The sequence below is a fragment of the Rhinatrema bivittatum genome, chromosome 11 (genome assembly GCF_901001135.1).
Source record: "Rhinatrema bivittatum chromosome 11, aRhiBiv1.1, whole genome shotgun sequence".
NCBI lineage: Eukaryota > Metazoa > Chordata > Amphibia > Gymnophiona > Rhinatrematidae > Rhinatrema > Rhinatrema bivittatum.
Genome location: NC_042625.1, coordinates 68,060,478 through 68,197,149, shown reverse-complemented (window position 1 = coordinate 68,197,149; position 136,672 = coordinate 68,060,478). Strand labels below are relative to the sequence as shown.

At 44.7% G+C, this 136,672-nt stretch overlaps 1 protein-coding gene across 1 annotated transcript; it reads left to right on the top strand.

Moving 5' to 3' along the window:
- The first annotated feature begins 17,249 nt into the window (after positions 1-17,249).
- LOC115073017 (calpain-1 catalytic subunit-like) lies at positions 17,250-79,575 on the top strand. Its single transcript, XM_029571125.1, has 21 exons — positions 17,250-17,881; positions 19,601-19,670; positions 29,000-29,118; positions 29,767-29,900; positions 35,682-35,853; positions 39,995-40,078; positions 47,023-47,108; positions 47,379-47,456; positions 48,211-48,365; positions 53,691-53,854; positions 58,309-58,320; positions 59,168-59,370; positions 61,062-61,101; positions 61,705-61,773; positions 62,401-62,446; positions 70,394-70,452; positions 72,155-72,223; positions 72,702-72,780; positions 73,182-73,298; positions 76,853-76,911; positions 77,442-79,575. The coding sequence occupies exons 1-21, from the start codon at positions 17,693-17,695 to the stop codon at positions 77,466-77,468; spliced, it is 2,031 nt and encodes a 676-aa protein (XP_029426985.1). The 5' UTR covers positions 17,250-17,692; the 3' UTR covers positions 77,469-79,575.
- The last annotated feature ends 57,097 nt before the right edge of the window (positions 79,576-136,672 follow it).

Sequence of the window (136,672 nt, the reverse complement as noted above, 5' to 3'; positions counted from 1 at the left end):
ACTCATATTTAAAATACTTTGTTTTGTGTTTAGATCACTTAATAGAAGTCAACTCTAGTACCTCTCTGAGTTTCTAACTCATTACCATCCAAAAAATCTTTGCACTTTGTGCAGAAAGATCTTCTTTTGGGTCCTTTACAAATTAAATTGGAGAGTACAAAATGGTCTGCTTTCTCATACCAAGTCCCATTCCTCTGAAATGCTTCGCCACTTAAGATTTGTCTTGAGGCTGCATATTTAAAATATAGGAAAATGGTGAAATTCTAGCATTTTAAGCAGGCTTTCAGTAAGTAGTCCCAACTTTTTATCTGTTAGTTTCTTGTTTATTATTTTTAATAGCTATGTTCACTGTTTTATCTTTCTATTGTTTATTTTTATTGTTTTATTTGTATGTTATTTTTTCTATATTGTTTAATGCCCTTTTGGACTATAAACCGCTTTGATTTTATTTGAAAGTTGATTTTATTTGAAAAGTATTAAGATTAAATAAACAAAAATTATTCCATGTTATAAGAAACATACTAATCCTGTCCTGGTTTTACCCTATAGCATATAATGATTACAAAGGTAAAAGTAGGATAAGATTAATCAGTTTCTTATACCATAGAGCCAGGTGGCAACTGTGATGAGGCATGGCTTTCTACCAGTAAAAAGGACATCTGAATAAGGACATATGAATAAGACTAATAAAATTACAAGAAGAGCAGGTTTCTTACTGCTGTAAGAACTTCAGGAGGGGGTAAGTGGAGTTTTAAAATGTGGAGCAAGCTAGTTGGCTAATAATGTTCCATTATGTTATAATAATCATATAATAAATTGTTAGGGGACACACCCAATGACCAAAAAGGAAATAACAAAATAGAGGAGCTAATAGAACACTCAAATAAATATTGGCAAAAGATGGGAGAGTGTAACAAAATATATTTAATTAGTCCATTGTATATAGTAGAGGTCGATAAGCTTTATTAAGTCAAAAATCAATCTGAAAATTCAGAGTATAACTGGTGGATGACAGTTGCCAGTATACAAAAACAGGACAAGGACCCAGTAATAAACCTGACCAAGCCATGTTTCGCAACAACGCTGTTTCAAGGGGAAGGCAATCATCTACAAATGCAAAAGCAGAAAGCAAAGTGAGGGAAGTCTTGAAAAGCTGGTAGGGGAGATAACATGGGCCAGTGGCAACATATAATCATGGTTTTCTTCCCGTTTCCAGTTGGAAAATGGAAGGACACAGGAAATTCTGTGTCAGCATCAGTTCAAGGTAAAAATAAAAGGTCATGTTTGAAGGTTTTCTTAATAACCCAATAGGGATAGCCATGTATCGTAAAATTCTGAGACATGGTGTGAGCATGTGTGAGAAAAACTCTATGGGAAAAATACAGCTGACGAAGATGGAGAAACTGTCTAGTGAGGGATGTTCTGTCTTAGCGAACAGGGATGGTATCTGCTATAATGGAGGAGAGTGTTCTTATCTGTCAACTTCATGTAGATGGCGTAGTGAAATGATTATCAAAGAGATCTGAATGTCCAGGAAGATGATCATCGAAGGATGATATTGATACCTCTCTTGTTTTGCTTTCTGATGCAGCCATAACCTTCATGATCATCTGGTTTCTTCCGAGCTACCGCTTCTTAACCCATATCATACTCCTGACAATCCTAAACATAAGCCATGTGGTTCCTGATTAGCATGCACTTTCCCCCTTACTATTTCCATCTTTATTCATCCCACTTCTGGTCGTAATTATTCGCGTAAGAATCAGACTGACTGTTTACGTTCTTCTGTGTCCATGTTCGCTTCTGTGTATTGGAAAAACCCTATGCAATGTAAAAGCTCATAGTTCTCGGACTAAAGCTTCTTTAGTCTCTCATTGGCTTGAAAACAATCACACTATATCTGATTTGAGATTTTTTGTCCTGAAATATTGTTTTCACCCCACTTGTGGTGGGAACATTGCTATCCATTTGCTCTGCCATGAACAACATTGGATATTTTCTCTTAATACATTACATCCATCTGGTCTCAATTCTGAGATCAAATGGCTGTCCTGGATTTGATTTCTGTTTTGTTTGATGGTCCGCGGGCTAATCCCACAAACTCCTGCCCTCACCTTTAGCCACCTATCTTCCATTGCAGCAGGGCTCCACCATCCCTTCACGTGGCGGGACACTGGACCCACGGACACATCAGGAAGCGGTTGAGCCTTCATGCGGCAGGATGCAGCTGACTGAGCATGCCAAGGCTCTCTAGGCATGCACGTCATGCTGAAACATTTAAAGGGACTGCAGCGGGAAAACCTCCACAGCCTATAAAAGGGCAGCTTCCCAGCTGCAACACGCTTCAGCAATAGGCCCCGCTACTCCGAGTAGGCTGTGTTGCTACAGAGTCTCATCATTAGCCAAGCATTGTCCAGCCCAGCCTTGTGTTCAGTCAACCTTGTCTTCAGTTCAGCCCTGCTTTCAGTGGTCCTTACCTTCTGTGCTCCTCACCGGACCTTCTTGCCTATATGCCCCTTCTTCCCTTCGGACGGATACCTGGATTGACCTCGGCTTATATTAACCTCTGCCTGCCACTGACCTCCGCTTGCTCTTCAACACGCCTGATTGTCATCCACATATGACCCTGCTATCCACGGACCTCCTCTTCTGCTTCATCTGGATCTGCCTGCTGATGGTTGGAACCTGCAGAGCTCCTCCCTGCAGGTTGCGCCAATCCCTCCTCAACCTAAGGGTACACAAATGCAACAGGTTGCTGAAGCCATAGACCCAGCAGGCTTGTCCTCAACCACAGGCTACATGAACAGCAGCAAACCTTGGAGCTCCTGACTACTTCATGGATCGGCTAGTTACCTGTCTGAATACTCTGACCAGTGTTGGGGTGCCGCCTTCACCCACACCAGCACTGCCACTTCTCAAACCCAACAACCGGCTGATTCCACAATTTTTGGCTTCACTCCAGTACATCTGGGATCCCAAGTGTTGTCGGGGATTCCTGAATCAGTATACATTTCCAACTACAAGCACCACTATTCCCGAATGACAAGGCAAAATCCACCTACATGTTGTCTCTGCTGGATGGCTGTGCCTTGACTTGGCCATCTCCCCTCTGGGAAAGAAGAGACCCACTTCTGCTCAACCTGCAACAATTTACAGAACAGTTCAGGACCATCTTTGAGGAGCCGGGTTGTGCGGCAGCGATAGCATCCAACCTCCTCCACCTACGTCAAGGCTCTAGAACCTGGCGGCGTATGCTATAGAATTTCAGACTCTAGCAACTGAATTAAATTAGCGAGAAGATAGTCTGACGCCATATTCCTTGAAGGTATCTCACCTAGAATCAAGGATGAGCTTGCTGCCCAAACCTGTCCACTTCATTGGACGAACTCATAGCCCTGACTGGGAAAATATATCGCTAGCTACAACAAAGAGCCCATGAGACCCATCCAGCAAGAAGGAGCATTACTTTGGCACCTAAGTTCCAAAACCTTCCCTTACCCACACTGCTCCTCTATCCACCTCGCCTACTTCAGAAGAGTCCATGCAGCTGGGGTGGTGTTGCTTAGCCCCAGAGAAGAGGCTTCACCATTGGCAGCAGGGCCTCTTGTTCAATTTGGAGTTAACAGTCTGCTAGGGATTAGCAACCTGTTGTTATTTAGGAGAGTAGTGGGTGGATCCTTGGACCGGTGGCAGATGATCACGCCCCCGGGGGAAGATCCCGAGAGGAACCACCAGTCAGGCTCAGAGTATGAAGACAGACACACATTAGTTCTTTTATTAGACAGTATACTGAACCACCAGAGGTGGCAGTAGTGAGCTGGAATGCCCGGCTGGGCTGTAGTCCCTCAGATACTGGAACAGCGATCCCTGGAGGCTGAGCTGTAGAGAAACTGAAATATAGTGAGTAGGCAAGGTATGCAGAGTTCATGTACTGAACCAGATGGTAACACTCACACAATGTCTCATAGAAACCCAGGAGCTGGAATGTATAGGCCCTCGAGGAGCGAGTGCCTGGTTCCAGGGAAAGCTCCGAGAGAGCGATGGTAACTGACTGATGTAGTTGGCAATGATGACTTCCAGGCAGAAGAGAGCACCGAAAACGTCTGGGAATGAGGGCCCTCGAGGAGCAAGTACCGGTTCCAGACTGTCACCTGAAAAACAAAGGAGAGAGCGAGGCCCCCGAGGAGCGGGTACCCCTGGTAAGTCCGAGGAGGCAGAGTAGCTTAGGTAGAGTAACCCTTTCTAACTTGATGTGTTAGCAAATTCTAAGACCTTATATATCCGTCGTAGGTGACGTCATCTTCGGGGGACGCCCCTGAGGTTCACGCCATCGCTGGTACTTCAGTCGGGGCTGCGCACGCGCCCCTAGGCCTCCAGGAAACATGGCGGTTTTTAGCGTCTAGCCGTTCCGGGGATGCCGGAGGACTTTGGCAGAAGAACGCCACGGCAGCCAATCTTCCTGTGGACGAAGAGGGAGGCGCCAAAGAGGTAAGGAGGGCGGAGAGAGGGCGTCGGGAACCGACGGATAGAACACCTCTGTCTATATTGTGCTGGCCAAGGATACTTGCTGGCTTAATGTCCACTGAGGTTAGGAAAGCTCCAAGTCTAGGGTCCCATGGGGAGATGACCCTAGGCCTCACTGTTCTGCTCCCCATCTACTGGTTCAAGTGACCCTGGAGCTGGGTTCCATAGCTTTTCCATACAGGCCTTTGTGGATTCTGTCTCTGGGAGCAGTTTCATCCTGAAAGAATTTGTCGAGCAATTTTTGATTCCCATGGTCAGTATGACCTTTTCCATTTACAGAGATCCACTTCCTGGTCAAGTCACTCTAGTGACGGCACCCATGACCTTACACACTGGCCTCCTGCATCTGGAGAAACTCAGCCTACATGTAATCTCCAGGGCCATCCATCCTGTTATCTTGGGGCTACCCTGGCTTCAATTGCAATTTGACTGGGCTACCCTGCAACTTACCCATTGGGGCTGCAACTGCCTGGACTCATGCTTGAAAAATATTGAATGTTCTCACGCTATGACTGTGGCTACAGCATGTCCTGGGCTCCCTCTGCAGTACGCAGATTTCCAAGATGTCTTTTCAAAGAAGAAAGTTGAAGATCTACCACTGCACCACCCCCTATGATTGCGGCATTGAACTCCCAAGCTCCCATGCGGACAAGTCTACCCACTCTCTCTTCCTAAGACTCGGGCTAGGTTCGACTACATTCGGGAAAATCTGGAATGTGAACTTATTCGACCATCTTCTTCTACGGCAAGTGCTGGGTTCTTCTATGTTGCAAAAAAAGATGGCTCCCTCAGGACATGCATTGACCATCGCAGCCTTATACCATCACCAAGAAAGAACAGTATCCATTACTGCTAAAAAATAAAACTCTTTGATCGCCTGCAAAGAGGTAAGATATTCACCAAACTGGACCTTAGGGGAGTGTATAATTTTATAAGAATCAAGGCTGGTGACAAGTGGAAGATGGTATTTAATTCTCGTAATGGACACTACGAATACTTAATCATGCCATTTGGGCTCTGCAATGCCCCTGCAGTTTTCCAGAAATTGGTCAATGAGATCTTTCGTGATCTTCTCTGCTCTTGTGTGGGCATATATATAGATGATATATTAATCTTTTCTCAAACACTGAGCTCCCACTACCGAAATGTCCATCTTGTTCTCCAATGACTGCAAGAAAACAACCTCTATGGCAAGTTGGAAAAATGTCTTTTCAAACAAGAAAAACTTCCCTTCTTGGGATACATAATGTCTTGTGATGGATTTCACATGGACCTTGCCAAGGTATGGTCCATCAGTGATTGGGCCCATCCCGAGGGGCTCCAAGCTCTACAAAGATTCTTCGGATTTGCTAATTATCGTCAGTTTATCCCAAACTATTCAGCCATGGTGGCATCACTAATTGCCCTTATCCGCAAGGGTGCCAAAGACTGGCCAACCAAAAACTCTGGAGGCATTTCAGAAGTTAAAGAATGCCTTCATAGACGAGCCATATCTGCATCAACTGTATCCTGCATGGCCCTTTGCTCTAGAAGTTGATGCCTCATCACTAGGCATAGGGACTGTCCTTAGCCAACACTCTCCAGAGGGAATCCTTTGGCCATTTTTCTTCTTTTCTAAGAAGTTCTCTCCAGTTGAACATAATTATAGTATCAGAGACCAAGAACTTCTGGCTAACAAACTAGCTCTCGAGGAATGGTGTCACCTACTCAAGGCAGCTCAACATCGAATTACAATATATACAGACCAGCACCTCAAACATTTACACCAAGCTCAACAGCTAAATGCAAGACAAGCCCATTGGTCCTTGGTCTTTGCTCACTTTGACTTTGAATTGCTATACTGACCAGCACTCAAAAACCTATGGGCAGATGCCCTCTCACACTCCTTTCAGTGGCTCACGTGTCCATCCAGGAATTGCGTGAAATATGGGAATGGACCAATCACCTGATTGAGACAGCCACTGACCTAGCAAAGAAGACAGCAGATGCCCATAGGAGACCAGCTCTTCAGTTCAGAATTGGAGAAAAAGTCTGGCTAAGCACTCAGCTTTTACACTTGCAACTCCCTTCCATGCACGCTATGTCGGACCTTTCCCTGTACTCCAGCAACTGGAACTCCTCAAACCAGTGGTACTCCAGGATGTGCCCATCAATTGGGAATACAGTATACGAAGTTGAGGAAGTGTTGGACTCCTGCTGAAGGGGCAAGAGGATTGAATACCTCCTTTCATGGAAGAAGAAAATTTCTGGGAGCCAGCCTCCAATATCTTGGATCAGAATCTTTTGATTTTCACCAACCCAAAGCCAAGGAAACCCAAAGTCTCAGGGAGGGGGTTTAAAGGGAGGTGCTGTTATGTTCGACGGTCCGTGGGCTAAACCTGCAAACTGCTACCCTCACCTTCAGCCTCGGGCCAGCCACACTGTCCTCCATTGCAGCAGGGCCCCGTCGTCCCTTCACTTGGTGGGATGCTACCCCCAGATGCACCAGGAAGCCACTCGGCCTTCACGCGGCAGGATGCTGCCGACTTCAGCATGCCGTGTCTCTCCCTAGGCGCGTGCATGCAACACGAACATTTAAAGAGACCATGGCGGGGAAACCCCCGCGAACCCTGAAGATGATGTCACTGGTGCTGGCCTATAAAAGGGCAGCTTTTAAAGACCAGCACCTGTTGCCGCAGCACACCTCAGCAACAGGTCCCACTACTCGAGTAGAGCATGTTGCTATAGCATCTCGTCTTCAGCATCTTGTCTCCAGCTCCTGCATTGTCTTTGGTTCAGCCCTGCCTTCAGTGTGCCTTACTTTCTTTGCTCTTCACTGGACCTCCCTGCCTATCCGTCCCATCTTCCCTTCAGATGGATACCTGGATTGACCTCGGCCTGACCTCGGTTTATGTTAACCGCTGCCTGCTACTGACCTCTGCTTGCTTCTCAACATCCCTGATTGTGGCCCACCTATGATCCTGCTAGCCAGGGACCTCCTTTTCTGCTTTGTCTGGGTTCACCTGCTGACGGTGGTAACCTGCAGGGTTCCTCCCTGCGAGTTGCGCCCATCCCGCCTCAACCTAAGGTTCCATGACCGCAACACCTATTGATTAATGGTTCTGTATGCTATGCGTTCCTCTTTCTATAATTGGGTTAATATTGTCATGTGACTGGCACCGAATTTCTGATTTAAACTGCTTTTCCATTCCCTGTTCGGACTGCTGCCATGCAAAGAGCTTACTGATGTAGCTGGACTTAGTAAATCTTGTTGATACTTTCATTATACTTTTAAGTGAGATTTATTTATTGTCTAGCCATTCACAACCTTTGTGTTACACTGTATTACTATTTTTGTATTTTTGCATTTATATATTTACGATTAGATGTCTTGTTTTTCTCCACTTTAGTTAGTTTCCTGACATCTCGTTTTATCGGCTTTTGTATTTGTAGATGGTTGCCTTCCCCTTGAAACAATGTTGTTACAAAACGTGGCTTGTGATGAGGTTACTACTGGGAACTTGTCCTGCTTTTGTATATGGCAGCTGTCATCCACCACTATATTGAATTTTCAGATAGATTTTTGAATTAATAAAGCTTATCTATTTCTACTATATAGAGTGGATTAATTAATATATTTTGTTACACCCTCCCATCTTTTGCCTAGAAAGGAAATAAGCCAATGACTCTTAAAGCAGTGGTACAAGCTGGAGTCTTCAAAATATCAGCCTGCCTGTTTCTGTGGCCGTCTCTTTTGGTCTTATTGTTATATCTTTTTTGCACTATTTTATTTATATTTTCCACATTTTTCTTTAGAATAAAATGTATGCAGTCATTCATTAAAACCACACACACACACATCTTTTAAAAACCTTCCTCCCTCCCTGCCCGGAGTCTTCTCTTCGGCTGTCTATGCTGTGTTCATACCTTATGTATTAGTGCAGTGCTTGCATGGGGAGCTGCTGAAGATGCACTCATCAGCTGTCTGTGCTGTATTCATACATTATGTATATCAGGAAGATGCCTTCAAGGGCTTGGGGACAGGAATCAGCACAGCAGTGCCTCCTTATGTATAACAGTAGGAGGCACTTTCAGAAAATGTAAACACCTCTAGCTCCTCGGGGGCATGATACAAATCAAAATGAGGAAGGGTATTCTCAATGACTGTTCTTAATTCTGTTCAGTTTTCCAAATCTGTCTATTGCCCCCTGCTTTACCTGGGATTTTGATAAAATTCATTATTTATAAAGGGATGTATAAGTGCTGGAATCAGGTTGCAAGGAGAAAGCAGAGACACACAAGGTTCTATATGTAATCATTATAAAACTCATTAAGGGCTGTCTGTTTCACTTAATTCTGAAATATTTTCCTTTGAATTTGAAATTAGTAAATAAATATTCCCTGCTCCCTCGGGAGAAAAGCTGTCTCCATTCTTAATTCCGAGATCCACATGGTTTTTAAGTAATTTTGTTTAAGACAAGTAAGAAAACATGGCTTTGGCAATGCTTTCCAACATAGATTTGTAGAAGCTCTGAGTCTAGGTTGGTTTTTGTTGGGGATGTGTTTGGGGGGAAATTCGGAGAGTGGTGGAGGGAGTTATGTGTTGGAGGGATGGATATGCATGTGGCTGGGTAGAGTATGTGGAGATGTGGAGATTGTGTTTGGGTTATGGAGGTGTGAGTATGTGGGGAGAGTAGGTGTGGGTGGGTGTATGTGAGGTTAATAGAAATATAGAAATGACGGCAGAAGAAGACCAAATGGCCCATCCAGTCTGCCCAGCAAGCTTTCATATTTATTTTTCTCATACTTATCTGTTACTCTGACCGCTGAGGTCAGAGCCCTTATTGGTAATTTTTTGGTTCTAATTTCCTTCCACCCCCGCCAGTTGATGTAGAGAGCAGTGCTGGAGCTGCATCAATGTGAAGTATCAAGCCTAATTGGTTAGGGGTAGTAACCGCCGCAATAAGCAAGCTACTCCCACGCTTATTTGTTACCCTGCCTGTGCAATTTAGTCCTTGTTGATTGTTGTCTGAATATAATTCCTTTTTTCTTCATTCCTCCCCTGTCGTTGAAGCAGTGAGCTGCGCTGTATATGTATTCAAAGTGAAGTATCAGGCTTGATCGGTTCGGGGTAGTAACCACTGTAACAAGCAAGCTATTCCCATGCTTATTTGTTTTTCCAGCCTGTGCAATTTAGACCTTGTTGGTTGTTTGAATATACATCCTCTTTTCTTCATTCCCCATGCCATTGAAGCAGAGAGCTGCTTGGATATGCATTGAAAGTGAAGTATCAGGCTAATTTGGTTTGGGGTAGTAACCGCTGTAACAAGCAAGCTACTTCCACGCTTATTTGTGAATGCAGATCCTTTTTCCCACATTTCCTTTGCCGTTGAAGCATAGAGCAATGTTGGAGTTGCATTAACCGTGTGCTGTTTATTGAATAAGGGTAGTAGCCGTCATTCCCATAAGCCACCCCCATGCCTCTTCTGGATGTGTGTGGGTTGGGTAGGAGGTTATGTGTAGCGGGGTCATGGGGTGTAAGGTTTTTTGGAGATGCGGAAATGATTATAGGTGGGTGGGAGGTTGTATTTGGGAAGGATAATCCTTTCATGTGTGGGAGGTGTGTTTTGGGGATATCAGTGTGTGGGGGTCTGTATGTAAGTGTAGATTTTGATATCCAGTCTATCTTGTTTTCCTTCTCTGATGTAAACACGCTCTAGGAATGCCTCTTCGAAGTCCGGCTAAAAGTACCTGCGCTTTGGAAGACAATGTATATTGTAATCCAGATTGAGGGAGGCCATTCTTCAAACAGTCCATAGGTGTCTGAATGGAGCGGGCCACCTGGGTCCTGGCCCAACCAACTTCTCCTGTGTTAGAAATCACAGAGCCTGAGATGCATGGGAGGATATTTGAAAGATAATCATTTGTTTGCAATATTACTGTGCAGTTTGATTCTTATGACTCAATAATAAATGCATTGGAGACCAGGACAGAATGTTAACACTGGACTATGTAAAAGGGAAACTCATAAATGAATTGTTTTCACTGAACTGAGTGACTACGGGAGACAAAGGGAAGCACCATGAGGCAGCTCTGCATGGGGGAGGGCGAGAAAAACAGAATTTTCAAACTGCCCTCACTGCACAGAGAAGGTTGGTGTGGGAACACAGCCCAGAAAAGCAAAAATTCTTCATAGCACAACCAACACTAAATGTCACGAGTTGAGGTTAGTGAGCCCTTGGGCTGCTGTTAAGTTTATACAGCCTATCTTGTATGGGCTGATACACCACAAGGCTAGATCATCTGCCTGACCAGCCACCTCTCCCTTGGGTTGCGCCCGCAGGTTCAGGCAGGGTACATAGGAGTAAGTGAGATTGGTGTCTGGGCTGGGTAGGCGGAGAGCAAGGCGAAGTCAGGGGCCAGATGGAGGTCAAGGCAGGCAGAGAGCAAGGTGCAGGCTGAGATCGAGGCAGGCGGAGAGCAAGGCGAAGTCAAGGTCCAGGCTGTGGTCAACATCGAGAAGTCCAGGGGGAAGAGACACAACAGGACAGACAAGAGTGGGGAAGGCAGGCTGGAGACAGAGGAGGCAGGCAGGAAAGGCAAAAGAAGCTGATTTGATGTGGTTTCCTTTTATTTGTAATTACTTGAATCTTTGCCTCCTTTTTCTTGGATTCTATCATGTTTTGTAAATGTGATTTAAAATCAATAAAGAAATAATTATAAAAAAACAGGCTGGAATACACAGGAACACGCAGAATGAGCAGGAGACCTGTTGCAGAGGCACTGAATGGTGGTTCTGAGCTTCCTTTTATATTAGCCAAGATGTGATGTTATCAGTACATGTCGCAGGAAGTCCTAGCAGCCAGACCTGAAAAAGGGTTTACAAGCTACAGGAAGTTCAGGAAGGGTCCTTGGATGCAGCATGATGCTGGAGGCTATGCTGGGGGTGCTCCATACTAGAAAGATAAGGTATGTTATACTAAGTTACCATTGCAGAAAGGCAGGACATTTAAAAAGGAATTTCTCAGCCTGGAAACTTGATAGCAACAAATGATTTGCTGAGACAACAGAAGTAGCTAAATGTACAAGCAGCCAGAGAAACACTGAATTGCTTTGGAACTTCCCTCAGAGAAGTAATGTGGCAGGCATATTGATTCAGGTGTAAGAAGCGCCATGACAAAAAATAAAGACAATTTCACGGACATTAATTACAGGGTGAAAAATAAAGTGTTCCTAGCGGATGGAAATCGTGTTTCTGTGATGGGAAAAGGAGAAGGGCACAGAATTCTCATGCAGGTTGTGCTGTCTGTGCCAGACCTGAAAGGAAGCTTACTATTCAGTGAAACAGCAGACAAGCAAGGGCTTCCCTGTGCTCTTATGCAGGAACATACACAGGCTTTGTAGTACAAGGGGTTGCAAGTGACAACATGTACAGAATTATCTGCACAGATTGTAAGCCCTCCAGGAGGATAGGGAGATACCTACAGTACCTGAATGTAATCTGCATTGAAGTCCTGACAACCATGGACTATAAATCTAAATGGAATGAGTGAATGAGGTAACTTATACAGCCCCCACATCAGGACTGCAGGCACCTAAGGCACAGGAATCTGGGGCCCACATGCCCAGAGGTAATAACTGACCTGCTAAATATATTGATGACAATGGATTTAAAGATATCAAAGGGGAGGAGGTGTGTAATAAATAATGATATTGTCCAAAACAATTTAGTATACAATTTAGGTACAAACATAGACCTAGATTCATCAAAATGCTATGTTTATGGCGCGAATAGCACAGGCGATAAAGAAAAGGGGCGTTTCTATTTAAATTGCCTGCCACACTGCATAAGTAAATATCGCACCAGCATTGGGTTACTGCACGCGGTATTGTGGCTTCGCACGTGGCGTTGCATCATCACGCAGTGCGTTATGTTTTGCTACAATATAAATACTGGTTTCCTGCACGGGCCTGTTGGAGGGTGTGTCAGGAGTTTGGATAGAGGAGGTAGGTGTTGGTGGGTTCTAGGAGATTTATAGTGAATACTGATTGTGGTGTCTTGTTTGCTGTTGTCCTCTGTTTCCCTTTCCCTTTGTCTTTTGTCATCTTTGTTGGAGTGAAAGGTTTTGTTTTAGTCCAGTTTGTCAGTCTGTTTTTTTGTGTGGAGGTGGTGAGGAGGAGTGGAGAGATGTTGAGTGGAGGTGGTGAGGAGGTGTGTGTGTGTGTGCGCTGAGGCTGAGGAGGTCTGTGTGTGAAGGAGGTGTGCTTGGAGGTTGTGGAGAGGATGGAGCATGAGAGGGATGGGGAGAGAAGAGAGAAGAGACATCAGGATAGGGGGGAGGGGCCGTAGAGGGAGGATATGGGCAGGAGTGGCGGGAAAGGAGTCAGAGTAGGAGTTGGGATAGACGCAGGAGTAGAGAGAGGCAGCATGGAAGGAATAGGAGGGTGGGGGAGGGGGGAAGGGTCTAGTCAGGTGAGTTTTGGGGGAGGACTAGGGCAGGGTAGGGATAGAGAGACTAGGGCAGAAGGGAAGAGAGTTGGTAGGGCAGGTGCAGAAGGGGGGAAGAAGGGAGCGGGACGGAGAGGAAGAGGAAGTAGCACCCCCTTCTGGCAGCCAGCCAGCACCATGTGCTCATCTAAGAGCCATAAAGTTCAGCATGCAGGAGAACGACCTGGTGGTTGCAGGGGTCCTGCAAAACTAGCCTCAGCTCTTTGGCAACCAGGCGGCCAAGACATCTAAGGCAGCAAAGGGGCAGATGGGGGGCAACCTGGCACCGTCCATCAGCAGGCGGAGCAGCATGGAAAGAAGTGGGGAGCAGGTCGCTCACCGATACAGGGACATTAAGTCCCAGCTGAAGGCCAAGGTGCCAGCGAGAGCCAAGTACCAAGCCTGACTGGAGGAGGAGCGCCCTGTCCAATCCAGCTGACGCTGATGGAGAGGCTGGGAGCGGATGTGTTCGAGGGCATGGCCGAGCAGCTGGACATGACGCGAGCTGCAGCCGGTAAGTTCGCCTCAGCTGTAAATGGACAGGCTGCAAGGGGGGGGGGGGGGGTGGGGGGCACACATCTTGGCATAAGATGATCACTATGCAAAGAAGCTAAGTGCGCCTCTCATGCCAAAAAAAAAAATAAAGGCCATTTGCTGGCATATGTTCTTATGTCTTCTTTTTGGTTTCTTCTCTTTTGTTTCCACAGCTCTTGAGCGCCAAGCTGCCGGTCCCTGCCAGGAATGTCCAGGGCCCAGCTGGGAAGGCCCCAGGCTGAGCCGGGATGCCCCTGGGAGCATCCTGCCACTCGTAGTACTCCAGAGGCCCTTACTGATGGATGCGGAGACACAGGGTTGCAAGGAAGAGGAGGAGGAGCAGCCCATGCCACAGGATTCACAGCCAACTGGCTCCAGATTTTTAGGATAGGATGATCCAGTCCTGGTTTTACTCCCTTGCATGCAGGTACTTATAGTACTTGATTTTCTTAGGGATTACAATAGGTAAATCAGAATAAGTCCCAGCATGCAATGGGGTAAAACCAGGACTGGATCATCCTGTCCTGAAAATCTGGAGCCAATTGGCAACCCTATGCCCATGTAGAGCTTTGGGCAAGAGCATAAAATGATATAAATTAAGCCACTTGAAGTGAAACAGGATGAAAAATGGAGAGGATGTCGTCAGTGTTCAAAGGTAGATATTGAAAGATCACATGCCTTACAATGGCCACAAGGTGTATCGCCAGAGACAGGTATCAGTGAAGCAATTGGTGATCTATATTTGGATGAAATGAGACTATCATGCAAATTGCAACCTCGGTGGAAAGCAAAATGAGGGGATTTCTTGGAAACAGAACTTGGTGAAATACAAGACCAATGGCGTTTAATACTGGCACAAACAAATTTAGAGAAATGAGAAAAAGGAAGGACACATCCTATCCTCTGGATGGGAATTAGAAGGTTGAAATAGGAAATTTCTGTTAATCTATAGAGCGCGTTTAAACCCAGAATTAATGACATGGGGAGGGGGTAGCCCCACTCTAGAAATTGAGAAGACATATCCCATGATTGTGACACAAAATCAGCACGCAAAGAACATAGTTTTCTCAGCTGGAAAAAAATGGCATCCTGGGATACCGTTCCAGAGGGAGCAGGATGGTGGGTGACGCATGCTTTTATCGGTTTCTTTTTTGAAAACTCCTAGTAGCAAGCATACTGTTGTGAATGGATACAGAAACATTTAAAAAGGAAATAGTAGAGGAACGGATAGTATGTGAAAAGCAAGTCTTAGGGTCACAGGAATTTAACCAATGTAAAAATTCTTAATTGAATGGAGTCTCCCCTTTGGAACATTGGTTTAAAAAGCCTTTAAAAAGTATTGGCGTAGGCATTTGAGTTAAACCTAGTCTGATCAGTTGATTTGGCAGTTTTACGTTATTTTCTACTCAGGCAGAATTTAAATGATTATGAAGCTGTAGGAGGAATTGGTATGTATTCTCCAGCAACAGTTACTAGGATCATCTTGGGGGGGCTTGTCCTGCTTCTTGTAATGATGCAGTCACACACAGTACTGATCCGTTTTAAAGAACACACTAACGGTAGTGAGTGCAATATTATCCCTGGATTGGCTAAGAACCTGTAACGTCGTTTCTATGTTGTACTGTCCTGGTCTAATTTTATCTGTTCTTATTATGCATGTTTGTTATGTACTCTGCCGAGATCTTTGGATCTGTCTGGGCTATAAATCGTTATAAATAAATAAATAGAGCCTCCAGCAATAAATTACACAGCCTAATTGTGCGTCAACTGAAAAAAATGCTTTCTTAAATTTGTTTTAAATCTGCTACTAGTTAGTTTCATGGCTTGTTCCCTTGTTTAAGCATTATTTGAAAGAGTAAATAATCATTAACTTGTTCCACCCCGCTCATGATTTTATAAACCTCCATCATATCCCCTTTCAGTCGCCTCTTCTCTAAGCTGAAGAACCCTAACCTGTTCAGCCGTTCTTCATAAGAGAGCTGTTCCATCCCCTTTATCATTTTTGTTGGCTTTTTCTGTACCTTTTATGAGATATATTGCCTGTTACAGTCAATATATATTGTTTCAGTCTGTTACAGTCCTTAACTGTACTCTTATCCTCTTTTGAAGTTCACCGGTTAAATGTATCTCTCCTCCTCGTTAATATGCTCCATATAAACCGATATGATGTGAAAACGAATACCGGTATATAAAAACTTGTAATAAATAAATAAATAAATATAGCTTTCAGAACTAACAAGCAGCTGGGTCTGTCTGGAAGTTCAGTAATAACTAGAAGTCCTAGTGAAAGTGCAGGTGCTCATGTAGCTGGGTCTGTCTGGCAGGCTGTGCATTGCTTGTGCCAACTGGGTCAGTGTGGCAGGGTAGTGTCTGGAAAGACCTGGAATGGGAGATGTGGGCAATAGCCACATTACTATTTTTGGCTTTATAGTAGGACATGCATGGTGTGCCAAGAATCTTGCATGCCCATCTACCCAAGAGAGAGGTGTACAAAAAAAGATATTCTGTATGCACAGTCCATTTTGCCATCCTGTGGTTGCATTGATTAATTTAGTTACACTGCAATGGGCTTGTAACCTTTGATCCAGTAGGTCATGAGAGATGGATTGTGAGTAATCCAGGACCCTCTAAAAGGGCATTCAGAGTGTAATCCTATTTCCTTCTTGATCATCCATAGAGAGCTTTCTCTCTCTCTCTCTCTCTCTCTCTCTCTCTCTCTCTCTCTCTCTCTCGCTCCATAAGGGTGTTTGCTATGTGATCATTAAGCCATTTAAAGTTACTTTCTCCCACAGAAAGCATGCAGCTCTGTATGTTGGTGCCGTTTACCTGGGGGCAGGGAGAGGAGCAGCCTAGTCAGCTTTTGGGAGGTCAGAATTGCTTTAGAATAAGTCAGAATTCTCATAAACAATATAAAAATGGCCAGAGGCAAATCACAGACTTTCCTAGCAAGGAGAGCCTGCAGGTCATGGTGGTCTATGAATTCTTGGTATGATTTGCAAATTTAGAATCGTTTCTCCTGAATGCGAAGAGAACAAACAGCCCTCACACCCACCCCTCCCTGAGCTAAGCTGAGATGAAAGCCCCACTTCAGGGAGTCAAAATATCCACCAAGAATGAGAGGCGGAGGCAGGTGTGACAGCAACTGACAGCCTGTTCCCAGGCATGGGGCCACTGTAGAGACAGCCAGCAGTAGGGGAGCATAGGCGGAAGCCAGAGAGAGACTGGGAGGGTAATCTTGGAGGGAGATAGAGTAGAGAGGGGAGCTTGTGAGAGAGGGAGAGGAAAAAAAAAAGACAACAGGGAAGGGAGCCAGAGAAAGAGAAAAGGACACCAAGGGGGAAAGCCTGAGAGCCAGAGACAGCAGGGAGCAGAATCTGAGAGCTAGAAACAGCTGAGAGGAAGAGAGAGACAGCAGGGAGAAGAACCTGAAAAGGAGGGAGAGACAGAGAGGCAGCAGGAAGAGGAGCTTGGGAGGGAAGGAGAGATAGCAGAGAGGAAAGCCTGGCAGGAAGGGAGAGAGAGGAACTGCAGGGATGAAGGGGAAGGGAGACAGAGAGAGATACAGCAGGGAGAGACTTTATCATTTTATTTTATTATTATTATACATTCTCTAATCACTTTATGTAATACTTTGGCAACACATGTACAAATTGTCATGCCAATAAAGTTTTCTGGATCTGAATCAGCAAGGAAGAAAACTAGGCGGGGAAGATAGCAGGGAGGAGAGCCTGAGAAGAAGAAGGAGGACCTAGGAGGAACAGGGAGGGGAAGTAGAGACTCCAGGGAAGGAAGAATTATGAGAACAGACAGCAGGAAGAAGAGCCTGGGAGAGAGTGAATGCTGAGGACCTGTGAGGGGAGGGAGTTGAGAGGGATAAGACAGGAGAGGAATCTCAAACAGGCAAAACACCTGAGGGAGAGAGAGCAAATTGCCAGAGAGGTTGAGGGACCAGTCAAGAGCCTCTGATAAAGAGAGAGCAGAGAACTGGGTCACCACTGAATGAGAAAGAAGGAAAAGCAGGAAGAGCTTGTAACATAGACAGAGACATACAAAGGCAGAGAGCTGAATTCTTTGAAAGAGAGAGAGAGAAAGTGTGACAGTCTGCAGCAGGAGACGTCTGTGAGTCCATAGACTACTCAATAGGACACCAGGATCCCAAGAGTGGAAATGGCAAACACCTTGGCAGAGCCGGGCTCCCGGGAAAACCCACTCCATTACAAAGACCAGGACTTTGAGAGCCTGAGGAGTGCCTGCCTGCGAGAGAAGAAGCTCTTTGAGGATCCGGTATTCCCGGCAGACCCACAGAGCCTGACCAACAACCCGCCAGACAAGACCATCACCTGGCTGAGACCCAAGGTAAGTCCAGGGAATGCTGGTATTTATGACGAGTTGTTTGGGATTTTATGCATCCTTTGTGTAACACAAGAACACATCTAGGGAATGGATTTACTAAAGACTTTATTCTATTGGAAAAAAGCTGAATAAATCAGGTCATTGCAGAATCTGTATCTCTCCATCCAGGTGTGCATGGAAGTCAGCCTTTCTCCATGTAAGTCTGCTGGTGAAAGGCACTTATACACAGAAGTCACTCTGTGCTGTTCCGCAACAGCTGATTTAATTGTGCGCAGAGAGGTAGACTTACCTGTGCACATGAAGATTGGCGAGGAGCAGCTACAGTGCCCACAAAGTATTTGGCCCTCCATGCTACCCCCATAGAAAGTGTACCTTGCCAGGATTGTTTAATATCAATTTCTTAGATAGATATAAAATTGTCAGGGATTGAAAACCAAGGATTGGAATGAAACCCCCAACATCCCGCAATTTGTATCCTGATTCTGCTGTGTTGTCATCCTGACTGTCCAAAAATTGTCCTGTCTTTAGTCACTGTAATAGTGCAGGGAACAATATATATATATGTGTGTGTGTTTGTGTGTGCATGTTTTTGTGTACATGTGTGCACATATGTATGTTTATGTACATAGGTGTGAGTCTAAATATGTTGTTTGTGTACAGATGTATTATGATTATTATTATGATTATATATAGCACATAGCAGAAGTACGTTGCGCTGTACGGAGACACTTAGTGGACAGTCCTTATTCCTTGCAGTTTATAATGTAATCAAGACAGGCCTGGTGAGACCGCACTTTAATTACTGTGTGCAGTCCTAGTCATAAAGAGGATGGAACGGTTCTCCTATAATGAGAGACTGGAGCAGCGAGGGCTCTTCAGCTTGGAGAAGAGATGGCTGAGAGGGGACATGATATAAGTTTATAAAATCATGAGTGGGGTGGAACAGGTAAATAAAGGACGGTTATTTGCCCTTTCAAATAATATTAAAACAAGGGGACACTCCATGAAAGTAACAACAGCAGATTCAAAATAAATAGTGCACAGAGTGTAAAAAGTACTATCAAGCTGTGGAATCTAATGCCAGAGGACGTGGTTAAGGCGACTGGCATAGCATGGTTTAAAAGAGTTTGAACAAGTTCCTGGAGGAAAAGTTCGTAAACCAATATTAGCCAGGAAGACTTGGGAAAGCCATCGCTTTTTGGGATCTGCCGGGTATATGAGACCCAGACTGGACGCTGTGGGAGACGGGATGCTGGGCTCAATGGGCCTTGGTCAGTAGAAGGTCCATGGTAGGCAAGAAGTAAATCTGGAGGTTATATGTAGGATTAATGAAGGAAAAGGGGCAGCTTTAATTGAATAAATTGTCTATAGGTGTTGGTATGTGTCTTGCTGCTCCAGCACTAGCCCGAGGCACAGCAGGAGAACACGAGGAGACTATCATTTCTTTCCTGTCCGCACAGGATGGAACTTCTGTCTGGAAGTTTGCAGGCTGATTTGGACTATGTGAGGGGGGGGGGGGGGGGGACGACACTCAGATTTTCAAACCACTGAAAAACCAAATGACTCCTGCTCCATTCCCCTAACTCCACACCCTCCAGCTTCTGACACATCTAAACAGGGACAAGGTTGAACAAACTTCCTCGTTCAGCTGACGGAAGAGAGCAAACAGCGGTGACTTTCTCTGTGACCTTGACTGATCTCCTTTCTTTCTTTCCTTTGCAGGACATTTGCAAATCCCCCCAGTTTGTCCTCCAATCTGCTGCTACCACGGATATTTGCCAGGGTGAACTGGGTATGTTTTACCGGGCCACCGATGCTGAGCTGTTGGAGGGACTGGAACACAACCCTCATCTCATTCGCCAATCTGCGCGTGGGGCTGGAGTGTGTGACAGTGAGAGGGAGGCAGGAGGGCAGGTGGAGTGTGTGATGTGCATAGCTGGGAACTTTTGAATTGGGATCACCCTCAGATTGCTCTTGATGAGTGGACGGGGAAAGGGAGGGATAATGCATATTTGCTTTCTCTCTTCCGTCTGCCTCTCCTCCTGCTAATCCACACTCTCTCTTGCCCCACTCCCACCCTCCACCACCACTTCTTCCAATCTCCAGGGATAATCCCTGCATCATTCCCCTTTCTCCCTCCCTGGCCCCAGCATTCTCTTTGCTCCCACCCCTCTATAATGCACAGCTCCATCCATGGGCAGTTCTATCGTTAAGCAGGGTGAGGCGGCTGTCTCAGATGGCAAAATTTGGTTCTGGCAACAAGTGCCCCCATATACAGTCCTGTGGGAGCTGCCTTACCTTGCCATAAGACATGTTTAATAACATGCCTGTGGGCTTCCCACATAATGTGTATTGGAAGCAGTGCACTACGCTGGCAAAAGATTTTATTTTATTTAAAAAGCACTTATTACCCGCCCTTCCTATGTTCAGAGCGTGATACAAAATGAGAAATATATAGACAGTAGAGAGGGATGCAAGTAATGCAAAATCTTAGGGAGGGAGAAAAAGAACAAACATCAAGGAGTGAGATCAGTTATGCCAGAGGGTCATAGGAGAGGGGAGTGAAGACTAGGTATCATTTCCTGCAGGGGGACCAGTTGGGGTAGTCCATTGTCATCTTGGCTAGGGAATGCTCTCTTGAAGAGGAAAGTTTTTAGGGCTTTTTTGAAGAAAGTTTTTTCTCGTAGACATCTTATTGCCTTTGGTAGGCTGTTCCATAGGAGTGGTCCAGCAGAGAAGAATGTGTGTTCTCTGGTTTCCTTGAGATGTGTGAGTTTTGTAGGCAGAGCATCTAGTAGCATCTGATTAGATGATCTGAGCTGTCGGTCAGTGGTACGGATTTTTATTGTAAAGGAAAGCCATGGGGAGTTTAAGTTATAGATCAAGGAATGGATGATCATAGCCAGCTTATATTGTATTCAGTAGGAGACAGGGAGCCAGTGAAGAGATTTGAGTATAGGAGAGATGTAGTCTTCCATGGGAGTGCTAGTAAGAAGTCTTGCTGCAGAGTTTTTTTATGATCTGTAATGGACGGGTGGTGGATAGAGGTAGGCCTGTTAGGTGAGAGTTACAGTAGTCCATCCCTGAGAATAGTAGGGATTAAAGGACAGACCTAAACTCTGAATATTCAAGAAAGGGCTTAAGATGACGTAGCAAACGCAGTTTGTAGAATGAGGAGATAGCGATATTTCTTATATGGTTTCGCATGGAGAGAGAGAGGTCAATAGTGACTCTAAAGTTCCGTACACTTTGGGAGATGGGGATGGAATGGGAATCAAACGTGATGTGGTTGGGGGTGTCAGTGATTAGATGGGGTGATAATACAATGATTTCTGTTTTCGATATGTTGAGCGCTAATTTATTATCATGTAGCCATTTTTTAATCATTGTAAGGCAGTTGTTGAGGAAAGATTCCATCAGGGCCCATGTTTCTTTGAGCAGAAAAAAAAATTGAATATCATCTGCATAGATTTTATAGTGCAGTCCGAGGTTGTGTAAGGTACGGCATAGTGGGATTAGGTAAAGGTTAAATAATGCAGCAGAGAGAGACGATCCTTGGGGCACTCCAGAGCTCAGTGGCATCAGTGAGGAGGTTAAAGAGTCAGTTTGGACTTCTTGTGTCCTGTTGCTAAGGTATGATGAGAACCAGGCTAGCACTGTGCTAGTTATTCCGAAGGCGCATAATCTTGAAAGTAGGATGGAGTGATTGACCATGTCGCATGCAGTGGGAGATGTCAAGTAGGCATAGGAGGAAAGAGAAGCCATGGTTAAAACTGTGAATCACAGTACTGAGGCTAGATACCAGTAGTAATTCAGTACTATGGTGCTTCCTGAATGTGAACTGGTATTGATTGAGTATATTATTTGAGTCAATGAAGTTGCAGAGTTGATGGAGAATTTCAGTTTCTAGTCCTTTGACCTTGAAAGATAGGGTGAATATCGGGCAGTAATTGCAAATGATGGTTGGATCTGCTATCAGTTTTTTGATTGTGGGTCTAACTGAAGCTTGTTTTAGGATATCAGGGACAATGCCATATTGTAGTGATGAATTTATGAATTTGGTGATATACGGAGCAATATCTAGTTTGATTAGTTTGAGTAGGGATGTATGGCATGGATTAAGGGGGGTGGACGAAGGTTTTAGGTTGTCGATGATCTTTGTGGTGTCCGATTTTGTGATGTCTTCAAAGCATTGCCAGGTTGGGTCTTGAATTTCTGGACCAATTTGGGCTTTATTAGAGATTGAACTATTGAATGTGCTAATGACCATTGCTGTTTTGTTGGTGAAGTAAGTGGCGAATGTCTCAGCAATGCTCATCCCCGGGATGGTGGGAGGAAGAGTAGAGGAGGTCAAGCTTGGGTTGATTATATTCTTTACTGAAGTATATAATTCTCTGGGCTTGTTCCATGAGGCTGACAGATTTTTGTAGATGTAGGATTCTTTGCAGCGATGATGGCCCCTTGATATGATGTCACTTTATCATAGTAAAGAGTTTTATTTGTCTGAGATGGGTCTTTCCTCTATTTTCGCTCATATTTTCTTAGCTCACATTTCTGGGTTTGTAGTGTGGTATTGTACCATTGTGCGGATTTTGATCTTTTCATTGAGTGTAGTTTCAGAGGGGCAAGTTTGTCGAGTGTGGATGTAAAGGTAGAGTTCCAGCGTTCTAATAGTTCTTCAAGTGTGTTACAAGAGATGTTGTCTAGAATTGGAGTGAGGTTGGATGCAAGAGACATTGGGTCAATATGGTCCTGTTTTATGGTTGTTGTACTGTTTCCATGGGGGATTTGATCACAGGATTTGGGTTTCAGGGCAAAGTTGATAAGGAAGTGTTCACTCCAAGGAATTTCAGAAATGTTTAAGTTCAAGTCATTTATGTGGAAGCCCATGGGGTTAACAAATATTAGGTCTAGGCAGTTGCCTTTTTTGTGAGTGGGGGAGGAGATGATTTGTTTCCAGCCACATGAAAGCAAGGCATCAAACATAATATTGGTGGTAGCTGAACTCTGCAAGGCTGGTGGCTGGAGGTTGAAGTCACCTAGGATTACAGTTGTTGATTAATTCAGGTTGAGATTAAAGATTGCTTCGCACAGGGGAAGAGCGTTTTTGGCAAGGAGCTCAGGAGGGCTGTAGGTCAGACAAAGGTTTATGTGGTGGGATTTTAGACAAAGCAATTCAAATGGGGCAGGGTTAGGGACATCTACCATAGTAAATTTCAGATGGGTTTTAAAGAATACAGCCAGACCTCCTCCTCTACATTCTATTCTAGGTCTATGAAAATATGAGAAGTTAGATGGGCAGCAATGGTTAAGAATCAGAGTGTTGTATTCTTTCAACCATGTTTCAGTGACTCATAAACAGTAACAGGCTCCGGAATCAAGGAGGTCATAGATTATAGCAGATTTTTTTGTGATAGATTTTGCATTGATGAGTATAAAGAGTAGGATGGTAGTAGTAGTAAGGATAGGCTACATGCTGGTTAATTTGATGTTGATAAGACTTCTGGCCTGTGGAGCATGGAAAGGTCATCAGATGGCTTCTCTACAGTAGCATCCGTGGCCTGTGATTATGGGGATAGGGAAGTGTGGTGAAGTGGTTGAATGATTGTACTCAGTTTTCCATAGTATTGATGGTTATGAAGATCCGAGGTGCAAACAAGGTACATATGAAGGGGCGCACAAATGGGCAAGCTCGTTTGTTGTGCTCCTTTGTGTGTGCCAAGGGCACGCGCTCCATGGTGCAAGCGCCTTTGGCGTCACTGCTGCAAGATTAGTGGTTGGTGGTGGGCAGGCAGGATGGCCGCACATCTCCAGCGGCTTCCTGCAGAATTCCCAAGAAGAAGAGCCCAAGAAGAAGAGCCCAATGATGACATACAGGAGGGGTTTCCATGAGGCTGACAGTGGGGTGAAAGAGGGGGATGAAAGGGACGAGGGCTAAGTGAGAAAGGAGGTGAGGCAAGGGAGAAAGGGGTTAGAGTGATTGAAAAGAAAGGGAAGGAAGTGATGAGTTTTCGAGAAGGAAGGGAAGGGGTGTGAGTGAGAAGAGAGAGTGAGTGAGTGGAGAGGGGAGGGAAGAGGTGAATTTATTTATTTATTAAGAGGGAAAGATGAGTGAGTGAGAGGGAAGGGAAGGGAAGAGGATGAGTGAAGGAGGGGAAGAAAGTAAAGGCGTGTGAGAGGGGAGGAAGGGGAAATGGGTGTGAGTGAGGTGGAAGTGAGAGAAAAAGAGGAGAAAGCATGGGATATGGAGAGGAAGCAAGAATGTATGGGGGAGGGGGGTGAGTTGTAGAGAGTGCAGAGCTGCCTAGGGCACTCCAGTTTTGTGATTGGCACAGCAATGGCAGGACTGCATTGGGTGTGCCTCCTTCCTGCCCATATGGATCCAGAAGAAGACGTTGTATCACGTGAGCCTGCCCAGGTGGGAGGAAGGAGGTGCAGTCGCTGCAGCCAGAATGAGTAGAAGCAGAAGCAGTATCAGTCCACGCCCCCGGAAGAACGAGAGAGAGAGTACCGCCGGATGCGTAGGCTGAAGCCTGAGCGTTCCAGAGGCTTAGAGGAGTGAGTGATTATTAGTTTTAATTATTAGCTGTTATTTAATGTCTGCTGTTTTGAAATATTTTATTAGATTTTGAGAACTTTTAAAAAATTAACAGGAATTTATTTATCGAATGATCCATTTGTCAAACGTTTTGAAATATTTATTCTTTTTATTAGTATGATTTTACTGTTATGATAGATGTATTATATTACTTGATTTTATCATTGTTGACGAGGAATGGTGATGTTTCTGCTTTTCCATTGTTACACTGCATAGTCTGTCTTTTTTAGTTTTCCAGTTCAGTTTTTGTCTGCATATTTCTGTTTATACTTTATGGTCACCTTATTCTGTATTTGGTGACGGTCTGTCTGTGTTTTGCATGTGTGACCAAGGTGAGGCTTCTACATAGTATCTGTGTAGGGATCTATAGCAGCTTAGATTGTTCTGTTTTCCTAATAGGAGGTGTATTGGTGTTTTAAGGCTTGGTGCAGTATTTGCAGTGTTGCCTTTTCATAGTTGGTGTTGTTACTGTTTGAGTGCTGGAAGTTAGTGCTGTTTTTGGTATGGGAAGTTTTCTAAATTTTAATTATAATGATTTTCTGAATGCTAAGACCACACCCAACACATTTAACAATAGCCTAATATCATATGGGTTCCAAGTGTCTTTTTTTTTGCAGGGTTTTCTGGTTGGCAGTGCATGTAAAAATAATGTGCATGGTGTTGTGATATAACCTCAGAAGACTATACTTTGAATGTCCTTTTTCATGTAAAGTCTGTTACTATAAACGCATCATTTTTATTTGAGTGTGGTGAGGGCCAGCATGGGAGGAACACAAGGATTCCTAATGCTCTTGCCCCAGCCTGGAGAGAATGCACCACATAGACCCCCACCGCTTCTCCATGGGGGAAATGCTGGGGAAAGATGGGAGGAAGGTCATAGGATTCATGGGAGTGTGGCAGCATGGCCAACTTCCCAGAAACATTATCACTGACTCTCTATCTGTCACTCTTCTAGGAACGCTGACCCCCAGCTTTCCCCCAACATTTCAAATCACTGAAAGGATCAGACTTCTAGCCCCGCCCCCCTTGGCCCCCTCTATGACTTGTGTTGTGCCTTAGGGGGAGAGGGGCAAGCCTCATCTCATCCCTTGGCTCATGCAGGAAATTACCTTGAGCCACCCTTGGCTTCATGACTTCTGCACCATCACAGTTCCCTCAGCTGAGTCTCAGCTGCAGACTGAGTTGTGTCTTTTGCTGTGTCTCCCCACATGCTACTTGCAGTGTGTGCTCCAGGCTCACCCCGCCTCTCCTGTTCCCGTCAGTCTTCTTGAGGAAGAGGAGGGGGCTGAGCTTGGAGCAGACACTGCAGAGCAGAACATAATTTTTTCTGCTCCCTTCTCCAGCCCCTATACTCCTGTTCCTTGCAGGTTTCCTGAAGGAGAGGGGCTGGAGCAATAAACAAAAAGACCTGGAGCTTTCTGTTGTTTACCCAGAGACCTGGCAATTGATATAAATTCCCAAAGTCTCCAGGTGAAATCCGGAGAGTTCCCATGTTTGATGATGTGACGGGGAGGCAGGAGACCAGGGCTGGGGTGTCTGATGGTGACAAGAGGTGGGAGGCTAAGGCTGGGGTTTGAGATGGTGAGGGGGAGGCGGGGGGGGGGGGCTGGACTAGAGCATGTGATGTGAGAAGGAGGCAGGAAGCCAGGGCTGAAAGTGTGTGATGGTGACGAGGAGGCTGAAAACCAGGGTTGGGGTTTATGACAGTGATGGAGAAGCTGGAGACCGAAGCTGGGGTGTGTGATAGTGAGGAGGAAGCCAGAAGGCTAAGACTGGGGCTGTGAGACAGTGAAGGGGAAGCCGGAGGATGGTGCTGAGGTGTATGACAGGGAGGGGGAGGCAGAAGGCTATAGCTGGAGTTGTGCGTCAGTGAGGCCAGGGCTAGGATGGCTGATGACAAGGAGGAGGCTGCAGGCTGAAGCTGGAGTTTGAGACAGAGTAGGAGATAGGAAGCCAGGGCTAAGGTGTGTGGTGGGGAGGGGGGAAGGCAGAAGGCTGAGGCTCAGGTTGTGAGATAGTGAGGGAGAGGCTGGAGGCCAGGGCTGGAATGTGTGATGGGGAGGGGGGAGGCAGAAGGCTGAGGTTGTGAGATAGTGAGAGAGAGATTGGAGGCCAAGGCTGGAGGCCAGGGCTGGAATGTGTGATGGGGAGGAAGAGGCAGAAGGCTGAGGTTGTGAGATAGTGAGGGAGAGGCTGGAGGTCAGGGCTGGAATGTGTGATGGGGAGGGGGAAGGCAGAAGGCTGAGGTTGTGAGATAGTGAGGGAGAGGCTGGAGGTCAGGGCTGGAATGTGTAATGGGGAGGGGGAAGGCAGAAGGCTGAGGTTGTGAGATAGTGAGGGAGAGGCTGGAGGTCAGGGCTGGAATGTGTGATGGGGAGGGGGAAGGCAGAAGGCTGAGGTTGTGAGATAGTGAGGGAGAGAGGGAGAGGCTGGAGGCCAGGGCTGGAATGTGTGATGGGGAGGAGGAGGCAGAAGGCTGAGGTTGTGAGATAGTGAGAGAGAGACTGGAGGCCAAGGCTGGAATGTGTGATGGGGAGGAAGAGGCAGAAGGCTGAGGTTGTGAGATAGTGAGGGAGAGGCTGGAGGCCAGGGCTGGAATGTGTGATCGGGAGGAGGGAGGCAGAAGGCTGAGGTTGTGAGATAGTGAGGGAGAGGCTGGAGGCCAGGGCTGGAATGTGTGATCGGGAGGAGGGAGGCAGAAGGCTGAGGTTGTGAGATAGTGAGGGAGAGGCTGGAGGCCAGGGCTGGAATGTGTGATGGAGAGGAAGAGGCAGAAGGCTGAGGTTGTGAGATAGTGAGGGAGAGGCTGGAGGCCAGGGCTGGAATGTGTGATCGGGAGGAGGGAGGCAGAAGGCTGAGGTTGTGAGATAGTGAGGGAGAGGCTGGAGGCCAGGCTGGAATGTGTGATCGGGAGGAGGGAGGCAGAAGGCTGAGGTTGTGAGATAGTGAGGGAGAGGCTGGAGGCCAGGGCTGGAATGTGTGATGGGGAGGAGGAGGCAGAAGGCTGAGGTTGTGAGATAGTGAGGGAGAGGCTGGAGGTCAGGGCTGGAATGTGTGATGGGGAGGAGGAGGCAGAAGGCTGAGGTTGTGAGATAGTGAGGGAGAGGCTGGAGGTCAGGGCTGGAATGTGTGATGGGGCGGAGGAGGCAGAAGGCTGAGGTTGTGAGATAGTGAGGGAGAGGCTGGAGGTCAGGGCTGGAATGTGTGATGGGGAGGAGGAGGCAGAAGGCTGAGGCTTGAGATGGAAAGTGGGAGGAAGGAGGCCGGAGCTAAGGTGTGAAAGGTGAGGGTACGGCCAGGGCTGAAAGAAAGCAATAGTGAGAGGAAAAGAGGATATCAGATCTTTCTATTAGTTTTACTTGTCTTTTAAACTTTCGAAATCAACAACCCTTGTGTAACAGTCTATTAAATATTCACAAATTCTTAATTGGTTTTAACATTTTTTCTGTATGTAATAAATCTGTAGAAAGTGGTTAATTAAAGCATTTTTTAAAGTTGAGATCTGTGTCATAGGGATATAAATCGCTTTATGAGTGAGAAAAAATTAATTTCAGAAGAGGAACAGCATGTTCCCTTTTCATGAGTTGTGCACACACAGGCCCCTGGAGCTGGATGCCCAATGCCAGCTCATTCTCTCCCCCTCCACTTTCTATTCCTACATATAATGAGAAGGAAATCACTAATTACAAATCCCAGGGTCAAGTTAACTTTTTTCGCAAAACATCAGTCTACCTGGGTCACACCAAGATCTATCCCTGGAGCTTTGACAGGGAATGGAATGGAGCCCAGGACACGCAAACTGACTTTCCCTCTCACCCTAACAGAGAGTGGGCACCACCTCCCAGGCTAACGCTAAACAAGTGATAGAAATGGATTTGCCCGCCTCCAAGACAGTTGTTTAAAGCCCAGAAGCAAACTCAAAGAGAGCTAGGTTCCAACTTTATTAGTCCCACTGCTGACACCAACTTACAGTGAGGCATTCTAAGCAATCAGCTCCCGGAAAGGAAAGGAATTGGAGGTCGTTAGGAGATCTGCAATTATGCAGAAGTGCCCGGGTGTTCTTGTGTTCAGGGCCTCAGTGGAAGGCACAAAATAATTCCTTGACAACGAAAGTGGGACAAGATGGGCAGATGGATAGACATAGGAAATCGAGGTTGCTCTTACCTCTTATGTTCCTAACCAATAACCTGCCTCCACATTATGTTACTTTCCTTCTACATGTTCTCCAGGCTATCTGTTCTCTCTCTTGGCACCTTACACTCTGTCTCTTCATTGACTCTAAATCATTTCCATGGTTCTTCCTTTTATGTCAAGACTGCCGTGCAGTAGGCATGGAGTTCTATGCCTTCCCTCTTCTCCCTCCCATGTGGACCCCAAGCCCAAATGGAACTGATGTCCCCCTGCTTGACCCTACAGAGGTGATCCTTCACTGAGCTCTTCTTGAAGGGGTGAGCTGTCAGAATGAGGACTCCAGCTGTGACCTTTACCTTGAAGCACTTTCTGTTCCCTGCTCTTATCTCCAGGAAACTGCTGGGTCCTGGCCGCTGTCTCCTGTCTTACCCTGAAGAGTAACTTCTTCTCCTACGTGGTGCCAGACGGGCAGAGCTTCCAGAAGGGTTATGCCGGAATCTTCCGCTTCCGGGTAAGAGATAATGAGGCTGCGAACAAACACGGTCATGTTCTAGAAATATAATGGCAGCTGAGGGAGCCAGGTCCATCTGGTTTCTGCCCAGTCTCCCTTTCTGCTATAATACAGCAGGTCTCACTTGATGTATCCCCATTGCACCTATGTCCTTATTTCTACCTTATGTGCCCTACTTCTCATCTATTTACCTGTAAACTGCATCATGTCTGTATATAATATCTGTATGTATCCATGACTATGTATTCAATGCCTTATTATTTTATGTAAATCACCTTGGGCCTATCTTTAGGAAAGGCGGAGTATCAAATTCTTATAAATAAATCCATCTCCAATTTTACCCCAACTTCTCTACCACACAGGCTCCTCGGTGCCCATACTTTAACTCTTGCTCCCCCAATGCCGGGGATTCTCTGTGCCTGCTCAAGGCTTTACCCCTTGTTTTCTCACTGTGGAGGATCCTCTGCACCCATACTACCCTTCACTCCTCACTCGCCCATGTGTCCATGTCAATCCTTCTTGAATCCCGATACCGTGATTGCCTCCAGCAGTGCTAGTGCTAGCATTCGCACGCCCAGCCTCTGAGTGCAGTGGGATCCATGCTCCCCAGGGCACCAGCATTCACTCTGTTGATTTTCCTCCCTGTAGTTCTGGCAGTTTGGGAAGTGGATCGAAGTGGTGGTGGACGATCGGCTGCCAACAAGACAGAAGCAACTCATCTTCACCCACTCCGCGTCACAGAATGAATTCTGGAGCGCCCTGCTGGAGAAAGCCTATGCCAAGTAAGGAGCAGGGGCAGGACCTGAATCCCCATCCTCCAGTAACTCACTCGGAGAAAGCCTTCTGGAGCTCGCTGCCCTTTTGGTCATCTATTGAGGAACAGCAGTAGCAGAATCGGTTTCTAGTTACCGGGGCCAGCTGGGAGGGGGATGGGGGCGGTCAGGCCATGGGAGAGAGGCACACAGGGAAGAGACAGCTGCATGACAGAGAAGATGGAAAGGTAAGAGAGAGAAGTGAAGGATGGAGGGATGAAGAGGAAAGGAAGGAGATCAGGAGGGAGAGTTTGTCAGTTCTGGACCTCTGACAGCTTTGACCTTTGGCATTCTGATACCTGCAAGGCTGATTTCCAATGGTAGAAGCAGGGACCACAAATACCCCAATGTGCAATGTGAACTCAAAAAACAGAAATGGGCAAAAATCTCCCTTGTTGAACTGTCAGCTGGCAACAGTGAGGATACGAAGATCTTACTCCTTAGAGACTCTTTTTCTTCTGTGTTATTTTCACTGCTCGCTGACAGCTGGCAGATATTATGCTCGCTTTGTTTCTCTTCAGGCCAAGTTTTCATCTCTCTGCTGACGCCTGACAGTTTCTCTCCCCACCAGGCAGGGGGTGGGGGGAGATATTTGGCAGTATGTGAGAATGCCTTGAGGCTATGTGGGAAGGGGAGAAATGGAATAATCTTTATTGCATGCTACTCGTAGGGATCCTCCAGGAGTCCAGACACAGGGAGCAGATTTAAAGTGTGGTTCAGCTGCATCCCAGCATATAAAGACATCCAGAGCAAGGATCTCCAGTCTGAACATACCTGATCTCATTAGCTTCTGGGACAGGCGCCACAAATTAATTATACAGCGTAAGACAGCATGAGCGGCCTTTAGCTTGCCAGAGGACAGAGTAGGCTGAACTCCGGCTATTCTTCTACAGACTTTATTATATACAGGCAAATTAAACAATTACAAGCCTGCTTACCTCAGCAGTGCTGGAAACAGAAATGCTGCAGCATAGCTCTTGCTTTTTCTACTCTCGTCTGGGGCCCTCTCTTTCCCTCTGGGCCCTGGCGTCTCATCCCTCTCCCAAGGGGCAATGTCCTGCAATCAGGATACCCTTGTGGCTGTCTTAAGGTGGACCAGGTTAAGTGCCTGGTCCTGGACTTTTAAGGAGGATTTAATATACATTCCTTTACATGCCCTGCCCCTCAGCTTGACCTTGTCAGGTCAAGTGTCTGCTTCTACCAGGAAAGTAATTCACTGTTCCTATTTCCTATTCCCACCCTGAATTGGGACTGACCATTTCTTTTCTTTATGAAGGGTAGGGTCCATGTGGGATCCCCTAGGCCCAAGTATATCTTTCCCTCCAGTTCAGGAACGTGTCTCTGGCCCAACTCAAGGGAACTACTTTCAAGAAGGTCTTCCTTAACTTCTCCCGAGTTACCCTCCCCGCGCCCTTTTGGGGGAATCAGATAGGGGTTCCCAGACTACCCATGGCTCCCTCTGATACATGTCACCATGCCCAGTTGAAACAGTAAAATCCCAGCCAGTCTTTAAACCCTGGGAGCGCTTGGATTCTCTTCTCCAGTGCTATCGCCGTCTGACTGTCTTCTCTTCCAAGTGGTATACATCTGCAATGACTCATGGAACAGTTTGTAGAGGAGATGTCTCAGTGCAGTTTGGGCTGGAACAATCAAAAGCCTGCTTACCTCAGCAGTGCTGGAAATAGAAATGCAGCAGTTGACAGCTAAGTAGTTTTAGCATAGCTTTTGCTTTCTTCTACTCTCATCTGGGGTCCTGGTGACTTATCCTTTTTCCCAGAGGAAAATGTCCTGCACCGGGATTCCCTTGTGGGTTGTCTTAAGGTGGACCAGGCTAAATGCTTGATCCTGGACTTCTAAGGTAGGTCTAACATGCACTCCTTTACATACGCAAACAGTACTTTCCATGATTTGTTTTAAATCTGCTACTGGCTAGTATTCTGGGGTGTCCCCTGGTCCTAATACTATTTAAAAGGGTAACCAACCATTTCCTATTTGCTTGTTCCACCCCACTCATGATTTTAGAAACTTTTATGATATACCCTCTCAGTTGTCTCTTCTCCAAGCTCATCCCCTACACCCCTGAAGGTGGCAGGGACCAGTTTCTATGCAACAAAACCAAGGATTATCCTGACTTCAGGGTTGCCAGATGGAATTAGGTCTAGATTTGCCCTTCTGCATGCATGGAAGTGTAATCCTGATTTCCCTAAGCAAGATCTACATGTCTATATTTGTGCAATCATCATCTTCATTGTCAGTTGCTGTTTTCAGTACAAAGGTTGGCAGCTATGGTGCGTCAGTTCTTTCTCTGTGCTCAGCTTTTCTCTTTGTTTTGCCCATATTACCAGATCTTGATATTTTTGATGCATGCAATGGGCTTACAGTATATGCAAATATGGTTAACTGAACTCCTACAGTATTCACCCAGGTGAACCCTGAGAGGCTGATCCAGTCCTGGTGTTGTTCCCATTGCACCTACCACTACTACTACCTTTCATTTTAATAGTGATACCAGACATTATCAGCACTGTATAGATACGTGTAAGAAAGTCCCTGTTCCATCAAGCTTACAATGTAGTGAAGACACACAAGATAAACAGGAGATATCAGGATAGTTAGTTATTACAGTAAATATGAGTAAAATTGATAAGGCTGTGAAAGAGAGAAGCCAGGGTTTAAGGTTTAAAAGAAAGCTCAAAGGAATGGGGCTTTTAAGCAGGATGTTAATAGAGCCAGAGAGGGGACGTGAATCGCCAATTCAGGAAGATTGTTTCAGATGCAGAAAGACAGGATTAACCACACTTAGCAATAAAGTCTGTGCCCACCAGTTATGCACGGAACTGACTGCTAATGTCCGAGGGAATTTTATGTGCATAAATTTGTTTTGAAAATGGTGGGGGAAAAGACTCCCCGGTATGTGCACGAATGGCACCCGCTTCTACCTGTGCATCAGTTCTGCGTGCCAAGTCCTGCCCTGCCCCGACTGCAGTGAGCGTGCATAAATTTATGTGCACAATTGGCTTCCACACAGACCTTTACGAGCACACCTGCCGGGGCCTTTCACATGCAGAAACCTTTGAAAATGACCCTCTAAATGACCTTGGGAAGTGATTTCTTCACACGGTGCCACACTTTCTGCAGAGCCTGCTCACATGGGTCCTAATTTCCTAATTCTGTTGGCTTTGGGGGTTTTTTTTAATGTTGTTTTAGCTTTCCTGGTTTCAGTTTGGTGCAGATTAAGTCAGCTTTCCTAATTCTGATGGCTCATATTTTGTAGTTTAAAAGTTATATACCTCTCTGTTAATGAGAAGGGCTGAGAGTGAGTTGCTCTGACATTGCCTCCCACCCCATTTGTGATTTTCTTGTAGAGATTGTTTGTGGGGCAAGGATTGAAATTTCACAGCTTTATCCTATTACATAAAATGGTCCCTGTCTTCAGTTAATCTCCCCCCATTAACCTACTTATTAGGTTTTATGGGTTTTTTTTCCTGCTTCTCCCCAATGCTTATTTATTTGTTTGTCTGCCTTGACTAGATTGTAAGCTTCATAGAGCAGAGACTGTCTCTTATGTGTGTCTGTAGAGTGCCTTATAGACCTTGCAGTGCTATATAAATGTTTAGCTGTAGTAGTAGCTTGTCTGATGAATGGAGGTTATGAGGAGGGGGAGATCAGAGAGGCAAGGTAACGAGGAGCTGTAGAATGAAAGCCTTGATTTGTATGAAGACAGGGATAAGGAGGCAACCTGGTGACTTGAGAAGAAAGGCTGTGTGACCCTAATGACACTGGAGGAAGATAAGCCACACTGCTGAATTCTGAGTAGACTGTAGTGGGGACAGATAGTTCAGAGGGAGACCTGTGAGGAGCAGTTTGCGGTGGTCAAAGCAGGGGGTGAGAAGAGAGTGGATAAGGAATTTGAAAGTGTGTTTAGAAAGGAAGAGGTGGATTGTGGTGATGTTATAGAGAAAGAAACAAAACACTTTTGCTGTCGACTTTGGTTGTGCACAGAAACAGAAAGAAAAGATGACCCCCCTCGAGGTTGTGGGGTGAGGGGAGTGGGAGAATGAGAGTGCTGTCCACAGATGTAGAAAGAGACGGGAAAAGGGGAAATGGGTTTTGGGAGGGACGAGAAGAAAGTCTGCCTTTGTTATGTTTAACTTAAGGTGGCAGAGGGACATGCAGGCTGCAATGTGGGACTGGATTCTGGGTGATTGCACCCCCCCCCAACCCCTTACCCCACAAACTGCGGCCCATGCCCAGGACTGGCTCAACCTGTCTCTGATCATAGGGAGCTGCCTGGTCCCTGAATCACTGTCCCAACAATTTGGTAATCTGGGATATAAAAGTATTAATTAAATGAAAGAAACAGTCACCCAGCTGGATTCCCCTAGTTAAACATGGTACCTCTCGCAGCCGCTAAAAATATGAGTCCTTTTAGATGGATTACAAAGGGGCCATTTAGGTGCCGGAGGAGGGAACAATGGGCAGAGCTTTGCATTTTCACAGGTACATGCGATGCTTTGCTCCTGCCCCTGCCGCCCTGTAGCCGTAGGTGGTGCAAAGTGCCCAGGTAATTCCGGGTATTTTTTTTGTTTTTTAAGGGAATGGTCCCCGCTGCTTCTCTTTGAAAACTGGGTACCAGTTCTGCAGGTGCAAAGTGCTCTCATACTTTGCAACAACATGGGCTACTGAACATCACCCCTAGTGAGCCCTAACTGCTGTTGCTGTAAAGTTCCCACAATTAACCCTCAAGGCCATCAATCGCTTGTACTTGGCAATATTTTTGTTAATTGAAATACCTTAAGGGCAGCAGGACTTCCAAAAAGAATGCTTTGGACTTTTTGTCTCTTGGCTAGTTAAAAAGAGGTCGATATCCAAAACGTAGCCGGCTAGGGAAATTAGCTGGCTAAGTAGGTCCTCCCAGTTATGCCCCCATCTCGCCCACCACTTAGCTGGATAAGTAGGTATCAGGCTACGTGGTGGTGTTTGAATATCCAGCTGTGTTTAGTAGCTGCCACTTAGCCGGATAAATAGTAACTTCTCCGGCTAAGTGGCCCTGAATATCGACCTCAGAGTCAATAATGGTGAAAGAAGGCCTAAGGCTTACCTAAACCAACCTTCATAGGAGAAGAAATGTCAGCGGGTTAGTTGCTTCAAAATGCCGTGGGCCTCACTGTTCAATGTGTCATTTTCCTAAACCTGTGTCAGACACTCTTTGAGCCCCCTCCCCTTTCCTTCTTTAAAAGGCAAAGTCAAACCAGGTAGGGTTGGCCAACATTATGACTGCATACATAGAGCCGTCTCCTTCTCCATCTCTTAACTGTATCCTTCTCTCTCACCACAATGTTTCTATGTTTCCCTTCCATATATCTCCGTTCTTCTCTCTCATTCTGTCTCTCTTCCCCCTGATCTTACTTTCTCCTTTCCTGTTTCTCCTCATTAACCCTTTCAGTTGCTTTTTGCTCCCTGTCTGTCTCTCTACCACCTTGCCTCCTCCCCCCCCTACCCCCAGCCAACTTTATGCTACCTCCCTTCCCTTTGGCCCTTGTGCTGTCGGTTCCTGCACCACTCGCAGTCTGGGCACCAGATTAGGGCTATGGAATGGGTTGAAGATGAAACAGAGATAATGGATGCCAGAGAAGAAGTATCCTACCAGGAGATTCCCCCTACACGCAAAATATGCAGAAGCAGCAGCATTAACATACATGCGTCAGAATCCTTTTCTTAACTGTGTGCTTGGTCTGTCTTCAAATGCAGAATTAACAAAAGCTATGCCTGCCTGAAATCCGGTAACATCTCCGAAGCAATGGAGGACTTCACTGGGGGCATTGCTGAATCAATCAATGTCTCTTCCTTGGCTCCCCAGGCACTCTGGGACTTTGTCAACAAGGCACTGTTCAAGAACTCTCTTTTATCCTGTTTCATAAAGGTGAGGGGACAGGGACTCTGGTGCTGGGAAAATGGTCATGCCTCAGGGAAGAGAGAGAATGCAGGGATACTAGTGTTGGAGGGATAGGACATACTTATGTTTTTTCAAGTATGTTTATTGCTTGGATTTATTTATGCTTTTATTTCTGATGTTATATTGTTTTATATTGTACACAGCTCAGAGCTGACAAAGATTGGTGGTATAAAAGCCTCAGTTAAAGGGAGAGGGAAGAGGCATACTGGTGCTGTAGGAATAGGGCATGCCTCAAGGAAGCGAAAAGTCTATCAAGAAAGGAGATGTGATCAGAGCGAACAGCAACAGGTCAGGATAAACGGGGGGATGTGAGTTCAAATATCACATCTGCCACTGACTGGGTGACATTGGGCAAAGTTCCTTTGTCTCTTTCTGACCCCGGTCATACAGCTGTAACTGGTTAATGACTACACACTGCTTCTCCTCTTCTTTTCAGGTTTTCACGATATTTAAATAGTGCACTGGCCACCACCCAGAGGTGGCTGCACATATATTCCTCTAGATGTAAACCTGTGATGAATCTGGCTGAAAAACACAAAATATTTCTGTAGTGCAGATTCAGCAGTCCTACAGATGCTGGGATCCTTTGAAAGCTGTGATACCTTCACTATAAGAATTATCCAGAGAACTTTGGAGACCCTACAGGTTCCCTTCCTAAGATGTGTACAAACCACAATTAGCAATCTCATTTGTGTGAGATAAAGGGACAAAGAAAACATCCTCCGATTTCTCCTTTGGAGTACATATTTTGGCTGCAGTTGAGTAAAAAGGTTAATATTTGGTCTGATCTGTCAAGGAAAGACTAAGACAAAGCCTTGGAGGTTAGGTCAGTAGACAGAGGTTTGTCCTCAAGCCAGGTCTCATGGTGCTAGGATCAATGGGTCTTTTGTTTCAAGATTTAATTTTTTAAACACAGCTGGGCACCACTACGCATGGCAAGTAGCCACACTCAGCTTATTGAGTTGATCAAACGCCTTATTGCCAGCAAACTCTTTAAACTGCTTCCCAAGGCATGGCCATGAGTGAAACTTATGTCACAGATTCCCTCACATAGAATGGAAGTTTGGGATTGGTCCATGCAGTGTGTGAGTGCCTGATGTCATTCATAGCATCATAGTCTGCATGGAGCCAATCAGATATACATAGTGTGAGGCTAAATTGTGGCTTCCTTGTTCAGGGAGGCTTTTTAGAGGATATGCAGAGGGACCTGTTTAAACATAACTGACAACCTTCCTGTAAAAATTTTTTAATTAATGGACAGCGAGTTTCACTTCCTGCCATGAGTACTTATGAGATACTTCATAAGAAGAAAGGGACATCTTTTGGAAATTTTTTGCTGTCAAAGAGTCACATGCATCTTCAGAGTCTCAGTGTAATTGTAAAGCAGCTGAAGGTGAGCGCACACTGCTCTGAGTCCCTCCAGCATGTTGTCTGAGTGACAATGACACAATGGGGCTTCTGGTGTTACTAGGTGGAATCTGGGGACTTCACTGCCTTTCCAGGGATTTGGGTACCTCCCCACAATTTTCGACTGTCTGTCCCTAGCTAAAGGAGTTACCAGGGCAATATTAGAAATGAAACAGTGGGTCATTGCACTCACAAGACAACACCCATGAGGAAATTCCCACACATGCTCAGTAGAGCTCAAAACTCTACTAGTTAGGAGAGACAAGTCTATTTGGTGCTGCCAGATGACATCACCCACATGTAATGGCTATTTCAGCCTGCTTATTGATGGAAAAAAAGAGGTCTAATAATTCCCTTTATTGATTTTGTTTCTCAGGACCTGTCTCCTATCATGGCAATATTAAGTCGGAGGTCCCGAAAGTTAAAAAAAGTTAAAAAAAAAAAAATTTGAAATCAGCCGGCGGCTCGCAGGTTGAAAATCGGACGCTCAATTTTGCCGGCGTCCAGTTTCCGAACCCGTGGTTGTCAGCGTGTTTGAGAACCGACGCCGGCAAAATCGAGCATCAGCTGTCAAACCCCCTGATAGCTGCCGCTCCTGTCCAAAAAGAGGCGTTAGGGACACGCTAGTGTCCCTAGCGCCTCTTTTTACCGCGGGCCCTAATTTAAATATTTTTATTTACTGTATCGCACGCACAAGACACTGGCTTGTGCGCGCGCCGGGAGAGCGGGCGTTTGCCCGCTCTCCGGTGACTTTTACAGTATCCCCGTTAAAGAGACAGTGGAAACCACTTGCTCCAGTACATAAATACACAAAGCATTTCCCCCTTTTTTGTTTTTAACATTTCAACCCCTGATTACATAATGGATGCTGAAGGCCCTGTGATGTTAAACCTGGGGAACCCCAATGCTAAATTATGGGAATAGCAGGACTGCAAAGAGCCAAACAGAGGCAGCGGTTCCTAGGCCAGGGATAGGTAAGAGTTAATGGGAAATCCAGAAAGAAGAAACAGACATGCAGATGAACTGAATTTGAAATGGTGCAGTTGTAAGTCCTGCGGGAGCGCACCGGCAGAGTCGGAGGCCAGGGCGGCATTTAGAATGGGGCGGCGAGGAGTGAGAGTGAGAGAATGAGTGAGAGAGAGATATGCTGGGCTGTCATCACCGCCTAGGACAGCCGCAAACCCTCGCACCAGCACTGTGCAGCTGAAGGAGCACCACTGTGGCCAAGCTTCGCTGCCTTATGCTGCAGGAGAGGGTAGAGGAGGATTAAGATCTCCAGGATACAGAGGCCAAGAGCAAAACTGCGACTTCCCTGTTCAAATAAAACACACCTTGTGCAGTCTTTATCACCCTGCAGATGATTAAGAAACAGGAATGAGGTGGAGCGTTCTGTATTTTAAAGATCAGAGCAGCCTCCCCCAGTCAGATTGCAAGTTTCAGCTTTAAGGCCCAAACAGGAAGAAAGATTTTCAAAAGGATCATGGAGCCTGGAGTTAGGTAGTTAAATCTCTGGGTTTGAAAACTGTTCCCCTTTCTCTTCCCCCCCCCCCCCCCCCGTATTATTCTGTGGGTACATTTAGCCTTTACATTTGGGGGAGTAAACTACATCCCTATACTGAAGATTCAAATAAATCTGTATAGATTCCCCTCTGTAGCTCATCCACAGGCAAAGCAGGGGCAAAGTACCCGGTTATTTTTGTACCTGCATGGTTGCAATAAATTATCTAAGGGGAACTATCTGGGTCATTTCCCTTTCAAAATGCACAATTGCTATGGGGTACCCAGGTGCCCACCTCCTTCACCTCTTAGCTGACCACATGAAAATAGCCTCTTTTGTGCCTATGGGAAAAAATGCTTGGAGAGCCAAATTCAGAAAGCCGGCAAGCAGATAACGTTGCCCGGATGTTCAGTGGATCTTATCCAGATAGGTTTTCCATTGAATATGTGGGTAAAACTTCACCCAGATAACTTTGGACCTCCTATTTATGCGACCGCCTCGTCTGCACAAATTTAGCCAAATATGGCGCTCTCCAGCTGTGTTAGCTCACCCTGCCACACCTCCACTCCCACCCCCTTTTTGTCCTCATGCCTGCGTCCACACAAAAGTTTTGATTGGCTACTAGTGAGGCAGTAATGGGCAGTATGACTGACATCAGCTGCCCGTTACCATCAGTTGTTCTAATTGGGTTCCTGTTAAGGAAATGTGCATACAAGAGTTAATCCACGTGCACACAAGAGTTAAATTCAAATCTCTTTATTCATTTTAGAAGTTGAGGCATAAGAGCTGACTGACACCTCCCAGCTCCATGCTAAAGAAAAACAATACAATACAATACAATGCTTAACAGTACCCCTAAACCTCCCACCCCCTCCCAGATGTGCATACAAGAGTTAATCCAACTTATGCCTACCACTGTGGTGCTAGATATACGAAGTGCAAGTGTATAGATGCTAAAGGGTAACAAAAGCCTGGTTCAGCTCTGCCCAGTTGATGTAGCGCCTGTTGGTAATGCCAGACCCAATGGGCTCTGATCCTTTGGAAGTGATGTTCAGCAGCCTAGTGTTAGCAGCACACAATAAACCTAAACTGATTTTTTGACTTGAGATATCATGCGTGGATCTGGGCTGCCCAACAGAGATGCACAAACTGAATTTATCTCAGTACACAAACAACTCATAATGTGCAACACTTTGCCAACAGGTATCGAACATAGCGGACATTGGGAAGACAAATGAGGTCGGGATGGTGATGGGCCACGCCTACGCTCTCATTGGAACCAACATTGTAAGTAGAGGGGGAACCAGAGGGAGAGGGCACTGTAAAAGCGTGTGCCCCTAAAACCCCTCCCAATACTTAGTTCAGTCATTCTGATGACGGCAGCCATGTACCAGATCTCTTTCTGTAGTCCTGTAATTCAGGACCCTACACTAATTTTAAAACGAGCGCGAGTGTGCCCATACATTGTGTAAGGGCGTGCGAACGGAGATACGCTGGAATTTTAAATCATGCATGCATTTGCGTGCATCTGGATTAAAATTCGCCTACCGTGCGTAAGTATGCTCCTAATTTTAAGAGGTTACTCGAGTAAACCTACCTTGCGTATCTTCCTTAGGACTTTGCTGGCTTTAACGCGCGCAGGCGGATTTTAAAACCTGCTCACGTAAGGGACATTCCCAGTTTTCCTATTAGACCCTCTGGGTCTTCACCCTGCACGTCCCCCAGTTGACCCGGACCCCCTCACCCTGTTGTGTAAACCCTAAAACGTGGTTTCAGCAGACTTGGCTCCTCATCAGGAGCAGCAGTAAATATGCACGGCAAACCAGCCGCTGCGCGCTGCAGCCTCCAGTTTTAAAATATGCGGTTATGAGCATAACAGTTGGCCCCGCCCTGGAACACCTATTACCCACCCCCTTTTCCACTACATTTAATCGCAGCTTTTAAAATCCGTGTTTCTCGCACGTGGCCCGCAGACACGGATATGGGAGCATTTTCCCCGCGAGCAACGCGTCTAAAATCAACCCCCTAAATCTGGGCACTAGGTATCGCCATGACCTTTCCGGCACCCCCAGTCCTGACTGAGCCCGAGAGTGGAAAATCTGAGCTGGGGATTGAACCCAGCCCGCCCGAACCCCTTTTTAAATTGAAACTGGATTCATTGCTGACTAGAGCTTCACAGATCTTATAAAGATGTTCTGCTTCACCCTGAAGTCTTGTTACACCCAAGAAAACTTTAATTTGATGTTCAGAACAGAATGTGTTTTCTGGTCATCCGGTGCGTCACATTTAATGCAAATCTGATCCGATCATTGGATGGCATCATCAGCATGAGGGTAATTTTCAAAGACGTTTATAAGATTAAAAACCCATTTACTCAGGTAGAATGCCAAGATTGACAGTTGCCCTGCCCTCCCCCTACCCCCCAAAGCAGTATGGGTGCTGTTTCCCAACACCGGGACTTCCAGGCCACATGTAGGGAAGGCGTTTCTGGAGTCTGCTATGGGTGGGCAGGACTGGAAAATAACACACATAGATTGTGGGGGGCCATTTTCAGATTCCCCACAACATTTCCCTTTGAAAATCTGACCTGTGACGTCCCCATGGACTTTCCACTTGCTATTTGTGCGGGCCTGATCCATGGGTAAAGCTCTGGCTGGATAATTTTAAATCAAATATCTGTACTGACTCTCACTCCTCCAACCTCCCTCCCCCATCCATGGGAACGCCCCTTTCTCCCTGTGATTCAATGCGCAAGGAGTCTGGACGGTTTTCAGGAGCCATATTTCCACGTGTACCCAAGTAAAATCATTTGAAAATTGCCCTCCTCGTTTTCAGATCTGTGAGCGTTATTTCCATAGAAAGTTTACCTGCACAGAACGCAAGCAGATTTGCTGGCAGTTTTCAAAGGGAAGATACATATGAACTTTCCTTTCCTATTCATACCCCAGATCAGTCCAGATGCAGGGATTTTCCATCCCTACCAGCAGATGGAGACAGAGAAGAAAAGCTTTGCTGAAATTGCCACCTGCAGTCCCTCGGTATTTTTCTGTTCCCAGCAGATGGTAGAGGTGTTAGACCTGCAGTCTGGAAATTGAATTCATTTAAAAAAAAAAAGGGAAAAGAGAAAGAAAGAAAGATGATTGCTGCTCCCAGGGTTGTTAGGTGCCATCAGGGCCATTCCCCTGATGGAGATAGACAAGCAGGGAGATTGGTGACCCTTATCTTTGCTCTGCCCCTGGATGCTGGAAGATTGAAAACCAGTGATCTGGTTCCCTCAGATCTCCAAGGACCTTCAGAAGCAGTCTCTCCTCTTCACTCGGGCAGATCAGGAAAGTGTTTGTTTTCTTTTATTGCTGAGTTAAGGGCTACTGTCTCTTTAAAAAAACACAAGAAAAGTAAAGGGACAGTCAGCAGCTGAGTGGAGCTCAGCTTAGCAGAGCCAAGGAAGAGGCAGGATTTGGCTGCGGGGGACTCCGGGATCTGGCGTTTGGTCACCACGGGCCATTTCTTTTAGCTCTCAGGCAACCCTCTCCAGCCATGCCACGCGTGTCCTGCCTGCCATGCCAGTGTCCGTCGAGTAAGGTAAACGCTGCTGGGCCTGTTTGGAGACCAAATTGTGTTTGGAAGTGTCGGGCTTATATCCTCGCTGTGCGCATGGTGAGGAAGTCAGTTCAAGGTCGACCATGATGATTGGGGCCAGGAAATCTGCCCATTCGGCAGGGACCGGGAAGACAGTCCTTCAAGGCAGCGCAGGAATGGTAACCATTTGAGAGCCAGCTCCTAAGCTGCAGGAACGGGAGGGGGAGGAGTCGTCTTCTCGTCCTCTGCTTTCCTCTGTCATGGAAGGCCTTGACAGTGCTCTGGAGGATTCAGGGGGGGGGGGGGGGGGTGTCAAGGATTTAGCTGGGCCAGGATCTGATTCCAGAGAGGATTTTTCCACGGATTTTGTGCTGCTGCTGCAGCTGCAGAGTCTATGTGACCAAAAAGGGACCGGGGGGTGGGGGGGGTGGGGTGGGGGAAGCATTCCTGCTGTTCTAGCCTACCACGGCCCAGCAAGGTGAGCAGGGTATCTCCTTGAGGGAGAGTTAGAGGACCCTTGCTAACCCCCACCCATGACAACCAGGTTATGGAGTAGTCAGAGGGTGAGGAAGCTCACTTGCCGTAGATGCCTTCAGATGACAGGGACAATCATCTTGCCAGGAGGAGGACCGGAAGGCTCATCTGCATACTGCTCCCAGCATCCCCCGGGAGAGGAGTCCAGAGGTCACCGCAAGCGATCCAGGAATTGACTTCTACAGCCCAGGCTTCCAGAGGCCCCGCACAGTTTGCAGTAGAGGAGGACCGGAAGGCTCATCTGCATACTGCTCCCAGCATCCCCCAGGAGAGGAGTCCAGAGGTCACCGCAAGCGATCCAGGGATTGACTTCCACAGCCCAGGCTTCCAGAGGCCCCGCACGGTTTGCAGTAGAGGAGGACCGGAAGGCTCATCTGCATACTGCTCCCAGCATCCCCCGGGAGAGGATGCTGGGATCAGTATGAAGCAATTGGTTCAAGAACCGGTACTCGCTCTTCGAGGGCCCTCGTTCCCTGACTTGCTACTGAATACCACTTCTGCCAGGAAGTCTTCGCTGCCTACAACACCAGTGAGTTACCATCTCTCTCTCAGAGCTGTCCCTGGAACCAGGTACTCGCTCCTCGAGGGCCTACTTCATTCCAGCTCCTGGGCTGCTTCTAAGAGACTATTGTGTGAGTGTTACCATCAAGATTCTGTCCTGAACTCTCCATACCCTGCCTACTCACTATATTCAGTTTCTCTACAGCTCAGTTATCCAGGATCGCTGTTCCAGTGCCTGAGGGACTACAGCCCAGCCGGGCAGTTCCAGCTCACTACTGCCACCTCTGGTGGTTCAATATACTGTTTAATAAAAGAACTAGTGTGTGTCTGTCTCCCAACTCTGAGTCTGAGCTTGACTGGTGATCCCTCTCGGGATCTTCCCCCGGGGGCATGGTCATCTGCCACCGGCCCAAGGATCCACCCACAACTACCACGAACACTAACAAGAATGGGAGCTGGGGAAAGAGGCAATAGTTCTCATTCGCTCCAGGTGGGGCATTCCGCAGTTCGACTTGAAGGCATCGAAGCAGAATGCCAAAACATGCCAGTTGTTCAGTCGCAGGCGAGAGCTCACAGCAGAGAGCCTCTACGGTCTTGTTCTCCCGCCAGGATTCTGTTGAATGTCCTCCCTCCTTGGTCCCTAATCGGAAGGGTAGTAAAGCATATTGAGGCTTACTCAGGGAGGGTGATCCTCGTGGCTCCGGAATGGCTGAAACACCTGTGGTTTGCGGACTTGGTAAATCTGGCGGTGATTGGTCTTTTAAGGCTTGGGCATCATCCCAAGTTACTTCATTAAGGTCTAATGTTCTTGGATCAGGCAGCTCACTTTTGTCTCTGACCTTGACAGGAATCATTTGCAATTAGGAGGCTATTCAGTGGACGTCAGTACCACCTTGTTGCAGGCTAGGAGATCTTCCTCTTCATTCGCTTACGTCAGGCTGTGGAGAGTGATTTGAGACATGATGCCTCTGAGAGGGTGTTGCGCCTCTTCGAGCATCTGTGGCTCCCATTCTGGCTTTTTTTTTTTTTTGCAGAACTGTCTGGTGAAAGGGCTTGCATTCAATTCTCTAACAGTCCAGGTGGCAGCCTTGGGCTGTTTCAGAGATAAGGTGCACGGGGTATCCCTGGCTTTGCATCTCGATGTGGTCTGTTTTTTTCAAGGGGTGGAGCATTCGCGTCCTCACGTGGAACCTTAATTTGGTTTTGAGGATTCTTTATGGCCCTCCATTCGAGCCATTAAGAAAGGTGTCTAATAAAAATGATTTAAAAAAAAAGAAAGGTGCACTGAAGGACCTTATGTTGAACGTAGTCATTCTAGGGGCCATTTGTTCAGCCAGGAGGATTTCAGAGATTCAAGCATTGTTTCATAGGGACCCTTTCCTTCAGTTTTCGGAGGATGGGGTTTCTTGGTGCATGGTGTCTTCCTTTTTACCAAAGGTGATATCTGCTTTTTGGAATTTGGACTTTTCTGTTCTGCGTGTGAAGGAACTTAGCTTGTTGATGTCTGTTGGGTCCTGTTGCGCTATTTAAAGGCCACTAACAGTCTTTGGAGGTCCGATCTCCTTCTTGTTTTTGTTGGTGGACCGAATAAAGGGAGTGGAGATTCTAAAGCTACCATTGCATGATGGCTAAAAGAGGCGTTTATGTCAGCTTATGTTAGCAAAAGGTATTCAATTCCCGAGGGGCTTTGGGCCCATTCTTCCAGCGTACAAGCAGCAGCCTGGGCTGACTGTTGGTTGGTGTCCCCAAGATCTGTTGGGCAATGACCTGGTCTTCTCTACCCACTTTCACAAGGCATGTTCAGGCACCGGAAACATCTGGTTTTGGGAAGAGTGTGCTGTGAATGGGTCTTTCAGATTGCTGCCTGGTTTAGGGGAGCCTGGGTACATCCCACACAGCTGGACAGATCTGGGATATGAACAGGAAAGGAAAATTGGTTCGTACCTGCTCATTTTCATTTGTGGAGTAGCACAGATCAGTCCAGAGCCCTGCCCTCTCTTGAAAAACAGCTGTGTTTACTGTGTGTAGATAGCAAGCAATTTTTTTAGGTTTGGGAGTTTTCAGTCTCCTTTATGGTCTGGGAAGCAAAGTTGTTTATGGTTTAATCTCATCTTGGGACTGCAGGTGGCACGCTAACCTAAGTAGGGCAGTGTCAGTAAAGCTTTTCTTCTCTGTCTCCATCTGCTGGTAGGGATGAAACACGCATGCATTTAGATTGATCTGTGATATTCCAAGAACAAAAATTAACAGGTAAGAACCAATTTTCCTTTTGAAAATTGGGTACAAAGTTCATCTTAAATTTCAGTTTGAAGATTGTGCCCTGATACAGGATTAACCCTTTGAAGCCCTCTGTATCTTTGAATTTCCCTCCAATCATCAAACTAATTCCCTTTTCGCGTGCCTTTCCCCAAAATGTTTACCATGTTAGCTGTGGCTTGTTCCATATGCTAAAGTTTGAGTGTTTTATTCAGCCAATATGATGGCAAGACATTTTAAGGTGATTCCCCTTCCAGCTGCTGTAATTAAAAAAAAAAAAGGGGGGGGGGCCTCTGTAAATATTTGCCTTTCTTGTTTTTGATTTCTGGACTGTGAAATTCCAACAAAATACATAGGACTACTACTATGACTAGTTATCACTCCTATAGCAGCGCTGTCCAGATATGCATAAGAGACGGTCCCTGCTCCATAGAGCTCACAGTCTAGTCCAGACTCACAAACAAGACAAATAAGAGACATTATGAACATGCAATTCCATTACGGTAATCTAGTAGATCAATTGGCTTCCCGTTAAGTGCCCTCCTTGTAGGAGTGGGGGGAGGGATTTCTCTGTATTTGCAAAGCTTATCCTCATACCCGTCTGATTTCACAATTTAATCAGCCTTTCAGGCATTCACACTAATTTCTTCATTTAATCATGCTGGCCCTTCTCTAGTTAGATTCTTTGGAAGGGGGCTTTTAACGCCAAGTGCCCAAAATGGAGCAGCAGTGTCAGGGTAAACAAAATAAGTGTATCCACTTCAGTTTAAGTCTCTTCCTAATACTGAAGTTTGTACAACTTTTGTGGAAAGTGGGAATAAACTGGAATAAAATAACTATTTGAAGATGGGGAAAGTATAGAGGAAGGAAGAAATAATAAAATCTTTTCTAACTTAAGGAAGCCCAGTTGGGGTTGCCAACTGGCTCCATATCAAGTAGACGGGCTCATCCAGTCCTGTGGAGAGATTTGAACTACAAGTCCACGAATGCACTGAGAGTAAAACCAGGACTGGCTCAGCCAGTTGGTGACACTATATCCAGTGTCTGGCAGTGGAAGGATCTTAGCTGGGCAGACTGGATGGAGCACTTTGGTCTTTTTCTGCCATCACCTACCTTGTTGTTATGTTAATGCTAGAAGTTTGGTATCTGCAGCCAACAAATTAGCTGGCTCTTTCCTTGGCTCTATGCAAAGGAAACCTTATCTACTCATCTTCATCCCTAAGCTGTTACTCGAGTGCATGCCATGTAAGGGGAGAGAAGGAAACGATCAGAGCACACATCTTCTGTGCTGTTTGCCTTCCTCTCCTACAAACAAACTCCTGTACGCTCGTCCCCCGGTCACCAAACTTTTCTGTTTGCAGATCAAGAAAGGGGTAGCCAATGTCCTCTTGTTTCGCCTCAGGAACCCTTGGGGCTGTGTGGAATACAATGGTCCATGGAGTGACAAGTACGTGGTTCCTTCCAGTCCCATCTTACCCTTCTACCTGAATTAGTTCTCCCTTTCCCCTCTTCTCCAACCCACCTTTCCACCTACCACCCCATTCCAGCCCAGCCTTCGCTCCCATCATGACCAGCCCTCCCTTTCATGCCATTCCAACCCCATCATCATGGCCCCACGGTGATGAGCCTGGGCCTTATCTTCTGCTCCTTTGGTGAATGGATGCTCTGTGAAAAACCCCTACTAAACCATCCTCTTCTGGCTCCTCTCACTTTTCAGATCTACTGAGTGGGACGCATTCAGCGCAAAGGATAAGAACCGATTGAAACTGGAGCTGCAGGAGGATGGAGAGTTTTGGTATTGCTAGGATTTGGCTGAATCTACAGTGGTCAATGACAATATTATTTCCATAGTATGGGCAGTGTCTGCAATGCTGTACAGCTCAGGGCATGCAGCTCGTAAACTTCCCCAAAGCCGTAGTTTCTACCAATGAAATTCTTTTCATTGGTCCCTTCTGATTTGGAGCATAGAAAAACCACTTTGTGCCGTGCAACAGATTTGTGTGGGATGGCCTCTGAACACAAGCGGACACCAAGTACCCACTGCCTATAAGATATACGAGGGACAGCCCTCAGCCATAACTTTCCAGCACCTACCCTACAATATGGTGCACAAATATTCCTCCTCCATTTCACCTAGAAGAAACCTCAAAACCTCTTTTATAGACAGGTGATCCTGTTCTCTCTACTTCAGGGCCGGCCCATTCACCAGTTCTTATGCACACACACATACACATGACGAGGCCAGTTCAGGGACCAGTCACACAATGTCAGGCAGTCAAGGAATGACATGGGCCTGATTTTTAAAAACATTTACGTGTTTAAAACTGGGCTTTACATGTGTAAATGCACTTTACCCGTGTAAGTGGGCTTTTGAAAATTGCTACATACATGCCATTGAATTGTCCATAGGCTATTTATGTGTAAGTGCACTTTACGCGCGTAAATGATTTTTAAAAATTGCTATGATATTATGTTGAATTTACATGAGCAACTCCTTTTAAAATTACCTCTTCAGAGTATAGATTTTTCCCCCCGTCCTTCTCTCCCAGGATATCATGTGATGACTTCAGTAGGTTCTTCACAGTGGTTGAAGTGTGTCGCCTGAACCCCGATTCTCTGGATGAGGGCGCTTCTAAGTGGGGCATCAGCACCCATGAGGGCTCTTGGGTTGCTGGGTACAACGCTGGCGGTGGCAAGAAACTGAGTGAGTACTTCTTACATCCTCTATGCAAATTCTCAAGAGCAGGGTACAAGCTCTCCATCTGGGATGATTTGGGTATAGGGAATCCTGCCTGAAGAAAGGGTGGGAGGGGGCTGGTGAACTCGAGCCCATTCTTCTATGATCCTCTGCTGTGAATCCCCACTCCCCAGAGGATATGAGAGAAGAGACACGACTAGGACTGCATTCCCTTTCACCCCACCTCACAACGAGCATTGCAGTTTAAGGCAGGAAAGAGCCACATCAGGATTGAGATAGGCCAAGAAAGACAAAGAGAAGGCAATGCAGGATGGAAACAGAACAATGAGGAAAGATCCACCCAGAACTAGGAAAATCTATTTGGCTGCCCAGGCAATACTAAGAAATTTGGACAAATGTTAATCCCCTAGTGGAGCTTGCATTTCAAAAAATTGGGGATTTGCATTTTATAAAGGGAAAGTCTGTTGAAGATTTATCTTCACTTAAGCCAATAACCAACAATCCTTCCTCATAAGAACATAAGAATATAAGACTTGCCATACTGGGTTGGCAGCTGCAGGACCTAGGCGATTGGACCTTCTTCCAGTGTTCAAGGACCGGAAGAGAAAATGTGTTGTGGGCTCGCACGGGCAGGAAGAAGGATGCACAATCGTCGCAGCTGGAAGGAGTGGCCGGAAGAAAAGATTGAGAGGGTCAATTGCAATATTGCCGGGCCGCGCGGCAGAAGAGAGGCAGTATCAGCTAGATCACACAACAGAAGACAAGCAGCATCGGCCAGGCCATGTGGCAGAAGAGAGGCAGCATCTCTGCTCAACAAGGAAGACAGTGGCGGCATCCTGATGCCATGAAAGTCCAAGAAGAAAGCTGCTACTGCTGCCTAAACCTAGGAGGCAGAGTATAAAAGAGTGTATGCATGTGAGCATGTGTTAGTGCGTGTGTGTGAGACAGCATATGGGGAGAGAGCATGTGTTTGTGGGAGAGAGCATGTGAGGAAGAGAGAGCGTGTGGGGTGAGAGCCTGTGAGGAAGAGAGAACATTTGTGTATGAGAGAGCATGAGCAAGAGAGAACGTGTGTGTGTGTGTGTGTGTGAGAGAGAGCATATAGAGGAGAGAAAGCAAGTGTAAGTGTATGAGAGAGCGTGTAGAGGAGAGAGTGCATGTGTATATGAGAGCATATAGAAAAGAGAGCATATGTGTTGAGAGAATTTTTGGGGGACAGAGTGTGCATGAATATGTGTGAGTAAGCGAGTATGCCTGTGTTGGAGTGTGTGTATGTGAGAGAGAGGAGAAAATCTGTGTATTGCAGCCACCACCTCCTCCCTCTAATCCATGACAAGTTCAGACTGAAAATGAAAAGTTCCCAAATACGGAGAGCAGGAGATTTTTTTATCCTTATTTTTAATTATTGGGTGGTGTTTGTGTCTGCTGTTTTGAAATATTTTATTGGTGTTTGGGAAAGTTTTCAAAATTTGTATGAGCCTTTAATTATTGGATATTCTACTCATCAGCTGTTTTGAAATTATTTTATTAGTATGAGTTTACTATTATGATTAATGATTTATATATCTTGATTTTATTGTTTGATGTTTCATGAGGAATGGTGATATTTTAGTTTTTCCATTGTTGCACTGTATAGAGTTTGGCATGTTGCGTTTTACAGTTCAGTTTTTGTCTGCACATTTCTATTTATACTTTATGTGGCTTTATTCTGTATTTGATGAGGGTTTGTGTTCTGCATGCAAAGACTGAGATGAAGCATTCTTTTAGCATGTGGTTTCTCTGTAGGGAACTGTAGTAGCTTGGCCTGTTCTGTTTTCCTGATAGGAGGTGTATTGATATTTTAGATTCTGGTGTAATATTTGTGGTATTCCTTTTCATAGGTAGGGCTGTTACTGTTTGAGTGTTAGCAGATAGTACTTTGTTGATACAGGAGGACCATACCCACACGAAACATGTTACAATAGGTCTAATGCCACATGAAATCCAAATTGCAGAGTTTTCTTGTTAGTTACATGCACTGTTGTGATGCTATCACAACATCGTGTACATTATTTTTACCTCAGAGTGTCATTTTTCATGTAAAATCTGTGATAAATGCATACATTAAAATTGTGTATGGGGAGGGGGCACCAGGCTGTAAGGTTTGCCTATAGCGCCTAATACCCTTGCACCAGCTCTGGGTATAGGCTCACTCTTCCTGGTTACATCTCCTGGTACCTGATGCTCTGAGTGCAGCTCTCTGAAATCCAGTTCTCCGGCTGATGCTTTCCTCAGACAGCAAGTCTCGGGACCTTCCCCTGTTAGACAGTCTTACCTCTGACTCCCACAAAGGACAGTCCTCTTTCTCCAACCTCTGAAGAAATCTCTTTTAGACAGAAGCACAGCCCTTAACTCGTTTTTTCTTAAAGACCTCTTCCTTTATTTTACAGAATATCTCAGGAGTCCACTCTTGGACTCTAAGACTAGACCTCCCTAGTCCTGAAGGCCTGGGAACCCCGACCTTGTTCTCCAGCCACCTTCCCAGGAGAGGAGGTAGGACTGGTTCTTGGAGAGATCACTTTCCAGCACCCCTCTCTTAGAGAGACTCATGTAAGAAGAACCCTGTATCACGAGGCACAAGAGTTTTGTTAAACTCATTGCAACAGCCACTGGAGAGTGTCAGGACCTCTTCTACCACTCCTACTCTGCTCTGAAATCACACAACCCATGCAGTGTGTGTGGAGGCACTGATGCTACTCTAGTAAGGGGTAGTTTTGGGACCCTCCCTTTCACGCCTGAAATATTTTGGGGAGTTTTCAGAGACTGGAAGGAAAAAATGGTTTCAGTAGATTTGGTCAAACCTTACATGCCTGTGCGGGGCAAAGTGCAGTATCAGGTTGGCCAGTGCCATTTTGAATTTGGCATGGCCAGAGCAGCAGGGACAAATGTTCCCTCCTGCTGCTGGCCTTTCTGTGGCAATCTTTGAAGAGTAAGGGCTAGATCTGGAGGGAAGGGAAGGGGAGGGAGTGCACGGGGGCCTTGGGAGGACTGCTGAGATCTTGAGGGGGGGGGGCAACATGGACAGAGATACTTGATCATCAAGCTTCTTTTTGAAAGGAGGAGGGGGGGGATGGTAGCAAAGCATCGCTGAGTCCACCAGGGTTTAGGGGTTCCTTTCTTTTCACTGGGGTTCGTTTATATAAAAAGTACAAGCATAGATCTGCCCCATCTCGTGGGATGGTGAAAATGCACATGTGTAAAATATGAGCACACCCCTGGAAATGCCTGGTTTTTTGTTTTTTTTTTTAAAGAAGCTAAATCTAGCTGGGTGGTGAACGTACACGGCTATATTTAGCTACTCTGCCTGGGGTAAATTTCAAACCCGGGGATCTCGGTGCCAAACTCCATAGCTGGGCACCTCGATCCCTTTGAAACCCATCTTTCACATTAGTGCCTTCGGCGAGGAGCCATGGTCTCAAGTATGGGAAAAAGGCGAGACAGTCCATAATAGCCATCGGAATGATAAAACAGAGAGATAAAATAACCAAGAGGTGGTGCTAGTCAAGCTCATGCTGGAGGAACGTCAAACACTAATTATATCCGAATGTGGTCTTGTCCAGTGTTGCACGAGGAGTAAGAGTAGGCACATTGAGCCCAATATTCAAACAAAGCTGGCCTTCTAAGTTTAGACACCTAAGGGCCTGATTTACTAAGGCCTTTCTGCCATTCTGTGTCTATGGGAAAAACGCTTAGTAAATAACCCCCTAAGTTAGGCACCTAACTTAAGCTCCTACATTTAGGATTGCTATATATTTGCCTAGATTTATGTTCCTACATTAGGTGCCTAGTGCGGAAAATCAGTGCTAAATCCTAAGAGGGTAATTTTTAAAAGCATTTTACATGCTTAAAATTAGGTTTTACATGTGCAAATGCCCTTTACCCGTGTAAGTGGGCTTTTGAAAATTGTTACAATATGTGTCATTATATCGTCCATAGATTGTACATATGTAAGTGCACTTTACACGTGTAAATGGCTTTTTAAAAAAGCCACGATAGTATGTTACATTTACACGCGTGACTCCTTTTTAAATTGCCCTTTCTCTTTTTTTCCTGCCCTAATTCTAGCCCTGAAGCCCCCAACATGTAGGATCCTAGTGAAACTCAGCCCTCGTGCATTTTCCGAAGGGCCAATTTAGGAGCCCAGCTCCCAAAATTAGGAGCCTAAGCTCTTTCAAAATCAGCCTCCTTAACTGCAAGGAGTTAACTACTGGATTAGCAGGAAAGGAGTATATTCTGTGAAAAATAAGCTAATTACACATGATGAAAAATGATAATGGCCCTTGTACTTTTATCCAACTAGGGACAAGGATAACAATCGCCAAGAAAATCTCAAAGTGGCAATTATTCTTGTTTGTTTGTTTGTTTGTTTTTAAGTAATTTTTATATAAGGATTTTATTGTTAACACAGAGTTATTTTTGGACCCCTGAACATGTGAGCATTTTTAATATTATAAATAAAAAAAATGTAAAAAGGGACCGTTTTATTCCACACCAGGCACAGATCTTTCTGATTTAGTAGTCCTGATGCTGATGGTCCTACAATTAAATATTTATAAAAACAATAATTGTTGCCACCTTGGGATTCTGTTGGTGACTGCTAATTACAGTACATGTGGCAAGGTCAATGCTGGCCCAAGCTTAAACAGCTAGATCACCAGACTTTGGGATAGCATTTAAATGGAAAACAAATTGCTTTCGCTAAACAGATTTAATGAAATGTGAAGGGGCAATGATCAGGAAACATGTTGACAGACTGCTTCGGCTGGTCAGAGAGATGTGGGGGAGATAATCAGTAGCTGGGGCGGTGGTAACCGGACGCCGTACTAATTGTCCAAAACTGGGCAGGCGGCCACCTTAGCCGGGTCCCAGCCCTGATTGTAAACATCTGGGTCAAGAAGAAGTGAAAATCTCTTGCCAAGTGACAGGCTAAAGTAGTCCCTCCATTTTATCACACAGGCTCCATGCAGACGTAATTTGGGTCTCCCGCTCCCTGGATGGAGATACAGCATCGAGTGGGTCAGGCAATCCAAAAAAGCTGCCGAACTGGGAGGGCCATGACATGCCCTTCTCTGCCCTCTGGCAGGGACCAAAATATGCCTGCTGTAGAAAAGTCAGGGCTGGCCGCAGTTAGCTCAGCAACAGCAGGAAAAACAGTTTGTGTGTGTTTTAAGCTTTTTCTTACAAAGTACAGTGAGGGTTAGGATTTTAGAGGCATGCGAAGGGGAAGTTGTCAGGTGGTACAGGGATGAAAACTATAATGCACTGTGACCTTCCCCCCCCCCACCCCGGTAGAGACCTTCTTCACCAATCCACAGTTCCAGCTGAGGCTGGTGGAAGAGGATGACCAGATAACGGATGAGGAGCTTTCCTGCACGGCTGTGGTGGAATTACTGCAGAAGGACCGGCGCAGGCAGGGCGTGGTGGACTTCCTCTATATCGCCTTCTATATCTACAGTGTGAGTGAGAGCTCCAGCGGCGGTGAGAGAGAACTGCGATGTACAGCGCAGGCAGGCTGTGAACCAAATTGGGAGGGGCGGGGCAATTGTACTAAAATATTCTGCACACACGTCAGCAAGTTTTTGGTGTGCAAAATTTACTCTTGATGGTACAAAGAGTTTTGCACACAATCACTTGCAAATATGTGCGCACGCAGCGCTCCTCCATACAAATCCCAGGTAACTGAAAGCATTAGCTATTGCTTTTCATTGCAGAGAGCTGTGCATAGGCTGAACTCACGCTGGAAATATAACTCCTGGTCAGAGACGGAGTCGTGTTTCCAGGGCTAGGGTTAGTCTATGGGGCTGAATCTGGAGTTTGTGCTGCGGGAGTCCTGTACTCATGGTTTATGCACTGATAATGTGTTATGTGAACAAATTGTGTTTTATGCACATAGAGCATATAAACATAAGAATTGCCATACTGGGTCAGACCGAGGGTCCCTCAAGCTCTGTATCCTGCTTCCAATAGTGGTCAATCCAGTTCATAAGTACTTGGCAGGATCCCAAACAGTAGATAGATTCCATGCTGCTAACACCCTGGATAAACAGTGGCTTTCCCCAAGTCTACCTGGTTAATAACGGTTTATGGTCTTCTCCAGGAATTGTCCAAACCTGTTTTATACCCAGCTATGCTAACAGTCTTAACCACATCTTCCAGCAATGAATTGCAGAGCTTAATTGTGCATTGACTGAAAAAGAATTTCTCTGATTAGTTTTAAATGTGCTACTTACTAACATCATCGAGTGTGCCATAGTCTTTGTATTTCTTGAAAGAGTAAATAATCAGTTCACATTTACCCATTCTATCCCACTCATGATTTTATAGTCCTCTATCATATCCCCCCTCAGCCATCTCTTCTCCAAGCTGAACAGCCCTAACCTCTTTAACCTTTCCTCATAGGGGAGCTGTTCCATCCCTTTTTTTCTTTTTTTTAAATTAATTTTTAGTGAAAGAGTTTGCAATTATAAGAGTACAAACACAATAAGCAGACCAATTACACAGAATGTTTTAACTTCAACCCCCTGATCTCCCCCCCACACACTCTCCTCCAGTAAGAAAGCTGCACCTTTCTCCTCATTCCAGGTTTGGAAAATTGACCAAGTTGCTTTAAATTTGTCTGTCTTGTTGTGTTGCAATGCTGTAAGGCCATCCCTTTTTTCATTTTTATTGACCCTTCTCGGAACTGTTTCCAATCCAGCTATATCTTTTTTGACATGCAGTGATCAGAATTACACACAATACTCTAGGTGCAGTCTCACTATGGAACGATGCAGAAGTATTATGACATTCTCTGTTTTATTCTCCATTCCTTTCCTAATAATCTCTAACATTCTGTTTGCTTTTCCGACCATCGCCACACACTGAGCTGAGGATTTCAAGTATTTCTTTCTCTCTGCCCCCCTCTTTCTTCGCTCTCCTCCCTTCTCTTCCCCTTCTTACTTCCTAGCCTGATTAAAATTAACCTCATAGTTCTTTTTTTCCTTTTGTACATATGTATATAATTGCAAACTTTGTTTATAATTTTATTGCAAAACTTCCCATGTTAATTTTCCCCCCTCTCGTTAATGCCTTGTTATCATGTTTTTACTGTTCAATGTAAAGTGCCATGCCGTGCGTTTGTTTTGCGTTACAATGTGAACCGATATGATATCCTGGATGAATGTCGGTATATAAAAATTTTAAATAAATAAATAAATAAATGATGATGCCAAGATCCTTTTCCTGGGTGGTAGTTCCTAATATGGAACTTAGCATCATGTAACTACAGTGTGGGTTACTTTTCCCTATGTATACTACTTTGCACTTGTCCACATTAAATTTCATCTGCCATTTGGATACCTCGGCTCCCAATCTTGCAAGGTCCTTCTGTAATTTCTCACAATCGGCTTGTGATTTAACAACTCGGAATAATTTTGTGTCATCTGCAAATTTGATCACATCACTTTTTCCCTTTTCCAGATCATTTATAAATATATTAAAGAGACAGTACAGACCCCTGAGGCACTCCACTGTTTACCTTTCTCCACTGACAAAACTGATCATTTAGTCCTACTCTTCTTTCCTATCTTTTAACCAGTTTTCAGACCTCAATAGGATATTGCTTCCTATCCCATGACTTTTTAATTTCTTCAGGATTCTCTCGTGGGAGTCTTTATCAAATACTTTCTGAAAATCCAACTACAATATATCCACCAGGTTACAATTACCACATATTTATTAACCCCTCCAAAAAAATATAGTAGATTGGTGAGGCAATATTTCCTTTGTGTAAATCCATGCTGGCTGTGTCCCTTTAAACCATGTCTTTCTATATGTTCTGTAATTTTGTTCTTTAGAATAGTTTCCGCAATTTTTCCCAGCACTGAAAGTCAGACTCACCAGTCAATACTTTCCCGGATCACCCCTGGAGCCCTTTTAAAAGATCAGTTTACATTGACCACCCTCCAGTCTTCAAGCATGACAGACAAGCCCAACAATAGGTTACAAATTTCCAGTAGCAGATCTGTAATTTCATTTTTTAGTTATTTCAGAACTCTGGGGTGTATACCATCTGATCCAGGCATTTTGCTATTCTTTGTCAATATGCTTCTTACATCTTCCAGTTTCACAGTGATTTGTATCAGTTCTTCTGAATCATAACCACTGAATGCAGTTTCCGGTACAGGTATCTCCCCAACATCCTCTTCAGTAAACACCGAAACAAAGAACTCATTCAGTCTTTCCATGATGCCTTAGCTTCCATAAATGCCCCTATAACCTCTTAGTCATCTAAGGTGTTTTATCTGCACCCTTAGTTGACAGATGGTTCTGTAAATAGCTGGCAATACTGATTGCTTCACTCCAAGAGTTATCAGATAATTGTGCATCCAACAGTAGACATCTAGTCATGTTTAGCAAGCTCTGATTCTTTCTTTCTGCCTGTCCATTCTGTTCAGAGCTATAGCTTATAGTCTTTTCATACTTTATGCCTCTTAGAAATTCCTCCATTTCTTTGCTGCAGAATTCTCCTCCAAGGTAAATTCTAAATCTCTGAAATTTATTTTCAACATAGGCAGAGTCATTTTTAAACTTATCAAAAACTTCACTTTTATTTGACAACAAGGTCAAGCCCATGTGCAAGTTCCTCTCTCGTGATCTTGATTAGGTATTCATAATTAACATGCCCACAACGTCTGTGTCATAAGTTAATTCCTCTGTTTCCATGTGAACAAGTCTTACCACCTGTCTGCAGGCTGCAAGTTTTCACTTGTCTTTTTTTGCTTTTAGCAAAATCTCACCATCTCTCTTCACTATACATTCATTGTTCTTGAGATGGATCACAGCCTCTTTGCATCATGTAACAAAGACAGATAATTCCCATCTAGTTAAGGGGTCCAATATGCATCTAGAAATGGGATAAGTCTATAAATCAAAGAATATGCTTACGGGTGGATGGGAGTAGGTGTGGGCGGAAGGGAAAGAGAGAAACACTAACAATTACCTACCTTTCCTTTTTAATTAAGCACACAAACTAAAAATTAATGTAACCACAATTTCATCTCTCCTCCAAAAATTTAAGTCCTAAAATTACCCAGCAAAACAGTACTCACCAAACCTCTTCAGCCACCAGCAAAATCTTCTTCCACTCTCAATAGAAAGCAACATACATAAAACAGAAAGCTATTTAAAAAAACAGCATGTTCTCTGCGAATAAAACATATATTATGCACATAAATCTGTGAAACCACCACTACAGCTCTGCTCCCTCTCCAGTCACTGCAGCAGTGGCTGCTACTGCTGCTTCCTTCCTACTCAAACCCCCCAGGACCTTTTCTCCAATAGTTTTAAAATGCCCTCGCTGAGCTGCATTCTCCTTCCCTCCCTTCTCTTTTCCTCTCTGCCACAGCTGCCAAAACTTAACCAGCAGCAGCTTCATCCCAGAAAAGGGCAGGGGCAGCTGGGGGTCTAAGTCATCACTGCCCTTTTTGGTGGGAAGCTGCCAACTAAGCAGGAAGGAAAAGAGAAGGGAGAAAGGGAAGGAGACTGTGGGGGCAATTCCCAAACTATTTAAAGGGAGAAGGCGGAGGGAGGGAAAGGGAAAATTGACTCCGTGATTTGTGCTCGCAAAACATGTTTTATGTGGACAAGGCAATGGTTTGTGAGCACAACTCATCGTTTAGACACACGAAACACGATATGTGCTCAGATATCACGCTTTATGCGCATAGAGCATGAATTCTGAGCACAAATCTTCTACGCGCACAAAACATGATTCATTTATGTGAACCATGTTGCGTGCACAATTTTTTAAAAATGTACGTTCCTTTTTTGTAACTCCCGATGCATTTGCATGCTATTACCATTGGGAGTTACTTGTTGTTGGTTTTTTTTAGTGTGGTCATTAACTCCTCTCCCATTTCCTGTTTTCCAGATCCCATTCCAGGTGAGATGGGCCTCCTCCTGTCCACTGCCAGTGAAGCAGGGCCTTTTGGCATATGGCCAGCGCCAAGGTCTGATACTGACTCGTGAGCACAAGAAGGGGAACTTGGGAACACGAGGACTAGGATAAACATGGGGGTGGGGGAGGGGAAAAGCATCTGTGTTGGTCACATCCCGCTGAGCATATAAAGGGCAATTTTCAAAGTGATTTACCTGGGTAAACTGGCCTGTCCGCTCTCCTCTGCCCCACTAAAAGTCCAAGTGGGCTTCCATAATATGCACACACTCTTCGTTAGGTTGTAAAGAAGGCTTCCTGAGGGCAGGCTGGTAAGCAGCAGCATGTATCCATGGGATTTTTAAACGTACACCTGCTACTTTACCTCCTCCCCCTTGGCTGTCCACACAAATAGCAGGTGGAAGGTCTTATCCTATCTGAAAATTTCTCCCATAGAAACATGAATCACTGAACTATGACTGGCAGTATCCTCCATTATAATCCCACTAATACCAGCAAGGTGCTGGATGACCTTGGGGCGAATCCTTTTACCTCCTTGTGCCTCAGCTTTAATCCTGGCCTGGTCACTGAGTGTGTGTGTGGTGTGTGTGACTTCATCACCCTGTGCCTGAATGTAGCCATTTGTGATTGGAAAATAATAATAATTTATGCAACACAGCATTAGAAGTTAGAAATGGACTTAATCCATGCATTTGCATCTCCGCTCTCAATAATACAAGCCCCTGAAACTACCCAGATTTCCCAAGTTCTGCCTGCCCACAGCAAATACTCGGGTTAGAGATGGACTATAGGTGACCAAGCCCTAACACCGTTTATTTCTATTATTTTCGCCCAGGCAAAAAGTTCCCGTTTGAACCGAAGCTTCTTCATGCAGAATGGCCCAGTGGCAGAAACCGGGCTCCCCTGCAACAATCGTGCGGTGGCCAAGCGACTCACCCTCCCGCCTGGAGACTACGTCATCGTACCCTCCACCCACCAACCTAACCTGGAGGGCGAGTTCTTCCTGAGGATCTTTGCCAAGAACAAAAACAAGTCCGGGTGAGATGGCTGCCATCACTTCTGCCCCCTCTCTTTCTTTCTCCGGCGGAACTCTAGCACCATCAGAAGGAACCAAACCTAAAAAGTGTTTATGCTGAAAACAGTCAACTTGGTTGCACCCTTATTAGACCAATAAATCTTGTAAGATCCAAACTGTCAACAAAAGAAAGGAAAAATAGGGAGATCCATATTCAGACACAATCCGGATAGTAAAGTTAGCCAGACAAATTTATCTGGCTAACTTTGGAGGTATATTCAGTATCTTAAAGTTAGCCGGCTAACCATAGCTGGATAACTTTAGGACCGATCTTTGGTCTGATCAGACTTAGCTGGCTAAGGCATCTGGCTAACTCTGAATATCGGAGTTAGCCAGTTAACTTAGCCAGATATACAGTTGTGATCTAGTGATTCTCACATGGAAGGACGGTATATAAAACACTCAAATAAATACATTCCTCCCGGGTTTGCCCCCCGGAAAGCCCTTAATGTATCTGGCTAAATTCTAGCCACCTGACTTATTAGCCAACTAGAATTTAGTCAAAAAATGTGCCCAAATATTCATTAAGTCTGGTTGCCAGGTGGCTCCATGTCACCCAGAACAGGCTGAGCCAATCCTGGTTTTATCCCCATTGACTACAACCTTGTGCATGGAATAGGGGTAATGCCAGGCCTGACTCAAACTCTGCTAGGTGACATGGCCCTGGCCTGTAACCTTACCAAGAAACATTCAAAGATGTGGCAGGCCTCAAGAAGATACGAGAAGTTCAAAGACAAGAGAGCATGACATAAAATTAGAAGGATGCTTATAGAAAATAGGAAGAAATACTGTCCTACCTACGGTAGTAAGGTGGTGGGTGACTGAAGTGAGCTACCAGCAGAGATGGAAGCAACCAGAACTAACAGAATTCAAGTGTGCTTGGGAGGTGACAAGGGCAAAGGAAGGACAGTCTGTCTATTTGTCCCTAAGGATAAGGACTGAGTCAACAGTCTCAAAGGAAAAGAGACTGGTGGTACACTGCTTTCTCCTCCTGTATTGCACCTTTTTTCCAAACTAGATCACAGAAACATGCTTTACATTTTCAGTACTTCAGAAAGACTTGTGTGGCCACCTTTGGGATGAATGTCCCGGGACCCTATTTATAGACCACAATCAACACCCATGGCTACTGGCTGAAGTTTCTAGCATAGTCCATCTCTGAGGGGGCATTGGGATGAATGACCTGGAACCATAAATGTGGCCGCACATTTAAAACAAATCGGATAAAATTCTTTTTCACTCAATGCAGAATTAAGCTCTTGAATTCATTGCTAGAGGATGTGGTTAAGGCAGTTAGTGCAGCTGGATTTAAAAAATGTTTGGACAAGTTCCTAGAGGAGAAATCCATAATCAATCTGACTTAGGGAATAGCCATTGCTTATTACTGGCATTAGTAGCATGGGATTTATTTAATGTTTGGGTACTTGCCAGGTACTAGTAGCCTGGATTGGCCACTGTCGGAAACAGGATGCAAGGCTTGATGACCCAGGATGGCAACTTCTTATGTTTTTATGTTCTTTATGATAATTCCTGGCATCCAGGCTGTTGTGAGAGAAAGGAAAGCTTAAAGCTCCTGGACCATGAATTATTCTTTAATATATAAACATCTAATGCTCATGCTCCTCTTATGCTCGATTGGTTTCTGTCATTCCAGGCAACAGGACAACTTCCCCTCTACTTACAACTATATTCAGGTAACTCAATCACCTATAAGGCTCTGGTCCCTCTTCTCACCTCCTCCATGGGAGTGCATTATATTTTATTTATTTATTTAGATTTTTTATATACCGGCATTCATGACCAGGTCACATCATGCTGGTTTACATAGAAACAAGGGGTGCATTGAACAGTATAACTAAACTGGTGCAAGGGGGAAGCAGTTACAAAAAACAGGGGTATAAAAACTGGGAGAGGAAGAAAAGATGAACGGGGAGGAGTAAAAGAACTGTAAGGGGATAAAATAATGACTGGTCTGGCTCAGTTCTATGCCTTGTTTGTACTCATTCTGGATGGCTGGGTCTCCAGTAGAATGCCAGTCCTGAAAGTTACAAATGTCTGTGGAAGGGGGAAGCTTCCACTCCCAGACAGAATAAAAGACAAAATCTGCAATGTGTGCTATAGAATGGGGACCTGTTTTTGCACCTCAGCGAGCTAGACTGCCTTCGTCTTCTCTTTCCCCCTCTTCATCTTGCCAACCTCACATGCTCATTTTTGCACATATTGCAGACATTCAAACAAAAAAAAAAATCTGATCTATTCTGAGATTATGTGATCCATTTTGCTGTCCTTTTTTCCAGCCTGTGATGTCAGCAGCACCAGGATTCCAAAGCCAGCTCCGAGACATCTTTAATCAACATGCAGGAGCGGTGCGTACCCAATGCTCCAAGGTTTCACGGGAAGTGGTGCACATTCAGCATTCCAAGGGTTGCAGGGAGGGGTGAATACACTTAAAGGGTCATAGGAGGGATGCACATCCATTGCTTCGAAGGTTGCAGGGAGGGGTGTGACCTCAGTCCTCAAAAAGTCACAGGAGGGATGTGTATCCAGGGTTCTATGGGTTGCAAAGAGGGGTGCATATCCATCCCTCAAAGGGCTGCAGTGGGGCTGTTTGACTAATGTGAAAAGGGCCAGAGGATTCTAGAGGGAAATGCTTTCAATAATTTGGGAGAGAAACTCATACCATTGTCACTGACAGGGTTTTACTGTGAGGAGGCTTACACTGTTGGAGCCCTCTTGGGCACTGACAGCGCACATTAATATGTGTATATTTTTTTTACTTGTGTTGTGAGATCAAGAAACAGCGGAAACCTGCAGAACTTCCATGAGCCTCTGACATTTCTATGCCAGGAGCCCTGGATTCTCAGGACAATGAATGCAGTAGTGAGCTACATGTAATTGCAAATGACTCTCTTGGATAGTAGACAAATCAGATGAAAACTTTTTGATTCGTTTTTTATCCCACTGTTTTCTGCTCCCATTTCCTCTCTCCACAGGATAATAAAATGAACAGCCTCGAGTTTAAAAACCTCATCAACTCAGGTTTGTATCGCGTGTGGTACAGAGCCCAAAGGATACTACAGCGCACAAAAATGCATGGCGCATAAGAAACATGCACTGACAATGAGATGCATGCGCAGAGTCAAGAGGCAAGCAGAGTTGGGGCAGCCTGAACTCCTGTGAGGATAAGACATGAAAGAATCCTCAGATTCTGTCAAAACAAACGGGGAAAGCAAGCAGAGATGGCGCTTCACGAATGCTTTCTATATATATTATATATATATATATATATATATATATGTAACCAGGAGAGTTCAAACCTCTTCTCGGGCTACTGGGATCTTGGAAAGAGGGGTCCGTTCAAGCAGTTGTTGTATTGGACCATGCTGGAGGTGGGGACTCTGTTAGACAGGGAAACTTTTCCCCTCCTACTGCTAAAACAGTTAAACTCCCCCCCCCCCCCCCGAGTGAGTGACTTCTTTTCATAAACAGCTACAAGCAGGCAGCCTTCATCGCAGTCGAACCCAAACCTGGAAAAAGAGTTCAGTCCACACCAGATTTGTTGTGGAACAAAACTTGTCAAGATATATTCCAACTCGTTAAAACAGAGGCAGTGCAAAGGCTGTTAATAAAAGCACAGCAGACGGCAGGAAAAGAGCAGTAAAAAAACAACCAGGTCAATGTTTCAGTAGGCCAGGGAGCTGCAACGTTATCCAAGCAACTACTCGGATAACTTTAGCTGAATATTTGGCTGAACAAGTATCCCACTGAATATATTCAGTTAAAATTACCTGGATAAATTTATGTGGATAACATTGCTGCTGATCAGCTTTCTGAACACTGATGTAAAAATCCTAGCACCTGGCAGCCTAGCCCCTCACCTCATTCCAGGAACTTAAAATATGTAACGGGCCTAGCGGGGCCCCACTTCTTCCCCTGCTGACCCCCAAACATCTGCATGAGAGCAAATGGGTGGAGAGGCTTTTTCCTTCTCCCACTGCCTTGAATAGCTGAGAGTGGTATCAGTATTTAATATTCATTTATGCACTTCCCTAGCCACTGATTGGTCTCTTAGTGGACAACTGTTTGTGAAAGAACTGGCGCAACTGCCATAATCAGGGCACTCCGTGGAGCCCTACCAGACTCCCCAAGCTAGGTTTATTAAACACACCTAGTGAGTCCGGTATTATTTCTCTTTAATACTTACATGTAAGGCAACAGCATAAATTATGCTAGCCTAAGGAAACCAGGAAATACAGAGCAATATATCATTGCTCAGTGTTAAACAGTAGCTCATTACTCAATATATTGCTGTTAATTGGAGCTTTTTACCTGTGGGTGGGTTTACTCCCAACACAAAGTATTTCCTGAATGTAATCTGCTTTGAAGTGTCGAAAAGCAGACTATAAATCTAAATAAATAAATAAACATACAGAATAAACCTCATCTTTAAACCAGTAAAAGATATATTTCTAATCTATATTTCTAGCAGTTTCTGTATCTCATGAATAATTGTTTCTGCCTACATGCAGTCTCTAAATGCTTTACTGCTGACAGTAAGTAAATTCTGTGAGACAATCCCTGTTCAGAACGGGAGTTCTGATTGAAGGGTCACAGGGAGGGGTCCTGCAGTCAAGTTCTAGTCAATCCCTGTTCAGAACGGGACAATCCCTGTTCAGAACGGGAGTTCTGATTGAAGGGTCACAGGGAGGGGTCCTGCAGTCAAGTTCTAGTCAAACGTGCAATGGCTTACATGGCTAAAACTTATCTGTCCAGTAGGGTGGGAAATTCAAAACTTGGAATTTGCCCAACTAAGTTCTGATCTTAGTTAGCCAAACCCCTTTGGATATTGACCTCAGAGCGTCCTTCTTAGAATAAAAAGTTCACCTTATAGCAAAACCTATGCAGTTCAGCTTACTATTATGGTAATGATAAGATCAAAGATGAAGCTTCCCATGTTTAGATTCTCCTGGTAGTTGTTACAATGATCCTCCCAGGGGCTTTATCAAAAGCTAAGCCAAATGCCCAGGAGCAGATTATTGCAGTCTTGCCTTCCATAAAGTAGTTGTGGAGCAGGCCTCTTGTTAGCATGCAGCACTCGCACAACCTCACTGATCAGCCTTTTACCTAGAAAAGAGAGAATAATCTTCCCCCCCCCCCCTCCCCTGCTACATCACTTTTTATACCCATGTAGGAGCAGAAGTGAAATGAACAACCCTTAAAGGCACAACCTCCCCATTTACATGTACATGTTGACTACAACAATGATCAACATGAGTAAAGGTGAGATTAAGGATTTGCACTCTGGGACCAGTGTCACACATAAAATTGTAGAAAGAGGTGATGATGTTCTTGCATTACATAATGAGAATTTGCTATCAGGCCCAGATGTCCTACTAGGCAATGTAGGTAGTTGCGTAGGAGCCCTGGGCTGAAAGGGACACCTCCTCCTCCAGCCTGGCAGGGTCTTATCAGTCCCACTTACTTAAAGGGGCAGGAGGTTCATAGGCTAGTGGCATTATAATGGCAGCGAGCTGCCTCTCCCTCTCCCTCTGCTTGGCTGCCATATCCTCATAGAAGTTCTGCTACAGGATCTCCTCTCCCCAGTGCCTGCATCCTTGGAAAGTGATTCTTCCCCCCTCCACTGCAAGCCCCTCGGGTACCTCGGAATACCCAACAGTAAATTCAGCACTGCATGCTATGTTGCAGTATGGCTTTTCTGCTTGTTCCTACATGTTGGGTCTGTGGGGTAAGGGGGTGGGAAGAGAGCAGTTTAAAAGTCTCTTTTGAGTGTGTATGCCCTTAGGTAGAATTGTGGTGCATATGGGAGGCAATTAGATGCTGAGGAATGCTCCAAGCCTTCCATTCCAAAAGTTACCTGCTCCCCCCACACCCAGTAACTTGGCCCTGAGCAAAACTGAAATAGTATCCCAGTTTGTTCAGTTACTCAGATGTACATAGGCATACACACACAGACATTTCTAAATCTGAGTATGTCTGTATCAGAGTATATATCTATGTGGCTGGGGAGTTGTGATAGGGGGAAAGTGTATGGATGTGTGTGAGAGGTGTGGGGTTTGTGTGTATGCATGCATGTGGAGGGACATGGCTGTGTGTGGGGGGGCATAGGGTTTTGTTTGAGTGGAGTTGCGGTGTGTAGAGTGGTGTGTGTCTGAAGGGGCATAGATTTGTCTTATGGGCACAGGGGAACATATGGGATGTGTTTGGAAGCATGTGAGAATGGGGTGTGTAGGGGTATGTCTTTGATGTGTGTGTGAGTGTGTCTGTGGAGGGGTTTCTATATGGGTATGTGTGCATGTGCAGGGAGTGTGTGTCTGGAGAGGGTGGGGGGGTGTCTGGGAAGGTATGAGAGTGGGGAGTGTGTGAGAAGGGATGTGTAGATGTGTGTGTCTGAGGGAGTGTGAGGGAGTGTGTGGGGAGGTGTCAGGTGGTGTGCATATGTATGAATGTAATTATTTATTTTTAAATATGTATTAATCGCTTTAAAGATTTGAATAAATCACCCAAAGCAATGTACAAAATTAAACCATCAAATTACAGTACATAACAACTAAACAAAATTAAAACATAACTGCAAAGACTTATTGGCTCGACAATGAAAGATGCTATTTTAAACTCAACACCTGTCGCACAATCAACGGCTAATCCCACCCCATTGTATATGCCCTTATCCTTGACGTCTGCCCATCCCACTTCTCATGCTCGTTTCAATGTTTTTTAAACTGCTCATTCTACTTTTCCCCTATGTCCCCCTAATTTCCATATGAACATATTGTTACTTTTTGCGTTCTCCATATATCTTGAAATATCGTCATTGTTATCTTACTGCTTTTTTTCCATATTTCTTGATATGCCTGTTTCTCTTTAACTCCCTCGTTTCCCCTGCCCTAATTTTATGCAACTTCGTTTCTTCTGTTAACTATTGTCGATGTAAACCGGCATGATGTACCTACAAATGTCAGTAGATAAAAACCTCAAATAAATAAATAAATAATTCCACAACGTAAAACAACATCACAACTGGACCACCAACTTTCATCAGTAAAATAATCTCCAGCCATCTAAACCAGTCCAATCTAAACCATATATTGTTTTGTCCCCACCATCCTCCTACTTCCCAGAAATCATCAACCAGGTTTTTTATTTCTTAAAACATGTCATCAATTCTTTGTCTTCTCTGATTTCCGTTGATATCTCATTCCATTATACTGGGACTACTAAAGAAAAAACCCGATTCTGCACTCTGATATGGTAAAAAGCCCTCACTGGAGGGAGTTGCAGCAGACATTTCTGACTAGATCTTAAAGGGCAATTAGAACCTCTCCAATTGATTAGATAACTGTTGAGAACAAATCCCTCTCAAACTCCTGAAGGACAAAGCCAAACATTTAAAATCACAGCATTATTTCATTGGTATCCAGGGTAGCTGCCTCAAAACAGAAACTGCAACCTCCCTCTTAGGTCTTACACACAAAATTCTGGTGACCGTATTTTTGTGTCACTTGCAATTTCTTTAACACCTTCCCAGGCAAGCCCAAGTAAAGGGCACAGCAGCAATCTATCAACGATAAGACTAATGCAAACACCACAGACCTTAAAACTTTAAATTCCAGAAATGGTTTTGACTGCCTCACCCATTTCAATCTTAAGTAAGCTTTCGCTACCTGCTGCACCTGCAGTACAATCTAATCCGACTCCTAAAGATTTTACCTCCACTCCTCCAATATGTAACCTACATTTACCAACAGCAGACCCAATCTGCAATACCTCAGTTTTATTTGGGTTCAGCATGAACGTACTTTCTGTCATCCAACCTCCAACTGTCTGCAAACAAGCATTCAGACACCCAATCATTTCATCTCTATCATGCCCTAATGGGACCGCCACCTGAATATGATTTGCATATATTAATGGAATCAAGCCAAAGGTATGAATCAGCATTAAAAAGATGTAAGAACAAAGATGATCCCTGAGGTACTCCATATTTAACTTCTTTTAAGGAGGAACATGAGCCTTGAAAATCCCTATGACCTGTCTATCTATTCCCACTTCCCTACAACAGGCTAACAATATCTCATAGTCCACTAAGTCAAAACATGCTAGATAAATTAAGTGGCACCACCAAAACCATCTGATCAACATCTAACGAAGGTAGCACATCTTCTATCAAAGCTGCCATGATAGTTTCCGTACCTCAACCATGTCTAAATCCAGCTTGTGCCTCATCCAAACTTCCTAGCATTTTTCAAATATATGGAAATCTGAACTGTGACAATCTTCTCCAACAGTTTTGCTGGCAAGGGTAAATTAGACACAGGACTATGGGCTTGATTTACAAAAGCATTTACACACTTAAAACTGGGCATTACCTGTGTAAATGCACTTTTGAAAATTACAACAATATTTAACTAATGTCAACAACCCTTATCAGGTAAACCATTAATCAAATAGAAAGGGCACGGACCCAATGGAAAATAAGATTTAATTATCTTCATATAAGACTTTAAATACACAAAAGTCGAAGGAGCAAATTCTTCCATTTTTTTTCCTGAACCCCACTAGCATGGGACACAACCAACATTGCCCCATCTATCCCCAAATTATAATTTACGGTCAAAGCTCTCTCAGATTCCTCTGTCAAAATCTTTCCTCAACAAAGTAGCCAATCAAGCAAATTCTCATATACCAAATGTGTCCCTGTCTCATGACCTAGTTAAGATTTTAGCAAATTCAACATCACCCTAGGATTATTATCTGTCTTCTCAATAACCCCAGAGTAATATTTCCTTTTCACCTCCACAATCTGTCTAAAACAGGCCATAGCAGCACCTCATCAGATCAATCTACCATTCTGCAAGCCTGTTTTTCTCCACCTTCTCTCCAGCTTACGCAACCCATGTTTCTTATCTGCCAATTCTGTGTAAACCAACGAGAGATATTCTTCTTATATGTATTTTTCATCAATTTGACTTCCCCCCCCCCCCCCAGTAATTTCAACCAAACCCCATTTTAACAAATCATACAACTCATCCATCAATCTTCCTTTCCTTCATTCCATCCATTTGTAATCATTTCCCCTAGAATTTCACCATATTTTATTTGGTCAGTTCTCCCCAATCGATTACTTATAGGGTAAGGTTTTGACAACTACTGTCCTTTATTCAAACACCAAATACTCACAAATACTACATAATGGTCTGTCCTTGTTACCCTCTCAGAACCCACAGATTGCAACTTCCCTTTACACTGAGCATAAATCCAAATATTAGATCTAAAGAATTATCTCCTTCATGAAGAGAGGCCCACGCGATTTGCACCAAATCGCTCACTAACAAAGCTGATAAAAATTGTTTCCCCTTCAAGCAATCCAAATAGGGATATTTCACTGCTTGAGCCAACAAAACTTCTAAGACCTCTTGAGAGGATCCCAAATATCCTAGACGTCAATATCTAAAAGAGTTAACAATTTTTACAAAGAATGCTCTCACATCCTTGTAATTGTTCTACAAATAATTAATTCAAAAGTAAGGATTATTTAAAGATTACAGCAGCCCCTCCATCCCTTCTACTCATAAATGATTATCCATGCATGGAGAGTGTTTTGGGGGAGTGTGTGTCTGAGGACTGCATTGTGATTGTGGTTGGGATGTGTATATGAGGGTGTGTTGGGGGGAGTCAGTGGGGTGTGTGGGTCGGGGTGTTTGAGTGTGGTGGGTAATGTGGGCAGTGTGGGTTGGGAAGTGTAGGGGGAGATGGCTTGAGAGGTGTCAGCCTTCACCAGCTGTTCAGGATTTTATCCTTCTCTGAAACATCCTGCAGTCTCTTCCATAATAAAGCAATGGGGATTTTTTGGGAAAGTTTGTTCCCTGATTCTTCTGGGTTTCTGACTCCTCTGATATATTCACATTTCTTCCAGACAGTCAAATTTAGTGCCTTTCCCTCCCTTTTATGAAGAGTAATTTTGCTCCCAGAAAGAGACAGACAGACATGGACCCCTTTTACATAATTCTTTGCATCATTCCATGTACTGAAAAGCTGCAAAGAGAACCTAAGAGATAAGAGAGAAGGAATGGGAAAAGCAGGAAAAGGAGACCTTCAAACAGTTTGAACATCGCTTAAGTTACTCAGACCCAGAGATTTCATTTTCCTGCTCCACCAACTGGCGAAATGTTGCCTGGCTAACTGTTCCCCCAGGTAAACCTTAGCTAGATAAAAGGAGGCAAGTTGGCAGGTCTTCCAGGAGCATGTCCTAAATTCATCCAGGTAGAGCCAATATTTAACTTTAGACAGATAAATTCAGGTGGGTGAATCACAACCTTAAAGCTACCTGAGTAACTTCTCTTCCCCAGTAACAAATGAACTCCTGAAACAATGTACAAAATCCAACATAAAATCACTGAAACAATAAGCAAAATTCAACATAAAACATGCAACATAAATTACAATCAAACTTAAAACATACTCACAATCCATACAACATAAAACCAACACTGTCCTACGTCATTAACCTGCACTCGCTGTTACAGCCTGTAGAAGTCCAAACTTTAGGCGGGTATATTCAGTGGCAGACTCACCTGGCTCGGATTTGTTGAATATCCCGGGTAACTTCCAGCTCAGTATGGACTTCAGTGTCTAATCCCTTCACAGCCTTCTCAGGAGCATTTACAAGGCAATATTTAAAGGCATTTATATGGGCAAATACTTTCATCTGCAGGGTGAACCGATTGGCTCGGAGAGGACTGACTGATGTCCTTAGGGTGGGTGTGGGAGCAGGAGGGGAAGAGGTGGGAGGTTTTTAACACCCTTACACCAGGAAGTCCCAGTCCAGGAATTCTATGTATGATGGTTTAATTTTTATATTCCATCACAAATTGTTCTCTGTTTTTGTTTCTTTCCCATACTTTTCATCTTTACTTCTCTTCCCTCATCTTCTCTTCACTCCATTCCTGGTATGTTTCACACTGGCAGTGCTGCCTGAAAGATATCAGTTGAGCCGGGAAACCTGTCGGGCAGTCTTCGGAATAAGGGTATCCTTTGTCACAAGTACAATACTCGTGTATCTGAGGTCTACATACGTCCACTGTGGCCCCTGTGCATGGTCCCTCTAAAGCTTTCCTGTCCCCTCATATACTCTAGGTTCCCTTACAGTGCTCCTGTCCCCCATGTCTTAAATGGATCCTGTGCATGCTCTGCGCTTGATGGCAGTGTTCATGTCCCTTGTTCCTTAGATGTGCACTGTGTATTCTCCTAGCCTGGTTCACTTGCACTGCTCACGCTCTCTCTTCCTTGGATGGGGCCTACCCTACCCTGAGCTTGGTCCTTTTGAAGTGTTCGTGTACCCTGTGCCTTAGATGGGCCCCATGTGTACTCTTAGCCTGGTTCTTTTGTAGTGCTGATAGGACCCTATGCACACTCCTAGTTTGGTCTGCTTGCAGTAGACAAATGACAAGAGGCAAGTGGGAATTTATAGACTAACCAATTTATTGAGGCATGAGCTTTTGAGAACAAAATCCACTTTGTGAGATGCATGAAGTGTACAGGAGATGGGTAAAATATGCATGATGATGGATGGGTGGGAATAAGGTGGGAGCACCCTGCCCTGCCTTATTCAGTGCCTTCTTTGCTCTTTATCCTCCCCCTTCTCATCATCATGTATATTTTACTCACCTCCTGTACTATACTTCATGTATCTGACGAAGTGGACTCTGTCCTCGAAAGCTCATGTCTCAATGAATTAGTTAGTCTATAAGGTGCCACTTCCCTCTTGTCATTTTCGCTACAGCAGACTAACATGGCCATCCCTCTGTACATTTTGCAGGAGTCCTGTGCCTTAGATCAGTGTTGCCCAACCTTTTCAAACCCAAGGCACACCTACGTAACAGAAATGTTGTGTGGCACACGAAACTCCATTTAGCGGGCAGTGCTGCATGGAGAGGACTCATATAGCCAAAAGGAGAGCTAGGGGAGCACCAAAAGCCCCACCAGTCTCTCTTCCAAATTTTAGAACAAAGGGAGAGAAGGGGCAGAGACCAGATGAACCTGTTAGAGTGGACCAGCTCCCTCCATATGCAAGTGCAGTAGAAGGGAGGTTGGTGTGTTGCGGGCAGCTGGCTCAGTTACTTACCTTGGCTACTGCATGCAGCTGCTAGAGTTCCTCCACTGCCACTGTTCCCGACACTCAGTGAGTCACATCCAGAGCTCAGTGCACCCTATCCCAAGAATACCATAGAGGCTGGAAGGACTGAGGCTCAAGAGGGGGACGATGAGGAGGGGTTTTCTGCTAAAAGTAGAGACCCCTGCATGCTGCCCATTCCGGGGCTCATGCTGTAGCTAGGATGATTAGACATGCTCCCAGAAAGGAGTTGCTGCACCTTTAAGAGCGACCGCTGGTGTGTCTTGTTGATGTGAGGTGCTGAGAGCAGACCCAGATGCCGGCTTGGATCTGAGCATCAGGCAGGCAGTGGAGGTTTTTCCATGGCACACCTGATCAGGTCTGAAGGCGCACTGGTTGGAAAACACTGCCTTAAACTGACTCCGTGCATGCTCCTACTTTGTTGTACTCCTGTGCCTTAGATAGACCCCTTGCATTACTCATATGTCTTGTGTCTTAGATGGGCCCCCTTGTAAAATCGTAGCCAGATTCACTGGTAAGGCTGATGTCCTATGATGTCCGAAAAGGGCTTCATATTTCTTGTAGATAAGTTATTTTTTTCTGATCGTTCTCGCCAGTCAAGGCAACTGGGCAAACTGAAACTCCTGGAGGTAGAAGAGCTGGTGGCCTGGATTCAAAGTCTCAAGGTACAATTTACAGTAATGACATTGTAACGCACGATGGCTGCTTTGGTTCATACGCCAGCAGGGCTGGATTTAAGATTATGGTGTCCATAGGCAGAGGATTGGGGGGGTGGAGAGTTCTTCCCTGAAATTCAGAGAGCAGCAGGGGATGTCCTAGTTCTTGGCACCTTCAGAATTTGGCGCCCTAGGCATGTACCTATGTTGCCTATTCTAAATCCAGCCCTGGGCGCCAGAGCTATGGGCCAGGAAAAAATGGGGTTTTGTTGAGGGTAGGGTGTACCAGCTGGTTTCATGTGCTCAGATTCTGAAGGGATGGGGGATGGAGAGTGAAGGAGGACTGGAACTCGAATACCTCAATAACTTCACGATCACGAGCTCATAAAAATTCAGATTGCTCATTCCCTCAGTGCTTAGGGCTTAGGGCTGTGGCGTGAATTTGCGGTCTCATTCCCGGGCTAACCATACACTCTTCCCTCTGTAGGATATATATGGAAAGTTCAGCACCAGCCCAACTGACCCCTTGAGCTCATTTGAGCTGCCGCTCGCTCTCCAGGAGGCAGGTAAACAGGACCGCAGGATGCTTGTTCTTCCTGACTGTGGCATGTTTTGGGTTACTGACCAGTTCCTTCTCATCCAGACAGACTCTTTGGGTGCTTTGCCTCACAGCTTTCCTGGCCTAGGCACACTAGGTAATGTCTTATAAAAATATGAGTAGGAGGTCACTGGGAGCTGCCAGTGATGAACAGTACAAAAATTAGCTAGTGAAAACAGTGATGGGTGCAGAGGTGGATGAAGGGGAAAGTAGATAACTGTTTCACATGATGAATAAAGGAGTTTAGTTAGTTTAATAAACTATGGAATAGTTCATCATCAGTGACTGCTTATCCCTTCTTGCTCAGAATAGTCAACAGGGCCCTGGCCGCTGTGCACTGACACCTTCTCTCTCTTGCCCTTTCTCCAGGCTTCCAGCTGAGTGAGCAGGTGAATAAGCAGCTCTGGCTGCGCTACAGAACAGATGACAACACGCTGACCTTCAGTGACTTCGTGCGCTGTGTGACCAGGCTGCGGAAGCTGTTCGGTGCGTGGCAGTTCCCTGCTGCTTCCCCCCCCCCCCCCCACCCCCCCATGCTTAAACCCCATGCAGCTTTTTCTGTTTGGTACATTTTGGTCCCTGTAGTCCAGGGGATGGGACTTGAGGCTACTGGGCCGAGGTTAGGAGAACCCATATGGAATGAATCTGATTAACCCAATAAACCTCTCAGCGAATGCCTACAGCATGTAAAAACTACCAGCCTGGAAGTTCAGGGTCATCCCGATGCCTGGTGGCACCCTACAATATCAGGAACTGAGAACTCCCATGGTCTTCCCCAAACGCTTGCAGGACTGCCCGGAATAAGAGTTTGGCCAAGAACTTCAGTTAACATCTGCTTTGTTTTCCTTTTAATACCCACCCATGCCTTCACAGGCCATGGCAATTCTATGCCCTGAGGTGTCTGGGGACAGTTCAGGGTTACACAGTTAGCACACTCTACACCACAACCAAACATCTGTCTCTGCTGTCTCTTGTCACACAACTAGCCTTAGCATCAGGCTCTCCAGACTCCTTTCTGGGACACCCTCCACCCAGTCTACCTCTGCCCCCTTGACTAATGCAGCCTCCCTAGCAGCCTGCCTCTTGACAGACTCTGCCACTCCAGCTCTCATGGGCATTGGCCGTTCACTTGCAGAAGAGAGCAGAAATGGTTTAATAAAGCAGGAACATTTCTTATGTTAATCACAGACCTTTGATATTTCGCTTTTTTCCAAGAATGATCTCAAAGTGGATTACAATCAGCTTAAATTAGACTCACAGATACATGAATAGTAGAATACGTTATAGTGTTGTCATAAATGTCCCAGCATACTGGATATTAATACTTTATTAAATAACAGGCTAGAAAAAGACCTGGCTGAACAGCCAAGATTTTGCTTTTTCCTGAAGTGAGGTAGCATGGTTCAAGTGAAAGGGTAGTGGTTCTAGATTTTGGGTGTAAAGCAGCCTAAAGCCCACAGATTTGTGCAGTTTAATTTCACAGATAGTGGGGAGTAGGATAGAAAGGCCTTTTGGGAGGCTCGGAGGACTCCGGAGGGTGTGTAAGAGCCAGAAGAATGGAGAGCTTTCTATTCACACATTTGAAGACAAAGCAGAGGGTTTTGAATTTTAACCTGGTTTCTACTGATGGCCCGTGCAATTTAGGATAGGATTTCCTGGGACTACAACCACCCCCCCCTCCCATTCCTATTTCTTGCTTTTCTTGGAATTACAACTCTCAGCGACTTCTGTCCTTTGTTGCCCTTGGGACTAGAACGCACAAAATCCTGTGACCATGCCTGTGGAGATTCTCTTTATAGCACCCTTTATATCCCTGGCTGGCTACTTCCCCCCCCCCCCCCCCCCCCATCTCTAGACTGGTTGTCCACCTCATCACAGTGGAGAAATGCTTCTTCCTCCAAGCTATGTTTTCTGTAATCTATAGTTAACAAAACCCCCACCTTTCGGAGGGGTCAAATAAATAACTCCATCTCTCAGCTGTGTGATTTAGAATGGGCACCTGGAGCCCACCCACACAACTAAAGATTCTCCCAGGGGTGGGGAGGAGAGGCTGGAGCAGCCTCTGAATATCTGCTGAATATCCGACTACATTCAGCGGCCGCCACGTAGCTGGATAAGTTACTTATTCAGTTACCTACTTAGCTGGATAACTCAGGGTCAGGGAATGGGTGGGTTGGGGCAGCACTATTTATCTGGCTAACCAGATAAGTGCCAATATCTGGACTTATTCGATTAAGATAACCAGACAAGTTAGTCCTGCCACATATAACTTATCTAGCTAAGTAGCATCAAAAACAGGGATATTCAGTAGCATAGCCGTGCTGCTGAATATCTCATATAAGTTAGCTGGATACATTTCATCTGGCTAACTTACTTAGCCATTTTCTTTTCAGTCTTGTTCTCTGTATTACTATTGCAAGTAATGCAAACAAAATCAGTGCATGCATACTTACATAACACATTTGGATTTTTATACTCTATAGGAAACAGAAGCACATGGCATTATAGTAAAAAAAAAAAAAATTATTAGCATTGGAAAATTAAGAAAATGTATTTTTTGTAAGTTATAACAGAAAACCCTACTCTATATCTCAGTTTAATTCAAGAAACATTTCAAAATTCCCATCTAAATTCTGGCAAGAATATTAGCAAATATTCCCAGTTTTAATCTCACATGATTACAGAATACTTTAAATGAATTTCTCTGCTATCCAAATTTTAATGAAGCAGTTGAAGATGCTTTGGGATATTTCCAGCTATTTGCATGGATCTGGGAATCTTCTCCAAAATAAAGAATAAAAATCCCCTCTCTTTTCACACGTCACCTGAGAATTCTCTCCAACTGAGTTAACCTAATACCAATAGTGTGTAAGCAACTATTCTTAATAGTATTACTTTAACTTCAAATAAAACAAAGTCAGGGAATATCTGCAAAGAAAAGTATACTTCCCTGACTCTGGTTGAAGACCTGGGGGAGAAGACCTCAGGCAGAAAGAGAGAACCAGGGCCCTTGGCTTTCTGTCCCCTGGATGCTGCAGGCTAGAGCCAAACAGGTATTGCCAAACCCCGCTCGCCCGGTTGAACCTGAGGGATGGCCTACGAAGATGCCTAACACTTCAGGGAGCTTCTCTTGTAATCTTTATTAAACTGAAATTGCCTTTTTTTTTTTTCTTTCTCAAACTGAAGGATTGTACCTCTACCATCTGCTGGAGACAGAGAAATACTGAGGGACTGCAAGTGGCACTCTTGGTTAAGTAGCAGTGCCTGAAAAGTGTTTAGTTCTCTGCCTCCATCTACTGGTAGAGATGCAAAACCCACTTGTCTGAACTGATCTGGGGTATGAACAGGAATTGCAAATCACTTTTCTTTTCCTTGCCACAAAATTAAAAAAAACCCAGCTGTCTCAGTACTGCTGGATAAGTACTATTCTTCAGATAATGAGTACAAGAAATCTTCCAGCTACCTGAAACAGCTTTTCTTTGTTATGAACAGCTAGCTGGAAGCTGCAGTTGGGTTTCACCTCATGACTACTACTTTCCTCTCTTTCTCCTCTAAACAAAAGCATCATTACATGTTATACTTAATTAAAAAGGCTCATTAGTATTCAATCCCTTTCTCTCATTGGTTCCAGGCAGGAATCACCATCCAAGATGTGATGCAAAAACCTACAGATTGTCAGTTCAAATATAAATAGTATTTTCATGGAAAGTTAATTATATAATTCTAGTGTCCTTCCTTTCTAGTAATGTCCACCTGGTGTCAGTGTAGCCTAGAAAATAACATAGAACTAGCTTCCAACTAAAGAGGCCCCTCTCCAGACATCACAAGAAGATGTTAATGAACCTCCTTTTAACTTTCACAATACATTTGCTGTTCTATCCTGGCATTTCTGACCTAAAAAAGGAAGTGACCAGGGATTATCTCCTTTGTAATTTGATGTACCCTAGCCAGGCAGGGAAAAGAATGATTTAATAAACCACTAGTTTACATTAAGTCCTACACAGCCTTTTTCCTCACAGCCCTGCTTCTCTCCCTTCCAGAGCTATATACCCTTGATACACAGGATATCTCAAAGGCCAACCGTAAGGACATCAATGAGGTGAGTCAGTATTGCTGAGGCCAGAGAGATTTCTTATGGCTTAAGCCCTTGCATAATCTTTTCTAAGCTCTGTGGAAGATTATTCAAGAACTCTGCCCGAGATCTGATGATTTTAGCTGATGACTCAGACACACTAGATGGATTTTCAGAAAAACACAGGGAGGCAAAAACATGGGGAGAATTCAGCAAAAAAAACAAACAAACCCCAAAACACTGAAGAGTTGGAGGGAATGGGATGGGAGACAGCGTCTCATGCTGGCTAAAATGTGATCAGAAGGGTTTAGCTTAGCTTTGTGGTCCTCATCCCCAGTCAACAAGAGGTGATGTGCATCATGTTAAGAAAGTCACAGCAAGTCTGCATAAGAGGGTATAGGATGTTTGGCCAGTTCAGTTACCCGATTAGTGACATCCCTTGGATGCTTTAGGATAACATCATGTACCGCCTGTGTAAACCCCTTTCTGGCGTGCAAACTGCTGTCGCAACTAACAGTGGAATTGACCCTTTCTTATTGCGTTTCTTTTCCTCCTAGTGGCTTCTATCATTCCTCGATATTTGAGAAGAAACGGTTTTGCCTCTTATACTGGAACGCCCCCTTCAACTACCAGAGAGGACACAGATGGGCCAGAATGCAATAAGGCGCTGCCTGTTGCCCAATGTGTGGGATTCCTGATTTCCTTCGATCCACTGTTAGTAACTCCTCGTCCCAGAAAAGCCTGCAGCAGCAGCGTCCATCGGGACATCTCGGGGGGAAGCCAGCTGCCTCCCCCCCCCCTTGAGGAAAACACTTCCTTGATTGCTGTTGCTAGGGTTGCTGACTGGCTATATTCTTAGGCGTATTCATTCAGGGAAAACCGCTTAATGCCATCACTGTGTCTGTCTGCCTGAACACATGTATCGTAGGCAATCTCTCCATGGATGAATTTGGCTGAAATTGAGTAGGAAAGTTTCTTACTGTGGTTCCCAGTTTTTCTACCTAATTTCATTCAAATCCATCTATAGAGTGCCCCATTCCCCGAAAGATGTGCCGGGAGAGTGCCCTTCCCTTTCCCCCTTATAAATGTGAAGAGAGAGAGAGAGAGCACTCTCCCCAGACAGATGTGCCAGGAGAGCAGGAGAGTGCCGTTCTTCCTCCCCCACCCCAAGTAGAAATGCTAGGAGAGCACTCTCTCACCCTCCTCATAATGTGCTAGGAGAGCACTCTCTCTCCCTCCCCATAATGTGCTAGGAGAGCACTCTTTCACCTTCCCCATGATGTGCTAGGAGAGCACTCTCTCTCCCTCCCCATAATGTGCTAGGAGAGCACTCTCTCACCCTCCTCATGATGTGCTAGGTGAGCACTCTCTCTCTCCCTCCCCTTGAGAGATATGCAGGGAGAGCACCTCCCTTCCCCCTAGATGTGCCAGAAGAGGCAGGGCCATGCCTGAATTTGCAAGAGTGGAAACATAGATTTGTGTCATGCCCCAAGAGGGCACATTTTCAGCTTGTTTCAGGACCAGCTGATCCAGTCCTGGTTTTACTTCATTGCATGCATGAATGTGTAGCTCTAATTTTCCAAAGAAAAGCAGGATCTACATTTCTATGCATTCATGTCGGGGAAAAATGAGGACTGGATCTATTTGCCTGCATAAAAAAAAATGAAAAATGAAAAACAATAGGATCCAGTTGGCTAGCCTGAGTTTAAGTAATTCACATCGGCTGCAGTGGAGCTGAGGTTAATCCTTCTGGAGTCCCGGAAGGAACACGCAGTGCTATTCCCACAGATTCTCATCTCTTTGGGGAAGGGAGCTCTCTTGCTTATTGAGTTTGTATGATTGATGCTCATCATTCTATGCAGCCCTGTAATGAGATAGCAAGGTTTACCTTGTACAGTGCTGTGTACACTATCAAAGCCATATCCAAAAACATGTTTTTTTGGCCTTTCAGTTTCCTCCTGCTCCTTTAAATTTCCAGTTCCAGCTCATTTGGACCTGGTCTCTACTGGGGGCTACAGCATCATGAGCTCTCCTCCTGTCTAGCCCAGCAATTCTGGTGACAGTCCTTGACTAGGATCCACAGACTATACCTTCCAACATGGGCACCTCAAGTCTGCCCTGGGGAGCTGAAGTCTTGGCACTGAGCCACTAAGCTGATCCAAGACTACCTTAAGATTATCAAATTACATGGGGAAGACCTGAGGCACAGGAAGGTAAATTGACTCACTTGAGTTTGTCTGAATTCTGACCTGAAGAAGAGAATCTTAGCTCTGAAAAGCTAGCCAAGAAATATATTTTGCTAATCCAATAAAAAGGGTTGACCTGATATATATGTGTATGTGTGTGTGTGTGTGTGTATATATATATATATATATATATATACACACACACACACAAACATACAGATATACCAAAAACCTCCCAGTAAGGGATGAAGAGCACTAATGTATTGAGTACAAAGGCAAAATTAAAAAAAAAACTTTATTAATACATACCAATCAATGAAATAAAATAAGTACAATGAGAAAACAATTCTGGCTTAAATAACTGAGACACTCAACCAGCGATGTGTAGAACTCAAATGTTATCAATGATGTGTTACAATGCGAAAGTTCAACACTGAATCTGACACAATGAAATGGTTTTGCATCTGTTACAACAAGTAGTTGGTAAGTAACAAAATATTTTAGCTGATGAACAATATAGTACAGCACAAAGCTCTGCTACCACTCATCCTCTAAATAAACTTAAACAATTCATAGAATTTTATTTGATCAGTCAAATGGAGTTTCAGGAACCCTAGGATTTCTCACAAGGTTCCTCTCACTGCAGTGTTTACAGGTGTTTTGAGTAAAATGTATGTATGTGGATTTGCATAATTGATAAATGAATATGCAGATAACCATTCTATGAATTGTTTAAGTTTATTTAGAGGATGAGTGGTAGTAGAACTTTGTGCTGTACTATATTGTTCATCAGCTAAAACATTTTGTGACTTAATAAGATGACTCTGGAGATGGTTTTCAAAGGTGATGAGTCAGATGAACTGAACCAAATCACTGTGAACCTGGAGGATGTAGTAGGCCAGATTGACAAATTTAAGAGTAGCAAATCACCTGGACCAGATGGTATGCACCCCAGGGTTTTGATGGAACAAAAAAATGAAATTTCAGATCTATCAGTTAAAATTTGTAACCTATCATTAAAATCATCCATTGTAGCTGAAGACTGGAGGGTGGCCAATACAACTACAATATTTAAAAAGGGGACCAGGGGCGATCCAGGAAACTATAGACCAGTGAGCCTGTCTTCAGTGTCGGGAAAAATAGTGGAAACTATTCTAAAGATCAAAATCACAGAGCATATAGAAAAACATGGTTTAATGGAACACAGCATGGATTTACCCAAGGGAAGTCTTGTCTCACAAATCTGCTTCATTTTTTTGAAGGGGTTAATAAACATGTGGATAAAGGTGAACTGGTAGATGTAGTGTATTTGGATTTTCAGAAGGCATTTATTTATTTATTTTATTTATTTATGCAATTCTTATATACCGTGGGTCAGAACACATGATTCTATCTTTACGGTTTACAATATAACTAAAATACAAGTAGGAAGCAGAAAATACAATAAAATGGATAAAACAATAAGAATAATTAATTAAAATTAATCATAGTAAACTAAAAACTAAAAGCTAAGATAAGATTAAAATAGTTAAGAAATAAATAGATAAGAAATAGCATGTGGATTCCAGCTTTCAGTGGTATTTTAAGTCTGAGATCCATAGGCTTGTTGAAAGCACCATGTTTTCAAGTCTTTCTTAAATCGTTTTAAATCATCCTGCATTCTCAAATCTGGTGGTAAACTGTTCCAGAGTTTCAGTCCTGCAACCGAAATTGCCCTTTCTCTAACCTCACTTAGGTGTGCTGATTTGATATTTGGTATCGTTAACAGTCCTTTATTGGAAGATCTGAGATCCCGTTGAGGGACATACAACTTGATGGTAGAATTCAGCCATTTATTTTTGTCTTCATGTATAATCTTATGAATCATACACAATGCTTTATGTTTAATTCTGTACTCTAACGGCAACCAGTGTAAAGATTTCAATTCCTGAGTAATATGATCCCTTTTCTTAGTGTTTGTTAACAGCCTTGCTGCGACATTCTGTATTACCTGACGAGGTCTCAGAGTAGATTTAGGGAGTCCAAGCATGGTTGAATTACAATAGTCCAGTCCTGTAAACACTAGTGTTTGTAAAACATACCATTTGACAAAGTCCTTCATGAAAGGGGTTACAAACTGGTTAAAAGACAGGAAACAGAGGATTAAATGGTCAATTTTCTCAGTGGAAAAGGGTAAACAGTGGAGTGCCTCAGGGATCTTTATTTGGGCCGGTGCTTTTCAATATATTTATAAATGATCTGGAAAAGAATACGACAAGTGAGGTAATCAAATTTGCAGATGATACAAAATTGTTCAGAGTAGTTAAAACAAGCGGATTGTGAGAAATTGTAGGAGGACCTTGCGAGACTGGTAGATTGAGCATCCAAATGGCAGATGAAATTTAATGTGGACAAGTGCAAGATGATGCATATAGGGAAAAATAATTCAAGCTGTAGTTACATGATGTTGGGATCCATATTAGGAGCTACCACCCAGGAAAAAGATTTAGGCATCATAGTGGATAATACATTGGTGAAAAAATTTGAGATTCATAGGCTTTCCAGAAGCAGTGCCAGATGCAAAAATGGTACAGGTGTTTGGAGTCCTAACTACCCATGAGATGCAATTGGAAACAGAGGGTGAGCATCTGCAGACAGCTGGAGACCCCTATAGCTAAGTACCCTTTGCTATGGGCATCTAAATTATGCATTCAGAAGAAGCTTTTTTTTTTTTTTTCTCAACACCCCAAGCAGTAAATTTAACTGTCACAATGATACTAAGTATGAGGAACTACAGAGGACCGAATTTTTTAGTTTCTCATGAGCCCTTGACTCACGGATTGACTTTACACCACCTCCAGGGCTAGTTAAAAAAGCTAAGTTAAAAAGTGTGCAACGGGCACCCAGCAATTTTCTGCTTTGGGGGGAAAATAGCTAATAGCCTCATCTACATGGAGGTTACATGATGAGCGCTATTGGCTATGCATTTGGGCACACATTTTGGACGCGCTAATTTCCTTATTGCATCGGGTGCTAGTCTAGAGCATCCAAAACGCTCGGAAACCTCTGCGCTAGGCTGGGTGCACGTCATTGCATCGGCCTCCTATGTGTGTCATGCGGTGGGGCTGTTACACTTTTGCCCAGGCAGATGAGAATGAAGTAACAAGACAGAAAGTATATTCCATCTTGAAAACAATAACGTTACTGAAATAAGCTCCATCCCTTGCTATCTCTCCACCCTGACTGATAAAGCTTATACCGTTTGTCAAGGTGTCTTAAATAGCACCCAGCTGAGTTTTGCTTTCCAATAACCTGTTAAACCAATTTTCTAACTTCTACTTGGCTAAAGAATGCATGGATTTTATTTATTTGTATTTTATCAGGATCATATTTGTTGAACTCTTCACCCAGTTGCCTGCAGCAGTTCAGGGACAGGATTTGAGGCAAGAGCTAGAAAATTCTGAAGCAACTAGATGGCACGTTTGGTACTTTAATATACTTTTACATATAAAAATAAAGTAGTTTAGCAGCCTTGCTTATGTGCCTGTATAATTATTTGGTTCTTTGTACGAATGGGGGGGAAAGGGATTTCAGGAATCAATGCAGAGGTCTGGTGAGATCTGCTCAGGGAGAAGAAGAGGGGATTCTGGGCATGGGGAAAAACAGGGATTGGGAGAGAGAAAGAGGACTGGGGATGGAGGGAGAAAGTGAAAGGGCCAGGAATGGGGGAAGGAAAAGGGGCAGCAGCAGCAAATGGAACAGGGTGAAGGACATGGTGGCAGCCAAGGGTCCAAGCAGACTAAGCTGCTGTGGCTGGTGCCTTTCACTCATTCTAGCTCTGCACCTGCGCAGGAGGCAGGCCTAGGAACTGTGCACAATGGGAGGCAGAAATAGGGCGGTGCAGTGCTGCCTGCAAGGAGAAGAAATTGGGGACAGAAAAAAAAATTAGCCAGGACCACAGATGAGACTCGGGGCACGAGTCCTATGCACCCGGTGCTAATGACACCCTTGATTCAGGGATTGGGGAGGACTGGGGAAAGTCTTTTGATGCAATAAGGGGATATAAAAGTGCAAATAAATAAATCAGGGATCGGGGAGGATCCATTCTTTCCCTCCCTTCGCCAAGCTCCACTTCTGAGCCTCCTTGCAATCCTACACCCTCTATCCCCATCCCCCAATCCTATTTCTTTCCCATCTCTTTCTCACAAACAACCATGGTGCCAATCCTCTCTCACACACACACCCCCCAAACCCACCCCTACCGCCAAACCCCTCTCTCTCACACACATATACATGCACTAATCTTCTTTTTCACTGCCTCTGCAGCCAATCTCCTCTCACTAGCCCTCCACTCTCACATTCCCGGCCAATTTCTCCCTCAGCCCATCTGACATTCCCCAGCTGATCCCCTCTCTCACTCTCTCCAGCCATCTCACCACCTCAGCCCTTCTCTCACCTCCTGCCTGATTCTCTCCCCTCACAGATGCCTTCTCACCACCAAGCCAGCTGTCAGCAGGAGCATAAAACTGGCAGTGCCACAATATGCATCATCCTTATCTACCACTGGCAGCTGAATTTGTGGTTTGAACCCTGCAGCATTATGGTGCTTCATGCACTTTAAAGCAAGAATCTGGCTTATGGCAGCAGAGGAAGCAGACACAGCTTGAGACACCACCACTCCTACTTTCAGCCGGATTGACAAAGAAGGAATTGGTGGTGGGAGAGCGACCAAAGAAGTGGAACGTGAAGCGGATTGCGGGACATGAGGTGCCTGCTCACCCAGTCTACTCCTACCCCATACAACCCTGCTCTTGGTTTCTGCGCTACCACAGTAAATGGGAAATTCCATGGGAAGGGCTCAATTTTTAGGTCTTTGCCAAAGCATTGTGAGATCCCAGGAGCCCTACCTATAACTAAGCACCTCATAGCTACATTCCACGAGAAGGAGCCATGCAGAAGTGCTTAGTCCTTGCCATAGGAATAAGCTATTCAATAGACAGTGGAAAACAAGAATGCACCTAGATCCAGTAAGAGAGCAAAATAAACTGAAAAGTAAAGAGACCATCCTGCAAGGGGCTGCGCAATAGCTGAAGGAAGCAAGGGTGCTAAATTTACTCGGGGACTGCAGAGCTGGGATAAGCTTTAAAGTTTGTATCCAGCTGAGTCTTTGCACTGAAGGGAGCTAAGCAAAGGCCCTTCACTGTAAAGCCCTAAGGCCTACAAACCATTACATTTGATGTGAAGGCTTCCTGGAACAGTTTGCAGCTGACGTCTGAAGCTTATGTGCCTAAGCACCTCTTGATTGCTTGTATCTTGGCCAATAAAAGCTATCAGCCTGCAAAGAATGTGTTTTGTCAAGGAATGACACAACAACTAGAACTCATTACTATAGGGGCAACAAAAAGGCACTCTTGCTTTCTGAGTCTCCCTTGCAGACGACTTCTGAGTGGAATATATATTCACATAAAATAAAAATAGCTGCATCTGTGGGATCATTGTCATAAAAGCAGGTACAATTTTTAAACTTAGTCCATGTCATAAAAAATAGGATAATCCACTCCTAGTTTTAATGTCTTGCATGCCCAGATTCATATTTTCTGCATTTCTTTGAAAGATTAGAACTCCACGCCACAGGAGGTTGAGCCCAGGACTAGATCAGCCTGTTTGGGTAAAAATGGAGCTCCATTTTTCCCCAGTTCGACTAAGTCCTCCTTTCTGGCCGTATCTGCTTGCTGAATCTGACTGGGCATCATCTGGCTGCTTTGGGAGAGCATTAGGAAAGACGCAGCAGATCCGAAATCACTGGTTCCCAAACTTGTGCTCTGGCAACATAGTTTTTTTTTTTTTCAGGCTACCAAAAATGAGTATACATGAGCTAGGTTTTACATACAGTGGACAGGTTTCGGGCTGAAGGAATCTAGAATACTTTTGTCTCTAGCATTTCTCCATTAGAGGGAGCTCCCACACAGCTGGGAGAAGCAACAGGCTGAGAGGATAGTCAGTGACCAGGGGTAAATGAAATGGTCACAAAGTCATTTAAAACATGTCCCTTTCACTCTAGTGCCGGGCGGGCCGGGTCAGCTGGGAAGGCCCGATCTGGGCCCGCTTGCCCTGCCACTGCAGGCATAGAATCAGAGTTTTAATTTCATAAGGAGGCGCAGGACTCCCTTCTCCACGGCTGCAAATGGAGCGGTGGAGAATGGAATAATATCGATGTCTTTCGCCAGCCATGACGTGACTCAGCTGACCGAGGTGATAAATGGGGTGAAGAGGACGAAGAGCTGACTCTGTAAACAGCTGTTACTTCCAAAATCAAAACAACCTATTTCCTTCCCGTTCTGCCTAGGGCACAGAAAACCCATCGTTTAAAAAATGCTTTTCCTCCTCCATTTCTTCTCTCCTCTCCAGTCCAGCTCTGGCGCTGCCGCCTACCCCTCTCCAAGGGTCGGGTTTGCTTACGCGAAAGAAACAATGATGATTTTTTAAGAGCGCCCAAGCCTCCAGCCTTTTCAGCTCGCACTGCATCCCAGAAGTCTGTGTGGCAGGGCTGCATGCAAATGAGACGCAAGGGGTGGCGTTTTATTGCCTTGTTTCTTTGCAACTAAATGCTTGCTGAACGCCCTGCCATAATCCAAAACAAGGCATTTTCATAGGCACATATGGTTATTTAATTTATAGTAAACAAAGTCCACTTTATGCAGATGTCAATGGGGGGGTAAAAGCTAAGTGGGAAATCACCGTAACTTGAAAGGTTTTGGTTTTGGATGCTATATATAGCTCATAGGTTCTATTTATCCTTTGCCCGAATGATCCTCAGTGGTCTGGGGTGCAGGCTTCAAACCTGTAGCTGTCTAGCGACAGAGTGGTTCAATTCCACCTTTCGGGCGCATGCCTTCAATTTTTCTTCATCTGCTCTTTGGTTTCATAGGCTGAGGGACGGGGAAATCCTGCAAGGGTGAGACAGGGATTTCTGTCAGTAATTTCTTGCACAGTGTCTCAGTTTAGGCATTAAATAAAATGCACGCTGCTTTAGTCTCTTTTTACAAACTTTATTAACTGGTTTACAAATATGTAATTTTTCTACAAAATATTTGCTTGAATCGTAAGGATCCATTGGTTCCTTAACAGCAACTTCAGAAATGTTTGTATAGAGGGGGATAATGGGGGTACAGTGAATTTCAGGGTGGGCAAGGGGCAAGTGCTTCTCCTTCCAGCCAGACTAAGGAGCAGGCAGAAGAGGGACAAATTCCTTGTCTGAGGGGCCCTTGAACCCTGTCTCGTCTCTGGAACTGCCCCTGTATACCAAGAGCAAGGTGCCTCACAAGGAGGACTGGATAGTGATAGCGAGGGAATGTACCATTTGCTCAGAATCCCCCACAGGGTGTTCTGCAGTGGTGCATTCCAGGGTTTTTAGATGTTGAGGCTTAGAGAGTTCTAGACAGGGGCGGCGCTAGCGTTTTTGCTGCCCTGTGCAAACAAATACTGTGCTGCCTTCCCCCCCCCCCCCCCTTACCCTGTTCTATTTTTTTTTAACACTTAAATTGTGTTGTTTTTCCCTATAACCAACACACAGTAGAAATTGTCAGTCTCGCACTCTGTCCCGGGCCTCCACTTCCCTGCTGAAAAAAAGCCCTCTGATGGTGATCCAAACTTTCAAAACTGACACGTCCCGCTGAACTCACTCTTACTTCAGCCATTGGCTCAAAATACTTAAATGAGGCAAGAACAACCCCCAGGTGCTCCTACCCTACCTGCTGGAATGTAACAATGGCACAGGCTGGCCCTGTAGCCAGCATCATTTTGTTGTAAAGAAGCACATGCACTGCTATGGTGCAAACCAGAAAACCCTGCAAAAATAAGTCACTTGGAACCCATATGGTATTAGGCCTATTGTAAGGTGTGTTGGGTGTGGGTTTGGCCCTCAGGAAACCTTGAGCAACCTGATGATAAAATAAACCTCCCATAATAAAATAGTACTAGCTGCCAATCTTACAAATAAAAAGGCAACGTTGCAAATACTACACCAGGCCCTAAAACACCAATACACCTCTTAATAGGAAAACAGAATAAACCAGGCTGCTATAGATCCCTACACAAAATCTACAAATTAGCAGAATACCTCACTTCAGTCACACATGCAGAACACAGACATACCCTTACCAAATACAAAATAAAGAGACCATAAAGTATAAATAGAAATGTGCATACAAAATACTGAACTGGAAACCACAAGCCAGACTTTGTATGCAGCTTAACAATGGAAAACCAAAGACGCCATCATTATTCATAAAACATCAAACAATAAAATCAAGAAAAATAAATCATAATAGTAAAATGATACTAATACAAATATTTCCAAACAGCTGATGAATATAATAACATTCAATAATTAAGAACTCTTATAAAAATGTAAAGGTTTTCCAAACAGCAATAAAATATTTCAAAATAGTAGATACAAACACCCAATAATTACAAATAAGGTTGCAAAAATCCTCTGCCCTTTATACCTGTTAACTTTTGATTTCCACTCACCCTGAGCTTGTATGGATTAGTTGGGGTGGGGTGGGGAAAATGCATAAACTTTCTCCACGCCTCATTCACATAGGCAGGGTTCTTCTCTCTCTCTCTCTCTCTCTCTCTCTCTCTCTCACACACACACACACACACACACACACACACACACACACACACACACACACTTTCTTGATCCACCAGCTCTCTCACTCTTCCGCTGCTGTAACTTGTAACTGCCCCTTGCCTCATTGGGGTAGGAGAACAGGAGCCCATTCCACCGCTAGAACTGCTCCATTGTGGAGAGGAGGATAGAAGCTTGATCCTTGGCCGCTACCTGCAGCCTTATGGTCACTCTTCTTCATCTGCAGGGATTTGGCCTCCACTGGCAGCCCTATGGCCTCTACCATTTTTTGTCCACCAGTAGATTAGACAAAGGACTGATAGAGGATGCCAGTTTGACATTGCCCCTTGCAAATGCACGGGATGCACACCCAGTTGGGCCAGGCCCAATAAAGTAGCTGAAAAGAGAGAGGAGTGAGTGGAGGGAGCACACAGGCAGCAAGAATTGGATTTCTATTTGTAAGGAGGTGCAGACCTAGAGTCTGTGTTGCGGCTTTTATCCCCATTTGGGAAGTAGGTTGATGCTTCCAGTTCCTATTCTCTTCTTTTGAGTATTTTTGATGGTGTGTGTTTGCTAGAAGAGAGTTTGGGAACCACATATGGCTTGGTTGAGATTTTGTTGTGAGAGAAAAAGAGTACTTCCACAAACTAATCCAGTTCTTGCATCGTCTTTGGGGAGCTGGAGGAGATTGTGCCAGTCAGGAGGAGTCAAGAGGATCGCCAAAAGGCAGGAGCCCTTCAGGCCCGCAAAGGGGAGCAGGAAAAAGGCAGAGCAGATCATCATGATGGGAGTACAGGCACCAGGGGTTGTCTCACAGAAGGAACGCTTTCTCCAATAAGTCATTTCTATTAACTCTTGGGAAGGACTCTGCAAATGCTTAAGGTGAATGCTGCATTGCAACTGAACATGGGCTTCACCTACCATAAGAATTTTTCATCCTAACTGGATTCATCTCCCAGGTGTGCATGGCATCAGTCTGTCAGCACTTGAGACTTTTTATTTTGGTCCTGGTTTTACCCCCAATGCATGCAGGGACTTTTGCATTGGATTTTACTAAGAGACATAAGGACTAGAGTCCATGTATGTGTAGAACCTCCACTACCAAAGAGTGTGTCCTTGTAGCAAGGTCATGAAGTACACTGTGGCGTAGAGGAATATGCCATCTTTGCCACAACATCTTTATGGAAAGTGGCTGCAATGTTTTATTCCTGTTTGAGTGAACCCCAAACCCCCCAGTGTCTGTGGGATCTTTTTATTTGGAGTTGCAAGTGTGACAGTTGTCGTCCATGAGTTGTCCCAGACACCCCATGTCCTTTATCTGAACATTCAACCCTTTACTGCCCACCAAATCAGACCCAAGCATACCCAGAATGTGTTGGCCTCCACCACCTCTGACCTTCGGCCATATCAGGCTTTCTTATTGTCCGCTATGATTCTTACAAGGAATGGCAAGCCTTAAACCTATGAATCCCCATAGCTCTATGCATGGACTCTCAGGATTAGCCACAAGACTGGTTGATTCTCAGAACACCACAGAAGCAGTTACCTAATCAACCTGGTGGAGGCTGCCCATACCCCTTGAAGCTCCTGGTTGGGCTAGCACCAGCTGTGTGCCCAGATTGAGGGGTGGATATAAGGAATCCTCACCTTTGTTGGTCCAACAGTTTCTTAAGGTCTTCGCATGTGGAAATGCTAATTGACTGGCCTGGATTCCTGATCTGCTATGAATTTCTAACTCATGCTAGAAATCCAGCCGGACCAAGGATGGGGATGGGGAGGAGAGAGAGAGAGAGTGGATTATTGGTGGGTGGTGGAAGAGAGAAATTTGATACACTTTATTCCTCCATCTCCCCTACCAATCAACTGCAGTCTCAGAATGACCACAACTCAAAAGTTCCCAGGTATTCCAATTTAATCTTAGAAGCCCAATCCAATGATACCATCATTGTTAGGGTCATAACTGCTGCTCTTCGCAGGATACCCTAATTCAGTCTTGGAAGCTGGATATAGTCATACCCTGGGATGAACTACCCAATTGGCAGAATAGGGTGGTTTTAATGTCACCAGAAATATGCTCCAGTGGCAGTTCCAGCCGCATCATTACAAGAGGCCGGATGGCTGATGCATCATTGCTCGGGGACTCTCCTCTGCCTGCCTGTGACTTCAGAGGGAGGGTGGTGGTCGGTTGTCTAAGGGCAGTTGGGGGTTGGAGCCTCCACTAGTCATAATACTGCTGTTGGGTTCATAACCACTGTTCCATGCAGGTTACCACAGTTGGCGACCCCCATGATGTCCAGTTCATGCTTCCACTATCCCTTCACTTTTTGAACATAAGGATCTTTTGAGTATAAGCCATGCCCACTTGAAGTCTGTTACTGTTTTAGCCTCTATTCCACCCATTCCAGGAGGGCATTCCAAGCACCCACCACCTTTTCTGTGAAATGTTTTCTTGCACGGTTCCTGAATCCATCCCTTGGAGCTTTGTATTGTAACCTCCTTGTTCTAGAGCATTATTTCCTCTATAAAAAGTCTGTGCATTATTTATGCCATTGAGATTTTGTAATGTCTCTGTAATATCTCCCCTGTCTCTCATCTAATCTTACCTCTGACTGCTTTTGGAGCAGATCCTCTATCATTTTGGTTGCCTTTCTTTGGACCACATCTAGTCTATATATTTCCTTTTTGAGATGCTGCTTCTAAAACTGAACACAGTATTCTAGGTGAGTGTAGCGCAGCCTCAGGAATAGCTCAGGAACACAGTAAGACTGGACCAACTTAATTCTGGTGCAAGTATTTATTTACAGTGCTTCAAAGATACAGAAAGCAAAATAGTAGCTCATCTTACATCAGGCACAACTACCAGGTGAGCATACTCTGTTTGGGTATATTGTGAGGTCCTGCCAGCTCCCTGCGGCCTTCCCAAGCTTTCGAGGCCTGGGTTCTTATGGTAGAGTGAAGGGAACCCAGGCCTCGAAAGCTTGAGGACACTGTCACAGTGAGATTCCTTCAAAGAACTGAGCAGAGCCATTATGACTTCTTTTTTTCCCCCCTATTAGCTAATGCCTCTCCCCATACCAACATTAGGCTAAGGGGTTCCCAGGCTAGTCAGAGGCAGGGAGAGTCCCTCATCCTACGTTGTGGTCCAGGGGCGGCTGGCCAGCCCAATGAAAGGAGAGTCTCCCGTTCATAACTTGGTCAACCCACTGGCAGACTCCTTCTGATGACGTGGTCACACAGAAGCAGCAGCGCGGCAGCTGACTTCCACTGCCGCTGTGGTGACAGCAGGGACAGCATAATGTTTCCCCTGCCTAGGGCCCTGGGCAGCCACTCAGCCCTATGAACCCTAGCATCCCTTTGGATGGTCACCACCTTTTCACACTATTTCTCTACCTTGACGTAATCAGGCACGATCAGCCTCCAGGTCTCTTTCCTGGTCAGTGCATATCAGCTTCTCACCCCCCATCATGTACTTCTTCCTCAGATTTTTTTGCATTGACTGCCAAGTATTAGACCACTCCTGGAGCTTTCTTATGTCTGCTCCAGCAGCAGTGTCCACTCTGTTGCAGATCCAAATGTCATCTGCAAAAAGGCAAACTTTTCCTTCTAATTTCTCTGCAATATCACTCAGAAAAGATTTTAAACAGAACCAGCTCAGGGGTTAAACCCTGAGGCACTCCACTCATCAGCTTTCTTTCTTCAGAGTGACTTTCATTTGCCACTCGCCTCTGCGGTCAAGCTTTCAGCCAGTTTTTAAGCCAGTCCCCTACCTTGAAACCTGCCTCCAGACTGCGCAGTTTTTATTTATCAGCCTCCAGTAGAAGACCGTATCAAAAGCACGTTGCCTGATTGCCCGCCACGAGTTAGTGGGCTGGTTGATCATCTCTGTTGACCTGCTGCAGTGTGATCAAGATGCCAACAGTCCTGTCTCATACAATGGAGGGTTATATAAGGAAGGAACTGGTACTGCTCAGTGTTTGCCTGATACTTGTTCCAGAGTATAATCATCGGTCCAACAGTCATTATTCAACATTTTTTTTTATGGAATATACTATTAAAATCACTGTAACTGTAATAGAAATATGTTTGCACTTTTATATTTTTCTGTCACAGTTGCAGAGATTTTAACAGCATTTCTATCAAAACAACTAAAATTTGAATAACGACTGTAGGGGCCGATGATTATACTGTGGAGTAATCACTGAGACGTACCAGTATGTAAGACACGAGTGTTGGCATTTTTACACTCTTCTCATATGTGGGGATGGAATTTTGGAGCATGGATTTTGCAGTACAGATTTTTTTTTTCCTTTCAGTGCTGGATTGTTTTCTTGGCACTGTGATAAAGGCCGGATCACTATAAGAGTCCCTGGGCCTCTGCCGGTGTGGCTGCACCCAACTTGCGCCTTGTGCATTCCCGAGACGCTCTAACCAAACCGCCCAGCCACCAGCTTCATCCATGAATGAGGGGCGAGCCCAAGTGCAACGCCCTGACACCTTGCAGGCTGGAGATCCCTTCTCAGGAATGGTGCCGTGCATGTTGACCCTGGGTACGCTTCTTGCCCTTGGCTCAGGTATCCCACCTGTTGCAACAAAATAATTTATTTATTTTTAAAATAAAATAAAATTGATTTTATTTTATTTTTATAATGGTACTGAAAGAGATATAAGAATTTACTTAATAAGAGGAGGTCGGAGCACCAAAAAGAAACATTGCAAAGCATTTCTAATCAAAACAATCGCTGCAATTAGGCTGGGAGAGGGGTGGGGCTTGAGGCTGCAGCAGCAGAGAAATGGCTACTGAGAGGGAGCCATGTGGCTCTGTATCTGTCCAACCGCCCCTCACCCTTTCCCTAGTTCCACTTGGCCCTGGGAACCTCGGCGACAAATTTCCCATGGCAACTGAAGTTTTCCAGGACTACGATGGAGATGGCCCCACTGAAACAGAGAAAAGAAAGAAGAACCCCTGTTATCGTCGGCTCCGGGCACCAGGGTCTGAGCCTGTGCATAGGCACAGTGCCAGCCTCCTCACAGCTACATTCAGAAAAGCTCTGGATTGCATTTCCACCCCAGGGACGGAGAGAAGAACGAGAGAGGAAACTCTCCGTTCCGCAGGTCACATGCAGGACTTGGCATGAGGGTCACACTTCAGAGAAAAGAAAAAAAATGGAACAACCAGAGATGGAAATTCAGAACCTGAAGAGAACTTTTCCACCCAGCTGACTGGGTAAACAGAGGCTATCCCGTCCCGCTTCGCACCTCCTCTGCTGTGACAGGATGTTATTGTGGTTTCAGCAGTTACCAATTTCCTGCAGCGGCTTAGGGCTGCATCTTACTCCATGTACAAAAAGACAGGCCCAAAAAATATGTATGCAAAGAGCTTTTATCTGGGCTCAAATTAAGCTTCAAGTAGGTAGTTTTTAACCCTCTTGCAGGATATAATGGCTTTTTATACGCTGTCACTACAGAGGAAAAATGGAATATGAAGTTAAGAATGTGTTCTTTCCAGAGATGATGTTATCAGATAGTAACTTACGAATGTCACCCAGCTCTTCAGCGTTCATGCGAGCACACCCCTACTTTTGTATTCCTGTTTCCTCTGTAGTTATTGAGTGTGTAAAAAAATACAGATTTGAATCCAGTAGGCAGATCTGAGCTGGGGGAGACATGGAGGGTGGGTTGGGGGGAGGAAGGGTCAGAGAGCAGATGCACAGTAAGGCATCATTGATAGGGATCATTTATAAATTGACCGTACAATGCTGGGCAGGAGCTGGTTGTCATAGTACATGTGGGCACCAATGATATAGGAGGGTGTGAGAGGGAGGTTCTGGAAGCCATTTCTCTGAAATGCTCCCTGTTCTATGCGCAGGTCCCCAGAGGCGGGCAGAGCTCCGGACTCTCAATGCGTGGATGAGCAATGGAGCAGGGAAGAGGGATTCAGTTTTGTTAGGAGCTGGGCAACATTTTGAGGAAGGGGGAGCCTACTCCAAAAAGATGGGCTTCACTTTAACCAGGGTGGAACCAGGCTGCTGGCACTAACCTTTAGAAAGGAGATAGAGAAGCTTTTAAACTAGAACAAGGGGGTAAGCTGGCAGTCATTCAGCAGCGCATGGTTCGGAGGGAGGTATCTTCAAAGGATACTAAAATAACAGGGGAATTAGGGCATCCCAAAAGGTTCCAATAAAAGTCAAAACAGCACATGTGTCTATATGTAAAGATCAGATAGAGTTAAAAGATGCCAGATTATCCCTGTCAACTGCTAAGAAAGTTGTATATACAAATAAAAAATATACCTTGAAATGTCTGTATGCTAATGCCAGAAGTCTAAAAAGTAAGATGGGAGAGTTAGAATGTATAGCATTGAATGAAGGGGTAGAGATAATTGGCATCTCGAAAACCTGATCATTTACAACCAGAACTAATTTTTGAAATGACTGGGTTTTCTCTCCTTAAATAATAGTTTTAATACAATGTTAAAACAGAAGGTATTGATATAAATAAATAAATAAATAAATAAATAAATATATATATATATATATATATATATATATATATATGTGTGTGTGTGTGTGTGTGTGTGTGTGTGTGTACACAATTTGAATACATTTATTACTGGTGGATTCTTTTGTTTGTATATAAGATAGGTAGTCCCGTGAAGTGGAATCCTGCATGTCAGGATGAAAGGAAAAAAGGGGAAAATATATATCCAGCTTGGTAATATTTGAATGTCCACATCCCTGCAAATGTGTGCAGAAGAATGTTGAGCATATATAGGAGGTACCTCAAAGTAATAGTGAAGTATGTCGTTTAGTGAGATGCAGTAAGGAGAGTGTGTGGTGTGAGTAGTAGCTAGAGAGTGACTATTTTAGGATCAATGGGAACAGAAAGTTTAAAAGGAGGGAAGGAGAATGTTTTCTGTTCCTGGCCAGAACAGGGAATTTTCTCTGTCCTAATACTGTTTTGTTTACAGATTCCTTTGGTGGATCCAGCATCAGGGGAGTCCTTGAATTACATCTGGAAGAGCAAAGATGCTGTTGTCATCATGTATTTAACATCTTTCTCTTTCCCTCTAAATTAGCGTTGGGATGCAGTCCACATATATTAAGTTTCAGAATTGGGGTTTTTTTTAATGCAATATGTATGGGAAGTCATTTCATGTGATTTTTTCCCCCAGGAATTGTGAGAGAATTCCACATCAATGGCTGTGAGAGAGACCTACAATAACTATGTAGTGAGGGCACTTAGTAATTTGGTTTTATTATCAGTTAAACCATTTTGGAACATTCCACCTATGGGGGCCTGACGGCAAGGAGTGCCAGAATTGTCATGCTGAGAAGCTGAGGAGTTTGAAGTGCTTCAAAATGCGCTTACGGAGAAACTTAGAAATGGTAGGAGCTGAAGGGCTACCAAAGTAGCCTGAGGAAAAAAAGGAGTTTGAGAGAAGGAGGAGATTGAAAAGTGTAGCTTGGATGAAAAGTAAAGGAGCTGTGTTGGAGGCCAACAGGACCAAAGGAAGAGAAGTACAGGTGTGGGACTTCAGTGCAGGGCTGGGGGAAACTGCATCCACCTAGAGAAGGGGAGGGGGGGGGGGAGGGAGTTACCTTGGAACCATTCCGGGAGCTGTGTTAGTAAATGAACTCTGAGAAGAGAAACTGACAAAGAGCCCCTGAGATGAACAATGGGGAATTTGAGAGGAGGAATTGTGAAAGAGACTTTATTTTTTTCTGTCTGGGACCGCAGAGGACCTGGGAAAAGAGAAGAGAAGAGTAACTGGGAAGGAATAAGTGGTTAGAAGAGTGTGGACTGTGATTTCTTCATTTTCCTTCTTCCAAGTTATTGATTCCCTGTTACATGTAACTGCTTTTCTGCACTATTGTTCAAATTGTAAAGTTTATTTTAATTGCACCCCTGTTTCTTGTGAACCAGCATGATGGGACTATTGTCTTGAATGTTGGTATATAAAAAAACTTAAATAAATAAATAAATAAATAAATAAATAAATAAATAAATTTCTAGATTTGCCCTGTGTTTTTTCTGATTTTTGCTACTGTGATGGACTATGAACTTAACATGTGGTTTGTGTTGCTGAACTGGTTCATTTTGAAAGTACATTTTTTTTTTTATTTTGGAGCCCAATTATGATCTGGACATTGTTTTTTTTGGGGGGTTTTTTTTAATGGGAGTGTCCTCAACCCAGTTTGAATGTTGCAGGTGATCCTATCCCCCAGTTCACGGTACCTGGAGAGTGTGGACTTTCCCCCACCTTGGTTGAGCTGGACCAGTGCTTCCCAGGGTTAGGAAGGTGACCCTTGATGAATGAGAAGTTATACCTTTATAATATTAGCCACTTAGTATTTTCCCTGCAAAAAAAAAAAAAAAAACAACAGTGTTCCTTTTGTATAATTTGCCTTAATAATAATATTCATTCTATTGCCCAATACAGCAGAAAGAATCTTCTATTTTAATTTAGTAAGGTTATTCCTGATTTTTCCCCAGCTTTGGTATTAAAATGATAGTGGCTAAATTTTGGCCTTCTTCAAAATATCCTACATTTCTCGACTTTTGAAACATGCCTTTCAGATGTGGAAGTATAAAGTCACAAAGTATTTTATAAAATGCTGGCCCAAATCTATCAGGCCCAGGTGATTTTGTTCATTGTAGTTGTGATATCACCTTTCTTATTTCTAATTCTCTTATTGGGGCTTCCAACAAAAGATGCTGATTCTCTGTCAATTGAGGAAGGACAACAAGCCTGTTAAACAATTTTTCATGCAATTTAACACAATAGGCCTTTAGAATATAAAGATTTGTAATACTGTTCAAATGCCTTTGCTGTCTCTGATGCTGAACTTAATTGTTGACCTTGATGGATTTATCTGGGTTATTATTTGTTTCCTTCATTCTTGAACAGCCTTGCTAGTAGTTTTCTTGCTTTACTACCTCACTGATATAATTAATATTTTAAATACTGTAAATTCCTTGTTGCCTTAATATTCTGTAAGTTATTCACCTCATGTGTAATCGTTGACATTTCCTTCTTTGTATCATTTGCTTTAATTCCTGCAACCTCTTGTATAGCTCTGCTATTTTACTATTCCTTATCTTATGAGAATGGGCCTCATGTGCAATAATTTGCTCTCTTATTACCACTGTAGCTGCATTCAAAAAGATTTCGGCCTAATTGCAATAGACTCATTTTGTGCTTTGTGATCTTTCCATACATCTCTCAAATAGCTGACACATTTCTGGTCATTAAACAATGCTGGATTCATTTTCTAACTTGATTCCCTTTGCACTTTTTTAACTAAGTCAATTTGAACTTTTATTGCCTCATAATCTGAAAAAGGAATTTCTTCTTTCACACAGTTCAATCTTAGCAAAAAAAAAAAAGCCTCAAATAGAAGAATGTAATCTATTCTTGTATATGCATTATGAACAGGAGAATACAATGTAAAATGTTTCTCATCGAAATGCTTAAGTCTCCACACATCAAAAACCTGAAGTTCTCTGTACAATAAGCTCACTCCAATGTCTTTTTGATTTTTATTTTGGCTTCTTGATAGCTTAGAATCAGTCTGTGGGATATCTGTAATATTAAAGTCTCCAGAGAAGGTCTGATTAATGTACACCATTTAAACCTTTCAGGTATTTAAAAGTTTGTAGCATGTCGCCCGTCTCTCCTCTCCTCTGGGGTAGACATATTTAGGTCCTCCAGTCTCATTTCACAAGTCTTCCGGTGCGGACTCCATACCATTTGGGTTGCCTTTCTGTAGACTGCCACCATCCTGACTCTGTCGTTTCTGAGACAGTGGTCTCCATAAATGAACATCATTCGTCCTTCCCCCTCCCAGTAGATGCGTTAGCCCTGAACTTCTCCATTCTCTCCTTCCCCTGCCCTTCCTCTCTTTCCATCCTGGTTCCTCCTCCCCGCACCTGCTGCCAAAGTATCTGCACACATGTGCACAGATGTGGAAAGCAGGCTCATGGCTCATTAGTTCTATATGGACCTTCTTTTGTATTAAAACTTAGCTGCAAGCAGGCAACCTTTCTTCAAGCTTTACAAAATCACTTCTCATTCCTTCTGCTCCCTCACTGTTGTCGATTATGATGTAGACGTTAGTGTTATCTGCAAAAAGGCAAATTTTTCCTCCTAATCCGTCCACAATATTGCTTGCATTGATACTGAGCACAGCTAGCACTCTGAATACAAGTAACACACCAAAAAAGAGTGCTAGATTTAGGATTACACAGTCCAAGATTCCAAGAGATTTCAAATCCAGGAGGGTTCTTTATTTTAAATCGGCAACTCCACTGTATATAACAACCATATTCTCAAAAGGAAGGGTCCCCCGACACGGACCCGTGTTTCGCCGAGGCTGCGTCGGGAGGGACACACAGTAAATCTCAACAAATTCTATAAACAAAAACATTAAGAAAGGACCATGTTAAGAAAAAGTGCCAATGCCGTACACCAATAAATTGTAAGTATACATGCAATTCTTACCTGCACAAAGTTTACAGAGTTACATGGCAGGGAACGCTCTACACTAGATTAAACACAGACCATTAAACAATCAGAAAGGGCGCCAAAACATTCGCGAACCAATCAGCTGAGGAGATGACCCACCTATCAGGACAGAGAGCTCCCATCCAATCAGAATTAGATAAAATGAACCCACTCTATTTCTTTGTTTAAACCTCCAGGGAAAACAGTGTTGAGGCTGTGTATCCATCGTTGCTCACAACGGATCAAATGTGTATCAAAATCACCACCTCTAGGGAGAGTAGATACTGTTTCCAGGACAAAGAAAAATAAATCAGACACTGTATGTGACAACGTAATCCAATGATCAACTAGAGGGGCCAGAGTTCGAGAATGTTTAATATTGGATCGTGCTCTATAATTCTAGTTCTAATCTGCCTCCTAGTCTTCCCCACATACAATTTGTCGCAGGGGCAGCGCATGGCATAGATGACCCCTTCAGAACTACAGTCAGAATTACCATATAGTGTGAAATTTTTACCGGAGCTGAGGTCGGTAAATTGAGATAGCGTCGAGGTGTGTTTGCACACGGAGCAATTCCCACATGGTTTATGGATGCCCACCGTGTAACTAAAAGACTGTTTAAAAATGAAATCAGAATGAGTTAGAATATCCCGCAGATTTTTGCTATACATTCTAACTCTCCCATCTTGCTTTTTAGACTTCTGGCAGTTGTCAAACGCCTTCTGAAAATCCAAGTACACTACATCTACCGGTTCACCTTTATCCACATGTTTATTAACTCCTTCAAAAAATTGAAACAGATTTGTGAGGCAAGACTTACCTTGGGTAAAGCCATGCTGACTTTGTTCCATTAAACCATGTCTTTCTATATGTTCTGTGATTTTGATATTTAGAACACTTTTCACTATTTTTCCTGGCACTGAATTCAGGCTACCCGGTCTGTAGTTTCCCGGATCGCCCCTGGAGCCCTTTTTAAATATTAGGGTTACATTAGCCACCCTCCAGTCTTCAGGTACAATGGATGATTTTAATGATAGGTTACAAATTTTCACTAATAGGTCCAAACGTGGGTTAATAGTGCGCTCTGCCAGACCCCACGTAAGTCCAGCCAGTCCCGGCACCCGAGGGCTCAACCTAAGGGGAACGTGGGCTGGTAGAGGTGAAGCTCCAGCGGGGGTCTCTGTTCTTCCTCAGCCTCGCCTACCGAAGGCGGGGACCTGTGGGGCTCCTCCCCACAGGTAGCGTCAACTCCCCCTCAGTCCAAGGGTCCACCAGCACAACAGCAGCGATCCCCTGCTGGCCTAAGGGTTATCTCAAAGCTTAGAAGCATTACCCATTACAGTGGGAGATTCATATAAGAAAGAAATGGGGGAAGAAGGAGCACTGTAACCTCCTCATAAAACAGGAGGCGAAACCCCTGATCTAGATTAGCTGGGCTTTATCTATTAGAAGTGATTATCCACTGTGCCTGTAGTACACCAGTCTCTCAACTAGAGATGTGAATCGTGTCCTCGATCGTCTTAACGATCGATTTCGGCTGGGAGGGGGAGGGAATCGTATTGTTGCCGTTTGGGTGTTTGAAATATCGTGAAAATCATGAAAATCGTGAGCCGGCACACTAAAACCCCCTAAAACCCACCCCCGACCCTTTAAATTAAACCGCCGCTGAACGACCTCCTGCAGTCGATCTCCTGCCGGCGCCATTTTCCGTACGGAAAACGATTCGTGGCAGGAGATCGTTTTCCGGACCCCCGCTGGACCCCCAGGGACTTTTGGCCAGCTTGGGGGGGCCTCCTGACCCCCACAAGACTTGCCAAAAGTCCAGCGGGGGTCCGGAATGACCTCCTGCAGTCGAATCGTGTTGGTCTATGGCGGCCGCCATTTTGTGCCGTCATTTTGAAAAATGGCGCCGGCTGAAGACAACACAATTCAATTGCAGGAGGCCGTTCCAGACCGCTGCCGTTTCGGACCGCCGCTGGACCCCCAGGTAATTTAAGGCATTTGGGGGGGGTTCGGGAGGGTGGGGGATTTAATTTAAAGGGTCGGGGGTGGGTTTTAGGGGGTTTTAGTGTGCCGGTTTTCCTGCCCTCCCCCTTCCCCCGATTTACGATTTTTTGACGATAAATCGGGGGAATTGGTATTGTATCGTGGCCCTAAAGATTTTTGACGATTTAAAATATATCGGACGATATTTTAAATCGTCAAAAAACGATTCACATCCCTACTCTCAACTACTTACCCAAGGTCTCCATCTGCAGTCTCTGGATCCCATCTGTTCTATCCTTCCATTATCAGAAATGAATTGGTTCAATAACTCTCTGCAATTTCATACCTCTAACAGACCGATCAGAAACTCATACCTGGCTACCTTACAAACCCCTTCACCCCAACTCTATAAATATTCTTCCACTAAGGCCCGCGCCTTGTCCCTAGCTGGCCCTACCTTATGGAACTCTCTGCCCACTGAACTACGGCTTGAACAATCCCCGAAAATCTTCAAAAAAAATCTCAAAACATGGCTATTTACTAAAGCCTACACATGATCCCTCCTGTTTCATCCCAACTCTTTCCACCTATCTTACAAGCACTTTAAACATTATCCATTTCGCTCTGCCTTATCCATGATGCAACATTTCTAAATCCCTCTTTATGTACTATCGCTTCCTCCTTCCCCTCTCCACCCCTCCCTCCCCCTCTCCCCCCTCCCCCCTCTTTCCCTTTAATCTATATTTTACCGCTTAAACTACTTAGTCTTTACTCTGTTAATTATTTATATACTAGTTCAAAATTATTATTAACTTGTTATATGTACTATGTTTCTCTTTTCATAGTTATTTTATATTAGTTCATAATTATTACTACCATGTTCTATGTACAACGCTCTGACGTTTTGTTTTGTTTTACTGTAAACCGATGCAATATCCTTGGATGAACACCGGTATATAAAAACCATTAAATAAATAAATAAATCATCCAATCCTCCACCAATAAAGAACAAAAATCTGCTCTAGTTTCTGAAAAAGATGCTCCACCAATCACACTGGCCCAGAGGTCTGAACAGGCCATCGAACAGATTATGGACATAGTACGGGGGTTTTCCACCTCTTTCGTACCACAACCGGAGCAACTGAGTTTTCCCCTGGCCTACCCAATAGTACCTTTTTTTGCCTGAAAAAGTAATGTCAGGAGCACAGCCATTACCAACATCATCATCTTCAGGGCACAGGTGAGTGTCCATGTGAATTACTGACCTCTTGAAGCCTGATTTGGAATAAAGTGTTTTAATACATGTTAAGACAACTTCTTTGGTTACATTTTTCTGTTTGAATAGGGTATGGGGACCTGAGAGAAGGAGGATGTTGGGTGAAAAAGAGAGAGAGAAAAAGGGGGAGAGGAGAGAAGTGCATGCATGGGGGAGGAGAAGGAGATACATGCATCCCAAGTCCTGGAGCCAGAACAGGTGCACACAAAAGGGGGGCTGGGAAGAGTGCAAAGAGGATGCATGCATGGTTAGGGGTCGGGGGACCTGGCAGTCCATTGTAGTAGAGGTGGTAGAACAGCAGGGAGATGCATACATGGAGAGGAGAAAAGGGAAAACAAGGGGAAGCGCTGGGGATATGGAGGGAGCAGGAGAGATACATGGGTGGAGGTGAGAGGAAAAGGGGAGATGAAAGTATGGGGAAAGGAGGCGCTATGCACGCAGGGGAGGTGCATGAATCGGGAGGAGGAGCAGGGGAGGTGCATCCAAGGAGAGAGGAGCGAGCAAGTAAGCCCGCTGTCACCTCGCAGCCTATTAATAGCGGCCGTGACGCGCTCCCGACGCCCGGGCTATTTATAGGTCACCGGAGGCTAGAAATAGCCGGCGAGGCTGAACTCCGATCCGCACTGATCGGGGTCGGGGGCAGCATGGCCCTCGCATGCTACCCAGGGACAGGTTTGCATTGCAGCCTGCTGCAGATCCGGTTCCTGCTGTCTCTTCGGAAGCGCGTGGGGCGAGTTCAGGGAATAGCGAGGGGGGATGTGCGCATGAGGCAAGGAATGAGGTAAAAGGGATGAGTGTGCACCAGAGGCAAGGAATGAGATGCACAAGAGGCAAGGAATGGCGTATAAGGGAGGGGTGTGCAGCAGAGGCAAGGAATGAGGTAAAAGGGAGGGGTGTGCGCTAGGGGGCAAGGAATGAGGTAAAAGGATGAGTGTGCATCAGAGACAAGGAATGAGGTAAAAGGGATGAATGTGCACCAGAGGCAAGGAATGAGATAAAAGGGAGGCATATGCACAAGAGGCAAGGAATGGAGTATAAGGGGGGGGGGGGGGGCACCAGAGGCAAAATAAAGCTCTGGAATTTGTTGCCAGAGGATGTGGTTAATGCAGTTAGTGTAGCTGGGTTCAAAAAAGGTTTGGATAAGTTCTTGGAGGAGAAGTCCATTAACGGCTATTAATCAAGTTTACTTAGGGAATAGCCACTGCTATTAATTGCATCAGTAGCATGGGTTCTTCTTAGTGTTTGGGTAATTGCCAGGTTCTTGTGACCTGGTTTGGCCTCTGTTGGAAACAGGATGCTGGGCTTGATGGATCCTTGGTCTGACCCAGCATGGCAATTTCTTATGTTCTTAATGAAAAGGAAAGAGTGTGCACCACAGACTAGGAATGAGGTAAAAGGGAGGGGTGCGCTCCAGAGGCAAGGAATGAGGTAAAAGATGAGCGTGCACTAATAGAAAGGGTTGAAGTGAAAAGGATGAGCAGTGGAGTGCCCCATGGATCTGTACTGGGACTTGTGTTATTTCATACATTTATATATGATCTGAAAGAGAATGAGTGAGGTGATGAAATTTGCACATGGCACAAAATTATTCTGAGTTGTTAAATCACAAGTGGATTGTGAGAAATTGTAGGAGAACTTTGGAAGACTGGAAGATTGGGCATTCAAATAGCAGATGAAATGTAATGTCGACAAGTGCAAGGTGTTGCATATAGGGAAAAATAATCCTTGCTGTAGTTACACGATGTTAGGTTCCATACTAGGAATTACCACCCAGGAAAGGGATCTAGAGCTCATCATGGACAATACATTGAAATCCTCAGTTCAGTGTTCAGCGGGTGTCAAAAAAGCAAACAGAATGTTAGAGATTCTGGTCACTGAATGTAAAAAAAGATATCGCTGAACTAGTAAAGAGATACAGAGAAGGGCAACCAAAATGATTAAGGGGATGGAACAGCTCCCCTATAAGGAAAAGCTAAAGAGGTTGGGGCTCTGAGAGGAGATAGGATCGAGTGCCATGGAACAGGCAAATGTGAATCAATTGGTTACTCTTTCAAAAAATAAAGACTGGGTGATAATTCCATGAAATTATTAAGCAGCACATTTAAAATAAATCAGAGAACATATTTTTTCACTCATTGCACAGTTAAACTCTGGAATTCATTGCAGGAGAATGTGGTAAGGGTAGTTAGTGCAGCTGGGTTTATAAAAAAGGTTTGGACAAGTTACTGGAGGTAAGTTATTAACCAGGTAGACTTGGGAAAAGCCACTGCTTACCCAGAGCGTTAGCAGCATAGGATCTAGCTACTGTTTGGGATCCTGCCAGGTACTTGTGACCTGGACTGGCCACTGCTGGAAACAGGATACTGGGCTTGATGGACCTTTGGTCTGATGTTCTTCTGCATATGCACAAAAGGGGTGGGAAGAGGTAAAAGGGATGAGTGTGCACAGCGGCGGATTCCCGATGAAGACCGGCCTGGGGATTCGCCGCCCAGGCCGGCCCAGGAGATACCACGTGGTCTGCCGAGCGCGACTCTGTCACGGCCGCACTCGGCAGACCACGTGACTAGCGCGACCGGCCCACCTATCCCCCGATAGCCCAATCCGTCCCTGAGTGTGCACAAGAGACATAGGTGCTAGCTCTGTGGGTACTTGAGCACCCCCCAATACTGAGCAAACTTTCACTGTGTTCAGGGAGGGGTCATTTGCATTGAGTTTAGCATCACCAATCATTTTGAAAAGTCAGCACCTGAGACACAAGGGAAGATATGAGGTAAAAGGGATAAGTCTATGGTAGTAGGTTAAGAATAAGAAGGGATGAGCGTCACTCTGTGTGGAATATCTGCCCCTCCCTCTGTGACCTTGACCTGTCACTTAATTTCACTGTGCCCAAACACAGAACGGAAGGTCCTCGGACAATGGCGTTTGTCACCATGCAGCTTCTTATTTGGCCAACTCTACAGTGTTCTGAAGGTGCTTGCTCTCTTCACTTTAGATACCTTGAGCACATGGCTACACCATGAAATAGAAGCTTTGCTTTCAATGCTCAGCTAAAAATGACTTCCACAATGGCTCCTTGATGAGAATCAAAAGGGAAGGGAGAAAGAAAGTGAGGGAGTGCATGGTGGTCCCCTGTAGAGCCCAGATTGGAAAGGAGAAAGGCTACACAGAATGACCCTCTCATTAGAGTCTAAACGGAAGGAGGCCAGCACATGGCCGGCTTTTGCATAGGCAGACTAGGCAGCTGGCTAGAGTGCAACAGTTTTGAGAGGGCCTTTGCTGTGCCAGTGCCCTATTTCAGGGGATGATGTAATAAACTCTGTGTTAAAACTGCTGAAATTCAGTGTACAGCTCCTTAAAGCATGTGGTAAAAAAATAATTTAACCCCTGATATAGTAAGCTAATGGTATAATAATACATCAGGAGTTTAAAAAGCATGCACAGAAGTCATGCTTAGCATGCATAAAATGTGATTTCTGCACATAAAAATTGTGTTCTTAACTCATGTTTTGTGTGCACAATTTATAGGAGTCTACAAACTGCAAGCATGAAACTGTAGTTCTGACTTCCTTAAGAAAAGCAGGAACTGCAAGCCTAAACTTGCAATGGGGTAAAACCAGAACCAGATCAACTTGCCAGAGGAAAACAAGGAGCCAGTTGACATTCACGGCTCCATGGGATCGGCTTGGCGCTTCACTGCCTGACACAGCAGGTGAACCGCGCAGATTGGGAACTCTGGAAGCATGATGCAGCATGCGCAGCCACGCCCTGCAGGGTGGCACCTGCCTGCGCTCATCCTGCCACCTCACCAGCAAGTACTGGCAGCTGGCATGCCCATAGTTATGTAGGGCTCCATGCCTGCCAAATCTGAAAGGAGTGGATGTTGACAGAGGAAGAGCTTCTCTCTTGGGCTATTTGGCTTCAATTTCCAGATCTTCGGCATGAAAGCTATGCAGGTCAGGCCTCTATTCATACTCCCCCCCCCCCCCCCCCCACACACACACACACATGCACGCAAAACTGGCTACAGATCACTGGCAAACCCCACTTGTCACTTTTTTCCAATTGGAATAGTAATAAATACAAAAAAATTACGAGCTCTCCCCTTTAGCCAGCTCCTTCCCCGTTCACAAAAGGCCACTCTCCACCCCATTTTTCATAATTTGAAAAATCATAGTATAGAATATCAAGAGCTTTTTCAAAATTCAGATAAACTATGTCTCCCATATATTATGTGTGGCTGAGCTTCTATCTGTCCTGGTTAAAACGGAGTTCTCCAGGGGGCTGTGATGCCTGTTATTGGCCCAAAAGAAGAATTCTCCTGAGACAACGTCATGCCACACAGGCATCTGAAGCTGGCACCGATGTTGCCTGCAAAACTCAAGGATGACAAAATCTTGGAAAAAGTCTATTGAAAAGGTATCGGAACAGAAAGAATCTAGCTTTCCATAATAATATACATTTCTCTTCTGGAGGCAGGCCTAACTGGTTTGGTTTTCAGGGTATCTGTATTTGAATGCAAATGTTTCTCATGCATATTCACTGTGGAAATCCTGGCTGGCTAGGTCTGCCTCCAGCAGAAGGCTGGAAAACACTGTCCTATACAGCTGGAATTGGACAGACTATTCCAGTACTGAGACCCCCACATACACACACACACATCTCTGTCAATGCACCTTACTCCTGTCCGACAGCACCCCCTCCAATTCTAGTACTGTCTCAGAGCTCAGCTTTGTCAATGCACCTCACACCTACTCTACAGTGCCTGAAACATCAAGGCAACCCGAGAGCCCTGAAGAGGTCAAAAAGCAGCTCCTGTACAACACAGAATCAGAGAATGTGACTGCAGATAAGGACATTAAGGCCCAACTAGTCTGCTCAGTTTATTTCCTAGTACAAAGTTCTGGACTATCCCTCAAGGATCTTCAGCTTTCCCTTCACATTTATTTATTGAGATTTGATAGAAACATAGAAAGTGACGGCAGAAAAGGACTCTCAGCCCATCCAGTCTGCCCAGCAAGCTCACATACGGGCCGATACAGTAAAAATCGCGGGAGAGCGGACGAGCGCCCGCTCACCTGTGCGCGCGATACTGTATATCAATTTATTTAAATTAGGGCTGGCGGTAAAAAGAGGCACTAGGAACACTAGCACATCCCTAGCGCCTCTGTTTGGACAGGAGCGGCGGCTGTCAGCGGGTTTGATGGCTGACGCTCAATTTTGCCGGCGTTGGTTCTCGAGCCCACTGACAGCCACGGGTTCGGAAACCGGACGCCGGCAAAATTGAGCGTCCAGTTTTCAACCCGCGAGCCACGGGCCTATTTCAAATTTTTATTTTTATTTTTTTTACTTTTTTTATCTTTCGGGACCTCCGACTTAATATCGCCATGATATTAAGTCGGAGGGTGCACAGAAAAGCAGTTTTTACTGCTTTTCTGTGCACTTTCCCAGTGCCTGGAGAAATTAGCGCCTACCTTTGGGTAGGCGCTAATTTCTGAAAGTAAATTGTGCGGCTTGGCTGCACATTTTACTTTCTGAATCGCGTGGAAATACCTAATAGGGTCATCAACATGCATTTGCATGTTGCGAGCGCTATTAGGTTCAGGGGGGTTGGTCGCGCGTTTTTGACGCGCTATTACCCCTTACTGAATAAGGGGTAAAGCTAGCATGTCGAAAATGCGCATCTAATCACGGGTTAACTGTATCGGCCTGATAGTTATCAGTTTCCCATACTTATCAGTTACTCAGACTGCCAAGGTCAGGGCTCCTGTTGGTTACTGTTTGAGTCCAATTTCCTTACCCCTCCCCCCCCCCTGCCATTGAATCAGAGAGCAATGTGCAATGTTGGAGTTGCATCGGAAGTGTAGTATCAGGCTTTAGGTTAAGGGTAGTAACTGCCCCATCAAGCAAGTTACCCCCACCAAGCAAGTTATCCCCTTGCTTATGTGTTTTCCCAGACCATACAGTTCAATGTCTTTGTTGGTTGTTGTCTGATATCTCGCCTTATCAGATCCACTCAAAGCGGGTTACAATTTATCACTCTATCTTGCTTATACTCAAGTATCAATCTGTACCCTAATGGAGCATTCCCCTCCCTCAAATTAAAACTCGATAGACAAATAAAAACCTAATTTCCTATTGTTGATCTCCCTAACATAAAAATAAGACAGATACAATAGCCACCCCACTTCAGTTTCCTTTGCTTGTCATTAATCATTAATTCTCCAGTCCAACCCTGAGACTTAGGGAAACACTCATATAACCAAGGTCTTCTTATATCTCAAGTGCCAGGCCCCAAGCAAATCTCCTGTAGGACCGTGGTCCACAGAACTGGAGCAACATAAACAAATGCTGTTTGTTGAGTAGGATAATAACAAACACATTAGAGAACACACTATTCTTATGACACATCAAACACCAATCCATGCAAACATTTTTTATTGAGACCACATAATTAAAAATATCTATCTAGACAATAAATACTATCTATCTCATAAACTCATTCACAACCATACCATTCAACCACTAAAAGCACCTCACAATCAGCCCGATACTGTAAAACCGCGGGAGAGCGGATGAATGCCTGCTCTCCCGGCGTACGCACCGGCCCTTGGCCGGTGCGAGCGATCCAGTATGCAAATTAGGCGACGCGGTGCAAACGAGGAAAAGGAGGCGCTAGGGACACTAGCGCGTCCCTAGCGCCTCCTTTTGGCCTGGAGCGGCGGCTGTCAGCGGGTTTGACAGCCGACGCTCAATTTTGCCGGCGTCGGTTCTCGAGCCCGCTGACAGCCACGGGCTCAGAAACCGGACGCCGGCAAAATTGAGCATCCGGTTTTCGGCCCGACAGCTGCGGGCCGAATTCAAATTTTTATTTTTTTTTTAACTTTTTTTTACTTTTGGGGACCTCCGACTTAATATCGCTATGATATTAAGTCGGAGGGTGCACAGAAAAGCAGTTTTTACTGCTTTTCTGTGCACTTTCCTGGCGCCGGAAGAAATTAGCGCCGACCTTTGGGTCGGCGCTAATTTACTTTACTGTATCGACCTGAATGTATGTATCGACCTGAATGTATGTTCTTTAACACTCACAAACATGACATAACATATTCATTATCCAGTGGAAAATATACATGGTGATACAGCTCAAGGTTTCAATAACATCTCTATAGTATAAGCAATTTTATGTACAGATATTATAGCTTGTCCAGTCAAAGATTTACCAAATCGCACCGTCTAAAAATCTGCACAGCTGAATATCCAATATGTCTCACCACGTAGAAACAACACTATGCAATGGACTCTTCCTATTTCAAAACGTAGAATCGACACTGTCCAATAGACTCATCCAACAAGAGATCCTTGTTTCACCCGAAAAGACTGGGCTTCTTCAGGGATAAGTTTTCGCCAGAATTCTACTCGCCAACAGTTCCACTTAAACAAACAAACAAACAATACGATTTATTCACTCAAAAAATCAAAACAATGTATATCCCATTTAAACCATAAACCTTACCTTCCACAATGTCCATGCATTCACACTAACGATATCCACAATAAATATGCATGAGATAGATTTGCATATAGTGAGATAAGGGTTTCTTATTTATTTATTTATTTATTTATTTAAACATTTTTATATTCCGACCTTCCTCACAAGATATCAAGTCAGTTCATATAGGGCGCACCATGCAAAACATATCCATATATGCAGATGGTGTTCTTCTATTTATGTGTTATGAACACTGCCCGCGGGTTCCCCCACAAGCAGGCTCCGCTCACCTTGTCTCTGCTTCTTCCCGACGCGGCGGGTCGCCGCTGGTATCGGGCCTGCCTACGCAGCTGGAGCCGCGGACTCAATTTCCTTCGCGGCCTGGAAGCCGCCCATCCTGTTCTATCTTCACCGTGGCCAGAGCCGCGGACTTTCAGCGTCATCTTCGTGGCATGGAGCCGCCGCCGATGTCTTCAGGATCCCCGGCGCAGGAGGCCGCAAGCCCTGGCCTGGATTGGGGGCTGGAGCCGCCCCCGGGGCTTCCTGCAGAGGCTGAAGCCGCTGCTGTCTTTGGGGCCTGCTTTCAGGCCCAGCCCTGCGTCTGCGTCAGCGGTGCAGGACCGCTGTCCACGGTCCTGCACAGCCAGTTCCTGTTTCCTGTCCTCTAGGCATGCGGCCGGGCCTCTCTGCTGCATTTAAAGGGCCCACGGCCGGATATGCCCTGGGCTCCACCTTCTGACTGCTTCCTGTGTTAGCCCTATAAAAGGGCTGTTCTGGTAATTGCTCTTTGCCTTGCATCGTAGTGACTTCAGCCCTGGAGGCTCCTGCCTGCCAGCACTCCGACAAATCCTTGATCTTCTTCGTGGAGCTCCTTGTCTCATCTGCTTCGTACCATGTCTTCGTGTCATGTCTTCATTGCCTGAGGTCCCCGTCCAGGTGTCCTGGTGTCTCATCTCCTGGTGTATCGCTTCCTGGTGTTCCAGCCCTCCTTGGTGTTCATTCTTGCTCCGGAGCCTTCTGTTCTGCCGGCCGTGGATCTCCAGGTGACGCAGCTTCATCATGGGAGATGACGGCAGTGGACTGGTGTCCTGTGCTCCTGAGCCGTCTTGTCCTGCCAGCCTTCGTGGTGCTTCGGATGACATCTGGCTTCGTCATCGGAGTCCCACCTCAGCTGGATTCTTCCCTGCGCTTGTCCTGCTCTCCTCGTGGTCCATGACCAGCCTCCTTGGGCTGTGTAGGGTGCGTAGTGGGACAGGGTGGACCGCAACCAGCCCATTGGGTCCGCCCATGAAGGTGGGCTGAGTAGGGCACCCTGAGAGACAGTGCCAATGTCCACCTGCCAGCTTCTTGTCTTGTTTGGACGTTGTCAAGTTCCTCGTCTCGTCTCTGATGCTGTTTGCATCAGCCTTGGTGTCATGTCTTCAACAGCTCTGGTTCATGTCTTCAACAGCCCTGGTGTCATGTCTTCAATAGCCTTGGTGTCGTGTCTTCACATCAACCCTTGTCTGTGATGCTGTCGCATCAACCTTGGTATCATGTCTTCGTGTCAAGGCCTCCATCTGCCCTCATCCTCAGGCCGGTCTGCTGCTCCATGCCGATCCAAGCGGCAGGTCCAAAAGGGCTCGGAACGGTCAGAGGATTGTTCACCTACTAACATCATCTTGTTGTTGGCGCTGGGAGCTTGCAGGTCCGGCAGAGGGTAAGACCGTGTTCTGGCATGCTGGGACACATCGCCAACCCTCGACTCAGTCCTGGATTCGTCTGGGGTCGGGCTGAGGCTCAAGGGCACACTAAAACATCCCTACACAACAGAATGTCTCATCCCAGTCACTCTGCTCCTATTCTTATGGATTTAATCTGAGAATTTGCTAGTGTCTCGGGCTATGAGATAAGCAATAATTTTAAGGTTTTCCTTTAGGTTTTAAAATGGCGATTCCACCCTGTCTTTGTAGATTTAAGCTGCAGAGCACTAATTCAGATATTTGGAGATAGAGGTTACCAGAAAATTCCAAGATTTATTTGAATATAATTACTACCCCATACTTACAAAAATTAAAAACGATTAAAAGACCTGGAGTGAAATTACTGTTACATGGTCAGGTAGAATTAGCAATATTAAAATGGACGTGTTACCTCATTTAATGAATGTAATCTGCTTTGAAGTGCTGAAAAAAAAGTGCTAAAAGCGGAATATAAAATAAAAATAAATAAATAAATAAATAATGTACTTTTTCCATCATGTTCGGTGTCTAATGCCGGGGAAGATTTTAAAGGATCTTAATGGTCTTTTCTCTAGTTTTGTTTGGGGTAATAAATCTGCCCTTATTAAGCTTAGCACTCTATGGCTTCCTAAGAATAAGGGAGATATGGCTGTGCCTAACCTCCAATTTTATTATTGGGATGTAAGATATTGCTTAGATCCTTCTTGCTCTTCTAGATGGCTGGACATTGAGAAAGCCTCTGTAGAGGGCTGAGATCCGCAAGATGTTGCACATTTGATAGCCTCTCCTCCATCACATCTGCAAATTAGGAGGATATGTAGGAGTAATCCTCTGATAGCCCATACCTTATAGATATGGATACTATGATATTTAGGAAAAGTTCTTTCAAATTTATAAGACTGTATTATGCCAACAGATTTCTCTTACACATTTACTGTACTGGGATTTTGATCCATATAATATATATATGACATTTGTATAATGTAAATACCTACAGTAACTGAATGTAATCTGCTTTGAAGGCCTGAAAGATGGAATATAAATCAAAACAGTCTGATCTGTGTTATATTGCTTAATTGTTGCTTTTAATGCACTGTATGATACAGTTTTGACTGTATACCATGCTGTCTGTCCTGTTGAGAAATAAAAAGTTTAAAAAAAAAAACCTCAAACAACTCAGCTATGCTAGATGTTGAGACCACAACCTCTAGCAACAAATTCCACAGCTTGGTTTTGCAATGAATGAAAAAATACTTTCTCCAATTGGTTTTAAATCTGTTACCTGCTGTCTCCTAGTCCTAGTACTATTTGAAAGGGTAAATAACCGTTCCCTGTTTACCTGTTCCAACCCACTCATGATTACCTACCCAGAACTGTGGATGAAGTGGGATATACATTTTTTTTAAATAAATACATTTTATAAACCTCTATATAATATCCCCTCTCAGTATTCTCTTAAAGCTGAAGAGCCCTAACCTCCGTAGCCTTTTTTCATAAGGGACTCGCACCATCCCTTTTACCATTCTTACTGCCCTTCTCTGTACTTTTTCTAGCTCTGCTATGTTTTGTTTTGGTTTTTTTTTAGATGGAACAACCGGAACTGAATGCAGTACTCAAGGCGCAGGTGCATCATAGATCTAGACAGAAGGATTATTATAACTATGTTTTTTTTTCTGAAAAGAAAATTCAAAGCAGTGTTCATCCAAATGAAAATACAATACATAAATAAAATAAAATATAATACACAAATTCTGTAATCCCTATTTGTTGCAAAAACTGTATGATAGTACATACAGGAGCAAAGGTTCCTGAAGATATTAACACCATGTTCAGTTTATACATTTGTAAATAAAATGCAATAGTTTAAATTGAATTTGCCATACAACCTGGAGCCAATGCAGCTCATGAGAGTAGCACTTTCTCTATGCTTATCTCGCGATGCACGAGATCAGCATGGAGAAAGTGTTAATCCCGCCAATTTTTTATATTGCAGGGCATGTATTAATTACAGTGCTGCTTTTTCACAGGTAGGGGTCTTGTTTGAGTTCTTTGTGTTACTACTGTTACATTATGATAAGTATGCAGTATAAGAGGACAGGAAGGCTCATTTGCATACTGCTCCCAGCATTCCCTGTGAGAGGACTCCAGAGGTCACAGTGAGCCATCCAGGCTTCGAGCTCCACAGCCCCAGCTTCCAGAGACCCCGCATCTTTTGCAGTAGAAGTGGATCGGAAGACTCATCTGCACACTGCTCCCAGCATCCCCGGGAGAGGACTCCAAAGGTCACAGCAAGCGATCCAGGCTTCAAGCTCCAGAGCCCTAGCTTCCAGACATGTGCAAATCTCAAACCTCTCAATCCTTTGAGTAAAGATCAACTTAATGGCAGATGAAGAGGATTAGTAAGTATAGCTTTGGAAATTCTTAGGACTAAAAAACGTTTGGAGAAAGGTTTAATAGTATATATTCTTTAGAGTTTGTGTGTGTCTGAGATAATAAGTAGACCAGAGGGAGTTAATTCTAGTGTTTGTCTTTTCCTTCCACCCACCCCAAGCTCAAAACTTTCTCAGTAAAAGTCAATCAGGTTCTTATCTAAATCATACCATTACACCAGCCCTTATTGAGAGTTTAATCATCCCCTTGTAGGTCACTAGCAGATTAATTAGTGAATACGCCTAGAAATTTAAAGTACTCTAATTCCAACTCCCTTAGCAACCTAAACTTAACTAGGAACTCAACAAAATCAAGATGAAGGCAGCAGTCCAGTAGCAAGAGGGGGACTTTCGAGTGTTACATATATGATTTTATTTTACCCACTGGTGAGAAATTGTATGTGTGCACCCGGTGCAAAGAGCTCCTGGCTCTAGGAGAACAAGTCCAATCTCTGGAGAGTAGAGTGGCAGACCTGGAGGAGTTAAGGCAGAGAGGTACATTGATGAGACCTTCAGGGACATAGTAGCCAAGTTCCAAATCCAGACTGGCAGCCCTGGTGTTTTGGATTAGAAAAGTTTCCTGGTTTGAGAACATCACCCTGGTGAAGCAGGAAGTGATCCTGTAGCAAGGACCTGCTCTCCAAGTAATGTGTTGTCCTCTCGCACTGAGGACAAGTCTCCCAGGGCTACTGCCCAGGAGGGAAGGATTAGGTTGGCCATCATAGTTGGTGATTTGATTATTAGAAATGTAGATACCTGGGTGGCTGCCAGGTGCAAAGGTGGCGGACCTCAAGTGTCACCTAGATAGGATTACAGACAGTGCTGGGGAGGAGCTGACTGTTGTGGTACATGTGGGCACCAATGACATAGGAAAATGTGGGAGGGAGGCTCTGGAAGCAAAATTTAGGATTTTAAGTAGAAAGCTGACATCCAGAACCTCCAGGGTGGCATTCTCTGAAATGTTCCCTGTTCCACATGCAGGTCCCCAGAGCAGGTAGAGCTCCGGAGTCTCAATGTGTGGATGAGACGATGGTGCAGGGCAATGCAGTAATAATGGGAGATTTCAATTACCACAATATATCCATATCAATTAGTCCAATGTACAATGAAACAACAGTATACCTATAACAATCACGTTGTATCAATCAAGTTTCCTCTTGTCGGCTCAAACGCTGACAAGAGGAAATGGCAGCAAGGTCTGAGAAAATTTAATCTGGACCTCGAATAAAACGTGGGAAATTATGTGGAATTACTGATACACTTAACCCGACAAGCACCGACTGGAGAATACTTCACATTGTGAACTGTCCAATGCAGTCCCTGAAGCAGCAGACCACGAAACGTGGACACGTCAGACTTGCATCCTTAACTCCGGACCTTGGATTTTTGAAGCACGACAGCGCCATTTAAGGGAAGTACTTTTTCCACATTTTTTTATAAAAAACAAAAAATAATTAATAAGCAAAAATTTGCAAATATAAAAAAATATATAGATTATGGACCGATGATTAAAAATACCCGTAATGGTAAAAATTACAAGTTACATACTTGCAAACCACGGGTAGTATGAAGGTCCAATATATTTAGATAAAATGTATTTATTTATTTATTTATTTTATTTAAAAACTCTTCTATACCATCGTTAAGTTAATTCACCATCATAACGGTTTACAAAAAGGCACAAAAAGGAAAAACTTTAATTGGTATAGATTACAAATTATACATGTGCCATCATAGAACAGTAACATATTTTTCAATAAGAGAAACAAATTACAAATTAATTTTCACAAAAATTATAAAAACTTGATTGATACGTGATGGTTATAGATTTCAATTACCCCAATATTCAATGGGTAAATGCTACATCAAGATATGTTAGAGACATAAAATTCCTGGATGGAATAAATGACTGCTTCATGGAGCAATGAATATGCATGAGATGTATGTGCATACAGTAAGTGGGGCAAGTCTTGATAGAGAGAGTTGCAATAGCCCAGCATGCTTGTTACTAGAACGTGGTTTACTGTTGCTAGCTCTCTAGCTCTCTCCTATGCAGATATGGCCATCTACTCTGCAATGACTAGAAGGTTAAACCCATTTTGTGCTTTTACATACACAGTCAGAGGAATTAACTGCAAATTAGATATGACTGATGAATTGTATCAATGAAAGGTACCAACAAAGGAGTTGATTTGTATAATGCAATAGGCTGCTTTGTAGCAATCAGCTCCTCTTGTTGGTACCTTTCATTGATTCAAATGATAAAAATGCATCAGCCATATCTAATTTGCAGTTAATTCCTCTGACTGTGTGTGTAAAAGCACACCCCCAAACCCACCCTGAGTTAAAAGTTAGAGTGGTATCTATATAACATGTCACATTGACTCTCTCTCTCTCCTGCAAGTGATGTTGTTTTAGGGTACAATTGCTACTTCCACTAGGCAGGCATTGAATTGAAATACTACCTTGGTCTGAACACCAGTCATACTGAGATATATCAATATATCATCCATATATAGATGGCACTGAATATTATGATCAGAAATGGCCTCCACTAACTGTGGTTCGTCCTCATGAGAGGACAACAACAGATAAATATGAATCGGTTATTTACTCTTTCAGATACTACAAGGACTAGGGGACATGCCATTAAGTTAGCAAGCAGCAGATTTAAAACAAATTGGAGAAAACTGTTTTTCATTCAACGCACAATTAAACTCTGGAATTCATATCCAGAGGAAGTGGTTAAGGCAGTTACCATAGCCAAGTTTAAAAAATAATCCATATCAGGGTTTCAGACACCTCCCTAATTTCAGGGATTAATAACCCTTTTCAGAGTCTCTGATATATCTCTTACCTCAGGCATTAATAATCCATATCAAGGTTTCGGACATTTCCCTAATCTCAGGTATTAATAATACATGTCAAACATTTACCCTACCTCAGGAATTAGCAATCCATTTCAGAGTCTCAGGCACTGCCCTTACCTCAAGGATTAATAATCCATCTCAAGGTCTCAGGCACCTTCCTAACCTCAGGGATTAATAATCTCTCTCAGAGTCTGACACCTCCCTTACATCAGCAATTAATGATCCATCTCAGGGTCTCAGGCACCTAAACCTCAGGGATTGATAATCCGACTCACACTTTGATCTAGGGTGGACAACTGTCAGGTTTCCAAATTAATTGTACAGTGTCTGGTTTCAGAGATAACCATAGGCTATAATCTCTGGCCAAGACTGTATAACTCACACTGTTTGCACTGTGCTGGCTAGCTGGAGTATGACATGCATGACCCTAGCAACTGGTCTTTCAATCAGGCACCTCTTCATTGCCTCAGGCAGCTGATGCAGCAGCAGCAGCAGAAGCAGGCGTGACATGTATGTAGGAACTGCGCCTACATGCCGAAGTTGAAGTCTTCGCTACCTCTAAGTGAACCCCCTCTAAGTGAACCTACCTCTAAGTGAACCCCCTGCGTCTCTCTCCACAGCTCACACAACCATGCCACTGTTTACACTAACAAATGGCTCGATCAGTCTAACTCAGGGCTTCCCAAACCTGTCCTAGAAACCCCACAGTCAATCAGCTTTTCAGGATATCCACAGTGAATAGGCATGCGATAAACTTGCATATACCGAGTCTCCATCCGCCGCAATGCCTCCGGAAGGGAGTTCCGGAGCACAGGAGCTGCGAGCAAGAAAGCGCATTCTCTGGTCTCCACCATTCGAGCCTGTTTGGGAGAAGGAATATCGAGGAGGCCTCTCTGAGATGAACCTCAGTGACCGTGTCGGATTATAAACTCGCAGCAATGCTGATAGATTGTTCATTGTCACTTTCCTGAAGATGCTAGCATAGGTCTAAAATGTGCCCAGGATGTCTCTGATCTGGAGTGGCTGCACTGACCCATAGGTGAAATTCTCATACATGCCCCTTCCTCTTGTCCTATAGTATTATAGCAATACATGGGTCCCATATATGAGCATTTCACCAATGGCTCATTGCCACAGGATCTTAGTTGTTCTCTCCTCTTTGATATTCTCGGGGTACCGGGCAGCTTTATATGATTGTTGACTTTAATTATCAAGTGGTCTGTGAATCTTTAAGGATCTAGCAACACCTTTATAGAGAGGAAACGAAAAAATATTTTTAACAGTAAATTTTACAGCAGGAACCCCGGTCCTTGGGCTCTGAAGCTCTCCAAATCAAAGCCTCAAATTTGTAGGTGTCCAGCTGAGGTGTGCAGAAAAGCTGGCAAACCTACCCTAACCTCAGGGACTGATAATCCATCTCAGGGTTTCAGACAGCTCCCTAACGTCAGGGGTTAATACTCCATCTCTGGTTCTCAGGCACCTCCCTATCCTCATGCATAAGTAATCCATCTCACTTGGGCACCTCCTTTACCTCTGAGATTAATAATCCTTTTTAGGGTCTAAACACTTCCTTAACCTCAGGTATTAGTAATCCTTCTCAGGTGCTTCTCTAATCTCCAGAATTAATAATCAATCTCAGGGTCTCAAGCAGTTCCCTGACCTCAGGGATTAATGAAGCATCTCAGGGCTTCGGATGCCTCCCTTACCTTAGGGATTTATAATTCATCTAAGGGTTTCAGACACCTACCTAGCCTCAGAGATTAATGATCAATTTCACGGTCTGAAGAACCTCCCTAACCTTAGGGAAATGTAGGTAGCTGGGTGGCTGGTGGGCGTGAGGACCGCCTGTTAACTTCCCTGCCTGGTTTGAAGGTGGCAGGCCTCACACATCACCTAGATAGGATTATAGGCAGTGCTGGGGAGGAGCTGGCTGTCGTGGTACAAGTGGGCACAGACGACAGAGGAAAATGTGGGAGAGAGGTTCTGCCAAATTTAGGATTTTAGGTAGGAAGCTGAAATCCAGAACCTCCAGGGTGGCATTCTCTGAAATGCTCCCTGTTCCACATGCAGGTCCCCAGAGGCAGGCAGAGCTCCGGACTCTCAATGCGTGGATGAGACGATAGTGCAAGGACTGAACTACACAGTCTGGATAAACAAATAAGTGTGGGGGTAGCTTGCTTATTGTGGCGGTTACTACCCTAAACCAATTAAGCCTGATACTTCACTTTGAATGCATATACAGCATTGCTCTCTGCTTCAACGGCAGGGGAAAATGTGGAAAAGAGGATTTACATTCAGACCACATCCAACAAGGCATTGATCTGGGCAGTCGGGGTAAACAAGCATCGGGGCAACTTGCTTGATGCAGCGGTTACTACCCTTAACCATTAAGCCTTACGATTCACCTTTGATGCAACTCCAACATTATTCCCTACATCAACGGAAGAGGGTGGCAGGAAATTTGAATCAAACAATTACCAACAAGGGCCCTGAACTTGGTGGTCGGTGAAACAGATAAGTAAGGGAAAATAAGTGTGAGAGCTTGCTGGGCAGACTAGATAGAACATTTGGTCCTTTTCTGCCATCATTTCTATGTATACATTTATTTATTTATTTATTTACGATTTTTATATACCGATGTTCATTACAAAAAGAGATATCACATCGGTTTACAATAAGGTACAATAGGTAATTCACTATCCCCTAAAAGGGCTTACAATCTAAAATTTTTGTACCTGAGGCTATATATGTATATATATATGTATATATAAGAGGGATTCAGTTTCACAAGAAACTGAGGAACCTTTTGGGGAAGGGGGAGACTTTTCTGAAAGGACGGGCTCCACCTTAACCAGAGTGGAACCAGGCTGCTGGCGCTAACTTTTAAAAAGGACATAGAGCAGCTTTTAAACTGGAATAAGGGAGAAAGTCAACAGTCACTCAGCAGTGCATGGTTTGGAGGAATGTATCTTTGAAGGATACTAATGAAACAGGAGAGTTAGGGCATCCCAACAGAGAGGTTCCAATAAAAGCAAACGTAGTCCATGTGCCTATAAGTAAAGAATCACCTGAGCTAAAGAATTGCAAATTATCCCTATCAACTGAAAAGCAGGTTGTTAATTCAAACAAAAAACACACTTTGAAATGTCTGTATGCCAGTGCCAGAAGTCTAAGAAGTAAGATGGGAGAGTTAGAGTATATAGCAGTGAATGATGAGATAGACATAGTTAGCATCTCAAAGACCTGGTAGAAGGAAGATAACTAATGGGTACAAATTATACTGCGATGTCAGGGAGGATCAACTTGTTCGGGGGTGTGGCACTTTATGTCTGGGAGGGTATAGAATCCAACAGTATAAAGATCATACAAGAGACTAAACGCTCAGTAGAATCTATATGAGTAGAAATCCCATGTGTGTTGGGTAAGAGTATAGTGATAGGAGTATACTACCGTCCACCTGGCCAAAATTGTCAAGACAGATGATGAAATGCTAAGAGAAATCAGAGAAGCTAACCAATTTGGCAGTGCAGTAATAATGGGAGATTTCAATTACCCCAATATTGACTGGGTAAATGTAACATCAGGAAATGCTAGAGACATAAAATTCCTGGATGAAATAACTGACTGCTTCCTGGAGCAAATGGTTCAGGAATCAATGAGAGAGGGAGCTATTTTAGATTTAATTCTTAGTGGAACATAGGATTTGGTGAGAGCGGTAATGGAGGTGGGGCCACTTGGCAATAATGATCATAACATGATCAAATCTGAACTAATGACTGGAAGGGGGACAATATGTAAATCTACAGCTCTAACACTAAATTTTCAAAAGGGAAACTGATAAAATGAGGAAAATAGAAAAAAACTGAAAGGTGCAGCTGCAAAGGTTAAAAGTGTACAAAAGGCATGGACATTGTTTAAAAATACAATCTTAGAAGTGCAGTCAAGATGTATTCCATGCATCAAGAAAGATGTTAGGAAGGCAAAACGATCACCGGCATGTTAAAAGGTGAGGTGAAAGAGTCTATTTTAGCCAAAAGAAATCCTTCAAAAATTGGAAGATCCATCTGAAGAAAATAGGAAAAAACATAAGCATTGTCAAGTTAAGTGAAAAACATTGATAAGGCAGGCTAAGAGAGAATTTGAAATGAAATTGGCCGTAAAGGCAAAAAACTGATAATAAAAACTTTAAAAAATATATCCGAAGCAAGAAACCTGTGAAGGAGTCGGTTGAACCGTTAGATGATCAAGGGATTAAAGGGGCTCTTAGGGAAGATAAGGCCATTGCAGAAAGACTAAATGAATTCTTTACTTCTGTGTTTACTAATGAGAATGTTGGTGAGATACCGATTCCGGAGACGGTTTTCAAGGGTGATGCATCTGATGAACTGAACCAAATCCCTGTGAACCAGGAAGATTGACAAATTAAAGAGTAGAAAATCACCTGGACCGGATGGTCTGCATCCCAGGGTTCTGAAGGAACTAAAAAATTAAATTTCAGACCTATTAGTTAAAATGTGTAACCTATCATTACAATCATCCATTGTACTTGAAAACTGGTGGGTGGCCAATGTAACCCCAATATTTAAAAATGGCTCCAGGGGCAATCCAGGAAACTACAGACCAGTGAGCCTGATTTCAGTGCCAGGAAATATAGTGGAAATTATTCTTAAGATCAAAATCACAGAGCATATAGAAAGACATGGTTTAATGGAACAAAGTCAGCATGGATTTACCCAAGGGAAGTATTGCCTCATAAATCAGCTTCATTTTTTTGAAGGAACTAATAAACATGTGGATAAAGGTGATCCGGTAGATGGACTGTATTTGGATTTACAGAAGGCATTTGACAAAGTCCCTCATGAGAGGCTTCTAAGAAAACTAAACTGTCATGGGACAGGAGGTGATGTTCTTTCCTGGATTACAAATTGGTTAAAAGACAGAAAACAGAGAGTAGGATTAAATGGTCAATTTACTCAGTGAAAAAGGGTAAACAGTGGAGTGCCTCAGGGATCTGTACTTGGACTGGTGCTTTTCAATATATTTATAAATGATCTGGAATATGACGAGTGAGGTAATCAAATTGGCAGATGACACAAAATTATTCAGAGTAGTTAAATCACAAGTGGGTTGTGATAAATTGCAGGAGGACCTTGTAAGACTGGAAGATTTGGCATCCAAATGGCAAATGAAATTTAATGTGGACAAGTGCAAGGTGTTGCGTATAGGGAAAAATAACCCATGCTACAGTTACACGGTTAGGTTCCATATTAGGAGTTACCATCCTGGAAAACAATCTAGGCATCATAGTGGATAATGCATTGAAATCATCAGCTCAGTGTGCTGTGGCAGTCAAAAAAGCAAACAGAATGTTAGGAATTATTAGGAAAGGAATGGTAAATAAAACGGAAAATGTCATAATGCCTCTGTATCACTCCATGGTGAGACCGCACCTTGAGTACTGTGTACAATTCTGATCACCACATCTCAAAAAAAGATATAGTTGCACTGGAGAAGGGCGACCGAAATGATAACGGAGATGGAACAGCTCCCCTATGAGGAAAGACTAAAAAGGTTAGGACTTTTCAGCTTGGAGAAGAGATGGCTGAGGGGGGATATGATAGAGGTCTTTAAAATCATGAGAGATCTAGAGTGGGTAGATGTGAATCGGTTATTTATTCTTTTGGATAATAAAACAACAAGGGTTTAGATAAATTCTTGGAGAAGTCCATTAACTGTTGACTTAGGGAATAGCCACTACTATTACTGGCATCAGTAGCATCAGATCTACTTATTGTTTGGGTACTTGCCAGGTATGTGTGGCCTGGATTGGCGACTGTTGGAAACAGGATGCTGAACTTGATGGACCCTTGGTCTGACCTAGTATGGCAATTTCTTATGTTCTTATCCATTTCAGGGTCTCAGGCACGTCCCTAACCTCAGGGATTAATAATCCATCTCAGGTGCTTTCCTAACCTCAACAATATTAATAATTCATGTCCATACAGTATTTCTCTAGGAAGGGGGTAAACGGATTTTGCTGGTCTTTGCAAGTAACCTCTAGAGAGCCAGATTTGTCTCGTTTGTGCTTTTCCGCCGACTGTGGATAGGACATGTTCTCAGTACAATCATAATTCCGGTCTCCATCCATCTTCTTCTGCCACATTTCCAGTCGTCAGGGTTTCGGGGGCCAGAATCAAGGGAGATGTTTAAGGATAGGCAGACAGAAAAAACATACACAAAGAGCCTTTGGGAGATGGGGGGAGAGGAAAATAGCAGAGGAAGAGAGGAGGGAGAAATCGCGACAGACATCAGTTTGCATGTAAGTGACCTTCAGTTTGAAAGAGGCAAAATGAATGAAAATTGGAGCCCAGCAGATGTGCCGCTGTGATGACTCAGTTCTCCAATCAAGAGCAATCCAGCGTTTTCCTCTCTCTCTCTCTCTCAGCAAGTTTACAATGACATTTCTCTCTCTCTCATACACACACACCACACGCATACAAACACGGCGTACTGTATACTTGAGGCATCCATTTTTACCCAGCTGCGACTATAAATAGCTCCTGCCGCTTGCGGGAGGTCTGAAATAGCAAGGCAGAGCTGAATATGGAAAGCCGAGTCACACTTCCGCTCGGCTCCGGCACTTAAGGCAAAGCAGTTATTGTGCTTGATTGAATCTACGTACGAGCGCCCAGGGAGGAGGCAGCGAGGCTACGTTCGCTGCTTCCTACGTTCTCCGTCAGTACGTTCTCCCCTCCCCCCCTCCCACCAGCAGCCCCTCCGAAACCCCCACCAACACTTCGCTCTACATGAATAGAAAAAAAAAAAAGAAGAAGAAGACAAGACGCTCGTGTTGCTCGATGATGGCGGGAGCCAGACCCCGACCAAAGCATCCCCATCGAGCCAGAGAAACGTGCTAAAGCCTAAGCCCCATTTCAAGGCAGCCTTAAAAGAGAGCAGGGCATTTTCTAACAGATCATATAAATCACAGTGAAATCATAATACTGTAAAATGCTCAAGAGGCCTGGTCTAGGAAAAAGCTGGCATCCTTCCAGGATGGTTGACAGTATCACGAGTCGCCAAAGACTCCGTGGCCCTCTTGCTCAAGGCAAGGTTGGTGCACACATGCAGATCTCTGCATGGTTTGAGATATCTGCTAATGTTAGTTTCATTTTGTCTCAGATGGCACCACCCCAGTCCACTGAAAGCTTGGCTTGTTCCCTGAAGTTTTCAGGGATCACTTTAACTCCCTTTCCCCCTGTTAACTGTATTTCTACCCAGAGCCCTGCACCTGGATCACCTTGTCATCCTTTGCTTTTTCTCTCCTGGGATGTAATTTATGGCAAATTATTAACAATCATTTTTGGATAGTGCCATCTGCTGTGCGTCGCTCTGTAGGAGGCCTACAAGCCTGGGTTCCATTTCACTTTAAAACATTTTTACAACATGTATGCTGCACTATACAATGGTGATAAGTATTGAGGTACAATAAGGCCCTTCCCTAAAGAGTTTACAATCTAAGTGGGTATCCAAGGCAAGGGGAGATAAAGTGATTTGCCCAAGGTCGCAAGGAATGTCAGTGGGAGAAGCGAGATTTGAACCCTAGCGTTCCTGATTCTCAGCTTATTGCCTTCCTTTCTGCTATGGCTGGGGGTGTCTAAGCTGCAGAAGTCTGGATAACTTCTCATTCTTCTTACTAGTTCCTTTTTCCATTTCAGTGCCTTCTCTCTGTATTTCTTTTTTTTTTTCATTTCCTCTCTTCTTTCACTCATCTCTTACCCCACCTCCCCTTCCTACAGTTTCTCTCTTCCCCTCTGCTCTTCTCTCTTCCCCTCTGCCTCTTCTCTCTCATTTGCCACCAACCCCCAAGATTATCCTTTTTTCTTTTCCTCCTGTATTCTCTTCTTCAATCCCTCCTTCAGAATTTCATCTCCTGCTCACTAGTCTCTTACCCCTCCTTCACAATTCTCCCCTTTTATTTCACCCATCCTAGTTTATCCTCCCCGCTAATCTTGTTCCTTTAGAGTCATTCCTCTAGTCTCTCATCCTTCCCTTCTAATCTGTTCTCCATCTTAGTATTATCACCCCTTACATAGTTCATATCTCTTTCGTTCCCTATCTCCATGTCCTGTCTCTCTCCGAGATCTCTTGCAGGACACAGACCCCCCAAGGTGTTCTGCTGAATCAATGTGGCTCAGTTCATTGGGATCAAGTACAGCAAGGGTGTGAGAGAGGCAGCCACAATCTCAGTAGCAGGTCGACAGAGTGGATAAGGGACCGTTGCAAGTCTGGTAGTTCTCAAAGTCAGCCCTCGGGCAAATGGCGCCCTGGGCTGAAATCATCAATACCCTCCCCTCAACAAATGATCCCCAAGCACTGGTCTTTTGTGTAGATTAGCGAGGGCGGGGATACACATACACTTTCTCTACAAGTAAGCAGTGGAGGCAGGGAACGATAACTGGTCAAAACTTTTTCAGCAGCAGAACCCACTAAAATGGGATCTGTAATCAAATCCCTAGGACATCTTTCTGCCTGCTATTATTTTAGCTCAGATCTTAATGTAAGGAAGCTTTGGTTGAGTTGATTTGGGGTTCAGATTAGACAATGTTATATTCTGGTATTTTCCTTGTCATTTTTTGCTGAATTAGTCCCCTTTTATGTGGTCTGAATTGGTGAATTTGTTTCTTGCTTCTGGAACAATATTCCTAATGTACTATTATCTTCATGTTCACTTTTTTTTTCTCATGTCACGGTATCTTGTTTTGTATAATTGGAAATCCATTAAAAATTATTGAATTATAAAAGGATCCTTTGGTTTCCTCACCAAAAGGAATGTTCTACCTGGCTGGGGAGGTTCAGAGAGATTTAGTAAGGAGAGGTTTGGGTTTTGACTCCCTCGTGGGAGCTGGAGATGGTGTCTGCCACCATCTTAGGGTGTGGATTTTTTGGTTAATCTTTCAGAAGGCAGGAGTTCCTGCCTCCTGTTATTTTTGCAAACTTATTAAACAGGTTTCTTCTGAGTTGTCCACTTGTGGGTCAAGCTTTTTGTCTTATTTACTCTGATCCAATTTTGGAGACCTTCCCTGTGAGAGCCTTGCTGCCCCTTCACAGCAGATTTGGGGAGTCCCTGTGTAAGGTTAAACCAAGGGGTAGGGAAGATTCTGCTGCTCGCTATCTCACCTTCAGTGAATAGATCAGTCAGAGAAGTTAAATTTTGAGTTGTTTTTCCTCAATGACCATGGCTTCATGTGGGAGACAAGGAGGTTTTTCCACCCTTCCTGTCTCTTATATTATTTGTATTCCCCCTTTTTTTTACTTTATTTTTGTTTTTGTTGAGACTGGATGCTCTTGGTACCCAAGACCCAGTTTTGAAACTATTGGGAGGAGAGGTGTTTTTCACCTAGGAAGAACCTGCATCCCTGTCCATTACCAGGAGGACGGAGTTGAAGGTATTTTTCAAGAGTGCTGCATTGGAGAGGAAAGTGCTGACCAGGTGTTTCCAGAAGGAGATGTTAGATGGCTAAGAAGACTGCAGGAGAGGTATGAGGATTGGGACTTGCTGTATTCTGAGAAGTAACTGGGACTACATTTTAACCATTCAGCACTGGGGAGAACTTCAGATAAATTTGGGTTAGAAGAAGGATTACACTTTCTTCAATCTGAGTAATTGAAAGGAGGAGATAGATTTCGAAGGACTTGGCTTCCATAAATTCTAAGGACTGTAAAAGGGCTGTGGTTCATTGAAAAGAGCCTTGAAGCTACACTTCCCCCACAGGGAGCCCTGCACCTCAGAAGTAAAAAGCTATCTGAGAGAACTGGAACAGATAGGGTCGATTTTATTTCTGTGTGCCCCTGGGTCTAGTTTCCGGATCTTATCCCTCCCAGGAGATACATTAATATCCTGATATAAAAGGGATATGGATCTGTAGCAACCAGGGTTCACTGGATCTCTAACTGGTTTGGAAGGACTAGTTTAGCATATCAGACATATATCCTAAACTTGTCATTTCCTCGTACAATTGGGTTAAATCCTTTTGTATGTGTTCATTTAGTGTCTTACAGAAGAATGTGTCCAGGCAATCAGGTCTTGGGGCTTTAAAATTGGGTAGCATCTTAATTACCACCATAGATACTTCATTACTTGTAATGGGTCCATTTCACTTCTCAAGATCTGCCTGAGAGATGGTAAGGAGTTTTAAGTCCTTCTTTTGGAATCATCCCTATTGTCTGCTTTGTAAAGTTCCTCATAAAAATTCCTAAACACTCAACAAATATCAGATGGCGAGTTCCCCTGATTATCTCTAATTAAAGGAATAGACTTAGGACATGCTGCGTTTTGACTAGAGTGGCTAGCATTTTGCTCACCGTCTTGCCATACAAATAACATTTATGTTTCAGAGAGTGTAAGGTTAAACTTGCCCTATGATGTAATAAATCATTTAATGATTGCTGAGGTTCTAGATTCAGAAACTTCCATTGCTCAATTACGAATTCTTAAATCTGTTCGTCAGGTATAAGGTCTGCAGGCAGTCTCCAACCAGACTGTTTAGGGATCTCAGCACCAGTTTCTAACAGTGATCCAGGTTCTTGTGGCCTGGTTTGGCCACTGTTGGAAACAGGATGCTGGGCTTGATGGACCTTTGGTCTGACCCAGCATGGCAATTTCTTATGTTCTTATGTTCTTACTAAATAAACTTTCTGAAAGAAAAATGTAATCAACATGTGTCTGTGTGCAATTAATTTAATTATAGTCTGCTTTTTTCAGCACTTCACAGAGGATTACGTTCAGGTACTGTAGCTAATTCCCTGTCTCCAGTGGGTTTATAATCTAAGTTTGTACCTGAGGCAATAGAGGGTAAAGTGACTTGCCTAAGATTATTAGGGGCAGCTGCAGGATTTGAACCCTACAACACTACCCACTAGGCTACTCCTGCCTGATAGGTGAAATCTGTTTCTGAAGGATTCAGAACCCTCCAAACATCTGCTAATGTAGGATTTTTGCAGAGGAAATCGGCCCCCTTTTGGCCACTCGTAGTGGTGACTTTACTCCTAGGTTGCCTATCCAAGGGGCCGATATAATAAGGAGTGCTAAAGTTAATGCAGGCTTTTACTCCTGTTTTAGCACACATTTTTCTGGTGTAAGTTAACTCTGGTATGCAACAGGGCTTTTAACTCCAAAAAAATGGGAGGCCTCCCCAGCATGGATGTGCGGACGCCGCAAGTAACCGGGCGCCCGATGCACCCATACTGGTGGCCGCGCCGCGGCCCACGACGTACCTGAGCACACGGGAGGGGAGGGGAAGGGTCAATAGCGCCAACCTCATGTTGTTGGCGTCGCTGGGCACCGCGGCACGCTGATGATGCGTTCCCCTCCCAATTGGCCCGATGTCAGGGGCGGTGACGTCATCAAAGTGCGCCTCGACGCTGGGCCATTTAATTGGCCAGAGGAGGACACCTCTTGCTGATGTCGGGGGAGGCGGCCGGCAGGCAATTTAAATCCCGCTGGCACCCTCGAGCCAGCCTCTTTTCCTCTTGGCCCCCGAGTGGAGCCGTTTCGTTCTGGATAGGATCATATGGTGAGTCCACTTTATTAAAAAAATAAATTAATTAATTAAATTAAAAAAAAAAAATAATTTATATAGAAGGAGAAAGAGCAGCAAGAGCTCTGATGTTGCTTAGGAGCTCTTTGAAATTAATTGACCTCTGCTAAGGAAGTTTGGCCTGTTGCACCTTCCTGGAATACTTTGGGTCTGGTCCTGTGGGTCCTGCATCTCGGCCCTGAATTGATCGCACGCTTCGGCCTGGTCCCTTCACTCTAGAAAAATATTGAAAAAAAAAAAGTCCTTTTAATTTCATTTCATTGGCTCGCTTTCGGCCGATACTCGTCTCTTTAGGAGGTGCTGCCAACGTTTGTACGGTTGTCCCCGAGGTCGGACTCCTCGGCTGTAGCTCGGCGGGCCTCAGCACAGTGCGCTGCGGGGGTTTCGGTACCCCCGTCTCCAAGGCGCCCACTGGCACGGAACCCTCTGGTTCCGACCCCGTCGTCCTCCCACCCGCTGGTGTCTCTGACCACAGTGGAGCTAGAAGCCGACGGGGAGGAGGTAGGGCATCCAGGCCGCCTTGAGGAGCAAAGGTTTCCATCAAGGGAACCGCGAAGCATGGGGCTAGGGCCCAAAAGACCCCTAGCAGAAAGCATAGTTCGGCTAATTCGGCAAAAAATGAAGGCCATGGAGGAAAGGTGTCGGAGGATGGTGGCAGCGGCACCGGGGCCCTCAGCACCGATATCGCGCAGCCCGCCCCCGATGAAATGAAGGATAGGGCAGCCATTCAGATGCAAGTCGTCCCGCCTCTCCTTACTAGTTCACTTCCTGATGCAGGTGCGCAGTGTCCTGTGGGCTTCGTGAAACATGCCTCTGCATCTCCTCGCGAGCCCAGCATCAGGAACTCCCGCAGCCCTAGCGAGAGGCGGTACAGGTCCCCATCCTGGACGGCCCCACGATCGCCGTCCGAGCATTCCACACCAGCCCTCAGCGCCAACCGTTACCCCTTTGGGGACCCAGCTGGCCCCTCGCGTTACTGGGGATACAGGCCTTATGAGATCGACCCACAGCCCAGGTGGGACAGCTGGCCTTGCTACTCCCCTCCCGCCTTCCGATCCCCGCCGTACTCTCATTGAGATCCCTCACCTTATCCCGAATGGGGTCAGGAATGCGAAAGGTGCAGTCTTTTACCCAAGCATTACAGAGGTAGCCATGGTCGCGACAAGCGGCCGCCAGTGCATTTGGACATCCTGCAGAGAAGGGGAAATGGTGATGCACACAGCCAAAGACAACGCTCCTTGTCAACGCACTCGGCTGAGTCCCATTACAGCATCTCCGCCTGCAGATCCCTGATGCTGAAACTGTTGCTAAGGACCCTGTCACCACCTGTGCAGCCAGACCAGGGGCAGGGTAAGCCTCATGATGATAGTGTAGAAGTTCCCCCAAAGAAGTGCGCAGGTAGTGAAAGATGTAAGCGGCCTAGGCACAGGCACTCGACGTCTTCCTCGTCCTCGTTTAGCGGTTCTTCAAGTTCATTCTCCTCTTCTTCTGTAGTTCGGGTCCCGCCTCTGCTGCAGGAGAGGGAGGATGCTGTCCTCCCCCATGCACTGGTGGAGACAGAACACAAATTATAGGAGCTGGTGCCTAGGCCCTTAGGTGTCACATCAGACACAGGCACTACATTGATTTGTTCCGCTTGATGGGCATAGGAGGCGTGGCCAGACCAAGCGGGAGAGGAGAAAGGAACTAGAAGCAGCCAAGCCCACGCAAAGAGAGATCATTAATTGGGCACATGGCTCCGCTTGTTTAAACTCAGTGATGGTGCAATGCAGCCCATACTATCATACTTTGAAACTATCCTGGGCGCATACAAAGAGTATAGTGGGTTTGCATGGCTCAACTATGATGAGGCCTTCCACGAGAGAATGGCTGGTAGGTCCGCCACGTTGTGGGGCAGACACTATGTCGGCCTTTAGCTCACAAAAATGTCTTCCCGGGCCATGGATGCAAAAGCCTGTTCTTGGCCCTTTCATAGTGAGCCAGCTTGCGGGAGACAGTCCACCGTAACCCAATATTTAACCATACGCCCAAAAGGAGGCAGTTTATTTTTGCTACACCGTGATAAATCCCTCTCTGATGCATCAGTTTTTGGTGGAGTTCAAGAAAGCCCTAGCGGAGGCGGGGCTTCAGAGCAAATATTTTGGCACTCATTCCGTATTGGGGATGCTTCCAGTGCTGCCACCGCCGGGATCCCTCAGGCAGCGATTCAGCGATTGGGTCGATTGAGGTCAGGAGCTTACGCATCTTACGTTAGACACGAGGACTGTTCCCCTGCGCTTCTACCCGGCCAGGCGCGCGCCATGACCTAGTTTCTCTATTTCACTTGCAGCTGATGTCCAGCATCGCTCAGCTTGGATCGTTGACCACTCATTCATCATGCATACACAAAGAAGAACCATCGAAGGGAAGTTTGGGTATGACCTTGGGCTCTCGAGGAAGGGTTTGACAGTTGAATGGCTGGGTCGGGGAGGCATACATTGGCATCAGCTATGTCCTACGCTGCAGGCGAGAAGAGTGAATGCAACACCTCCCGACCTATTCATCATTCACCTTGGCGGCAATGACTTGGGCAAAGGCGTCGGCATCACTCTAATGAATGACATCAGGAAAGACTTTAGCCGGCTGACCTCCTCTTGGCAGACCGTAAAGATCTGCTGGTCCAAGATCCTACCCTGTCATAGCTTGATGTGTTTGGAGAATAGCTCCTGTATTTGCATTAAGGTAACTGCAGTGCAATAAAAGTTGTTTAAGTGTGCACACTTGTGAAAATCTTGTGTGCAGGAGTCTCCGCCCTTGTCCAGATTTGGAAATAACTAGGAGGGGGGTGTAACAGACACTCTGTTCTGATACCAGTAAGTCATGGATTCCTGCCCCAAAGAGTAGAAATTAGTTTATGGCCTCAGCTGTGCTAGGATTGCACACCAGGGTAGGGGTTACCCTAACCATGATTACGCTTGGCCTAGCACTCGTTGCAGCCTTTATACCAATTCGATGAGCTCTTTCCATCAGCACCTTACCTATTAGTTCTGTTATTCCCAATTCTTGTAATAGCCAATTTTCCAAGCAGAAACCTAAGTTGGCAACTGGCTACATTTTCAGAGATCCCCATAAATCTTGAGTTATTCAGTCTGGAATGGTTTTCAAGATCTAGTTTTTCCTCTTTTTCTGTTAAGAGCCTTCTCCAATAGGTCTTGTTATCATCATCAGGTACTGACACACGCATTCCTATTTTATGTGTGCATTTCCCAATGTCACTTATTTAATTTGTATTAACTTCTTCTACATTTTTCATTAATTTTCTCAAGCTTGCTCTCCAAAGCGAACACAACTGCTTTCGTTATGTAGTGCTGAATTTTAATGGAAGAAGCAGGGACGATGAATCCCATAATCACAGCCATGATAGAAATTTCCAAAGCAGGTCCTGCCTTACAGTCTCCTTCCAGAAGCTTTGCTGGGATGTCTGTTGGCAAGACTTCATTATAATTTCATTTTACATATTTCTTCTTTGCAGCTGTTCTGTGATTTCTAGGTCTACTGTTAGAGTGACCAGGAGTTTTTGGTTTTTATTTTTTGGCAGTTCAGGTTTCTTCCAGTTCTGATTTTACTTCACTGCATGCGTAATGTTGGAAGTAGAGGGTGGCAAACAAGGACTGGAGCAGCTTAAACAGGGAGCCAGGCAGCAACTGTTCTTACCTTAATCCGGGAGAGACAGTGGCATAGGGCTGCCACCTGAGCCAGGTCCACTTTGAGAGACGGATCCAGTTCTGGTTTTGCCCCGTTGCATGAATGGACATGTAAGCCTGCCTTTCCTAAAGAAACTGAAATGGGACCATTTTTTATTTATTTATTTATTTTTAGTTTTTATATACCGAAGTTCTTGTACAATATACAAATCAATCCGGTTTACATGTAACAGAGAAACGCCAAAGGCATTAGTGGACGCCCAAGGGCTTTACAAGGAACAGTTAAACAGTTAAAATAATTAAAAACGAATTAAAACAATTAAAAACAATTAAAAACAATTAAATGCAATGGGACAAAATGCAAAGGGACATAATGCAATGGGACATAAATGCAATGGGACAAAACCAGAACTAGGACAGCTTGTCAGGGTTGACTTTAAAGAGGCTTTCTATCTGCAGCCCCTTTTAAAGAGGTTGGGGGGGGGGGGGGTTGCTGATGTGCTGAAGTCAGAGTGGACAGTAGAGCGAGAGAGAGACAGACCTGAGATGATGGGGAGAGAGGACGGCAGCTTTGTTAGCTGGTAGTGAAAATGAATCACAGTCATCTGGCTGCTAATTGTGAAAAAAAGGTATGAGGGACAGGGGAGAGAGAATCAATACTTGATTAGCCTTTGTATTTTTTTCCATGTAATATTATCGTGGGATTCTATTGGCTTGTGGACATGTATAAGATGACTGCTTTCTTATGGGTGTGTCTATCCAAAGGTACAAATACTGCTGTAAACTGACCAAGTGTCTATATTAAATAAAAAGTTATTTAAAAAAAGATTATGACTTGCACCTCCTGGCTCTCGAAGCCGTACCGAGGGCTTAGCACAGGTTCTTTATGGATGTCAGAGCCCGGGTCTCAGCTTGAGCATGGGGGATGAGATTTCTCTTGAACCTTGGGCCTACCCTCAAACTGAGGAGCTGAAGAGGTTGATAGCCTCTTCAGCATGGCCTGGCCACCAGTGGTCAATGCAGCTCTGTTGTCCTTGGGGCAAACCTTTGATGTCAGTTTTGAAGAACTGGATAACTTACCAACAATGTAAACTTGATGTGTCTCCTTCCAGGCCCAAACTGCTATGGGCCACATCTTCACATGGATGTCACAGCTGGTGCTTTGCTTTTGTGCCCTTATCCTTGGCACCTGTAGCATCCTGTCTGATGATAGGTGGTGGACATCTCTTTGCATGTGGAACAGAGAGAGTGATGAAATCAATAAGGTGAAATCTAACAAAGACGTTTTTTCTCCTCACAAAAACAGTGCAAAATGACGAAAAAATTCAGCTGTTTGGCCTGCTAGCGTGGCTGATCTGAAAAAAAAACAAAAAACCTTAGGCCACTTCAGCGAACCAATGAAGAGAAAGCTAAAACTTCAAAAAGGACAAAAAAATCTAACTAGTGCAATCAAGGTGGTTTGGTCAAAACAACCTGAGGCAAAAAAAGAAAAAAAGAGTCGGCTTCTCAAACTCAGCAGGATTAGAAAAGAGAGTATCTGATGGTCTCAGCAAACAAATACTACATACTGAGTGGAGCCATGGGAACTACCATGCATGGGCAGTGAAAGGCCTTTTCCCTTTCCAGAAAGCTCTGGAGGAATATGGCCATTCGTATACTTGGGAACTCTCTGGATTTGGCCCGGAGACTCTGAAATTCCAAAGGAATTGTTGGGTCTCCAGGCCAGCACTGCAGAACTCAATATACTGTTGCTCCAGCATCTGCACAGTCCCGGAAGAGGAAATCACCTATGCCCATGTGGGCAGGAAGAAGGCAGAATGTCAGCCACATGGCCAGAAAAAGGAGCAGGGGGAGCGTTAGCCGCATGGCCTGAAGAGGGAGCGGGGGCAATCTGTGATGCAGGAAGGAGTGGGACAGCAGAAAGAAAGAGAACTCCCGCCGGCCACGTAGGCCGAAAGGAGGAAGCTGCTGCCACTGTTGGGTTCAGGTGTGTGTGTGTGTGTGTGTGAGGCAGAGGGAGAGAAGTGTGTGTGAGTGGGCATGTGTGCATGGAAGAGAGAAGTGAGAGTGTAAATCAAAAGTTTCCAGGAATGGCCAGTTGGTGCCAGCTGTAGTCATGTGACCCATATGTGTGTGTAACTTGGTGAAATGCTTACCTTCAGAGAAACACTTTAGCTTTTCGGCACCATGCATAGTTGCTTGGCCCATATTATATTATGGTGTGCTTCTGCCCCCTCTCTCTGTTTTCTAGCTGGGGGGAGGTCGGCCAGGTTTGTTTAGGCCCAGGCTGCACCGCTTAAATATTTGTCTCCTAGCAACAAGCTTTAACTTCAGATTTCTGGCTGTTGTTGTTTACTGTGGAAAGGAGCCAGGCTCTCCTCGTCCTGCGGTCGCTGGAACTGGGCCAGACCACAGCGTTAAAAAACAGGAGTCTCACTGTTTGCCTTCAGAGGCCTAGTCAAGAGTATTTCACAGCAGCTAGAAGGCTTAGAAGGAGGCAGTGATGTGCTTTCAATTATTTATCAAGGTGGGGGCACTCTCACCAGCATTGCTCCACTCGAGACACTGTAGATTCATAAAACAGTTTAAAGGGAGACTCTCTTATATGCATGCATGCATTTTTTTTTCACATATGCATGCTGAAGAGATACAGACAGAACTTTGTGCTGTGCATAGAGTATATCACATGCACACATGCTCTGAACACACCCTAAAGTGCACATAGAAACATGCAGATGCTTGGTTTCCATGCTGCACACCTACCACAGAAACCTACACTACATGCAGGAATACGCAGTAAGATTAGCCAATGGTTTCAACTAAGGAGTCTCTCTACTATGCACACCCATTGTGTCATGCATGTAAATGCAACAACTGCTCACAGTCATGCTATAGTCATGCATGCACTATGTCACCTGCATTGATCTTACATATGGGCCCACTGCACAAGCATGCACCATCATTATCACTGTTGTACTTGTGACATGTTTTATACTGGACCCCCACAATGATATAATGCTCCACACACCTGCATGTCAAGGAAATATACAATCACTGATTCTACCTAAGTGCTTATTGCACCTCTGCTATCCAGATGGACAAAAACACATTAGACATAGAAATAGGCTGGGTAGTTTATTCTGAAGGTGTGGACTGCAATCTGGGGACGGGAGGGGAATTGACAGGAAGCAGGTGTAAAACCAGGATCTGCTCTAAACGTCTCAAAGCTGTGCTTATCCTATAGCTTGTCTGACTTAGAATACACTTTCCATGACAACTCAGAGATAACAACCAGGGTGACCTGCAGCCCTGCAAAATGTACCACAAGTCGACTGTGAATTAATGGTAGGGCTGCACTCATCAAAACCACAAGAGAGGTGCCACTGTAAGGACTGTCAGTACCAGGACTCAGCCTGGAAACTGCCAGATCCGCAGGCCCAATCACAGAAGCAAGAAGAGAATCTCCATTAGCTGCCAGTGGCAGTAGCACCAGTATCCCTCTTCAGGTACCTAGTCTCTTCCAGCCTTTATCTTTTTTAAATCCCCCACTCCCAAAAAAGTATTTTCTTCTCATTGTGTCAAGGATGCCAAAAGTAAAGGAAATCATATAAAACTGAATATGACTGACAATGTGCATCCTGCTTCTGGCTAGTACCATGCCAGAGAGCATGGACCACAGGAGGAAGATGGCATGATGGATGCAGAGCTGTGATTCCTTTTGCTCGCCATAGTCATTATTTTGTGACATCACGGGTGACTGAGCCAGGCACCATATGGCTGTAATAACACTATGAGGCTTGTCCAGTGCAATGCATTATTGCTCTGGCATGGCTGTTGTCGCTGGGGAATGCATCCACTTACATGAGTCTCCATATCATAATCTCCGAGTCTGAGGTGTCCCTGGGGTCATCAGAGTGTGCCACGATGCAATCCGAGGGGGATGAGAGCCACAGGAAGCATTCTGGGGACAACAGTCAATCTTTGGAGATTTTACCATTTTCTCCACCACCCTGCCTTGTCCCCCTTATCCTTTTTCACTAAAACACTGTCCCTGTCAGGTACTGACCCATCAACTGGAGCGGTAGAAGTATGCACAAGAGCAGCAATTGAATGAGTAAGCCTGAATAATTAATAAAAATATAATCATAGATTGTGACAGCAGATAGAGATCTCCAGACCTGTCTGGTCTCTGTCCATTCTCCCTTTCTGTTGCAATACCACAGACACAACTTGATTTCTGGCTTTACCCCTCACTCCATATCACTTAGGATCATCTGTGCCTATGCCAGGCTTTATCTGTCACTGCCCCACCACTGAAGATCCTTTGTGCCTGTCCTAGGTTTTACGCATGACTCCCCATCTATTCAGGATCTTCTATGTCCATCTCAGGCTTTACCCCTCACTCCCCGAATGCTAAGGATCCTCTGTGGCAGCGCCGGGCTATACTTCTTGCACCAGCACTGCCAAGAATGTTCTATAACCCCCCCCCCCAAAAAAAAAAAAGACCACAGTGTTAAAAATAGAATCAATACACCATTTGTGACTCTCACCACCTCTATGGCGAGGGTCACAAACCCTTTCTGTGAACATATTGGATCAGCCTTGGGCAGCTACATTAAATGTGGCTGGAAGGCTTTCTTGTGACATTGCAGTACTTGAGGCAAAAGGCCTTGCCACAAAAAAAACCCCCAAAACCCAGCTCTCATCCCCCCCCCGCCCATCCCTTACTCTTTCCCAATAAACCTCTCTCACTCTTCCTCCTTTGAAAGCTTTTCTCATTTTGTGACCTAGATTGGCCACTGTTGGAAACGGGATACTGGGCTTAATGGACCCAGTTTGGCAAGTCTTATGTTCTTATTTCCCCGGGGGAACTTAGCTGGTACCTGCAAGATTCTTTTATTGCTCTATAAGAGTGGGCTCTCCTTCTTTCAGCACTGGTAATGCAATTCCCACACCATAGTAGTAACAATAATAACTTTATTAATTTGGCTTATATCACCCTGCATTTGAACAGGAACTTTTGTAAATGTCAAGATTAAAAACACAAATGTAATCACCTCTGGGATTAAAACCCTGACTACCAATGTGGGTGACTGATCTAAAAGACAATGGTGGAGAAGGGGTTGAAGAGAAAGAACCATGTTATTAAAAATAAATGCAAGGAATTATACATACATGCCAACAATACTCTTATGCTATAAGATGCTGGTTGGGTAATGGGGCAGATATACAAATGTGAAGCTGAGGCAGAGGTGATGAAAAACATTTTCTCAGTATTTTCTATGCTCCACTTTCTCTAAGAAATGCAGAAACGTCAAGGCTCAACATGTCCCTTATAACATGGGACCATCTAGTCACCCCCTATAAATTTAGATTTGTGGTGCCCGTCATCAAGGACACCTCTCCTAGTTGTATTCTTATTGCACAAAATGGGGG

Bases quoted from the DNA above. Each gene is read 5' to 3' on its own strand.
- LOC115073017 (XM_029571125.1), top strand. From the start codon at position 17,693: ATGGCAAACACCTTGGCAGAGCCGGGCTCCCGGGAAAACCCACTCCAT. The intron at 61,774-62,400 runs GTGCGTACCCAA...CTCTCTCCACAG, and splicing joins TTAATCAACATGCAGGAGCG to GATAATAAAATGAACAGCCT. The intron at 62,447-70,393 runs GTTTGTATCGCG...TCACACTGGCAG, and splicing joins TAAAAACCTCATCAACTCAG to TGCTGCCTGAAAGATATCAG.